The 121896-nt window shown below is 42.7% G+C and overlaps 1 protein-coding gene and 1 pseudogene across 3 annotated transcripts; one reads left to right on the top strand and one right to left on the bottom strand.

Moving 5' to 3' along the window:
- The first annotated feature begins 325 nt into the window (after positions 1 to 325).
- hmgxb3 (HMG-box containing 3) lies at positions 326 to 51108 on the top strand. Of its 3 annotated transcripts, none has more exons than XM_012958614.3 (21): positions 326 to 511; positions 8301 to 8441; positions 8979 to 9153; positions 13503 to 14015; positions 14943 to 15041; positions 15543 to 15674; positions 17106 to 17470; positions 18914 to 18967; positions 19399 to 19577; positions 20116 to 20213; positions 21034 to 21129; positions 30477 to 30623; positions 31337 to 31638; positions 32457 to 32584; positions 32964 to 33095; positions 33897 to 34090; positions 34529 to 34748; positions 35078 to 35211; positions 36601 to 36717; positions 43143 to 43352; positions 45993 to 51108. In XM_012958614.3, the coding sequence occupies exons 2-21, from the start codon at positions 8302 to 8304 to the stop codon at positions 46470 to 46472; spliced, it is 3915 nt and encodes a 1304-aa protein (XP_012814068.2). In that variant the 5' UTR covers positions 326 to 511; position 8301; the 3' UTR covers positions 46473 to 51108.
- Positions 50620 to 64588, bottom strand: LOC100493661 (annotated as a pseudogene).
- Positions 64589 to 121896: the final 57308 nt, after the last annotated feature.

The following is a 121896-nucleotide window of genomic DNA, read 5'->3' as shown; positions in this document are numbered from 1 at the left end:
AAAGTACATTTTTGCTCCCTGCCACGTAGACTGCACATGGAAACCAACAGGACGCAGTGTTGTCTCTTTATGCCCCAGCACAAGTCAGAGCTGCCAGTGGCAGCCTATAGGCTACTGCCGGAACAAACCAAGAAAAAAAGAAGAGCAAAAAACAACAAATTCGATAATATAATTTTATTGATAACTAAGCCCAGGTGAAACCGCCACAAAACCATTGCTCCTATTAAGTTTCCATGACAAACACAAACTGAGCAGCACAGACTGGCAGCTGCTCTACTCCGTCGCCGTGCGTCTCCCCCCCCAGCTACGTGTCCCGTCACTACGCTTCAATGCGTGTCGCCGTGACGTCACCATCTCGCGAGATGAGACTTGGGATGCCTGGATTAGCTGTCCGGCAGGAGTCAAGGAGTTGGACCTGAACGGCGTTGCGGGATGTTTAAACAGCGACCCGGGACTGCGGGCTGTGTTAAGGAAACCGGAAGTGTCCCGCGAAAAGCAGGCCTGCTGGGCGGTATGGTGTTGCTCCCTGCTGTTGTCACAGATATGATAAGATGAATGATGGGCAGTCCTCCCAGTGGAGTGAAGGTGCTAAGCAGATAGTGTTCTATTGTGAATCTTTGCAGCTCCAGGAGTAATAAACTTGGGTGGGAGTCCTGTCATAATAAAGTCATTTAATAAATTCAATTTTTATGGTATAATACACATGGGGAGAGAGAGAAACTTTCTTTCATTTTTAATGAAATCACTCTTAAAAGCTGAGAAACGTGATCCACATGTTTCTAAACTGGTTGCTGATTGGCCATGAAACATATTGATATTTGTATATCTTTCATTTTCAAAGAGACCTAGTGGCACCCTGTCCTAATTCAGGATAGACCCTGACATTTCAAGTACACAGAGGCCCAAACAGCCCCCCCCCCCACCCAATAAATAGTGACTGTCTATGGCATCTTACAACAGCCCCTCTGGCATTTGCCAGAATCCACAGATTGCCAGTCCAGGCCTGCTGTCTATGGCATCAAATAGCAAATCCAGTCCTGCCATCTATTTCCCAGCATGCCTACAGCAGGTGAGCTGCAGGATCACCCCCCCCTTACCACTTGGAAGAAAATATACCTATATATATATATATGTGTGTGTGTGTGCTGGTGCTGCCGTATGTGGTATGTTTCTCATGAAAATGTTGGACGGCATCATCTTCTGGGAATTTAGCTTCTTATAGGTGCATTGGAGCGTAACCATGACAACCCATGTGCCATAAACATTATGGAGGGAGATTTATAAGCTATGAAATATACCCCCTCTAAATCTGTTTAGATTTCAGTACAGTGAATGTTACATGTCTTCTCTTTTAAATAATGATATAGCGAATAATGTACCTCCCCATGTAAAGTATAAAGGCATTAGAAGTTACAGTGGAGTGCCATGACTCTATACCCCATGCTTTTATACAGGTCATAGAACTCCAAGGTGAATATCTCCATATTTTACAACAGTTGGTACTTGATTATAATACACATATTTCGTTGAGTCGTGACAGATATACTGCTTGCCATATCAAATGCATTTATAAATAACTTGAATAGCCATTGAACATGTATAATTAAAGAATTACATTGTCTTACATTAGGCAACATTTCATTTTGGGTTCATATCTCCATTAATGCAACTTTTAATCCCACTCATAAATATAGTCTAGCTCCCCGACAAGAGTAAATGGGCTCATCTTTATTTAAATTGTGTGGTTTTTCTTTGTGCATATTATTAGACTGGGATAGAAACAAATATCATATTTGCTGGACTTGTATGTGTATCACAGCAGTGGTATATATTACTTGTGAAATGTACCACTACATGATATGGAACTCATATGTTCCACCTCTAATAGCCAGGGTTCCTGGGAGTATGGGCAGCTGCTACAGGGTTGATTGCCCAAGGGTTAAATTAGATTTTTTTTAAATATTAAAACTATGATATATTACTGACAATGAAATTTGCAGGTCACTAGTCTTGTAACTGATTCCTTGGCATTTAGGAAGTTTGCATGACAGACTAGATGATGAAGATAAATAATTAGCTCAATTATCACGTATTGAGCATGCCTAGTTATTATGGTGATGATATGGGTGGGAGAGTGGGTTTAATATGCTTATGATAGGTATTCTGTGGACATGTGAGTATTTCTTTCAAGCCATATAGCTACTGTGCCATTTCGTACTCCAGAACTTCTACCTATGTTTGTTGAACGTTTTGGCACCCCCAAGTGACTTAACCTTTCTTTCTCCTTTAAAGCATTATATTGCTAAGTAAATCTGTATGATTTGCCGTGTTTTTACGCCAAAACGCTATTATACCCACAATTCCAGTATCATTGTGAGATCAGAGTGGACCTTTCACTGATATGCCCACATTCAGGTGGGTGATATTGGATTGTTTGCTGAATGATTGGACACATTGATAAGATGCAGGCCGTTGGGACGAGGACTACATCAAAATGTCAGTGCACTCCTCGTCCGAACAGGATTTTTCAACCTGCGCTATCAAGGTCTGGCCAATTTTCAGCCAGGTATAGGTTGGGCTTTTATCTGCCTGTGTACGACCACCTTAAGAATTGCCCTGCTCAGTCATTGCCCGTCAGTTTTGAAAAGTTTTCTTTTAGACCTCCTGGCACTAAAGATGTTAAGCACTAAGTGATAGAATGCTTCAGTGGAATGGTGGAAATGCTCTCCTCATAGGTATCACCTTCACCTAAGTCAGACTTGGCACATGCGTAGTACTGACCTCTACAAAAAAGTTTAGCTGTGGAGGTGCCACCCCCCCAAATCAGGTGAAAATAGGGAGAATGCCTATTTGCTCTCCTAAACCATTCTGGAAGCACAGTTTCAGTTACTGAAGGCCAGTTAGGGTGGAATTTGAGAGATGGCCATTTGCTTCCTTAGGTACACCCAATGTACCAATAGTTTCCTGTGTGTACTTATTCATGAGCCACAGGGGGCCCTGACCAAAGGTTGGTCCTTCAGATGGGGCTGAAGTGAAGAAGTTTACCAAGTGCCTTTGGAAGTAGAAAGAATCTGTTTAATTTAGTTTCGGTTCATCATAAAGATGGGTACTTAATAGAACATTTCAACTATACTGTACCTCCTCATGAAAAATGGATTACTGCAGCTTGGTATACAATTATAAGAAATCATTGTACCAAGACATCTGCCTCACAGAACATTTCCATCTTGCAATCACGCTGCTGTAATTATACAGTCAGATGCATGTTACTGCATACCAATTCTTTCCCTTATAATTATCACCCGCATTGTCATTTTTTGATGCTGAGGTTCCTCCCAAAGTTTTATCAGTCAGCTTACCTGAATATATTTCTCCATATTCTTCCCATCGTTTTGTGTATAATTGCCTCTAAGGACACAAATGGGCCACTGTGGGGTACATGAGATTGTGTCTGCAGACCCTGGGGTACCAGAGAACCTCTCCGGCTAAGTTATTTCTGTTTAAGCTAGTAAAACAAGGAACTAAAGCACCTTTAAGTCCATCTGTTATCTAAGTGCAAGTAGTTAAGAGCCAAAATTAAAGGGGAAATTGACCAGCATAGAATTCGCTGGTTTTAAACCAGCATATATTTAAAAGGAAACTCCCCACCCAACAGAAACTCCTAATATACCAATTGCTGTAATCTGTCCCTTCAAAAAGTGTTAATAAATATCATTTTTATATGCTGAAGTCCAGCTGCAAAACAGTTCTTCTCTTTCTGCATCATTTCAAATCCTGCCATGAGAGGAGGGACTAAAGCCATGGTTTGGGTGGGCACAAACTGATGGATAGAAAATGTGACAGAACTCATGAACAAAGGGGGGATATATGCAGTATACATTATGCGTTGTGCGTGGGGGAGATGTGCCCAACTTCTATTCATGGTAGGAAAATGTAGGGTTTACATGTTTTTTTGTCAGTCGCTTTTATGTGCACCCCAGACAGAGCCAATGCATGAGAGTGTAATTGGGTTTGGAAAGTTTTGGGGAACTTTTTTCAGATTTTAATATGCAAATTATAGCTTGGATTCAGTTTGGCCTGAATTCAGTATTCGACTGAATAAAAAAAATGATTTTTCGATGGATGCCAAGTCTACTTTTATTGACAAGCTGTCACCCATACATCTTGGTAACTGGCTCTATGTTCAGTCTTACATTCTTTAAATCTTACAGGTATCGTAAAACTGAGTCATTCTCTCCCCAACAAGTATTTGGAATTGGCTTATTTCTTCAAGGCCAGTTTTCATTAAATACATTGCTGCTGTTGTTATTAAGCTGCCTTAGGTTGAAGTATGTCTATATTTCTGTTTGGATAGGAAGATGTCAGTGGGAAATTTTTGTATGTCACCCAAGTTTGTATTCTACTTGGCTTGTCAAATTATCATACCTGCCAGTCACCTCCCCCCCCCCCCCCACATCTCTAGGTGGCCCCTGGGCTGAACCAGGGCTGGTGTGTGTTTATCTAGTGGATGAGGCCACAATCTCACTGCTCCCAAACTTTGCAGTAAAGACTTGCTGGTGCTGTGGGACATTGATGACAGGTGATCTGAGACTGTGGGCTGGTAAATGAAAATAGGAACTTTCCCATAAAAAGCAAGAGGTATAGATTATAAGGATCCTATTATCGACAAAAGTGATATTAATATTTGTGTCTGTAATCAATGTGTAATGAATAGAAAAATGTTAAAATGTATTCATCCCCGGTCCACGGCTCCAATTTGATTGGTTATTGAATATGGTTGATTACCAGTAAATACAGGCACTAATGTAGCTAAAGCCCCCATTAAATTTGCAGCAGGTCCCTCTTTTGTACTACAAAACTACAGCCCCTGGTACTTCCAGCACTAAAAGTGATGAAAGGTTTGACAATTCCTGTTATGTAAAAGCCATCATTCCTGTATGGTATCTCCCTGTATACGTTAGGAGCAGAGTACTTAGTGGTAATGCCATGTCCCTCTAATTCTGTCTTATTCTGTGCCTTTTATTCTATGTAGCCATGCCCCAATTACATGATACCATTGTAAAAATGGCCAACTTGGGTGCTGGTCAAGGCTAGATTTTTGTAATGAGATTATAGTATAAATGCTATATAAGGTACCTTCCAAATACTATCTATTTAATACAAGTATAGGACCCATTATCCAGAATGCTCGGGACCATTTTTCGTAATTTGGTTCTCCATACCTTAACTACTAAAAAATAAATAAAACATTAATTAAACACAATAGGATTGTTTTGCATCCAGTAAGGATAAATTATAGGTTAGTTGGGATCAGGTACAAGGTACTGTTTTATTACTACAGAGAAAAAGGGAATCAGTTTTAAAATTCTGTATTATTTGATTAAAATGGAGTCTATGGGAGACAGGTTTCTGTAATTCGGAGCTTTCTAGATAATGGGTTTCCAGGATAAGGGATCCCATACCTGTATTCCCTATTAATAACATTGGCATCAAGAGCCATTTCCATTGCAGCAAATCATAGAACACACAGCTCTCGCTAGCAAGAACCAGAGACAGTAGCTTCTTCATTTTTAGGATCTGTTATTGCAAAAAAGAATAGCAGAGCACCGCGAGGATAAAGATAAAAAAATCAAAATCACGCGTTTTGTGGCATCCCGCCACTTCCTCAGAAGCATGATGCTTCTGAGGAAGTGGCGGGATGCCATGAAACGAGTCAAGCGTAGGTCCTTTGGGATGTATATGTGCCTTTTACTGATAATGGAATAAAGACAGATTTTTTTATCTTTATCCTCGTGGTGCTCCGCTATTCTTTTTTGCAAACTTATACTAGACTAGGATCCATTGGGAGAGGATCCGCGTGTAGCACACCTGGCTTAGCGGTAAGTGCTCCCGTGTTTCGTTTCATATTTGTGTCTATAGGATCTATTCTTGGCTGTGGGCAAAATGCACTGCTAAGCAAATTCCACATATATGAAATAAATGGGACACAAGAAACTCTGATTGAATGAGGTTTGTGGTGCACCTTGTCCTAATATTCCATGATTCTATTAATTAGCTATCCGTTTCATAGACAGTGGTAACAGTAAAACAGACAAGTTTGCGTGAGGAATGAAAGTATTTTGTGACAGGAGAGAGCAATAATAAAACACAATGATTCCCGAAGCGTATTATTAAGAAACCTATCTCGAATTGGTCTACCGCTTGGTAATTTACGATGCATTATTACTGTAATCATGCATCCTATTTTAATATAATTTGCATGAAATTGGAAGCTAAATGACAGTAGTTTTTGTGTTTATGGTAATTTGCAACATTAGCAGTAATGACTCGTAATGCGCCAGCAACATCAGAGAGATTCAGATATGCACTGGTTATTTTCCAGAAATTCTATTCATTCTTTCTCACCGAAGGCAATAGCCACTCAGAAGTAGATCGGTTGCTGGTAGTTATTTGGAAAGAATTAAAAGATAAGAGATAAAATAAGAGGAATTATTTTTTGTGCAATGAATATGGATATATTATGGGGTAAATACACAGCCCTAATTTAAAGGAGAGGTGTTGGAAATTTCCTGTACACCCCCTCACTGATCAAAAACAGTAACTTTTTACTCCGTGGCAGAGCAAATGTTCTATATAAAAAAAAAATGCACCAGTGCAGGGTACTTGGACTGGGGAGCACCGACAACTTAATTTCCCAGGTAGTCTTTGCGCCCTGTGGTGGGGCTCATTCAGATTTGTACATCTTAAGGGTTGCCATCTGGCCTGTAAAATTGATATGGTCAAGTTTTATTATGTTATAGAATGCCAGTTCTAAGCAACTTTTGAACTGATCTTCATTATTCATTTTTTTTTTTTTTTGTTATAGTTTTTTAAATTTGCCTTTTTCTTCTGACTCTTTCCAGCTTTCAAATGGGGGTCAGTGACCCTAGCAACCCAAAAACATTGCTCAGTGAAGCTACAATTTTATTGTTATTTTCACTTTTTATAACTTGTTGTTTCTATTCAGGTTCTCTCTTATTCTTATATCAGTCTCTCATTAAAACCAATCCTTGGTTTCTAAGGTAATTTAGGACTGCTGTAAGTCCAAACTGGAGAGCTGCTGAACAAAAAGTTAAAAAAATTTACAAAAAAAAACAATTGATAAAAATTGATAATTAACTATTGATAAAAAATGAAGACCAATTGCAAATTGTCTCAGAATATTACCAAAATTTAACTCAAAAACCCCCTAATGATTATTAGCATTGGTAATCACTGGCTAAATGACAAATTGGCACCCCATAATGTTTAAGGTTTTGTTCTTTTTTAAAAAGTTGATTATTAAAGTGGTTGTTCACCTTTGGGTTAACTTTTAGTATGAGAGTGCTATTCTGAGAAAATTTGCAATTGGTCTTCATTTCCTATTATTGGTAGTTCTTTCATTGTTTTATTTTTTCTCCAGTTTGGAATTTCAGCAGTTATCTTGTTGCTAGGGTCCAATTGATATATGAATAGTAGAGTGACTGAACAGAAAGAGAAATAAGAAAAAGTAACAATAAAATTGTAGCCTCGCAGAGCAATAGATTTTTGACTGCTGGTGTCAATGGCCCCCCATTTGAACGCTGGAAAGAGGCAGAACAAGAAGGCAAAATATTCAAAAACTATAAAAGATAAAAAATGAAGACCAATTAAAAAGTTGCTTAGAATAACATATTAAAAGCTAACTTAAAGGTGAACCACCCCTTTTAAGTCCATCAGGAGAGACAATGTATTGCCTTAGTAACACTGGAGAAACAAAACTGGTGAGTTTTTTAGTGTGTTTGGCATGGTATAAATTTTGTAGTATTTTTTAAATTACTTTTACTTCAATGACCAGGATTTAACCATGACATGTAAAGGTGGCTATATACTTGAAGTTTGGTGACCAAACTAACAGGTCTATTACCGATATGGCCTGCTATGTTCTGGGCCATATTGGTCTGATCTGATAGAACGATTGTTTTGTAACGGAGACCAATGCAGCCTGTGGGGAGAGAACCGTACCTCAGAGCCATTGCTTTTCAGACAGAAATCTGTCAGGCACGGTTCATGGATGGGCAGATAACCTGCAGGCTTGATCTGAAGGGGCCAAATGGCAGTTTAAATCTGTGTGTGTGTGTGTGATCAGCTTAGAAGGGGTTAATGGCCCTTTTCTCTCTAATTAATATCTTCCATGTTTACACTGATATAAATGTAAATATGTGGTGGGTTTCTTGTTTTGTTTTTTGAGTTAGTTGTAATATTTAGATTAAATATAATAAGAACGTGTTTGCTTTCTGCAGGATGGAAGCGCCTTTCGATGGGACAGAGGTTACTGTAGTCTCGGAAGAGATGGAAGGAAGCTATCTGTCTGCCAAACCCCCATTAAAGAAAAAGAAATACAAGAACTGTGCTGAGCAATGTGACACAGCTAAGAAACCCAGGTATATATTAGGAACAAAGTAACAATAAATAGGGCAAGTGAACAGCAGGTAGAAAAGGTCATATGACCCCCAAAGTCAGGCCACACAGCTGGAGAGCTGCTGGACAAAGCTAAATAATTCAAAAACTTGATATATAAAAAAAAAATATAAGACTAATTGCAATGAGAAAAATACTAAGTTATTTTAAAGGTAAACTACCCTTTTATATTTAGTTTGTCCCTAAATGGGCACTTAGGATTTACATTTTATAAAAAAATTCCATTGTGTAAATTTGATTGTGACTGACCATTCAGTAATCAAGTAAAGTATTTTATTATAACAGGTAATTAATTTTCTTGGATTATATGGATCATCCAAAATGGGTTTACTAAAATTGTTTCTAACTTGCACCAATAACCACTAATTAGCAATTATATGCTTAGTCTGGTATGAGTTAGAAAATGAAAGTAAAGCTTTGATTGCACTTTAGCTTTGATTGCAATTTAGCAAATTAGCCCTTATGTACTTCAGTGCTTCACTGGATTTTCTCTGTTCTAGGTCTGCCTACCTTCTGTATTACTATGATATCTACCTGAAGGTCCAGCAGGAGATTCCCCACCTTCCTCAGTCTGAGATTAACAAAAAGATAAGTGAGAGTTGGAAGCTCCTGAGTGTGGCTGAGAAAAGTCATTACCTAGAACGTGCAAAGCTAGAGAAAGAAGGTTTGGATTCAGTGAGTAGCTACTGTTTCTCATTTGGGGTCTATCTATCTAAACAAAATATCCAATCTGTCTGCAACAGTGCCTATGGGGAAATTAGATACAGCCTCACTTCACTATGGCCAGGAGTTGGAGTGCAGTATCTGGAGCCACTGGGTATAGATTGACAATTTGTATTGTTTATCTATACTCAAGAGTGGTACTTGCAGGGTGTTTGACCCTTGCAGCCACACAAGTTACAAGTGGAGCTAGAGTGTGGGACCAATCATATTCCATCTGTAGGGATATACACTTTTAATAAACCTAAGAACTAAGCAGAAGGAGACCACTGTATTTAATTCATAGTTTATCACCTGTGTTAATTAAGCTCCATGGAAATATAAAAATGAAAAACATATTAGCTGGGTGATGAAACAATGTCCACCTAATTATAATGGATCTGTACACAAACATTACTGTTTGCATAGCAGGAATGGAGGAAATGGGAAAAGAGATATTTGTTGTGGGTCGCGGTTAACAGGAAAAAGCTTTTGAGGTTAAAGTGAGACATTTAGAAATAATGTTTATTCTCACAGCTGGCAAGGTAGGATTGTGTGATATAATCCCATAGTTTCTCTCCCATTTAAGGGGGCATTACCCACTGTACTGTACTTTACTTTTTTAGTTTGCATTTTTTTTGGCATGTTAGAGCCTGACTTACTGCAACACTTGTATGGATGTATATTTTAATGTATATATATATATATATATATATATATATATATATATTTCTATTTAAGTCTAATTTGCTAATTGCTAAGTGTCAAGGAAACAAATGGAAGGAGATTCTTGCATTGTGGAGCTTACAATCTAAATTCAGTGCATACTGTAGCTGCACTTTTACATAAAAAGTGAGGGGCCATAACTTGCCTAAGTTGAGACCCTTTCCATAGACTTAACATTAGAGCTAGGTGAAAGATTAAATGGTGCACACGACCATGAGAATATAAGAGCCAAGACATTGGTCTTCTCCATTGTGCCTGAATTGTCCCAGTTCCACCCATATTTGTTTTTTAGGGGTTTGTACTTGTTTAATACCAAAGTAATCCTGAATATTTAAATAACACATTCACTTTTTTTTATTTACCAGTAGGTCCTTCCAACGGACACGAGGGCACCCACTCCGTTTAGAAGAAGGGAGGTTCCATTTAAATATTCGGAAAGGATTTTTTACAGTGAGAGCTGTGAAGTTGTGGAATTCCCTCCCCGAATCAGTCGTACTGGCTGATACATTATATAGCTTTAAGAAGGGGCTGGATGGATTCTTAGCAAGTGAGGGAATACACGGTTATGGGAGATAGCTCTCAGTACAAGTGAGGGAATACAGGGTTATGGGAGATAGCTCTTAGTACAAGTTGATCCAGGGACTGGTCAGATTGCCATCTTGGAGTCAGGAAGGAATTTTTTCCCCTCTGAGGCAAATTAGAGAGGTTTCAGATGGGGTTTTTTGCCTTCCTCTGGATCAACTTGTAGTTAGGCAGGTTAGGTATAGGCATTATGGTTGAACTTGATGGACGTATGTCTTTTTTCAACCCAACTTACTATGTTACTATGTTACTTTCACTTGTTGATTTCAGTAGCTAGGCGCTATAAAGTCAGATGACTGGCACCACCATGTCCTTCCATGTCGCACTACTTCTCATGTTGGAAGGCAATGACAATGTCATAAATAGTGATTGTTGTACAGGATTTCCTTTATATTGTAGACTTGTTGCTCTGTAGAGAACAGGCACTATACATGAAATACAAAATAAAACAGCCCTATCTGACCCATCCCTCTGCTCTTCAGTTCCTGTTGATCCACTTAACATCTTTCACCCAATGCTGTCATACCTGTGCTTAATTGGCCCTTTGTTTTGCTGGTTTTCTTTCAACATGAAGGAAATATTGCTAGACAGAGCTGGTTTACCTTGACACTTGTATAGCATGTCTGTGAGGCACTACATTACTACAAGAACAAGTTTTATTAAGAGAAAATATACACACCCCTTTTTGACATCCGCTCATACAGTTGGGGTTATGAAGAAAGTACATAAATAATTCTGAATGAGCAAATGTCAAAAAGGGAGTATATTTTCTCTTTAGTTCCCTGTAAAGCTCTGCTGATTTATGGCAAAAAAATTCTGCATTTTTCCGGTTATTTCAGAGCAGCTTGTGTCAACTTTAGTTGCCCTTTAATCTTGGTAGTTTTCTACAGTGTGCCTCTAAAGTATTTGCTTTCGCGCTATGATTTCCCGTGAATTAATTTTCCCCAAAGCCTTGGCTCACTTTGCAGCTGATACCATGAAGTACCGGACTGTCTGCTGGTAAAAATAATTCCAATCAGTGGAATTCTGAATGAGTGTAATTGGCTAGCTCTGTTGCAAATATCATTAACTATGTGATGTTTCTGAATCCTTGGTATGATTAGCAGCTGCTTATCTGAAATTCTGCTGATACTTGAAAAGTTTGTTTTAGAAATGTGTATATAGACTTCGCCGAGTTCTAATTCTTACATCTTATAGGTTTTTTATGCTGCAGTGTATTTTTAATACTACTCTATTGATTTGTACAGTGCAGGTACATGTAATTTAGGGTGCCCTAAGGTAAGCCATCTTTCTGGGTGCGTTTGGTCCCTTGTAATGATTACATTATGTGTTATTCATTATCCAGGAACTTAGCCTTTCAAGTTGTTGTAACAGTGGTCCGGTGACTAATAGCAAAAATGGCACCAACTGGTGTTTTAGATTCTAGGATATTGGGTTTGGTGTGGTAGGAGTAATTTTATTGTAGGCATATACTATAGAAACTCTATCCAGTTTGGCGATGAAAACAAGCTGGGCCAGATAAAGATGATTGATTGTTTGTCCCCAGGGCCAAAAATCGGGTTTATCAATGTTTGGGGGACCAGTTAGTGGTGGAGTGAATCAATGTGCCAATATGGTCCCCACCAGATGAGATTTTCTAACCTGCCCAATAGGTGTTTGGTCAGTTTTCAGTCAGATATCGGTCATGGAAGCCATCAGGAAGGACCCATAAACTGAGAGACCCAGAGTCCCTTTCTTTCTACGAACCTGAGTAGCAAATATGGCACAAGCTGGTGACATTGATAGGGTAGGAATCACCCTATTGTAGACATATTTAGAATCTTTACCCATTTTACCCCATGGTGGACGAAATAAAAATTATGTAATTGTTTGTACCCAGGGCCGAAGGTTAGATTATGATGGGGGCTGAGGATGGACTTGTTAGTAGAGGACTGAATCAATGTGCCAATCACTAGAAGAGATTTTCTGCCACATAGATATTTGGTCAGATATCAGTCATGAAAGCCATCAGGAAGGACCCATAAACTGATGTTGAAGCCTTTCTGATGGCTTCCATGACTGATATCTGACTGAAAATAGAGCAAATATCTATCAGAGAAGGAAAGGTAAAAAGCAGGAGCATTTCAGCAATAAGGTCACTAAAACTGCTTTGTTACAGCTCACTGCAGCACTGAATTCTTTTTGGAGAGTCAGTAATTAATTAACATCACCTCAGAATCCTTTATACCTGAATAAAGTTGACCTGTGTCCTTTTCTTTAAGCAAACCTGCCTTCCCCATAAGAAAGCATACATAGGATAATCTGCCCAAAGCCTCCGTACACCCGCTGCTTGTATTACATTTTTCTGCCTCAGCTGGGACATGATTGGCTATGATCTGTACCTGTTGAGGGAAAACTATTTGCCTATGATAGGTGCCTTTTAACCTGCCTTGTATTTGAAGAGTGTGAGGAAACAGGAGTACCTGGAGAACACCTATAAATGATTCAGGCAACATAAAACTTCTTGCCCAAACTGGAATTAAACTCAGGCCCCCAGCACTTAAGGCAGCAGTACTATACACCACTATTGTTTTATAAAACTAAAGCTGGCCATACATGCACCGATAATATCGTACGAAACCCCCTTTCGTACTATATTCGGTGCATGTATGGCAAGTCGGCGAGTCGACCGATATCGCAGGAGGCTGCTGATATCGACTCGCAATCGGCCAGGTTAAAGGATTTTAATCGGGCACCATAGAAGGCGCCTGATCAAAATCTGCCTTCAGGGCTGATTCGGCAGAAGGAGGTAGAAAACCTATTGTTTCTACCTCATCTGCAGTTTCAGCCCTGAACGGTTAGTGGCCGATTGTACGATCTTTCGTGCGACCGATGGTCGCACGAAAGATCGGAAATCGCCAAGTGTGTGGCCACCTTAAGTGCTTTTGTTTTTGGGACCTCTCTGCCTTGGTGTCTTGGTCGATTGTTGTGTGTATTATCTATTTTTTAATAAGTGTCCCCCCTCTTTTTTATTACAGAATATTAAATCCAGCCCCTCTACCCTGCTTTCTGATATCCCTGGCTTCCGAAAAATTCTTCCTCGTACAGATTACATCCTGATCCCCAAGAGGTGCAATGAAGATGACAGAAATGTTGAGCTGTGCGTCACACAGCCTCAGGCCTCTACGATTATATCTCCTCTCCCCGCTGTATCACAGAATGGAGTACATAACCCAATCCCTGTAGACTCTGGGAAAATTTGCCATTCAGAACAGTGTATTGACATTGGAAGTCTAGTTGAAGAGGGAACGAGTTTCAGCTCAGTAGATGTTGTACAGGAAGTTCATCCTGGTGCTGTTTTCACCAACTATTCAGCTCCAATGGCAGATAAAATGAGTGGAGATATTATTCTTGATGATGTTACACTAGAGATAGGGAATAGCAGTCCTTACCAGACGACGGACATGGTCATTGAAGAGAATGGAGGAATAGCTCTGACGAGGCCAGAAGTACCAGCAGGATTATCAGTAATGACAGTCATGGCAATACAGGTTTGTAAATGGAATCCAGTCCAGTTTTATGATCTCTACACTTCACAAATACCACTTGGGTTAAACATGAAGGCTGCTTCTTCCTGTTTCTAGTGCTAAAACTGAAGGTTGACTGGACGGAGCAACAGATATATAATAGATCACATGCAGCCTATTGTATTTAGCCTATCTGTGACATACTTCGAGCTTGTATTGCAGCAGTGCCCAGGCCTACCTATTTATTTATCAGTGTGGGAGACTTGAGGCATGGACAGGTAATACATTAGATGTCACAAGTGGGGGGGTGGGGTTTCAAAAGTCCTGAACCTACCAACATTCTTATGCAAATTAGAAGGTCTCTGCTCATTCCCACCCAGTAGCATGATATACACTTATATAGATTTCAACAGAAGCAAAGCATCTGATTGGCTGCAATGGGCAACATCACCGGTAATGTTTTACTCCACTTTTTACACAGCATGATAAATATTCCCTTAATACTTTGCATAAGGCTTATTTTCAAGAAAACCCCAATTTGAGATTGTTTTTTCAACTAATGTTGCAAATTTCCAGAACGCTTCATATTACATTTAATTGGTAGTATTCACTAAACTAAAGGATAGCAAAGGAGTTCTCTAAAAGTGAAGTGCTTTTTGTTCTGGGCCTCTACTGGTGATATGACCTCACCCTGCTCATCAGTGCACACAGATACCCTGGAGCACACTGGGCATGTGCTGTGCCACTGACACCAGGCTGAGGGCTGAACAAGATCAGAGAGGAATGCAGTAGAGCTATTTAGGAAAACATTGGAGGTCATCAATAAGTATAACATTTTGATCTTGGGATAAGTAATCCATTATTTTCATGCAGGTGAATTTTACAACTTGGGGCAAATGCAATGAACCTAAGCATTTATACTTCTATCACTCTACTTCCTTTCATCCCCAGGATTCTGAGGAAAACTGCCCACCAGCCCCAGCCACACAGTTTATTATGGTGCCTGTACCCAGTCATTCTACCTTGGAAAAGCCAAAGTCTGTTAAACTGGTAAGTGACAACCAGGTATTGGACAGTTGGTTTACTGTTACCCATTTTTTTTTGGGGGGGGGGGGAGGGGTAGAAGGCCATTTACGGTTAGATTTGGAGAAAAAGCCAGTCTGCACGCTTAGATCACCTAGAATCCCAGGTTACAGGTCAGTGATATCTGAGTGATCTCCTTGGAATTTCAGCTCATTTGAAACCAGTGTTTTCCTAAATTGGAACCGTGTTATTTAAGTGGAGCCCTAATCAAAGGCCTTCAAGGGACCTTCTATTAAAAAGAGCCTGATAATGACTGCTCTTGCTAAATACAAATCCTGTAAGAAAATTCTGATTGGTTATGAAAAAGATACTGTGTAGAAAGCCTTTTTACATGAATTGAACTTTACTTGTTGCATTAAGTTTTTTGTAGTAATAAAGGGTAAATAAATGTAGGACACTATTACCATCACATGTTATCATATATAGCTACAATGCAATGCAATATAAATAACTGTGTTTTCCCCACAGTCTACAACCTACACCAGAAGGGGACGTGGGTGCTGTACCAATCCTGGCTGCTCCTTTACATATGTTACGCGGCATAAGCCTTTGACGTGCCCTCTGTGTAATCGTGTCCTTGGAGGAAAGTGGGTTCCAAAGGTAAATTCGAGTCTTCTATAGTGACACCTAGCTGAACAGAGCTGTCATAATTATCTATTATTAAGTGTTCTAAAATATAGAATAATCTATTAATCAACTTTAAAAATAGATCAACATACATTATCACATAACACCTTTCCTAAGGGGAAATCCACCCAAACACAACTTAAGCTTTTTGAAAAATAAACATTATTTCAAGCAACATTGCACTATACAATAATTAAAGAATATGCAGCCTTTTCATGATTTGTAATTTAATATGGTTTGGAACAGTTCCCTATGCCTGGCCCCTGCTGATCTGGCTGACTACTTTGAAACTCAAATAAATGTAACAGTAGTCGCCTGTCCTCAGCCTGGATTCAGTCTGCATCCTCCCAATCCCACAATTCCCTGCACGCATGATGCCAATAAAGAAAGTAACACCACAGTACAATGCATTGTGGGTTATGTGGTTCCTGCATGCTTTCTGTAAGCAGTGGAGAAGTTTTTACAATTTGTAACATCAGGGTTTTAGTCCCTCCTCCCCTGCCAGGATAAAGTGGTAGGTATATTAGGGGATTCTGTGTTGTGTGGGGCTCTTTAACAAATTTTGGTTTGGAAGCCATAGTTCCCCTTTAAAAACTGTCATTTGTTGGTCATGAATGGGGAGGGAGAAAAAAAGGAGTGAAATGATACTGATACTGTCATCACACCATGATAATATTCACCACATTATTTCCCATTATTACTCAGTGGTGATATATTATGTCACTTAAGCGACTGCTTTTCGTGCGTAGTTATTATTTTGTAAAACTTTTTATCTCTCCCACTGCATTAATAAAGTTTGTTATGGTTAGTTTGCAGTAATATAATTGAAACAAGGGAAATCATCCAGCAAACACAAAAATGTCTAAAACATTTTCAAATATAAAGTTAAAGGGACTTCTTTATACAGACATCTTGTTTACAGACACAAATATGAGCTTTTAATTTTATGTCTTTCATCTCATTGCCAGCAGCTAAGGGTTTTGGGGGTTATTTAATAAAAGGCACTAAGTTTGCCCATAGCAACCAATCAGCAGGTAGTATTTACTGGTCACCTGTTTGAAAACAAATATCTTATTGGTTGCTATGGCTTACTGTTTCTGGGCAAACTTGGTAATTACATATGGGGCTTCCTGCCCTGAAGGTCTGCAGTCTGCTGGGCTGTGAGTGTGGATGCATACAGTATGTATATTTGTGTAAAAATGTTTTTTCTATTTGCTAATATATTATAGGCACATGTGGTAGGATAATATCACTCCAGAGAGAGAGAGAATGAGAAAAGAACACATTATTGTTTCTTATATACAGTACATCTCTTGTTCAACAGATTCAAAGCATTTTTACATATTTATTGACGCCTATAACCTATGTCACTCTTGATCCTATTGTGCGTTATTCTCTTTTCAGACGCAGCAAGTAAAAGAGCAATTCATCTCCACCCCGTCAGTATCAGCCCAGGTTTCAGACAGTATGGAAGCTAAAGAGCTATGTGATGGGACAAAAAATGGATCCGAGTCAAGCAAAGAGAATAAGGAGGCTGTCAGTCAGCTCCTTCATTCCTCCCCTCCAACACAGGTAGAGGAATGGGAGGAAGTCATAGTTTCAGACATTCACATTCTGCCTGATAATGCAGAGGGTAGCTCAGAGGGTGTAGAAGCTCCCAAGCGGCTGGGCTCAACGCTGGAAGAGAAAAGGGAAAATATAGGCCACAGGACTGAAGCACAGCCTGTAGCTGAGAATATGAAAGTTACATGTCAAGTGCCCTGTTCCAAGTGAGTAAATCCTTGAAGTATTAACATACTGGGTTGGAAAATAACAAAAAAAAACAAAAGTCCATTAACTTCAACCCCTCCAAATCTCTCGCTCCAAAATTGGCTATTCCCAGGACCCCTGTCTGTAGTATGTGTGTGTGTGTGTATATTTATATACACACACACGCCAGAATGGTACGGGTAATATATTGGAGATACAGGAAAGTTTCTATTGGGAAAGGTCCTAAATTGTGACCAAAACTTTGATTTTTGCACATTAAAGGATTTGTTGTTTTTTCAACAAGACCTGTGAGTGCTGAGTCCTCTGTTTACTATATATATAATTTATGTTTTTTTCAATATAGTACAGCACACACAAGTTTTGTAATAGAAATCTTTATTCAACAATTCGGCTCAAACTTGAGCTTTCATCAGGAATACATTATATATGTTGTGCAGTGCATAGAAGGCTGACTTATCATGTTTTTGATTGTACTACACTATGGGAGGTCCTCACTAATGATGATGTCATGGGTGACACATACTGCATTGGGGTTGGAATTAATGACATCGCACACTCGGTGTGCTTTGGTGCCATTTTTATTTTAAATATCACTCAGGTGTTTTTGTGAGTATTCCTGACTAAGGCTTACATTTAAACGGAAGCATTGAATAAATATTTATGTTTTTATTTTACAAAAGAACTGTGTGGGCTGGGTTATATTGGACATAGCTATTTGGTTTCCTGAGCAACCAGGCATTGATACACACACCAGCAATACACTCACATATATAAAAATAATATATTCACATACCTATACTAAACTAACTGTAGATCTTAAGATTACTGTAGCCTTGGATATAATGCTTCTCAAGGAATTCATCCGAGCATTTCTAAAACTTGACGTCACAAAATCACATTGCAGAAAATATAGATTTTTTTCTTTAAATTAAAACAATTGACAGAATGCAATTTCCACACGAGTCCTATAGAGTAGAGTAGGACATTTTATAACCTACTAAAAGTAAAGCTCAACTTTAAAGGTGAACTACCCCTCTAAAGGAAAACTATTTTCACAATTGTTATGTTTACTTTTTAACCGCAAAACGGCCAAACTTATTGCTTATAAGTGAATTCTTGCATGGAGGAATTCATTTTCTGGAACTTCTGTGACTTCTTTTTATATGAATAGTGACCTTGACATTGTTTTTAAAGGAGAAGGAAAGTTACAATCACTAGGGGGTGCCAAATGTTAGGAACCCCCCAGTGATTGTAATCCATTATCTAATACCCCTGGCTGGTGCTCCTTTTAGCAGAAAACTGCACCGACTCGGGTATCTGTGAGCAAGCAATCCTATTCCATCTTTGTTCTTCTGAATCCAGGCAAATGTGCTTAAGTAAAGTGGATATGCTGACTTTCTTGTTAATGTTTGGCTTTTCCCTCTACTGTGCCTGCCAAGCAGTGCGAAGATGGAAGAGGAATGCTCGGTCAAAGATGCACCGGCCCGGGGTATCAGGTAAGTGATTACAATCACTTACTATCACTTACATTTTGGCACCCCTCAGTGATTGTAACTTTCCTTCTGCATTAAGAACAATTTAAAATACTACCAGAAAATTTCTTACCCTCCCCACCCCCAAATATTTTGCAGAAACACAGTATGCTTCCCAGGGTATTTACCCCCACTAAGGGTGAAACCAACAAGACATATCTTATTTCACGTTTGACTAATTTGGTTGTTTTTAGCTGTTTGTTTACGTAATTTACATTTCAACTTATTTTGTACAAGTCATATTATGTACTGCACTGTGACTTCTCTCTGCTGATACTTGTGTGTATTGGATATTGCTACATGGCACTACAGAAACTGACTTGGGCCAGCATATAAACAAATATATATCTACATTCTGACTGTGATCTCATTATATGCAATATATTTTTTTCTAGGGCAAGCTTGCCATCTTCCTCTTCACCCCAAAAGTTAAAAGAAACAAAGTGTGCCCCAAAATCCCGACAAGCCCCATCCATTTCCAGGCCTATCAGAGCCATATTGCCTGCTCCTGCCAAAACTGTCCAAACACTAAGTGGAGAATGTGCTGCCGGTACACTGACCATCTTGACCACGGGTAAATATTGTGCTATTCATGTAGTAAAGCAAGGACCAACAGGTCAGTTTTGGGTTGGATTGCATTTCATCTCAGCCAAATCAAGCCTTTGTGCTTAATAATTACTGTGAAAGCTTCAGTGAAAGTCAGTGTTCTGCAACTAAAATAAGATCTTGTTCTATAGTGTGAATAGATTCAATCTCTTCTCATAGAGATATTGACTGGTTCAGATTGCAGTTTCTGAACAGCACCCATACTGGCAGTGTGAATGAAGCAAACCTATGCATGCCTTAGAGCTAATAAATATTGGTATTCAAGCCAAGAGCCCAGCCATGAGCATGAATAATTACTTCTTCTTCGAGCTTTCTGCACAGTGATACGCTCGGATCGGACTCTCTTTGGCAGCTTTTCAGCTGTATAAAGTATGGAATATTTATATGTTTCCTCTGTATCTCTTGCCATTTTTTTTATTGCCCACTCTGAAAGCCATACTTAACAGTTGCATAGAAGCTGCCTGTTTCCCTGGTACTCAAGTAATCCATGTTCTTACTATATCCAGAGATACCAAACTCCATCAAAGCTGTTGGTCTGAAGCCTAGTACACTGAAGCAACTTGGCCAGTCCGTTGTACCCCAAGCAGTTTCACAGGAAATAACGGTAAAACAATATTTTTTCATGTATTTTATGCTTGATAAGGCACAGAGCTGCTTTAGCACTTGTACAGCACCCTGTTCTTATCTTATACGCTACTGTACTTGAGGCTGGTTCCATTCCCCAAGCATCTCTCTGTACACAGCAGGTACCGTAATTGAGGAGGAGCAGGGACTGTGACATAGCCAGCTTGTCTAGGCAGTGCTACAGTAACTTGAGAACTTAAAGGAACATTTCTGTGTAACTGTTCTGTTAGTTTGCGTTTGATCTTAAGGACATGTTAACCCCAAAAATAATGTTTTGTTTAATAACATGATTCTAGATAATTCTAAGCAACTTTCCAATATGAATTATTATTAAAATGTTTAGTGCTTTAAAAGTTATTTGTAAATGTAATTGCTATTAAAAGCAGCATTTGCTGATTTCCTGGTTGTTACTCTTTAAGCAATGCTGCAAAGGTCAGTCTTGTCCAGCAAGGCAGGTATATCAGTCTGATGCCTTGTGTTACATTGTTTCAAATGCCTGAGCCACCAGGGCAGATAATAAGTTACATTTTTGGATAACTTTTTATATTGCAAACAGTTTTTTATTTTATTTTTACCCCGGTTTATTTTTACACTGAACAGTCCATTTAATACAAATAACATTAACATTTGATGGGATGTAAGAGAGAGTAGGACATTCAGCATCTTTATTCAACAGCATTTTTAACTTTAATGCATGTTTTCTACATATGTCTCAATTAATCTTTAATTTCCTAAATTCTGCCCTGCTATAAAGAGTTTTCCTTGTAATTGATTATCTTTTACACTGTGTATATATACAGGTGAGGAGTGACACTCATGTACCCCATCCTCAACCACAGCTGAAAGTGATGGCCGAACCTCTGCCAACTTACAAATACAGTTGCCCTGTGCCTTTAGTAAGTTCCACTGTCAGTATTAAAGTAAAATGTTTATGACCAGGTTTTAAGGTGGGCATAAATATAACACAAAAATATATATATATCACCCAAACTGGTTTGCTACATTTGTTTATCCAATATGTTTAATTTGTTAAAGATTGCATAAGAATGTTGTAAGTAATGTATCTGTGTTTGCTGGTGACAAAACTATGCAGCCACTTATACCCTAAATAAGAGGACAAACAAAATATATATCACCGGGTCACACTGGCTGACTGTAATGACGCACCGAGGACCACAATGAGACAGACAGGTAGTAGTCAGGGGTAAGGATGCAGCAGGGGCTGGGGGGGGGGGGGTGGGCATAGTTTGAGGACTAACTATACTCCGGCCCATAAACAGTCTGAGGGACTGTGAACTGGCCCCCTATTTAAAAAGTTTTGGGACCCCTGGGTTAAAATCACTGTAGGGTTCCAAATTATTAAGCACCTCAGTGATTATAATAGCTTACCTGATACCCAGGGCCAGTGTTCCTGTCCACTGAAATCTTCTTTGGTGTTTCTTCTTTGGTGATGGTGAAAAGCCTAAATTCAGAGGAAGGAAGATTGTGCCATGAGCTTCTATAGAAATACAGGGGGCCAGTTCAGTTTTCTACTAACAAGAGTACCGCCCCAGGGTATAAGCTAAATGATTATAATCAGTGGGGAATCACTAATATTTGGTACCCTCCCAGTGATTATAACTTTAGTTCTCCCTTAATACAAAATGTTTTTTACATTTGCTATTCATATTGTGCTGACGGCTTGTTTCACTAAATACTTTTAGCAAAGCAGTTTCCAGCTTTTGGCCAAGTTGAATACTACTACCTAGAGCCTGGGTTGGTGGTTTCTGTTTGTAGGTGCAGGTCATAATGGATACTGTATCCAAAAAGAGGGATCCTCAGTGGCCAGTCAAAATGAGCCAAAGCGAATGGGACACAGCCCCCTAATTTAATGGGCAAGCCAAACAGCAAAGTCCAAAAGTATCCCAAACACAAAAGTTCAAAATCAAAAATCATATTAAATTCAAAAATCCATATCAAAAGCATACAAACCCCTCAAAATGCCGCCTTGCGCATTTTGTACCCTGCTGGTCATAGGCATAATGGAGACAAATTAACTGGTACATTGCATATGGATTTTATGAATTCTGCACCAAATTAAACATTTTCAGAGATTTTGTTTGGAACTGTATGATAATAGAAGCTTATCTTCCCCTTTCAGTTCTTCTTATATGAGTGTATAGTTAGCCTTTATTGTATCTTGGACATCTGTTCCTTTTTTTTTTTTATTAAACCATTGTCTACCACGCTGCACACAGTGGTCTCTGTTCATAAGTTTTATGTTACACATTATAAATTGTAAATGTCAATCATATTTTATTTTATACATATATTGTATGCCAGTGATTAAGACTAGTTATATCTCTATCTTTTCCGAACAACTACCCGGTTGTTTGCTTCTGTATATCAGGCCTATTGAAGCCTTGACAGCTCTTTTAATAGATACATCTCAGTATCTAATTTGCAGGATAATATGTGGTCTGTTTAGTATCCAGTGGCACAGTATAATGAGTGTTCACATATCATTTTACAGTAAATAAGGTTTTTCTGCTCAGAAGCCTTTTCTTGGTATATCCCCAGTTGTATTTGCATAATTCAGCATTCACAGTCTAATAGTTGCTAGCCAAAGCTAAAATACTACCCAAAACCCTCCTGTAAATTTCTGATGGTTATCATTAGCTGGATAAAAATTCCAGTAGTTAGGTCATGGAGAGAGGTACTGGTTAACTTCGTGGGATGAAGGTCAAAACCAATAAGGCAATAAATAGACCAGGTTTGTTATTGGGCAGGTTTACATTGGCATTTAGCTGAAATTAGCATGGCTTCCTAACCACTAGTGCAGGTGTGGGCCGTTTGAATAAATTATCCTCCACTCCCATTAGGAATGCCACCTAGGGCAGGGGCCAGTATTACACATTACACGGTATATGTGTAATACTTAATCGTTACCTTTGATCTGCCCTATTAATGGGCCGACTCCTCCCCCTTGATGTCAACTCTGCCCTGTGACATCACTGCCCCTTCCATTTTATCACTGCCTGCCCCCTCACATAAGGGCCGGTATAGTTTTTGTTAAAAGATGGCAACATTTAAAAGAAAACCATACCCCCCAGAATGATTACATAACCAACAGATAGTTTATATTATGTGAAGTGGCCTATTTAAGAATCTTGCCAAACTGGAATATATATATATATATATATATATATATATATATATATCAGTAAATATTACCCTTTTACATCCTATCCCTTCAGCCACCATTATGTGATGGGCTGTGTGCTCCCTCGGAGATCAGCTGACAGGAAATAATGCAGCTATAACTGTAACAGGAAGTAGTGTGGGAGTAAAAGGCAGAACTCTTCCCATTAATTGGCTGATGGGGCCTAGCATGTATGTGTGTCTTTGCTTGTTTGTGTGCACTGTGAATCCTGTGATCCCAGGGGGTGGCCCTTGATTCTTAATATGGCACATACTACTGAAAAGTATATTTTTATGAAGATGGTTTATTTAGATTAAGCAGGGTTTTACATATGAGCTTGTTTATGCAATATACAGTGGCTTGCAAAAGTATTCGGCCCCTTGAACTTTTCCACATTTTGTCACATTACAGCTACAAACATGAATCAATTTTTTTTTTAATATTTTTATTTTTTAGAAATTTCCATAGCATACATAAACCGTATCCATTACAGAAAAGTTACATCTTTATTTATATAATATAAAATCATTACAATCATACATTTGTTTACCGTTTTGGTCTTGCATTATGCTTCTTACAGGGGCACGCCCCATTAGCTTTACTTTCTCCAGTTCCCTCAGCAATGTTTCTTTTATTATGCTTTGGAAGCTGCAGTCAAGTTTCTTAAAATATGCTATATACCTGTAAAGTTAGTCTGGGTTATGCATAGCCATATCTTTATAACCATAGATTAGTGATTGTGAAAGAAAAAGAAAAAGGGAAGCGGAATAAAAACAAAATAGCATGGAAAAACATAATAACATAGTAACTTAGTAACTGGGTAGTGGAGATATAGTATCCCATGTGAATTGGTCACTGGTTTAATTATTGTTGCTGTATCTACTCATATCGTGAGGAGGTGGGGGGGGTAACTGATCCTGAAACCTATAGGTTATCCAGGGTTTCCAAACTAGTTGAAATGAGTTAAATTTATCGTTAGCGACGCTCGATAGCTTTTCATTGATAAAGATCCAATCTACTTTGTTTTTAAGCAGTGTAAAATTAATAGATGGGGCCTTCCAGGACTTCGCTATTGTTTGTCTGGCTGCAAGGAACATACAGTTCAAGAGTTTTTGTTTGACTTTTGGGACAGTGGCTGAGGGCATTCCCATTAAAGCTTCGTATGGGTTTTTGCGTAAGTTTAGATGTAGCACTGAAAAGATCAGGTTATAGACTCTTGCCCAGTATCTAACTGCTTTGGGACAGTGCCACCATATATGTCCCATGGTCCCCGGGGCCGAGCATCCCCTGAAACATCAATCGTTCCCATTGTGATATATCCGTGCTAACCTGACTGGAGTTAGGTAGCATGAATCAATTTTATTGGAATTCCACGTGAAAGACCAATACAAAGTGGTGTACACGTGAGAAGTGGAATGAAAATCATACATGATTCCAAACATTTTTTACAAATAAATAACTGCAAAGTGGGGTGTGCTTAATTATTCAGCCCCCTTTGGTCTGAGTGCAGTCAGTTGCCCATAGACATTGCCTGATGAGTGCTAATGACTAAATAGAGTGCACCTGTGTGTAATCTAATGTCAGTACAAATACAGCTGCTCTGTGACGGCCTCAGAGGTTGTCTAAGAGAATATTGGGAGCAACAACACCATGAAGTCCAAAGAACACACCAGACAGGTCAGGGATAAAGTTATTGAGAAATTTAAAGCAGGCTTAGGCTACAAAAAGATTTCCAAAGCCTTGAACATCCCACGGAGCACTGTTCAAGCGATCATTCAGAAATGGAAGGAGAATGGCACAACTGTAAACCTACCAAGACAAGGCCGTCCACCTAAACTCACAGGCCGAACAAGGAGAGCGCTGATCAGAAATGCAGCCAAGAGGCCCATGGTGACTCTGGACGAGCTGCAGGGATCTACAGCTCAGGTGGGGGAATCTGTCCATAGGACAACTATTAGTCGTGCACTGCACAAAGTTGGCCTTTATGGAGTGGCAAGAAGAAAGCCATTGTTAACAGAAAACCATAAGAAGTCCCGTTTGCAGTTTGCCACAAGCCATGTGGGGGACACAGCAAACATGTGGAAGAAGGTGCTCTGGTCAGATGAGACCAAAATGGAACTTTTTGGCCAAAATGCAAAACGCTATGTGTGGCGGAAAACTAACACTGCACATCACTCTGAACACACCATCCCCACTGTCACATATGGGGGGTCAGCATCATGCTCTGGGGGTGCTTCTCTTCAGCAGGGACAGGGAAGCTGCTCAGAGTTGATGGGAAGATGGATGGAGCCAAATACAGGGCAATCTTGGAAGAAAACCTCTTGGAGTCTGCAAAAGACTTGAGACTGGGGCAGAGGTTCACCTTCCAGCAGGACAACGACCCTAAACATAAAGTCAGGGCAACAATGGAATGGTTTAAAACAAAACATATCCATGTGTTAGAATGGCCCAGTCAAAGTCCAGATCTAAATCCAATGGAGAATCTGTGGCAAGATCTGAAAACTGCTGTTCACAAACGCTGTCTAATCTGACTGAGCTGGAGCTGTTTTGCAAAGAAGAATGGGCAAGGATTTCAGTCTGTAGATGTGCAAAGCTGGTAGAGACATACCCTAAAAGCCTGGCAGCTGTAATTGCAGCAAAAGGTGCTTCTACAAAGTATTGACTCAGGGGGCTGAATAATTACGCACACCCCACTGCAGTTATTTATTTGTAAAAAATGTTTGGAATCATGTATGATTTTCGTTCCACTTCTCATGTGTACACCACTTTGTATTGGTCTTTCATGTGGAATTCCAATAAAATTGATTCATGTTTGTGGCTGTAATGTGACAAAATGTGGAAAAGTTCAAGGGGGCTGAATACTTTTGCAAGCCACTGTATTTTTATAGAGACCTACATTGTTTGGGGTTATAGTTTTCTTTGAGTCTCATTGGTTTCCAGTTGGTCTGTTTAAACTGAAAATCCAGTGTGCCAGTGTAGCAGATCTTGGCATGACAAGGGTTGCATCAACCCTTCTTTAAGTTAAGATCTGTTTGTTTGAGTCAGGGGCTCCGTTAACAGAAGCATTTAGGCCATGAATGTGAATATTTAGTGCAGACAGGAACCCAACCTCTTGTTTCTGATCTGTAGGGTCAACAGGTATGAGGCTGGGTGTTGTATTAAGCTTTGGCATAATTAGTTTCATATAACAAAATGGAATTTTTCATTATGAGAATCAGCAGAGCAAAAATATGCCTTTTGGATATCAAAAGGATTGTGTTATGCACAGAACATGGCATTTTAAATTAAATATGCATTAGAACTTATTCAGCGCCTAAAGCAGGTTAGTAAGAGAAATGTTTGCGGATGGTCTTGTGGAGTAATGAAAGGATTAGTCTGATTTTAACACAGTCATTAGGCTAATAGCAACAGTTAAATTCAATTATGCACATTCATTTGTATTTATTGTTTTAGTTTCTTTGGCATAAGCTTTGAAGGTTTAAATCGAATTATACTCTGCTTTAATAAAAGGGGCTGTTATTTTGTTCTTTGATGTCTATGGCACAAAATAATTGCTGCTAATAGAAGCAGCCACAATGCCTGGTACCCACTGCGGACGTATCAGGAGTTGCCCTGCATTTGAGTAGTTATTACCCTACAGGGAGAGGTGCTTTCTGTAGCAAGTATTTACTTAATCTTACTTAAACTTATTATCTAATCCACCTGTCAGTTATGTGGTATAAGAAAGAATCAGCCTGTTATACATATAAAGTTGCACATCATTCTTACCTAGTTAACGCTCTAGTGCCTCCAAGAAATGAATGGGGTTTGTGTATAGTGACATTTAGTAATATCTTGAAGTTGGACATTTATTATTTGCAGTGTATAAAAAAACACATGCAAATGGACTTTCCAGTAGCTCTTATCTTACCAGCACGTATCATACCTACGGTGTTTGCCTGTAGACATTGTTCTGTATAATAGCTGGAGTCTGGGCTTAGTGGAAGATGGAGGGTTTTGCCACACTAAAGATGGGCATACACGTAGCAATTCTGATCTTTTGTGCCACCAAAGGTCGTTCCCACTCTCCACGTTCAGGGCTGAATCGTCAGATATGGAGACAGAAACAATAAAATTTCTACCCCCTTCTGCTTCAGCCTTGATTCAGCCTTGAACGTAGATTTTGCTTGGGCGTCAAATCTTTTAACCTGTCCGAACGACGAGTTGATCGATATCTGCAGCCTATTGCCTCGTTAAGCCGCCATATGCGCACTGTATATCGTATGATACGAGGTTTCAGACTATATCATCGGTGCGTGTATGGCCGACTGAAGCTGTTTACCTCTCTGTGGATTTTGGAAAATGCCAGAGGGGCTGCTGTAAGGTGCCATAGACAGTCACTATTTATTGGGTGGGGGGCTGTTTCGGCCTCTGTGAACTTGAAATGCCAGGGCCGATTTTGAAGCCCAGTCGGGACCTGCTGTTTTGCATTAGTTCATTAAATACAGAACTACCTGCATTTGGTAGCCTGGTTTCCCACGATATGAAAACATCAGTGTGCAGCAAACAAGCCGACCCAGTAACATGCACGCTGGTTTCTGCATGCCCGCAGCACTACTGGGAAAGCTGGCCACAAAAAATCCACTGAGGCACCAGAAAAGGGCAAAAAAGAGACTGATTGTTGGGGCACCAGATGGTGGCATGGAGAGTTCAGACTGTACAGGGCCAACCCAATTAGTCCCCGGGATCCCAACAGGAAAGTCTGACTTGCACTTGGAGAGCATTGCTCTGAGGCATAATACAAATAAATTGTACTGCTTCTGGTCTGTCAATAAATCAGCATATGCTGGTAGTGTGGTGCCAACGATGATAACATTGCCCTTATGCTGGTTTGTTAATTGACTGCTGGTTTAATGGGGAAATTAGACTCTAAGATCCAATGGGGCACAGACTGATGAGGAAGCTTAAAGCTGGGTAAATATTTTTCTGAATGCTCCATAATACTAGTTCATACCAGAAGTAATACTAAGAGAAATCAGCAATTATTATTTCGCTAACATGTACAGGTATTGGACCTGTTATCCAGAATGCTCAGGACCTGGGGTTTTGGGGATAAGGAACTTTATGTAATTTGGAACTCCTTAGCTTAAATCTATTAAAAAATCATTTAAACATTAAATAAACCCAAAAGGATTGTTTTGCCTCCAATGAGGATTAATTATATCTTAGTTGGGATCAAGTACAAGGTACTGTTTTATTATTACAGAGAAAAGGGAATCATTTAACCATTAAATAAACCCAATAGGGCTGTTCTGCCCCCAATAAGGGGTAATTATATCTTAGTTGGGATCAAGTACAAGGTACTGTTTTATTATTACAGAGAAAAGGGAATCATTTAACCATTAAATAAACCCAGTAGGACTGTTCTGCCCCCAATAAGGGGTAATTATATCTTAGTTGGGATCAAGTACAGGTACTGTTTTATTATTACAGAGAAAAGGGAATCATTTAACCATTAAATAAACCCAATAGGGCTGTTCTGCCCCCAATAAGGGGTAATTATATCTTAGTTGGGATCAAGTACAGGTACTGTTTTATTATTACAGAGAAAAGGGAATCATTTAACCATTAAATAAACCCAATAGGGCTGTTCTGCCCCCAATAAGGGGTAATTATATCTTAGTTGGGATCAAGTACAGGTACTGTTTTATTATTACAGAGAAAAGGGAATCATTTAACCATTAAATAAACCCAATAGGACTGTTCTGCCTAGTGCTGGGCGGTATGACCAAAAATTTATATCACGGTATTTTTCAAAATTATATCGGTATCACGGTATTTGACGGTATTTTTTTTTCCCCATGCATGATTAGGTGACCACCCCAAACACCCGCCACCCGCACCCCCCCCCGCCACCCCAAACACCCCCCATCCGCACGCAGCCCCCCCACCCCCCATCCGCACGCAGCCCTCCCACCCCCCATCCGCACGCACCCCCCCATCCGCACGCACCCCCCCACCCCCCCATCCGCACGCACCCCCCCCACCCCAAACACCCCCCCATCCGCACACACACCCCCCACCCCACCCCAAACACCCCCCCATCCCCTTCACATAAATATAACCCCCCACCCCACCCCACCCCATCCCATCCCACCCCCCCCAAACACAACCCCATCCCCTTCACATAAGTATAACCCACCCACCCCACCCCAAACACACCCCCATCCCCTTCACATAAATATAACCCCCCACCCCATCCCACCCCCCCCAAACACAACCCCATCCCCTTCACATAAGTATAACCCACCCACCCCCACCCATCCCCTTCACATAAAATATAATTACTGGCCAGGCACCCCCGACAGCTCACATTGGTATCCGACTCTGAATGCGTCCTAGCGATGGCGCTTTTGTAGAGTGTGCGCGCTGACGTCACGTGCGCGCTGACGTCACGTGCGCACCCGGAAGTATTCAGCACACCGGTATGTCGAAAATTCATATCGGTTTCAAAAAAAAAAACCGGTGATCGGTTTTTACCGGTATACCGCCCAGCACTAGTTCTGCCCCCAATAAGGGGTAATTATATCTTAGTTGGGATCAAGTACAAGGTACTGTTTTATTATTACAGAGAAAAAGCAAATCAGTTTTAAAAAATAGAATTATTTGATTAAAATGGAGTCTATGTGAGATGGCCTTCCCGTAATTCAGAGCTTTCTGGATAACGGATCCCATACCTGTAATTGCTTAAATAAAATAGTTATTCAGGATCATTTATATATACTCTGTGTCTTTTTTTTGTTTGTTCACTTGTGTTTTATAATTACTGAAGGGCCAGATAGAAACTAATATTTATTGATGCCATAGTTGATCATTATTTATCCTAAAATGACATCAATTGACATGCCACATGCAAGGTTTTTCATGGTTGTTCCTAAAATCATAAGAATGTACATTATACAAGAAATATTGCTACATGCTTCTGCTGTCTTCAAACATCCTTGTTCACAACTGTGGCCAGATGGATTATGATAGGTGAGGAGTCCATTCAATTTTGTATTTCTTTTTGTTTGTGTTTAACAGGACTTGGGGCTAGCTACACTAAGAGGCAAGGGGAAATGCAAGAACCTCTTCTGCAACTACATGTATACCAACAGGCACAAGCCCAAAACCTGCCCTAAATGTGGGTCTAACTTGAAAGACAAATATGAGAGGCCCCCCAAGCTAGATGTGAGTTCATCCTTGCGTTGGAATCTACAACTTAATTTCATACTATTTAAGTGCATATCTAGCACAGACAACATATTTGCACTGTGCCAGCAGCCGCAGTACCCTTTGTGCTAGAAAAGCTCTAATAACCCATTTTTGCCTAAAAATTGTAAATTGCCAGGCTCTTGTCTAAGTGTGTAAACCTCACATAGCAAAGGAGGACTAGAGATCAGTTTGCATGTGTCACCATTTAGAATATTCCATCACTTCTTTAAAGGACTTTTCACTTGGTCTTCATTATTTTTTATAGTTATTTGCCGCCTTCTTTTGACTCTTTCCAACTTTCAAATGGGGGTCACTGAAAAAAAAACCTTCAATTTCATTGTTATCATTACTCTTTATTTCTTATCTTCAATTCAGGTCCTCTCCTATTCATATACTAATCTCCCATTCAAGCCACTCCCTGATTGCTAAGGTAATGTGAACCCTAGCAACCAGATAACTGCTAAAATTGACAGTTGCTGAACAAAAAGTAAAATAATGGAAAAAAATAAATAAAAAATGAAGACTAATTGCAAATTATTTTAGAATATTACTCTCTACATCATGCTAAAAGTTAACTAAGGTAAACAACCCCTTTAATAAAGAAAATAATATAGCTGCCTCTACCAGGTCTCTGCACAGCAGATGTGTACCATCGCCTTACATTGTATAATTATTTTCTTCTTTTATAGGAATCTCCAGTCCACACCCCCAGTGTCCTCAATGTAAATAAGCCACTTAGCCAAGCTCAGAAAGAAACCCAGCATCAGTCGACTCTCCAACTGTTACGCAAGACTGTTCAGATCCCAGAAAATGAGTGTGAGCTTTCGGAAGCATTCGCCATCATCCAAGAACTGAATAGCTCCTGCCTGGTTCTCTCCAATGTCAGTGATGGCACAGTGACCATTGAACAGACCTCCTGGGCCAGGTTCTATGAATTCTCTGCAGACCAGTGCCTGCTGTGTGGATCCCCCTTATTTAAGGGTGAAAAAGAGTAAGATTTATTAAACAGTACCTTTCCAGAGAGTCAGCGCTCAGTCTAGGAACCATTTCTGTACAGTAGAAACCTCATCCTGCTGCTGAATTATAGCATAAGTCTGCAGTGTGGATCCAACTGCATGTCTGATATGAGCAGGTGAAAAATGTCAAACTATTAGAAATAAATTGTAAGACCCATTTATGATACATATTTACATAAAAATTTGGTTTCTTATTATATAACTATTACTTTGCATCTTTTCTGTATTATGTTTCATACATATGTTTAAATAAGAGCTTTATTGGGTTTTGTTTTCTTGCTGTAATGCAGCCATGTGTTTGCGTGGATAATAATGTACAAAAAATTAAAATATGAGAAGGCTGGAAGTGGCCACAGGCTAAATACTTATATCCAGGTCAGGGAACTCCAAGGTGACTACTAATATCCTTATATTTTAGAGTAGATGCATAAAGAGACAAGGGCATCACTAGGCACAGTATATAATATATATTTGAAATACATCAGTATTAAATATACATAATGTTTACACCTGGTGGTTGTGCAAATGATCTCCACACTTAATGTTTAGGAGCATATCTTGTATGCCGTTCCACTAATTTTGTGCTTATCACAAATGATTTACCAGGAACAGCATGCAAGGGAATGCCCACATTCTGCCCTTATTGTATGCTGCACTGGCAGGAGATACCATTTCTGGATGGGCTTTGCGCTATATTTTTTGCTCCTCTAGGATCTTCCAGCATTGCCTCTGATCTTCTTTTCTCTATAGTCTGGCCCTATAACCTAACATGTATTTTGCTTGTGATTCACAGCTCCCTAGCCGGGCCCCAGGATTGTTGGCTTCTTACAGTCTGTAGGCTACAGATGGTAACGGCTCAAGCCAAAGTATGTCTAAATCCTGAGTGTCTGGCCATTCATGGCTTTAACGACATCTTTACCGGTAGGTTGCTCCACATTTTACAAAATGCTTATTGACACTTATGGAGAAATTTTCACAAGTAACATGAGACAAACAGAGCAAACGCTGTTTGAGGATTTAATTATTAAGTGTTAGGGCACCCCATGCTGACCCAAGCCTTTCTGTGTAGGGAGGGGTTTCACTTTGTCTATTTTCTCTAATTAGTGCTGGTGTGATATTTGCCTTTCCAACAACAAGTCCCATAGCTTTGTGTAATAAAGGGGAACCATCACTCAAACCATTATTTTAAAAGTCCCCTCTTGCAGTTCACTGTTCAGGAGATAACTGTGCAGCACAGATGTGTTTATATTGTTTTCTTATCTGTGATATTGGGCACTCATTATATTCTTTTGTATCACAGGCCTCTTCAATGTGGGAAATAAACTCCTTGTTAGTTTGGACATTCTTTTTTCCATCCGGAACCAAATCAAGCTTGGAGAGGATCCCCGAGTGTTCATCACTAACCTCCTTACATCCGTTAAGGAACAGGCAGGTGGGTTTCTTTGGGAGGAAGCTCCCAAGTCACATGCAGTAAGTTCCAACAATAACCTCTGCTATTAAGAACTCTGTGTTGAATGTGGAAAAAGTGCTGCTTTCGCTTCTTGGGATTTAATAAGAGCACTGGTAAGGCTGCCTTAAAGGAGAAGAAAAGGTAAAAACAAAGTAAGCTTTATAAGAAAGGTCTATGTAAATACAGCCATAAGCTGTAGTGAGTCCGCTATCAAAAGAAACACAGGATGTCTTTTCTCCTTTTGTGTACATATGTTCTTCAGTGTCAGACTTCCTCCTCTCAGAAAAATCCTTCAGGGAGTCCGTTCATCTCTCTCCCTCTCCCCGCCATTCTCTTGCTCCCCCTCTCATCTCAATTTGCTCCCCCTCTCAACTGTGCGGTGTAATCTGAGCTACTGACAGCTATAGCTGCAGCACGGAAGCTACTGTGACCAACCTAAAATGGCTGCTGCTATCTTAAACAAACAGGGAGATTCTAGGGCTCTTAACTCGGGAAGGGTTAAGCATTCTGCAGAATAAATATAGTGTTGTAGCTTATACTATTGTGGCTCATCTGTTGGCTGTAAAATGACAAAATGACTTTCCTTCTCCGTTAAGGGCCATCAGATAGCAATCTGAGGGTTTAGAAATGGGATCATAGAGGCATTGGGCTATTTCCTCTGCTTTTTCAATCACCCAAAATTTTTTTCCAGTCACTTGTATAATATAAGAATAATAATATATCCACACAGCAAATCACATTTTTGAAGGGGAGCTATGCTAATGTCTATGCTACTTTTTCTAGCAATTCCTGAGAAGATGCTGACTCCAGAGATGATGTCTTCTGTGCACGATCTGCTCTGCTGTGGCTACTGGGCGTTTGAGTGCCTCACGGTCCGGGATTTTAATGATATGATATGTGGAATATGTGGGGTGGCACCGAAGGTGGAGATAGCGCAAAGAAATGCAGAGAATACCCTCACCCTGTCAAACATTGAGGTAAACCTTCGGTTTTCATCCAAGCTGTAACCTTGCATCAGAACTACTTTAACCAGTACTTGATTTCATTTTATTTATGAATGAAGAAAGTAGTGTAGGACTGACCTCTTTAATTTTTTTTTAATAATTGCATCCTCATAAAATAGATCAGGGAATATTTATTTAGAAAACATTTCCTAATTATTGGTCCAATTTTGCCTTTATAATGCTCAGTAGTGCCATAATTTGGAGTCTTTTATATTAAGGTTTTCTGGATAGCGGATTCCATACCTGTATAACATTTACATAGCTGAACCCGTACAGCCAGATAGAGGGCTGATTGTTCATAGGCAAGAGGGTTAGAATTGACATCAGTAAGTGTTAGTATGTGGAGCCAAATAAGAGCACTCATCTGAAATCGTTTTGCATCTGATTTTGGTCTGGTATTTCTCTAACTAGTTTACATGGCCAGAATTCCTGACTTCCAACGAGGTGAACATGGACGATTTCTGGTCTACCTTGGAGAATGAAGTGTTAGAACAGGCCACCTTTCCCTCCAGCATCCCCATCAGCAAGTTTGATGCTTCCATCATTGCTCCTTTTTTCCCTCCACTCATGCGTGGCCCTGTGGTTTTTAACAGTGAGAGCTACAAGAACCTCGAAGTGCAAAAAGTACCAGGTAAGCAATTCTGCAATGAAGATTAAGTGATTCAGGCATTAGGCCTATGGCATATGTTCAAAATTGCCTATCACTGCTTCCATTTCAGAACATCATCCAAATACTCCTTGTGGCCTAAATCTTATGGCTAATTAATACACATGGTAGTAATAAAACTATGATCATACTATAACAGCAAATTGGGAGGCTGCTGTCCTGACTTCCAGTATAGGCCACATACCATTGTGGGCGGCAGATCATACTAGCTGTCCTGCCAACTGCTACCTTTTTGCTTAATTTCCTCCAGGATAGGATAGTATGCACTAATCTGATTGTGTAACTTATTACAGGGAATGGAAGTTCTCTAGTGAGGCTGCTCCAGGAAGGGTCTCTCAAACTGGATCAGCTCAACCAGCACAGCCCAGCAGAACTCCAGAAAATGCTGACACTTTGTGGAATCCCATGGGATCCAAGTGACACCAAGGTACAGGATTTAGCACTAGGATCAGGAGCATTATTGTCAGTAGCATTATCAGTACTGTCCCCTTTGCTATGATGATTTTGTTTGTTATATATTGTTATAGGGTTATATGCAGACAGTGTTGCCTATAGGTTAAGCTGTGTGTATAGGAATTCATGCCCCCTCCACCCATGCAAAAACACATTTTGACTTTTAATGTCCCTGTGGCCGTTTACCCTGTCCCTACATGATCTAAGGGAAGAAAAAGTTGATATAATAAATATGCTCTTCCACCTGCGGTCTGATCTTTCTTGTTATGCCACTGCATGCAGACACAGGGATGCAATGGGCAACAAGGCTGAGTGTAGCTGTAACTATTCTGTTTGAGAATGGGTGTAAACATCGATATGCAGGTATTGTGCTGCACATTGAAACATTCAGCAATAATACAGTCTTAATATATTCCTAATTCACATGGAGGTGTGTATGTTTCCTTTAAAGGGTCGCTATACCCTCTGCAGAATTGTGCTTATTACAGGTGTGTACCTATGCTAGCATAGATTTATGGTATCTCATTAAAGAGGTTACAGTACAGTTTTCATGTATGCCACATTCATAGGTGTACTACAGTAGTTTCCACTGGCCACTGACACATTATCATGGGGCTACTAGGTCATGCCCCTTCTGGGATTCTAACAGAGTAGGAGCCTTATGGGAGGTGAAAGAAAACTTGAAACAAGCTCTTAATGAAAACTGTGGCCAAATTTATCAGACTAATATTGAAAGCTGAGCCACATACTGTATAACTGCACAAAATGCCATGGATTGTATAAGGATCTGTGCATGCATTGGCCAACCTGGGAAATGAACTGGAGGTCACTTCTTTACAGACATTTCTCTTTCTATTGGTGAAGATCAGCCAGTAGCTAAATGTCACATGTAGAATGTTTCTTACCTTTTTTTTCCCAGACAGCTGCACTTTTTAAATACTAAGAGACTTTTCATTAAATAACAAGCATGGATTTCCCGAGAACTAAATGACAATATAGCTTAACATTTTCTGTTTTATTCATTTGCCCATGCAGCATCTTCAGACAGAAAAACGATAAAATAACTGTTGAATGAAAAATCGAAACTCTTTCTAAATAAGGTTTACTTTTGCTTAATGTGTCTTCAAAATATTTTGCCCATGCAACACTCCTACTGGTCATAAATAGGTGAGGGCTGTGAATGGAGAACAGGTGCGTAATTGTACAGGCAAAGGGTGTGGTGGATTTGGCTGATATGCATTAATGGAAAGAGGACAACACTAAAGGTTATTTCATTATAGTTGTTTGTCCCCCCAAATGTCAGGGGTGTCCAGTTAAAGTCTCTGGGTTCTAATGGCTATGTGCTCTATTGTCTCTCTTTTAGGATAACATGTGCTACTCCCTCCTGGCTCTGTCTGAGTTTGTACAGAATGGAACACAGATTAAGCAACCTCAGTCCCATCTCACGGGGGGTAAACTGTACAAAGTGTGCCCCCACCAGGTATGAATAAGGGGAAATCTAGTTTCTAGCTCTACTTTACCAGCACTGTCTTGTATCTGCATATCAAAAGGAAAAGGACTCTTTAATTTTTCATAATTTTTGGAGGAGAAGTTAGTGAAGCAGTAAGGAACTTAAAGCATTTTCTAAAAAGAAGGAAAGGCAAAATCTATAAAGCATACCCTTCAATAGTCCTACTACCGTTAAATAAAAAACACTTTACTTTTGGCTCTATTATTGCAAGAATAACCGAGTTTAACTTATTGAAAACTTTAGCATCGCTTTAGTGAACGGCGCCGCCATCTTTGAAGTGGGATGCCCACTTCCTTTCCTTCACCGCACTACATTGCGCATTTGCATCATTCCCTCCCCCCGAGCCTAGGTGCACGCTTGTAGTGGGAGTGACAGAGGGTCCGTGGGAAGGGGAGTGCTCCTGCTTGTGCAGATCTAATTGCACATGCGCTGACTAAAGAGCTGGTCTGGGTCTCGGTGCAGGAGTGAGGCATTATGGGATACTTCTTTACCCAGCTCATCGTTTTTTCTTCCTGTTAAGCATCTGATCATCTGAACGGGAGAAATATGGGGAGACTATGGGGCACTATTGAGAGAACTGTAGGTATGCCTGCAGCTTGAGATTAACTCTTTATTAGCCTTTCCTTCTCCTTTAATGCCAGCAGGTTACATTCTCATGAAATGCAGCCAGCATGTACTGTGCAAAGCCAACTGGGCTATTTCTTTTTATGCAGTTTTCTATTTCTTGTGCACTTTTCCCATCCCGTAATGAATATCTCTCTAACCACGATGGAACACTGGCATCCGGTTTATCAGACTACGCATTTCATTCTTTAGCTTAGCACCTTATGGTGGCACCCTATGGTGGCCAGATGATCCCCACAATTCCTATGTACCTGATATTGATTAGTTCATATAGTGCATCAGTTGATAATGAATTGAAGAGCTTCTTAAAAGGGATTTTAACCGCTCCCCAAAAATGACTGGTGTAACATAATTCAGAATAGTCCTCTGAGCACTTTTTCAATTGAAATTGATTTATTTTTATGTTAAACAGTTTGTGAGATATTCACAGTTTATAAACTGTTTCATAACTCTACAGTACATAGACAGCAACACTAACTGTCTATACACTTTCTGTACTCCGTTAACCCTAGGGTTGCTCATTCTCAATTGAACCAAAGGTCTGGTATTAGCAGTCTAAAAATGCAGAAACTGCTAAAAATAGAAAATGAATGTAAATTGCAGAAGTATTTAGAGAAATAACCTAAGTAACAGGCTGTTTGACCCGTTGACCCAAAGTAGCAGAGCAATAGAACAGTGGCCATACCCTATATGCTCCACCATCTTGAGCCTATTATGCCGGCAAAAAGGAACAAAGAAACAAAGAAAAAAATTTTGTTTGTGAAAGCAGATCTGTTAATGGTCATAAATCTGCCCTATGCAGCAGGCACATTCATGAAGTCACCAGTATTTTCCCCTGAAGTAGTTAGTCACAGATTGTGCCAAGCAAACACAAGGCTTGGAACCTCCAGATTTACTGGGGACTGTGCCTTTTTATAATATCCTTGTTAAAGCTGCTATTGGTTCTTTTCTAATGATCTCTTTCTTAAACATGTGCCTGACAAGCACCACAAATGCCAACTGTCTTATTTGCTGCCATGTGGGAGTATGTCTTTTAATTGCTTCAGGGGAGCAATAATGCTTGTCATTTCTTGCATTCTCTCATTTTATTTTTATGAGCCAATTTGTTCTTTAGTCTTAATGGAGATCTGAAGCCTAGAAATGCTGTATTTTACATACTGAACTTACTGCAACAGCAGAGCCTTTAGCAGCCCTATAACAGTAATAATCCAGGCCTTTAAAATCCATGACAGCCTTGGATTGTTTTAGGCCATCTTTTGAGAGTCAGTGACACTGCACGTGCTCAGTGTCCTCTGGGCTGCTATTGGCAAGCATAAGGAATTGCTGGAAAAATCTCATGCATAATGCGCTGGTTTCTGCCATGTAATGTGAATTGACTTTACATGTATATTATGAGTTGGTCACTAAGCTCAGAAAACTGACAGCAGCCCAGAGTGTGTCCTGTGAATCAGCAGAAAAGACTTGGGACATTGTCAGAGGCATAGATCCTACAGGTCTGTAGTTTACTTAGGCTGGCACTGAAGCCTGAAACATAATGTTTGGCATTTCTAGGCTACTTCTTTGTTGAACTTTAGCTCTGCTTTAACTCTTTTACTGCCAAGCACGTATGGCATACGTGCTGGCAGTAAAAGGGCTTAAACGCCAACGATGTGTCTCATACGTCGTTGGCGTTTAAGCGCTGCTCTCTGCAGCGGCGGCATGTGCCGCCGCTGCAGAGGGCTTCTAACAATGACAGCCCCCCTGGGCAATGTGCCAGGGGGGGCTGTCATCAGGGTCCTGCGAGCCGATCGCTCGCAGGACCCTCCAGGAAGCAGCAGACGCGATCGCATCGCGTCTGCTGCTTCCTGCTTCCTCCCTCTCCCCCAGCGCCGGCCCAACTGAGGAAGGAGGCGATCGGTCTTCAGGAACAGGTAAGGAGTTTTTTTTTTTCTTGCATTTACACACTTTTACACACTTATACACACATTTACATACATTTATACACACTTACATACATTTACACACACTTACAGCACACATTTTAGCATTTTTTTATTTTTATTTTTTATTTTTTCATTTTTCACACTTTTATACACTTATTTACACTCATATACACACTTACACACTATCACACAACTTTTACACATGTACACACATGTATACACAAACACTTTGTTTTTTTTTTGTTTTGCTTTTTTTTTTTTTTTTTTTCATTTTACCACTTTGTTTTTATTTTCTTTTACCTAAAAACTGTTTATTTTGATAGCGTAACTATTGGATCAGATATTCTGGCCACTAATTACACTGTCATGAAACTTATTTTGTTGTTTCACTGATTTGCACAATTTTTGTGGTTTTATCACATTTTATCCCTGTGTAAGTGTTCCTAATCTGTTTTTAGCGTAGCTTTGCCAGGTGTAACTTTGGTGTACAAAAATAACTTTACCTATTTTGAATTCATCAGAATGTGTACTTTCCAAAAATATATGGTTTTGTGGGGGTCACTGTATAGTTAGGGGGGGGTTACTGCACATAATACACTGACAGGGGGCTCTGTGTGCAAAAGCTGAGCTGGCAGGCGAGAAATCCTTATGCGCTATTTTCATTTTGGGTTCAGTACATACCGCAGACTTTGGTATATCTATGCATATTGGGCATCAAACTGTTCAGTAGGCCTCTGGTGTTCCTATTTGGGGTGACTTGCCTTTGTACGCAAGAAATTGTGTGAGATAAATGCGGCAAATTGCAACATTTTTAGGCGATTTTCTGAAATGTCATAAAAACCGATAACTTTAGGAAAGCTTTGCGGCTTGGTACTTTGGTGTAGAAAGGACTCTTTACCCTTGTTGGATTTGTCAGAATGTGTACTTTCCAAAAATATATGGTTTTGTGGGGGTCACTGTATGGTTAGGGGAAGTTTTGGCACATAATACACTGACAGGGGGCTCTGTGTGCAAAAGCTGAGCTGGCAGGCGAGAAATCCTTATGCGCTATTTTCATTTAGGGTTCAGTACATACTGCAGACTTTGGTATATCTATGCATATTGGGCATCAAACTGTTCAGTAGGCCTCTGGTGTTCCTATTTGGGGTGAGTTGCCTTTGTACGCAAGAAATTGTGTGAGATAAATGCGACAAATTGCAACATTTTTAGGCGATTTTCTGAAATGTCATAAAAACCAATAACTTTAGGAAAGCTCTGCAGATTGGTACTTTGGTGTAGAAAGGACTCTTTACCCTTGTTGGATTTGTCAGAATGTGTACTTTCCAAAAATATATGGTTTTGTGGGGGATCTGTATAGTTAGGGGAAGTTTTGGCACATAATACACTGACAGGGGGCTCTGTGTGCAAAAGCTGAGCTGGCAGGCGAGAAATCCTTATGCGCTATTTTCATTTAGGGTTCAGTAAATACCGCAGACTTTGGTATATCTATGCATATTGGGCATCAAACTGTTCAGTAGGCCTCTGGTGTTCCTATTTGGGGTGACTTGCCTTTGTACGCAAGAAATTGTGTGAGATAAATGCGGCAAATTGCAACATTTTTAGGCGATTTCTGAAATGTCATAAAAACCGATAACTTTAGGAAAGCTTTGCGGCTTGGTACTTTGGTGTAGAAAGGACTCTTTACCCTTGTTGGATTTGTCAGAATGTGTACTTTCCAAAAATATATGGTTTTGTGGGGGATCTGTATAGTTAGGGGAAGTTTTGGCACATAATACACTGACAGGGGGCTCTGTGTGCAAAAGCTGAGCTGGCAGGCGAGAAATCCTTATGCGCTATTTTAATTTAGGGTTCAGTACATACCGCAGACTTTGGTATATCTATGCATATTGGGCATCAAACTGTTCAGTAGGCCTCTGGTGTTCCTATTTGGGGTGACTTGCCTTTGTACGCAAGAAATTGTGTGAGATAAGTGCGACAAATTGCAACATTTTTAGGCGATTTTCGAAATGTCATATAAATCTGCAAACTTAGGAAAGCTTTACAGCTTGGTACTTTGTAGCAATAAGAAATATTTACCCATTATAGATTCGGGGGGATGTGTATTTTCCAAAAATATATGGCTTTCTGGGGTGAATGTACTTTTTTGTAGCATTATCCCACATAAAGGATGTAAATGTGTTGATTTTGCAGGAGCTGAAATGATAGATCATATGGGGGTATGTTCCCATTGGGGCCCCTACATGCCACATACTTAGGTAAACCTATACATATTGGGCATCAAACTGTTCAGTGGACCCCTGGCGTTCAAATTCAGGGTGTTTTATCTTGGTACCTAATGCTATGTGGGAGATAAGATGCTTCAAAATGGAAGCTTTGAGGGGATTTTTGGAAATGTCATCAAAATTGCTAACTTTAGAAAAGCTGTGCGGCTTGGTACTTTGGAGTAGAAAGACATGGGTACCCATTTTAGATTCGGGGGAATGTGTACTTTCCAAAAATATATGGCTTTCTGGGATGAGCGTACTTTTTTGTAGCTTTATCTCACATATAATGATGTAAATGTGTTGATTTTGCAGGAGCTGAAATGACAGAAATGACAGTATATATGGGGGTATGTTCACATTCGGGCCCCTACATGCCACATACTTGGGTAAACCTATACATATTGGGCATCAAACTGTTCAGTGGACCCCTGGTGTTCAAATTCAGGGTGTTTTATCTTGGTACCTAATGCAATGTGGGAGATAAGATGCTGCAAAGTGGAAGCTTTGAGGGGATTTTTGGAAATGTCATCAAAATTGCTAACTTTAGAAAAGCTGTGCGGCTTGGTACTTTGGAGTAGAAAGACATGGGTACCCATTTTAGATTCGGGGGAATGTGTACTTTCCAAAAATATATGACTTTCTGGGGTGAGCATACTTTTTACTAGCTTTATCCCACATATAATGATGTAAATGTGTTGATTTTGCAGAAGCTGAAATGACAGAAATGACAGTTCATATGGGGTATGTTCACATTGGGGCCCCTACATGCCACATACTTAGGTAAACCTATACATATTGGGCATCAAACTGTTCAGTGGACCCCAGGCATTCATATTTAGGGTGTTTTATTTGGTTACTTTATGACCTGTAGGAGATAAGATACTATAGACTGGAAGCTTTGAAGCGATTTTTAAAAAAAATCACAAATTTTGATAAAAACCAATAACTTTAGGAAAGCATTGCGACTTGATAGTTTGGAGTAGACAGACAGTTGTGCCTATTCTGTATTCCCCAGAATCTGTTCTTTCCAAAAATGTACAATTTTCTGGGATAAACCTTCTGTTAGTGGAATTTTGGCCTTGAAATCCAAAGTATGCAGTTTTTTTGGAGCAGTGCTTTGGGAATTTGGTAGTGTACTGCTGGGAGTTTTTGACCTATACAAGTGAGAAATCTCCATAAAACTATATATATTTGGTATTGGCACGTTCAGGAGACATGGGACTTTCCAAATCAGTTGTATATTCGTGCATAAAATAATTTTTGTTTCTAGTATGTGTGATTATATTATGGAAAATTTGATTTTTTTTGCATTTTTAGACATTTAGAAGCCTATATCTTGTTACAGAATTGGAATTACACAAAAATTCTACCATATTTTGAAAGCTTAGGTTGTTCTGAAAAAAACGATATATTGTTTTCCTTGGTAAACTAAAAGTCCCCCCGAGGAAAGGCCCCTAAAGTGAAACAGTGCAAAATGTTCAAAAACTGTCTGGCAATACAAGTTCCGCTTTGACCAAAATGGCTGGCAGTAAAAGGGTTAAGCACTTTGCAACATTAGATTGAATACCTTCTGTTTAAATGACAGGTGGCGTGTGGCTCTAAGTACATTGTTCGTGGGGAGAGCCCTCGGGATCATGTGGACCTTCTGGCATCTTCACGCCATTGGCCCCCTGTGTATGTCGTAGATATGGCAACTCAGGTGGCTCTCTGTGCCGATCTTTGTTATCCTAATCTGACCCAGCAGATGTGGGGAAAGAACCAGGGATGTTTTTCTGATCCCTTGCAGACGCCCAAGGTTAGTAGCAAACTGTGAGATTATTTTTGTCATTAAAAATTAAATTAGAAACAATTGAGAATGCACCACCAGGAAACAGCTAAGGAAATGATAATTATGGGAAATTAGAAAATAAAACAAGATTCCTATGACAGAGCCAGCATGAGACTCCGGTAAGTGATTTCTTGCCAAACACTGAACTCTGGTCCATTTAACCCAGTAGCCATCTGGTTCTTCTCTACAGATCTGACTTTCTATGATGTGTATACAGGAACGCAGTGGTCCAAACAAAAAGTCTGCATTTGCACCTTAGGATAAGGAAAGGTAAAATCACTGGGGGGTGCCAAAATGTTAGGTACCCCCCCCCCCCCAGTGATTGTAATCACTTACCTTTTACCCTGGGCTGGTGCTCCTGTTAGCAGAAAACTGCACCAACCCGGGGTAGCTGCGAGACAGTGATCCCCTTCTGTCTGTCTTTTGTTCTTCCGAATCCCGGGGCCGGTGCATACGTAGTAGGGTGAAAATGCTGACTTTCTTGTTAAAGTTCAGCCTTTCACTATACTGCATATGCACAGTGCCATGATAGAAGAAGGAAGAGGATCACTCCCTCACAGCTACCCCAGGCCGGTGCAGTTTTCGCTGGGGGTTTCAGGAAAGTGATTTCAATCACAGGGGGTATATAACATTTCCTTCTCCTGTATCTTTAGTAAAGACCACTTATAGCACAGTGTTCTGGTCCTTACTGAAACACCACTGCTGGAATATAATTGCTTAGCCAAATTAGCAGTGATTATAATTAGGTAATGTAGTAAGATGTTGCAAAACTGGACATTTTTTTATAATTGAAAACTACCCAGCATCAGTGAGAAGGACTCACAAGGATTAAAATAAAATAGCAATACAGGTGTGGGATCCATTATCTGAAACCCCATTATCCAGAAAGCTCCAAACTACGGGGAGGCCATCTCCCATATACTCCATTATAATCAATTCTAATTTTATAAAATAAAACAGTACCTTGTACTTGATCCTAAGATATAATTTATCCTTATGGGGGTAAAGCATCCCTATTGAGTTTATTAATGTTACAATGATTTTTTAGTACGCTTATAGTATGGCGATTCAACTTACTGAAATATCCCTTATTCGGAAAACCCCAGGTCCTGATCTGGGTAACAGGTCCCATACCTGTATTTATAAAGTAGAAACTGTGGGATGATAGTATGGCTTTCAGTTAAAACCCCAGTGGATCAATAAACAGAGCTTTTATGAGAAATGTCCAGCCTTCCATTTGCCCACTCTCCAACTGCCTACTGTAAGTTTAAAGGGGCAGTATACCCGCATTTTTAAAATGAGTTCAATGAATAGAGTTTATGCTGAAAATACTCATGTTTTAATCAAGAAATGTAGTTAAATATTTTTAACTGAAAATAAAGTAGAATGTGACTTTACTTTCAGTTTCAGGTCTGTTTTAATTCAAGGAATAACAAAAAGAAGGTATGCTGCCTCTTTAACAGCAGCTGATGGGCATATACAACACAATAGAACAAAGAAGGCACTACAAGTAACTTTCCTGCAGAACTCAGTATGCTACATGTCACACAGCAGCACCTATCCCCGTAGGGTGAGCCCCTGAGCTACAGAAGGGCACTTTATCCATTTGGAGGGGGGCATGCATTGAGCCCAGGCATTCAGCCTCTCTTCTTTAGGATGTACTTTACCAGTGCAAAATCTTTGATCAGTTTCCTTTCAAAGGCTCTTTTGTCATTTCAAAGAAACCTCATGTAATTGCAGCATATACTTCTCCCAACACAGTTTTATAGCTAATTTCACCATTCATACATATTTTATAATCACCACAGGTGCTCTATGTCGTGGGAAGGGGGGAGAGACATTTTTTTTAACCCTTTTTGTACGTCCTTAAAGGGGAACTCTGGCTTCTGAACCAAAATTAGATAAAGAGCCCCACACAACACAGGAACCCCTAATATACCCATTACCGTAATCTGTTCCTTTACAAAATATGGATAAATACAATTTTTATGTTTCTGTATCATTTGAAATCCTGGCAGGGGAGGAGGGACTAAAACATTGATGTTACAAATTGTTCTTCTCCACAGTTTACAGACAGCATCTTCATAACCCACAATGCATTGCACTGTGATGTTCCTTTCCTTATTGACATCCTGTGTGCAGGTTATTGTGGGATTGGGAGGAAGCAGGCTGAAGGCAGGCTGAGGACAAGCGACTACTGTTACATTTTATTTGAGTCTCAAAGTAGTCAGCCAGATCAGCAGGGGAACAGGGGGCGGGGCTTAGGGAACTGTTCCAAACCATATTATTACATTAAAAATCATGAAAAGCCTGCATATTTTTTCATTGTTTTATATTGCAAAGTTGTCTGAAAGTATGTTTACTTTTCAAAAAGCTTAAGTTTTGTTTGGGTGGAGTTCCCTTGCTGCCTTTATGCTGGGTTGGGAATATAATATGTGGGTGTAGTGAGACACAGTACTAACACAAACAATATTTCTAGCCATTTAAGCTGTCAGTTGCCCTAACCGTTCCAGTGGGATCACTGTATTGACAGTGCAATTTACCTTTAAAAGGATTTTCAATATCTAAACATTGGAATATTTAGATTGTGTTATTTTTACCATTTAGTATGTGTCCTGCCCAGAGCTGCTGGATCGGCATTACAGTGTGGATATGACGGGGAGTGAGACATCGATTCAGCACCCAGTTACCAAATTGGCTTCTAGAAGGATAGTCCATGCTGTGGCTGAGCAGAAAGGATCCTGTGATCCAACATCTCGGCACCATTCCCTCCATTTGTGCTGCGAACTAGAACCTTACAGTGCTATCATCACTGCCATCAGAGACAGCAAGACCAGTAACATCAGGCACAACCAAATCAACTTTGAAAACGCAACACACTATTACCTCTATAACAGACTCGTGGACTTCCTAACCAGCCGCGAGATTGTCAACCGGCAGATCAATGATATCGTACAGAGCTGCCAGCCGGGAGAGGTGGTGATTAGAGACAACCTTTATCGGCTCGGAGTCGCACAGATCAAAACAGAAATGGTGGACAATGACTTCGAAGAGGAGGTTGTGCAAGAACAGCCAAAATGTCTATGATCAGGATTTTCCTGGAAAAACTGGTGTGCATGGATTGCTAACATCACAGTCTCAATGGATACACACAATAGCAACCTTTGGCTCTCACTTTACCGAAAGAACTTTATTTTAATTATTAAATAATAGCTTTATCCAATTTCTTACCACTGACGAACCAGGCCCACGCATACTACTGAACTTGGATTTTAATGCTCTTTATCATACACAGTGTGAGACATTAAGCTTGGAAACCAGGATATTGCATCTTGCGCCAATGCCCAGTAAATTCCAATTGGTCTCTAGTATGGGAGCCTCACTGCTGCCCTTAAAGGCTTGTCTTGTGGTTGAGCGTGTATGTGTCATCACTGAGGTTCCACCTTCCATTTATTTTTACTTAGGAGAAAATCATTTTCGTTGTCTTAATTTGTATTTATGCATGAGTGGGAGCTGCCATCAGCAAAAGCATTCATAGACTTCCAACTGCTTCCTCTCATGTTATAAATCCAAATAAGCACATTTATGAGTGTTCTTTGCATGCACAGTGCAGGCCCCTCAGACATAAGTATACACAGAGGATAAACCTTACTTATAAATACAGTGTATTTTCTACTTGGTGATACAAATGCCTTTTCATCCCAAATTTCATAGGTCTCTTCAGTTTAGGATTCCATTTTTCATCCCTAACTGCCAGTTGAACCAGCTCACTCTCTATTCATATTGGATATACACTTATATTTTGGATTGTCAGATCGTTTTGGCACATACAAAGATGATTTTTTAAAGGGGAGCGATCATCAGCACCCCCCCACCCCCATCAAACCAGACTGTTCAGATTACCTCCCAACTCCTCCCCCCCCGGCACTACGTTCATTAACGCTGAGTCCTACCTGTACCAGTTCCCCCCGGTCTGCAGTCCGTCCTCCCTCTCAGCTCCCCTGTGCCGCTCCCTGCTGAGTCCTCTCTCTCCACTGCCAGGTGGGAGGACACAGCAGGGGGCCGGATCCGGCCCGTGGGCCGTAGTTTGGGGACCACTGATCTAGAGAATGCTGTTAGGATAGGGGTGCATTGGTTTTAGCTGAACTGAACCCCAGGTCTAATGGCCCATCTGCCTCCATGTTGGTTGATGATCCCATACACAGACCTGTCCACCAGATTTTCTTTTTTAAACATTCAACCCCAGGGTGTTCTCCATGGATATTTACCATTCAGAACAGTCCCCGTGAGGCGGACACATGGACCAGTTGTCTTCCATCTCATTAGAAAACAGGCAAATTTACCATCCTGGTTAAAAAATCTTTCTCTAGCTTTGTTTACAATAACCAAAGAACCTTAACTGATATTCTTTGACCTTTTCACTGTTTTAAGAGTTTGCAAAGCATTTCAAACAGCCAAAGGTATGTCGTGAATGATAACCCAAGCCCGGGATCAAGAACCTCCAGAATCTCCTGATGTTGTGCAATGCTAGGTGCTGTAGTTAAAGGGCACTTCACCATTCAGGTTACTTTTAATATAATATGTAATATGTGCCCCATTCCTTGCTACTTTGCTACTGGTCTTCATTATTTATATTTTAGGATTTTTTTTTAGTTATTTTGCCTTCCTTTTCTGCCCTTTTTTTAGTTTTGACAAAAGGGTCATTGAAAAAACAAACTATTGCTCTATGCGGCTACAATCTTATTGTTACATTTTATTCCTTATCTTCTGTTCACTCCTTTGCCTATTCATATTTCAGTCTCTCATTTAAACCACAGCCTGGATGCTAGGATAAATGAGACCCTAGCAACCAGATAGCTGCTGAAATACCAAACTGGAGAGGATCTACTAAAAGCTAAATTACAGAAAAACTTTATAAAAAAAAAAATGAAGACCAGTTGCAAATTGTCTCAGGATATCAATATCTAATCTACATCACGCTAAAAGTTAAGGTGAATCACCAATTAAGTTATTTTATCACAGGATGCGAGTCTCTAGCTTATGCTTAAATAACCTCTCCGTCAGAATTCTGTGGGCCTCTGGCTGTGGAATGCTGGGTGTTTTAGTTCAGTTGTTGTTGGTGAAGGAGCTTAGGGTACTGGTCCAGCTTTTGAGCCTTTGGGTTTACTGTTGTCAGTGAACAACCTTTAAAGCATAGATCCATAGGAAATAGAATGGAGGGTACAGTGGTACTTTCTTGTCCACCCCAACATTCTATGTTGCCTGACATGTAAGGGTTATGGCAGACATATTCCAAGCCATTTAGGGTAAGAACCCATGGATCAGTTCAGTCACCTGTGATAGATCTCTGCTACCGCAGGCGGTTACTGCTTCGAAATGGCTTTCCACTGGCAACTTCGGAAAGCGAAGCTATGTAAAGGGATTTCCACCTACGACCCCTATTGTTGCCAGTGGAAAGCTATTTCGGACGAGTAGTCGCCTGTGGTAGCAGAGATCTATGGCGGGAGAATTCCTGTTCCTTTTTGCAGCACAACATTCCAGCCTTGTGCTGTATCTGTATGAGAGCCGCCATTCAGAGAACTAGGCTGTTTCTCCTCTGCAGTCAGTAGGGGAATGTGTAGTTGTGACCAGAGATACTTGTGGCTCTGTATATAGTTCAATGAATAGCACAGATAAACTTTAGATAGGGTTTACTATATAAACATTATTTATGGTCACAGCGTCACCATCATGTATGGTATCAGCATTACTATATAAATTAGTAGCATTAGGTTTGGGTATGTGTCCCTGTTGAAGAACTTATCTGGCCTATTTGCCCTATTGGAAAAAATGTGCCTCTCTGCCTGTCAATGCTTCTAATACTATTGAATAAAAAATGACTAAAGGTGGCCATACGCAGGCCAGAAAGCACCTGAATGGGGCACTCCCACAGGCCTACCTGACTGATATCTACCCGAAAATTGTCTAGATGTTAATCAGGCGGGTTTGAAAAATTCCATTGGGGTGAGGAGCACATTGCTTGTTGATGTGGTCCTTGCCCCAAAGGCCTGCATCCTTTAAAGTGCGTGCGCCTAATGATCAGCTCTATCCGATGTTGCCCACCTCAAGGTGGGCATGTTGGTGGGCGATCCACTCGTTTGATAACCTTGCTAAACGAGCAGATCTTTTAGAGTATGCCAGCTTCTACACAGGCCTGCTAATCTCTGAACTCACAAGGTATTATGGGAACTGGAGTCTTGGCTAGCGGAGAGCTGGATACTGCTACTTGTTGCAGAAATAGACAGATGTACTACTTCCAATAGCAGTTATAATTATAAATAACAAAAACCACTGAAAATGCTTAATGTTCATTTAAAGGTGCATAGGATTTCCATTTACCTGTACAATGAAAAGCATCTAATTTTTTTCTCTTTATTAGGGTGGAGTTTCCTTTTAAGGGCTGTAGTGTACAGCAAGATGACTGCATATGGAGAACGGGCTGGTGCCTTTATAAACGTACTGATAACTCATTTATACTATATAGCAGCTAATACTATGAGGATCATGTGGCCTTAATGTGAAGTTCCAGTGTGTAAGCTTGATGCCATATGTGAATGCCCTGTGGGTAATTGCAGCAGCATGGCACTACATTTGGCAATGAATATATCACATGCTTTGATTGGTTAACTGCAGTAAAACAAATATGTACCCCTGCTTTGCCCCTCCCACGATGGTCCATAACTTTTCAAGATTGCTGCAGATTTGCTGTGTATGCTGTGATTTTGATTATTCATAAAATTAGCTGCACAAGGGGAAATAAACACTAATTCTGGCTAGATAAAAATCAGTGCCACCAAATCACTCATGTCTTAATCCTAAATTCACTAAGGGCTCTACACAAACATTGTACCCTGCCCCAGCCAGCTCCTTGCCCGGCCCAGGGCCGTATTTAAAGAACAGGCAAAGTCTGACAGCTGTCCCGGGATCTTTCTAACAAAGCATCGCCATTATATATTCAATTCCTATAGGCCTTGGCTTGCACATACCCAATATAATAAGATAGAAAAATATTTTATATTGAGCAATCCTAAGGCTACACAAGGGATCCCTGTGAATACAAGTAAGATGGCGGTGCAGGGCTTTCCCAGGTTCTTTTTCCAAAATAGAGCACTACCCTAGTGAAAAAAACTTTCATGTAATTGACTGGGGGGTTGCCTAACATTTTGGCCTTTCCTTGTCCTTTAATGACATTGGATCAGGTTGAACATGTGTCCTTTGCCAGAGCCATCTCTTGCTTCACCCTGTCAGATACAGAAACTTCAGAGTGGGGGAGACCAACACTTGGTATAACCCTTGCATGGCCCTAACAGAGTCCCAACATTTTCAGAGATCTGGAATTGGCCTTGGTGGCTTTCATTATTTATTATAAACAAATTAGGAATGTATCTGATAGGAAGACATGCACTCCTACACCCGTTTGGTATTCTCCTCCCATCTCATTAGATAACTGCAGGCTGCAATCCAATGCATTCACTTTATGGCTGGCTAAGTGCTAGCTGTAAGACAAGACCTAACCTTCTGTGAAGGAAAATGTAACATATTTTAAATTTTGCTTTGTTGTTTTCGGTGAAAAAAAAGTCAAATGTTATAAATTGCACTGAATATTTCTTTTTACGTTATCCCCAATTTTGGGGGTTCTAGGCTTATTAAAGTTTGCTGTGGGGTAATAAATATAATGTCAAAATATCTGTCTCTGCTCCATGATCTTTGACTGTGAAACTTACTGTCTGAAACAAAGTGTTACTGATATCCCAGATGTAGCTAAATGCTTGGAGGAACTGGCGTCATTGCTAAAGTTTGCCTGAAGACAGAGTGTCATTTTGGGAAATAAAATGTAGTTCTGTTTATGTAAGATAAGGATTATCAGGGATCTATAAAGATGCAAAATTGTGTTTCACCCCTTGGGACAGATTCCCAAACTATAGTGGATGGGGGGGTGGGGTCAATGACAGCTTTCATTTATTTTTACACTGGGTTGGCCTGACTTGTGCTGGTTTTTACGTGGCCATTGTGACTGGGCAAGCTTTGATCATGTGCCCAGTTGTTTACACTCTGTACTGGTGCTGCACAGGGTCATTTAGACATCACAGTGACATCAAGTGACTCTCTCCCAGAGCATCCTTTCATTTCCTGTCTGCTAGCCAGTCGGGAAAGAAGCAAAATTATTTTCTCTGCTTATTTTAATCTCGCTTGTTCTCTTCATTTTTCTTCTTTTTTCATCAGTTTTCTTGCAAATGAACTATTTAATTCTTCTAAAGCTAGAAATATGAACTTTGCTTTTAGATAGAGGGATTTTAGTTATTATTAGTTCCTGCGGATATGGGAGCGAAGGAGTGATAAAAAAGTGGTTTAAGAAGTAAAGCTTTTAACTGAAATAGAAAATGATTAATGAGGAAATGATGAAAGCCAGGGCTATGCTTAGTATGGCAGGGCCTGGCACAAAATACCCTGTGTGGGGAGCCAGTAGTTTAATAACACGACCAGCAGTTCCTTGCCTGTTACTTATACTACTTTGTAGTAGAACCCCAAAACATAGATTATTGGAAGTCAGTGAATAATGCCATTTTAGAAGAAGAAACATTAGTAAATTATCCCCTTGGTACTTTTTCAATGTGCAATTTATCTCTCTGCAGAGCTCTACTTTTTTCATTTGTTTTTGCTTTAGGTTGGTTTGTAAAATACTTCAACCATATGTAATAACAGGCACTAAATTTGCCCAGGGCAGTAACCCATAGCAACCAATATGACAGGTTTCCAGTAAATGCTTCCAGTTCATAGTAACGTTGGTGTTTATGTGCAGCTCCTTACATGATTAATTATTTGCTCAGTTTAACCCTCATCATTTCTTGGGGCACAGTATAGACAATCTTACTCATCCTTTTCTTCAATTTAATTCTTTATTCATCAGTCTTCTTGCAAATGTAAGTGCTGTTTCATTCTTCTAAAGCTGAAAATTTCCTTTCAGACAGGGGTTTCCTTACAGCTACCATTTGTTTTTGCTTCCTAGGGCCATGTCAGGGCTTCTACTTAAGGGGAAAATTAAGTTACTCGTTAAAATAAAATGTTTCTATTTCAAATAATTTTCTATTTAAATACTTCATCTACAGCAGGGATCCCCAACCTTTTTTTTTACCAGTGAGCCACATTCAAATGTAAAAAGAGTTGGGAAGCAACACAAGCATGAAAAATGTTCCTGGTGTTACACATAGGGTCTTTTATTGGTGATTTAACAGCCCCTATGTGGACTGGCAGTCTACAGGAGGATCTGTTTGGCAGTAATCTTGGTTTTTATGCAACCAAAACTTGCCCAAAAGTCAGGAATTAAAAAATAAAGACCTGGTTTGAGGCCACTGGGAGAAACATCCAAGGGGTTGGGGAAGCAACATGTTGCTCACAAGCCACTGGTTGGGGATCACTGGTCTACAACATAGGATTATACTTAGGGAAGTATTTATTAGATCAATTAGATTCAATTAGATTTGAACCTACACCACAGCCCTTTCAGTTGCAAGGGCAAACAAGGTTTTGAGCTGTATTAAAAGGGGTATAGATTCACGGGAGGAGGGGGTTATTCTTCCCCTTTACAGAGCGCTGGTAAGGCCCCATCTAGAATATGCTGTTCAGTTTTGGTCTCCAGTGCTCAAACGGGACATTATTGAGTTAGAGAGGGTCCAGAGAAGGGCAACTAAGCTGGTAAAGGGTATGGAAAGTCTCAGTTATGAAGAAAGACTGGGCATGTTGGGTCTGTTTACACTGGAGAAGAGGCGCTTAAGAGTTGACATGATAACTATGTATAAATATATAAAGGGATCATATAATAACCTTTCTAATGCTTTATTTACCAGTAGGTCCTTCCAACGGACACAAGGGCACCCACTACATTTTTTTACTGTGAGAGCTGTGAAGTTGTGGAATTCCCTCCCCGAATCAGTTGTGCTGGCTGATACATTATATAGCTTTAAGAAGGGGCTGGATGGATTCTTAGCAAGTGAGGGAATACAGGGGTAGGGGAGATAGCTCTCAGTACAAGTGAGGGAATACAGGGGTAGGGGAGATAGCTCTCAGTACAAGTGAGGGAATACAGGGGTAGGGGAGATAGCTCTCAGTACAAGTGAGGGAATACAGGGGTAGGGGAGATAGCTCTCAGTACAAGTGAGGGAATACAGGGGTAGGGGAGATAGCTCTCAGTACAAGTGAGGGAATACAGGGGTATGGGAGATAGCTCTCAGTACAAGTGAGGGAATACAGGGGTAGGGGAGATAGCTCTCAGTACAAGTGAGGGAATACAGGGGTAGGGGAGATAGCTCTCAGTACAAGTGAGGGAATACAGGGGTAGGGGAGATAGCTCTCAGTACAAGTGAGGGAATACAGGGGTAGGGGAGATAGCTCTCAGTACAAGTGAGGGAATAAAGGGGTAGGGGAGATAGCTCTCAGTACAAGTGAGGGAATACAGGGGTATTGGAGATAGCTCTCAGTACCCCTGGCATTCCCAGTACCCAGAGGAACAAACAGCCCCCCCAGCCCAATAAATAGTGACTGTCTGTGGCACCTTACAGCCCCCCTGGCATTCCCAGTACCCAGAGGCACAAACAGCCCCTCCAGCCCAATAAATAGTGACTGTCTGTGGCACCTTACAGCCCCCCTGGCATTTCCAGTACCCAGAGGCACAAAAAGCCCCCCCCCAGCCCAATAAATAGTGACTGTCTGTGGCACCTTACAGCCCCCCTGGCATTCCCAGTAGCCAGAGGCACAAACAGCCCCCCCCAGCCCAATAAATATTGACTGTCTGTGGCACCTTACAGCCCCCCTGGCATTCCCAGTACCCAGAGGAACAAACAGCCCCCCAGCCCAATAAATAATGACTGTCTGAGGAACCTTACAGCCCCCCTGGCATTCCCAGTACCCAGAGGCACAAACAGCCCCCCCCGGCATTTCCAGTACCCATTCTCACTGGGTTTATAGTTATGTGTAACTCTCACTATGTCTGTCTGTCCCTTTCTGTTCTCTGCACTGCTGGTTGTGACTCCTGATACAACTTCCCAATATCCATTCATTACTCATTCTCACTGGGTTTATATTTATGTGTAACTGTCACTGTGTCTGTCTCTCTGTCCCTTTCTGTTCTCTGCACTGCTGGTTGTGACTCCTGATACAACTTCCCAATATCCATTCATTCCTCATTCTCACTGGGTTTATATTTATGTGTAACTGTCACTGTGTCTGTCTCTCTGTCCCTTTCTGTTCTCTGCACTGCTGGTTGTGACTCCTGATACAACTTCCCAATATCCATTCATTCCTCATTCTCACTGGGTTTATAGTTATGTGTAACTGTCACTGTGTCCGTCTGTCCTATGTCTACCTCTACTATAACAAAGGGTACTTTCCCATGTACGAACTGTAGCCATTGTAATGGTATTATCACTGGGTCCGCTGTCACACATCCACAACATGGCACTAGACATGAAGTGGGCGGCTTTTATACTTGTGATAGTAAAGACGTCATATACGGTGTTAAATGTCCGTGTGGATTGGCCTATGTAGGTCAGACGTCAAGGCCCATTAAAATAAGGCTTAACAAGCATAAATCTACTATAAGGAACTATAAACCTCCAACTCAGTCCCCCCAGAGAGCGATACAAACTGGTAAAAAGAAGGAGATTGTAAAGAAAAGGGAAACTTTGCTGGCTAAACATTTTTTTACACATGGCCACCAGGTGGCACAGGTTAGGTGGCAGATCCTAGAAAAAATACAGGCACGACAGGGCCAGGACAAAAAGAAGCTGTTATCTCAGAGGGAATGCTATTGGATTTGGCTTTTGCAATCTCGCCACCCAAAGGGGTTAAACAATGAATTTAACATGGCTTGCTTTTTATAAATATCATGTGTTTTTTCATTTATGTTTTTATAGATAAATGTTTCCTGGGTGCACATCAGGGATAGATATTCTTCTCCTTCGTGTTGGGGTAAGATATACTGTTCCTTTGATCTGTACCTCTATGGATTTTGTTACATATGTTTTTATTTGATACTTAGCTGATTATTGATACTTTGGATTTTAGTTTCCTATGGGTTCCCTACTGTGATACACTGTGGCTACTCAGCTAGAATTCTGGACTTAGAACAGAGAGAAAATGAGAAAGTGTGATCACATTTTTTTGTACAATAAAATTGTTTTTAATGTATATTATGCACTTTACGAGATTGATTAATTCACTGACGTTGAATGTACACTATATATGATGCACTGCACTTTAGTTTTATAATACTAAGTTTTTTAATACTAGGTTTTTTTGATATTATTGCTGTCAATTAAGTATTTATTCAATTTACCAATCAACTTGGGGATGTGGTTACTACATCTGTATAAATTTCACTTGCCTTCACTGATTTGTATGCTTGATAAAGGGGTCACATTGCCCCGAAACGTTGCACCTCCGCAAAAAACTTTTAAAAGGGTTTTACCCTTGTTTGCAGTCCTGAGTGTCATTCGCTTTTTTTGTCGCTACAGTGTTTTTGGAGGGTGCCGATCCCCCCAGCAGTGTGCACCGGACAGGAAAAATTTTGGAGTGTTCGGGGGTGCGGATAAGGTCTCTGTGGTCTGTCTGTCCCTTTCCCATCTCTGCACTGCTGGTTCTGACTCCTGATACAACTTCCGAATATCCATTCATTCCTCATTCTCACTGGGTTTATAGTTATGTGTAACTCTCACTGTGTCTGTCTCTCTGTCCCTTTATGTTCTCAGCACGGCTGGTTCTGACTCCTGATAAAACTCCCCAATATCCATTCATTCCTCATTCTCACTGGGTTTATAGTTATGTGTAACTGTCACTGTGTGTCTGTCTCTTTCCCTTCTCTGCACGGCTGGTTCTGACTCCTGATACAACTCCCCAATACCCATTCATTTCTCATTCTCACTGGGTTTATAGTTATGTGTAACTGTCATTATGTCTGTCTGTCTGTCTGTCCCTTTCTGTTTTCTGCACTGCTGGTTCGGACTCCTGATAAACTTCCCAATATCCATTCATTCCTCATTCTCACTGGGTTTATAGTTATGTGTAACTGTCACTGTCTGTCTGTCCCTTTTCCTTCTCTGCACTGCTGGTTCTGACTCCTGATACAACTCCCGAATATCCATTCATTCCTCATTCTCACTGGGTTTATAGTTACTGTATGTGTAACTGTCACTGTGTCTGTCTCTTTCCCTTCTCTGCACTGCTGGTTCTGACTCCTGATACAACTTCCCAATATGCATTCATTCCTCATTCTCACTGGGTTTATAGTTATGTGTAACTGTCACTATGTCTGTCTGTCCCTTTCCCATCTCTGCACTGCTGGTTCTGACTCCTGATACAACTTCCCAATATCCATTCATTCCTCATTCTCACTGGGTTTATAGTTATGTGTAACTGTCACTATGTCTGTCTGTCCCTTTCCCATCTCTGCACTGCTGGTTCTGACTCCTGATACAACTTCCCAATATCAATTCATTCCTTATTCTCACTGGGTTTATATTTATGTGTAACTGTCACTGTGTCTGTCCGTCCCTTTCCCATCTCTGCACTGCTGGTTCTGACTCCTGATACAACTTCCCAATATTTATTCATTCCTCTTTCTCACTGAGTTTTTAGTTATGTGTAACTGTCATTGTGTCTGTCTGTCCCTTTCCCTTCCCTGCTGGTTCTGACTCCTGATACAACTTCAGAATATCCATTCATTCCTCATTCTCACTGGGTTTATAGTTATGTGTAACTGTCACTGTGTCTGTCTCTCACTTTCTCTTCCCTGGTTCTGACTACTGATACAACTTCCCAATACCCATTCATTCCTCATTCTCATTGGGTTTAAAGTAATGTGTAACTCTTACTGTGTGTTTCCCTTTCACTTCTCTGCATTGCTGGTTCTGACTCCTGATACAACTCCCCAATATCCATTCATTCCTCATTCTCACTGGGTTTATAGTTATGTGTAACTGTCACTGTGTCTGTGTGTCCCTTTCCCTTCTCTGCACTGCTGGTTCTGACTCCTGATACAACTTCCCAATATCCCAATATATAGATTTCATTTTGTCCTCGTCTCATTGGTGCTGCACCTGGGTTTCTTCCAAGCGGACCTTCCTGTCCTCTAACAGAGTCTCTATCTGCTCTTTGGATAGTCGTGTCTGCTCTTCCAGCTGGGCCTGCAGAGCCTCCACCTTTCAAGAAGGAATTCTTGTAATCAAACAGCAGGAACCCCAATCAGGGTTGGAACTATGGGTAGGCAGAAAAGGCAGCTGCCTAGGGCGCAACGATGGCGGGGTGCCAGGCAAGAGCCTTTCCTGCCTACCCCTAGCCCACGCTCCTTTGTCATTGCCCCCGGGGGCAATGACCCATCGCAAGTGGCCGACCGGGTTGCCTAGGGCTTCGCCCACCTATGACCCCAATATCTGTTTCACACATTACATGAACAGAATGACCCAAGGAATAATTAAATATTCAAACGCAGCTTCACCTGAAGCAAAAGAATCTGGGGATCTTCTTTCTTGCCCTCTTTGCTTCTATCTTGCTTCCCCGGTGCTTTCAGGGGTGCTTGTTTGGTACCTGTAAGTGGAAAGCAGCGGGTCACCGACTGATATATATGAGTCATACTTTATAGATTGTAAGCTCTTTTGGGCAGGGCCCTCTTCACCTCCTGAATCGGTTATTGATTGCTTTATATGTTACTCTGTATGTCCAATGTATGAAACCCACTTATTGTACAGCGCTGCGGGATATGTTGGTGCTTTATAAATAAATGTTAATAATAATAATAATACTTATGGAAACTTACAGCCATGGCTTCTTTATATAAAAGAAAAAAACATTGAAACAAAGGCCATGTTTAAACAAAGTCACTAACCTGCCTGGCCTGAACGTTGCAGTTTCCGGGCGTATGGATCCCCAGACTGAACAGCACGTTGGGGAATGGTGACCTGCAATTGCAGACGAATTAAAGGGAAAGTTAATTTAAGATAAAAACCTGGGCTGATTTTTTATTTTTATTAGCAACCTCCCCTGGAATTTGGAAACCCATCAGTGCCCACCCAATACTTATGCTGTTAGGAAGCTCAGATTCTCCCTATTGCTTGTTACATGGTCAGGAAGATCTAGGAGAAAACTCAGAAGCTCACTTGGATATTCTTGTTTAGTGTTATGGGTTACTGCCCAGAGGCAAATCAGCCCAGTGTTGTTAATTAAGCGCCAATGGGTTCCTAAACAAACATCAGGAGACAGGACACTGATGACAGAGTTGACGACCCTCCTCCTCTCCCTTTATCCCATCATTCCGGAAGGGAGCCAGTTTGTAATAAAGAGAAATTAGCTCTAGAACATAACCTACTGACAACTCTCAACAAGACTAAGGGCAATTTTGAACAAGAGTTGGGGGAGGGAAGCCCTGTGTCCCCCTTATGATTGGAGAAAAAGGATTAAACAGTAATACATAAATCTCCTTTTCTCCCATGTCTAGGGGGACACAGGGACCATGGGGACGTGGGGACTTTTTTGTCTGCCATTTCTTTATCAATATCTGCATTTGATCATGAATCTGTAGACTGCTCCAATTAGGCTGTCTGTGTTGGAAGCTGTACTGGCAGTGATGTCCTCCTCATTGGTATTTGAGGTTGAGGAAAAGGAGAATATTTCTCCTTCGCCAATTTCCTCGACAGACAAGGGGGAGCCCTTAGTGGGCAGCTCTGGAGGAACGTCTGTTTTGGGCCGGTAGCAGGTGAAGTTGCCAACTAATTGTGGCATGCATTGCAAACTGGATAGGGATTGCGACAGCGTGACCGCCCATCCTGGAGCATCAGAAGGGCCCTGTGGATCACTAACCCCTTTGGGAGAAGGGGCCGTTGGAACCCCGTCTGAAGCTGCCACTGCGTAAGGTGCTGTGGTGTCAGATGTGCGGGTCTGAGCAGGGCTGCAAGATGAGCAAAACCATTTAGCTTGGCCCAATCAGGATTTGGTGAGGCATATAGAGCAGACAAAGATAGTAACCGCATGGTTAGTGTGTCGGCCCCATCTGAAGAACAGATCCCCCCTGCCGTCAGCCATGATGTGAGACTGCCTAAGAAAATTATATCCGCAATTGCTAGAGTGCTAATGAGTGATAGGAGGGAGCAGCCAATACTTGTACTTCTGAGTAATGGGGCATTATTCCCACAGAGGGGAACAGTCTGTGGAATCCCAGGTGGGTGGGCCACTGGAGAACAGACAGAGTCTGACCCGGCCTCACCCGGGAGTTAGCCACTAACTGAAGGATTTCTTTAGATGGGCTTGCCTAGAGGCCGCTCCTGACCTCCATGGAAAAAAGAAACTTAAAAAAACTGTCTCCCTTCCGGGGTGACAGGGAGAAAGACACAGAGAAGCACATATTTTTGCAGGGGTACATATCAGAGCTGCATTTATGGCAAAATTTCTAGCACAGGTACACTAACCTTGTTTGGGGGCTCCTTGTGGAAGTAAGTAACGTCCCCTTCACTGGTCCCAACCAATGCCAAAAGCTTCTGGATCTTCTTCTTATCCTCCTACTCTCTACAATGAGCAAAAAGAAATATGCACTCATGTTCCTGTCTTTGAATGAAGGTTATAAGTGCTTGGGAACAACCCATTGCTTATTGCAGGCATCCTCAAACTATGGCCCCCAAGGTAATTTACCCATCCCCCACTATGATCTGAAGCGAGGACGCATGGGGGGGAGCCGGAGCAAGCAGGGGAGAGCCTGATGGAACAGGGGGAGCAGGAGGAAGCCGCAGGGAGCGGGAAGACACAGCGGGGAGCCGGAGGATGCAGGGGGGGAGCAGGTCATAGTATCAGGACACGGGTGGAGGACTTTAGTTCAGCCCCCCATCAGTCTAAGGGACCATGAATTGGCCCCCTGCTAAAAAAGTTTGAGGACCCCTGGTTTATTGCATCAATGTGATTGTCTCAGTCTTCCAAGTGATGCGCCATCCACACACCAACATCTGCTGTGCCATGTTCATAGGGATCATCCCAACCTCAAGAATATCCCTTGGTCATTTAAGAAAGTTGCTTCAGGAGCATCATAATTTGTTGCAGGGCCAGGGTCAAAACAGACTTAATGACTTTGCAGACTCCCAGCACCCAGTGCAATCTTTGAGCAAAAGGTGCCCCAGAAGTGAAGGCTGGTTTGAGAACGATTGGCACATACCCAACTGTAACTTGATGATAATAAGGGGGAGAAGCCATTCCACTGACATCACAGAACAGAAAGGGGGCCGAAGATGTAGAAAGAGGGGAAGGAACGGGGGCCAAGGCTGCAGGTCCTCCTTTTGTCAGCTGCCTGACCCATGGGTTTTGGGCACATCCAAGCATCACTAGTCCCCCAGGCAGTGATTCATATTTATGATCACCTAAAGCAGGGGTGGCCAGCGTTTTTACGGTCGCGACCGACCGATGACTGGGGAATGCGTAAGTGCGGGGTGAATGTGTACGTATGCATTCACACAGGACTTACACATCACTGGCTTCATTGCGGTCCACCAGAAATCCACGGGGGATCGACTGGTGGACCGCGATCGACGTATTGGCCAGCCCTGACAGCTCTGAGCAGCCCAGTTAAATATTATAATACATAATGCAAGTACATAAAGTACTACATTAACAAATATATATATTATTAAAATAGAGCAAATGATGTGCTCTCATTTGTCAGTGCCTTTTTATTTTTACATGAGGAGCTCTCTTACCTGATTTTCAGCCTATCATTCTCCGAGTATAGGCGCAGCACGTGCTCTCGTTCCTGGAACAGATAAACCTGCATGTCACTTAGCGCCTTCTGCAGCTCCGAGATCTCTTCCTCGCGCTGACGCATCTCCTACTGCAGCTTGTGCTGTTAGGGAAAAAAGAGGGGCAAAAGATGACTGCACGTATACTCCCACTGGGTTGCTATAGCTGCCCACACCTAGGTTGCCATGTCCCGTGCCGCACAAGAAAGCAAGGCCAAGCCTTAACCCCTAAGGTGATGCAGAACAGTATGGATTTGCCTTTTAAGCTGTCTGATCTAATGCAATTTGACCATACATGTGTATGGCCTCTGAGGAAGATAGTACGCTGGCTTATCAAGCTAACAGCTTTATTTTTCATTAAAAATAACAGCATTCTACCCAACCTTTTCTTCAGTGAAAAAGGAAAAGCAACTGTATGTTGGTGCAGGGTGACGCACTACTTGTGCCAGGGAGTGGTAAAACCACCTATTCAGCTAGAGTTCTGTTTGAGATGATGTGAAAGCCCCTATGGCAGCCCACCAACATATCAGGGAGTGGCCAGGAAGGCAAAGGGGACTATGAACCAGGAAAGATTTCTTTCTCTCTCTCTATATATATATATATATATATATATATATATTAGAATATGCATTATCAATAGAAGATTCGGGTGAATGTAAAAACAAAAAGGCATCCCTATTTATTTATGCATTGAGCCACTGGACTAGGCCCTGCTAGAGTTCTGCCTGGTCAGGTACCACGGAATACCCCAAAAGTGGTTTGGATTGGTCTTCTAACCAAGTACTGATGTCACTGCAGTTCACAAGGTCTATCCTGCCCCCAACTGACCTTATAGTTTTTAGAGACGTTCAGAGGGAGGCAAATTGCCTATAGGAAACCTGATGGTTGGGTACAGGTAGGCAGGCACTTGAGGGAAACTGAGGATACCAAGGTCCAGGTCTATTGTAACAGACCCATGTAACATGCATTTCCATGATGGAACACATAAGAGCTACTGACCCGGAACTCAAGACTAAACCCAAGTTAAGAGACATTAAAGAGCTAATTACGCTTAATAAAGCACGATCAGAGACCTGAAACTGTGCAAATTAAAGGTAAAGTATCCCTTCACAAACATATGTCCCTAAATTTTGTTCAGCAATGACTTAATTAGGTAGACGCCTTTGAGACACCTGGGGTGTGCAAATGGGACGCATAGAATGAGTAGGCGAGTGTGTGTGGGCGGTGTGTGCATTTACATGAAAAAATTAGACTTGGTTTAAACTGGAATCTACTTGCTTTAATTCCAACAATAATACAAACTGGCACACAGAGTGCGTTTGGGTTGTTTTGTTGCCTGAGTGATTAAGGGTGAAGACACACAGAGCTACTAGTAGCAGCTACTGGTCACGGCTACTAAAATAGACAATGCTGATCATTTACTGATAATTGTCTCTATGTGTGTGTTAGCAGAGGCAATTCTCAGTATTGTCTATGGCAATGTATTTTGGCGACAAGTAGCAATGACAAGTAGCTGCTACTAAGTAGCTCTATGTGTCTTCACCCTTACTACTGGTCAAGCCAGTAGTATATATATATGGGACCGAAACGTCGGTTGTACATGCAATTATAATACACTAATATTTGTTTGAACCACAAGACCCTTGGTGCTGGTTGTGTTTGATTTGGTATCTATTTGGTATTCCGTGCACAGGGGCAGCTACATTGTAGCAACTTTCAGAGTGTGGTGCTGTCGTGTGTAAAAAGCAGTGTACAGTTTTACCAGTGATGTTGCCCAGGGAAACCAATCAGCAACTAGACTTCAACAGTTGGAAAACCAAAGCAAAGCATCTGATTGGCTGCTATGAGCAACATCACCAGTAATGTTTTACTCCAATTTTTACACAGCATGATAGATATACCCCTTATATCTTTATGTCTATCAAGGGGATTCAGGAAGAGTACCGTATATACTCGAGTATAAGCCGAGTTTTTCAGCCCCAAAATGTGCTCAAAAAGTAACCCTCGGCTTATACTCGAGTCAATACGTTTTTCCAGTTTTCTTAGGTAAAATTAGGTACCTCGGCTTATATTCGGATCGGCTTAAACTCGAGTATATACGGTAGTTATCAGAGCTAGGGCGATGCGTGGCAAATGGCTTAGAGAAACTGGAGATTGACACAAACCATTTGCAGGAAAACATACAATGCTGCCTTGAAGAACTGAGCTCCTAGGTTCGATTCCAGCCAGGGCACTATATGCTTGCGTGGGTATCCTCTAGGAACCCCAGGTTCCTCCCACACTGCAAAAACATACAGGGTTCTGTAAACTTCTGGTAAAAGTGACCTGACCACATTGAATGTGAATTGTAAGCTCCACCGGGACTGATGAGAACAATGTACTAAGTGATCTCTGTACAGTGTAGTCGAATACACCAGCGCTATATAAAGGATAATAATAGTTATCAGCAGTATTGCTCTTAGCAAGGGCACATACTGACCTGCTCCTCAAAGGCAGCTTTGTATTGCTCCAGTTGCTTTACCAGATCCTCGTGTTCCTCATCAAACTCAGCGATCTTCTTGCGGTAATACTCTAACAGCTCTCTGGACGGCCGCAGGAAAGCCAGGCGCTCGTTGATTGGAGGCAGCGGAGTGGAGTCCACTCGGTTCTTCTGGGTGTGGCTGGAGCTCATGGTGGTATCTTGAAGGGAAGGAGACCTGTACCTAACAAAACCATATAGATAAAATCATACAAGCAGCTCCAACTTTAGGATCACAATTTTGCATTGAGAGCAGCCTATTAAAGGTATGGGACCTGTTATCCAGAATGCTCTGGACCTGGGGTTTTCCAGATTAGGGGTCTTTCTGTAATTTGGTTCTCCATACTACAAATCTATTAAAAAATAATTTAAACATTACATAAACCTAAAAGGATTGTTTATATAGGATTTATTATATCTTAGTAAGAACCAATTACAAGTTACTGTTTTATTACTACAGAGTTTCTTTGGAAAATGTTATTTATTTATTTATAAAGGGGTCTATACAAGACGGCCTTCCTATAATTTCGGAGCTTTCTGGATAACAAATTTCTGGATAATTGATCCTATACCCGTACAAACGATCCAGGGTACTAATTTCTCTGTCAAAAATATGTTACCCATGACATATATATATATTACATTCCCAATGATTATGAGTGCGCATAGCGCATAATCATTGGGAATGGATATTGGATAAAACTAAGTGCAGCACCCGTTTGTGAATTGTGAATGTGGACTGTTCATGGGAGTGCGGACCTTACGGTGTTATATATATATATATATATATATATATATATTTGTTTCTTCTGAAATAAATTGGATTTTGACTTACCTTCCTTCATGCATGCCACGGTGGGGTGAAAAGTCCATATTTTCTAGCCTTTTTCAATTCAAAGCTACAGAAAGAAGTGAAGACACACAGAGATTCATTGATAGGAACAAGATAAGGAGATTTTGTGATAACTCACCGTTAAATCCTTTTCTCTTAGGACGTCTGTGGGACACAGGGACCATAGGGTATAGTATCTACCAGCAGGAAACAGGACACTAGAATAGGAAGAAGAGGAAGAAGCCCCTCCTCCCTGCTACTATACCCCCCGTCACTTCCTGAGTGAGCCAGTTTTGTCAACAAGATAACAGACAGTAGAACCGAGCTATATTAGTATATACAGAAAAAACTCCCCAAGGGGATCGCTTCAGGGGGGGAAGCCCTGTGTCCCACAGACGTCCTAAGAGAAAAGGATTTAACGGTGAGTTATCACAAAATCTCCTTTTCTCTTACAGGTGTCTGTGGGACACAGGGACCATGGGGACATACCAAAGCTGTCCCGTCTAGAGAAGGGTGGGAGAAGCGGTTTTAGGCAACTGAGGCATGTGGTACCTTTCTCCCGAATGAGAGGGAATGTTGCAATATTGAGTTTGCGAAATTTGGTAGGGAGTGGATGGAGGACCACGTAGCAGTGCTGCAGACCTGATCTGCTTAGGCCCAAGGGTTGCTAACACCCCTAGAGGAAGGGGCCTTAATGCTGAGAGGTGGTGACTTCCCTCTGGCAGTGTATGCACCGTGGATGGCCACCCTAGTCCGGCGGGTAGTGGTCCCGTGAACCCTCCTGGGACCCAGCAAGCAGGTGGAAGAGGATGCCGACTGACGTATGTCCTAGGTAAGGTAAGAGATTCAGGGCCCGGACTGGTCAAGGAAGTGCCGGGCCATTTCGTTGGAGAAGATGGTAGAGGACAAGATGCAAAGGGATGTCCTAGTTGATGCGGAGGAACCACCCTGGAAACGAGATGGGAAGGGTACTTGGGACCCCTCCATCCGCATGTCAGGCCAGGTAGGGCTGCTGATGGGAGAACGAAATAGGGTCCCAGGGGGAACCTGGGATGAGGAAGAACGGGGTAGCCCTCAGGCCCCCTGTGAAGGGTGGCTATATCAGGTAGTAGCCAGTCGTCGTTGAAGAGGGCAGGCAGAGAAGAGATCTGAGGTTTAAGGGATCCCAGAAAGGACCCTTATCCAGACATTGAGGAGGCCATGGGCCGCGTAAGCAAGGGAAAAACCTGAATGAAGAACCGGAATCGCACAGTCCTTCAAGTTTCTGAGAGTACTGGTTCTTGGGCTGCCATCTTGGGTTGGAGGACGGGTGAAAGGAGCCCCTGCACTTGGGTGCTGGGAACATAATGGCCCGGCTGAAATTTTCAGGGAGACTGGAGTGGAGTGACGGGTCAAACCCTGACTGGGAATGAGGGAAGGTGCCGGAATCTGGCTTCCTGAAGTCCATTGTCTGAGAATTTGGCCCTCCTGGCCGGGGTGGCCACCGGAATACGGTGTGTGTCTCCAGCTCGAATCTTTCCTAGGGAGCCTGAGGAAAGGGAGGATCAATAATGTGGTTTGAAGTCCCCATGGCCGTTCGGACAACTGCCGTTAGGACTGGGGAGTCACAATGCCTGAAGATGAATTGTGGACCTGCGGTTCAGGCCAAGGCCATGAGGACCACCTCTGGGAGACCCCAACGGTCACTATGCCCGGGCGCTTTGGAACCTAGGGGTTGTCTCCTGGATCCAGTTGTTGCTGCCTAAGCGTTCGGCTGTGCGGAACTAGGAGGTCCGGGACGGGGACTGTCGATGGCCAGGCCTGTCATTCTGCCCAACTGCGGTTATGGTTGAATACCTGGAGGGCTTGTGAACTCCACCTTCCGCCTTGGTAATAGACAGATTATCACGGAGGTATTGTGTGACTGGATAGGGCGGCCTGGTCTCCTAGGAGGTTAAGGATAGCCAGACGGGCTGTCCGGATTTCCCGAGTGAAGATCGGGTGCCGTATTCCTGGGGTTGAACAGGACCCCTGAGTCAAGGCTGATGAGATGGTTCAAACCACTCTGCGAGTAACTTCTGTGTGAATGGGAACCGTGGGATAAGACTGCGTCTGAATCCAGTAATCGCATGGATAGGGTGCGAACAAGACAGCGTGTCAGAAGATCATGCTGAGCGCCAGTTTGAGTCCGGAGGGGAGAACGGTAACTTGGAGATTCCTGACCATAAGTGTAGTACTTCCAGTTGATGCCATGAGGATGGGCGCTTTGATGACCAATGTCGCTGAAAGTCTGTTGGGACTCCGTCTGAGCAACGGAGAAAGGAGACGTTTCAGGCCCAGTTCCGGATGAAGGGGTCCGTTCGGCTCTGGGACAGGGGTTGGTGAAATGGGGACCTCGGGGCTCCTAGCCTGAGGGTACTGGCCGATGATGGCAAGGAATACTGTCATTAGAGACAGTCCTGAGATGTTCGGGAAAACCCGGTTGAAGAACTGGGCAAGATCTCGAGACAGTAGTACAGGGCTACTGTCTTGCACGTCCTGAAAGGATGGAGCCTGTCTCCTGCAGGAGCGTGGCTTTCTTAGGGGATTGCCGATGGGTTAGGTTGATTACCTGCCCGGGGTACTGGGATCAGAACCGAACCAGGGGCCTAACCGAGGTGTTCTGAGAGGATAAGCTCTGGGAAGGAAGCCCCGGAGCCTTTGGTAAGGGTAATGCCCCCCTCAAGGGGAGGGCCTGGTCTTCGGTTGTGTAGGAGAGGTGCCCTTCTCCTGTGAGGCTTGTCGGAGTTTCTTATAAGGATCTGGTCCAGACAAGGACCTGCCGTGGGAAACACGGGGGTGAGCGACTGAACAAGGTTCTCTGACCAAGGTCAGAGCCCCGTGAATGGCAGGCTGCTACAGAGAGTCGGGAATGGCTGATCACTATTGCTAGCTCAAAAGGGTGCTTCGTAGGGTACTCCTTGGCGAGCCCGAGTTGGGTATGAGAGCTGTAGTTCCTTGGAGCCGGAGTGGAAGGCCTGGGTCCCCCGGGCTGAGGACACAACAGTACGCCAACTGTCTGCAGCTGACGAGCAGGAGGATCTAAGGAGTCCCAATCGTAGAGAGTTAGGAACTGGAAGAGGTGTGATCTAGGAAGGTGCGGCCACAGAGAGAGAGAGAGAGAGAGAGAGTGACCATCCTTCCCGAGAGTAGCCGTGGGAAGGAATAACGTTGGGAAGGGTCGGTTGGCCTGGAGCCATTATCAGGTGATCCAAATCAAGGTTATCCGGGCATATGTGAAAGGAATGCAAGAGAGAGAGGGGAAGGAATCCGAGCCCATAAGGTACCGACCGGCTACGACCAATGCAATGATGAAGATAGATTATGCAGATGAACCTAGGATGTCTTTGGACTTCCTAATGTCATCGGAGGAGATTTGTCCGGAGGTTGATGAATGATCCTCCCAGCCCGAAGCATGTAGGGGATTGTGTCACTCCTCCTGGAGATGGTACACCTGAGAGATTTAGCCCAAATCAGGAATTGTACGGCCCAGCTTGACTGATATATTATCCAGGCGGCGGCCATACTCACAAGGTGAAAAACTGTGCTTGGTCGTCTTGCGCCGCTATCGGCTTAGGAGTCACCCCTGGAACTTTCAGCAGTGGCTGGCTAGAGTAGTCCTTGACTTGGGGAGAAGTCTCGACCAGGAGCTAAAAGGGGGCAAGGAATGGTAGGACGCCTGCCGCACCTGGTGTATGCTGGATATTTTCCCCTAGGACAGTAAGGTACCCCTAGAAAAAAGTGAGCCAATGCGGAATGAGGCTGATAGCGTAAGAATACCGTGACTGTGTGTAGGCAGTACGGAGCCTAGCACGGTGTCCATACCGTAGAGCGGGGGCAGTATACTGCCTCGGTGTCAGTGCGACGTGGTGCCAGGAGTAGGGTCAACACAGAACAAGTGTAGAGCCGGCCCGGAGCTAGGTGCGGAGTCAGCACAGGTTCAGGAGCGGTGCAGGCAAGGTATCAAGTGAAAACACTTGTAACGTACCGTGCCAGAAGCCTGTTAGGTACCATGTTAAGTACCAAGTTAAGTACTGTGTAAAGTACCGTGTTAATATGCCAAGGCTGTAGCCATGTGTAGAGCCAGGTATGCCAAGGCTGTAAAAGTGCGATGCCAAGTACCGAACCAAGTGCAGTGCAAGGTATGCCAAGGCTGTGTAAATATGGTGGCAAGGACCTTGCCAAGCACAGTGCCAAGGCTGTATAAGTACGGTGTGAGTACTGTGAGTATAGAGGCATGTAGGGTGCCAGGTACAGAGCCAAGGCTGCGTGAGTACAGAAGCCTGTAGGGTGCCAGGTACAGAGCCAAGGCTGTGTGAATACAGAGGCAAGTAGGGTGCCAGGTACAGAGCCAAGGCTGTGTGAGTATAGAGGCATGTAGGGTGCCAGGTACAGAGCCAAGACTGTGTGAGTACAGAGGCATGTAGGGTGCCAGGTACAGAGCCAAGGCTGTGTGATATAGAGGCATGTAGGGTGTCAGGTACAATGCCAATACAGAATAAGGATAGTTTGGCACAGGAAGAGCATAAGGGCTCGATACTACCTGAGGGAAGGCAGGCATTTGTGGCCTTTCGCTCATGCCAGGTATTTAAGGAGGGGAACGCCCCCCCCCCCCCCCTGGAAGGGGGACCATCCGGATTGCCCTCTGCCATGGCAGTAATGCTGTCTGTGCCATTAAGAGGGACAGTACTGTCAAGCCCCACAGGGGTAAAGGTAGCCAGGGACTGTGCTAGTGTAGTAGCGCTGCCCTCAGGGTAGTTAGGATAAATGGAATTTTTTATTTTTTTTTTATTTTTTTTTACCAGGAATTACCCTTAAAGCTAAGGGAGGCCTGAAAGTGCGGAAACGCCTGTGCCTGAGAAGAGAGGTCCCCTGCATGCCCTGGTAACCCCCTTGGGAAACTCCTTCCCCAAGGTTGCCCCCTCCCTAGCTTCCTCCTTCCCCTTACTTGCGAATGCTGCTAGCTGTGGGTCCGTGAGAATGGAGAATGGAGAGCGGATCAAGAAGAGAAGTCCCCTGCCGTTCCTAGGCGAGCGGTAACGCAAAAGGCGCCGACAGGAGACGCGCCAGAGGAGAATGAGCAGGCGAAATCTCGCGTGATTAGTAAGAGAGATCTCCCGCGCTAGAGGGAAAATGGCGCGGATGTCAGTGGAACGCACGGTGGAACGCAAGGATCGCAGGGGGGAAACAAGCGCTGTCGGGAGACGAGTAAGGGAAGGAAGCTACAGAGGGAAGGCGCATAAGCAAGCAGGCAGGCAGGCAGCACGCACATATCTACCCTGACTGGTACCTGGTAAGGCTCTGGACAGCTTCTGCGCCCTGATAGTAAGGGGGGGCAGGGAGTCTGTGGTGGCCCGCTTCAGAGAAGTCTTAGTAGCCCCAGTGCCTTATGTCCCACGGAGGGGGGAGCCTTAACAGGAGTGCTCCTAGCGGAGGTCCAAAGGTCAGCCCCTGGTGCCAGACTTAGTCTGGCCGCAGATAATCTTTCAAGGTGTAACCAGGATAAATACAAGAAGGTCCTGTCTCCTTAGGGACACTAGATAAAACTGGCTCACTCAGGAAGTGACGGGGGGTATAGTAGCAGGGAGGAGGGGCTTCTTCCTCTTCTTCCTATTCTAGTGTCCTGTTTCCTGCTGGTAGATACTATACCCTATGGTCCTTGTGTCCCACAGACACCTGTAAGAGAAAAAGGTGGTAAGTGAATTGCTATAAACGTACAGATGGTTGGCCAGTATGGTCAAAATTGGCCTAACATTCCCTAACCAAACATACTGTAGACTGGTATGGGCAGCTATAGGGTTAAAGCTGGACAATAGGTGGGTAGCCTAACTCTCTTGCCGGGAAATCAGTGAATACAAAGGGTATCTTCTGTATAACCCCCCGGGGGCCAGTGCTGAGGGCAGCAGCTTCAGGGGGTGTCTATATAGGATTTTTTATTTGCCATGGATACATATAAGGGGACCTATCATGGCTTATGGGATGCTCAAGGAGAACTAAAGCTTAACTAAAGCAATAGGCTAGAAATGTTTATGGGTTATGTTTTGGGCTTCTGTACCAGCCCAAGGCAACCACAGCCCTTTTGTGCCTTCAAAGATGCCCCCAGCTGCCCCCCATTTTCTTTTCTGCCGATTCCCTGCACTTGCTCTGTGCTGCTCTCAGTTACTGAGCTTAGGGACCAACGGACAATATACTGTATATATAGAATATAAATGCAACAGTTACTGATTAGTAATTCATTCGGATTCACATAACATTGCAGTTCTGAAACCAGTGCAATTAGAAACAGAATGTAATAATCAGACCTGTAGCATCAGTTTATAGGACAGGCCAGCCTCATTTTCTGCTTGATAATTTGTAACGGCCTCTCAACAGCTGTAACTATTGCTCTGCGAGGCTACAGTTTAATTGTTATTTTTACATTATATTATGTATCTTTCCATTCAGCCCCTCTCCTATTCATATATCAGTCTTTCATTCAAACCGCACCCTGGTTGCTAAGGTAATTTGGATCCTAGCAACAAAGTAACTTATGAAACTCCAAGCTGGAAAGCTGCTGAACAGAAACTTAAATAATTAATAAAAATTGAAGACCAATTGAAAATTGTTTCAGAATATTACTCTCTATATCAGGGGTCCCCAACCTTTAAATCCATGAGCCACATGCACAATAAAAGCTCTGGGGGTACCAAATAAGAGCTATGATTGGTTAGGGGGTCAATGGCGCTATAGCTGTGCATAAATGTATATAACCCCTGACCCATGATGTCACACTGTACGTACCTGTACCCCACCTTACGAGCTCTGTTACAAGGCACTACGCGGGTCCCCTACCGCTACAGCCTTCCTCCTAACTGCACCATCCAAACAACCCGCCTCCGCAAGCTTAACCAATCACACACCCAGGTCAATACAGAACCATTGAAGCATCCAATCAGCTAGGGCGATACTTGAGTCGGCCGGCCCTCCCGCCAGGTGTCTTCTGGGAATTGTAGTTTTTTCTAGTACAGCTTGACAGCGCTACCAACATATGTTTAAACTACAATTCTCTCAGGTTGCGTTAGATTCCAAAACGAATTGTGTCATAATGACTTTACCTTCACTCAATATATGTATTTTAATTGTTTATTATCATTATTGATGTAAGATTTACCAGACTTTCCCTCTATATACAGTCTGTAAATGGCTACTCTGACAATGACTGGTCTCAGGAATTGATATTTTTGATTTCTGGGTCAGCCCAACAGGATCTGAATCACTCCATACTACAAAAATGAGCAACCAATCAGGTTCCTTCATCTTCCTTTTTATCTACTCATTAAAGCTAATGTTTGAATGATGGCAATAACTTTACTGTTGAATTTGTTTTTATTTTATTTTTTTGCACCAAGTGATTTGCACCTTTCCCATCATGGATGTATATCTTGCTGATTCCCACAATATATATTCCTGACTGGGCAGGCCTTTGGTTTGGCCCCATAAAGAGGCCAATTAGCTGTTGACCTAATATGTAGGGGCCAATTTGACAGCCTATGTCAGCCCATACATGGCTAGCTTTGGCTGCTAAATACACAGCATTTCTACTCCCTAGAACATTTAGACCAGGGGTGGGCAAACTTTTTGGCTCAGGGGCCAACAGACGGGCCGTGGGGTTGACAGACGGGCTGGGCCAGCGTTAGTCCAATGTCGGCGGGCGACATTAAAAAAGACTAGCGGGCCGAATGTGGCCTGCGGGCCGTAGTTTGCCCACCCCTGATTTAGCCACTGGTTCTGTTCCTTATACAGGGGCACTTCTGCCATAGGACAAGGTGAAAACATTGGCTGCTCCACACTAGCGATTTGACTCCCACTGCACCCTCTAAAAAAGTATGTGCTGGGGTGCCTATATTACACTAATGTAAAATGCAGATCCGCACCCCATACCTTATATAAGACACAAGGCCAGAGGTGCAGGTGTTCTGCCTGGTACAGCCAGATACATGTACATTTGTTAGTATGTAAACCAAAGGCAGAGTTGTATAGCCGGGGCCAGATTTCATTATAATGTGACCCTAGTATACTGGTAAGGTGCATACATAGTCTTTATTTGATTTTAAATGAAAACAAATTAAAACTCATTAAACATTGTCCAATCCATCGCTGCCATAAAACCATCCAGAAAATATATATTTCTCTAATTCCAGGTCCTCAGTGATCCAGTCCTAATACTACTGCCCACTGAGACCAGGGAGGGGATCAGGGAATACACAAAGAAGAAATGGAGTAAAACTGGAAAGGATCATTCATTTATCTCTGAAAGAATCGCACATTTTCAGGAAAAAGCAGCGGCGTACAACTATCAGAAAGGAGCCCCAACCTTTCTTACTCGTGAGCCACAGTCACATGTAAAGAGACATGCACATGCACCCAATACACCTGCAAGTCAGTTAGGCTAGGCTGTGGGGGGCAATAGGGTACATGGCAGGGGCCACACGTACAAGGCAATGCTCTGGGTACACAATAAGCTATGTATGTACTGCCCATCTAAGGGCAAACAAAGCCCACATAAACCTCACTAGTCAAAAGGGTACACTTCCCCTTTAACAGCAGCGCCTGGCATGTGATGTCATTGGGATGAGAGCTGCCTTCACACTAGGAAAGTATCAAGTTTCAAGTTGCTTGTCATAATCACATAGCAATGATGCATCATAACTGTAATGAGAGTGACAGTTGGTTTAGTCAGTTGGTTGCTATTGCAGTGAGAGGTAAGCGTGCATCTCCTCTGATTGATGTTTTGCCTAAAAACCCTTATTTTAGCTAAAAAAAGAGGGGCAATAGTTGGGTGACTCCCCCCCCCAGACTAGGGGATGTTGCTCCTGTCAACGATTTTAGTGAATTTGGAGAATTTTCCCCTAAAATGGGCTTTGGTTGGGAGACACACACCCAGGGTTGGGCAGTACTGACAGGCTGCTAAGAGTTTTGCCCCTCTGCCCCCGGGTATCTGCCCTGCCCTTATGTACCAACCTTAATGTGTAACTGAATGTAAGGCAATCAATACCAATATGTTTTCCTTTTACAGAATACTGAGTGTCAGTAAGCGTGAGATTTGGGGGGAACACTTTGAATGGGGCCCCTGACCCAATGTTGCACCTTAAAAGGGTAAATGCATTATCCGTGAAGCTGACTTGCCCTTTTTATTCCCGTCTCTATACAGATTGCTGCAGTGAGCGACTCTTTGCGACTTTGAGCCTCTGTGCTTATCCAGTTTTTTGGATAGTTTTTTTTTCTGGCTTCTCCTCAGTTCACCTTTTCCACCTTTAGTTGAACGAGCCTCGAGGAGAGCCAGAGCCTATTGAGGGGGGCCCCTTAGGGTTCTCCGGCCCTGGGCCGGCCGGCCCCCCCGTTCTTTTTTTTTTTCCCATCTCTGGAGCTTCATATGAGAGGTAATGTAGCAAATCCAGTTTATGATTTCTCCTACAGCAAGTCTCCCCCGCATCAAAAAATTAACTGTACATAGAACACAGTACAGGTATGGGACCTGTTATCCAGAATGCTCGGGACCTGGGGTATTCCGGATAAGGGATCCTTCTGTATTTTGGATCTCCATACCATAAGTCTACTAAAAATCATTAAAATATTGAATAAACCCAATAGGATTGTTTTGCCTCCAATAAGGGGTAATTATATCTTAGTTGGGATCAAGTACAAGGTACTGTTTTATTATTACAGGTATAGGACCCATTATCCAGAATGCCTGGGACAAAGGGTATCCTAGATAAAGGGTCTTTCCATAATTTGGATCTTCATACCCTAAGGGGCACATTTACTAACCCACGAACGGGTCGAAATGAGTCCGATTGCGTTTATTTCGTAATGATCAGTATTTTGCGATTTTTTCGTATCTTTTGCGATTTTTTCGGCGTCTTTACGAATTTTTCGTTACCAATACGATTTTTGCGTAAAAACGCAAGTTTTTCGTAGCCATTACGAAAGTTGCGTAAAATCTGGCGATTTTTCGTAGCGTTAAAACTTGCGCAAAAAGTTGCGCTTTTTTCGTAGCGTTAAAACTTACGCGAAACTTCGCACCTTTTAAGTTTTAACGCTACGAAAAAGGCGCAACTTTTCGCGTAAGTTTTAACGCTACGAAAAAATCGGGCGATTTTACGCAACTTTCGTAATGGCTACGAAAAACTCGCGTTTTTACGCAAAAATCGTATTGGTAACGAAAAATTCGTAAAGACGCCGAAAAAATCGCAAAAAATACGAAAAAGTCGCAAAATGTTCGTTTTCAAGTCGGAACTTTTCCAATTCGGGTCGGATTCGTGGGTTAGTAAATCAGCCCCTAAGTCTGCTAAAAAATCAATAGAACATTAATTAACCCCAATAGGATTGTTTTGCATCCAATAAAGATTATTATATCTTAGTTGGGATCAAGTACAGGTACTGTTTTATTATTACAGAGAAAAGGGAATCATTTAACCATTAAATAAACCCAATAGGGCTGTTCTGCCCCCAATAAGGGGTAATTATATCTTAGTTGGGATCAAGTACAGGTACTGTTTTATTATTACAGAGAAAAGGGAATCATTTAACCATTAAATAAACCCAATAGGGCTGTTCTGCCCCCAATAAGGGGTAATTATATCTTAGTTGGGATCAAGTACAGGTACTGTTTTATTATTACAGAGAAAAGGGAAATCAGGTTTAAAATTCTGAATTATTTGACTAAAATAGAGTCTATGGGAGAAGGGCTTTCCATAATTAAGAGCTTTATGGAAAATGGGTTTCCGGATATGGGGTCCGATACCTGTACAGATAAAAAGGAAATCATACCTGTATTGGGAAATGCTAAAGTGATGTTTTTCATTTTGTCTTCATAGAAACAACATGTTCAAGCGGCTCAAGTGCTGTTTCTCTTGCTTCGGCAAGGTAAGGGCTTCATTTCTTTCTGCTGTAAGAGGACATATTTCATTTTGTGGGAAACTTCATGTGTCACTGAATACTCACTCCTCCATTTATTGCATTATAGTTTTCCTATTTGTGCTCTTATTTTCTCTGATAAAACTTTTTTTCTTCATTACAGAGGAAACGAAAGCGGGCAGATAATTCCACCCCTGATTCTGTCATGGTAAGAACTGGGCAACATCATTTCCTAAACACCATTTTCCTACCTACTTGTGTTATCAAAGCCGTGTTATTTCCTTGCCTATAGATTTCTATGCACAATAACCTTGATGAGGCTACACTATGTACATAGGGGCCCATTTACAGGTATGGGACCCATTATCCAGAATGCTAAGGACCTAGGGTTTTCCGGATAAGGGGTCTTTCCGTAATTCAGATCTCATACCTAAAGTCGGCTAAAACATTATTTAAACAGTAATTAAACCCAATAGAATTCTTTTGCCTCCAATAAGGGGTAATTATATCTTAGTTGGGATCAAGTACAGGTACTGTTTTATTATCACAGAGAAAAGGGAATCATTTAACCATTAAATAAACCCAATAGGGCCGTTCTGCCCCCAATAAGGGGTAAATATATCTTAGTTGGGATCAAGTACAGGTACTGTTTTATTATCACAGAGAAAAGGGAATCATTTAAGCATTAAATAAACAAAATAAGGCTGTTCTGCCCCCAAAAAGGGGTAATTATATCTTAGTTGGGATCAAGTACTGGTACTGTTTTATTATTACAGAGAAAAGGGAATCATTTAACCATTAAATAAACCCAATAGGGCTGTTCTGCCCCAATAAGGGGTAATTATATCTTAGTTGGGATCAAGTAAAAGGTTCTGTTTTATTATTACAGAGAAAAAGGAAATAATTTTAAAAAATGTGAATTATTTGATTAAAATGGAGTCTATGGGAGATGGCCTTTCCGTAATTCGGAAATTTCTGGATAATGGGTTTCCGGATAAGGGGTCCAATACCTGTACTAAGGTTATCCGAGAAAAGCTTGCGATTTTTTTACGGTTTATTTTTTTTGTCTCAAAAAATTTAAGATAATTTAGAGTACTTTCTCTGAAAATTCGAGATTTTTTTTTTAAAAAAACCATGAACATATAAAACTTTATATGACTTTTTTTGACTGGCAAAAAGTGCGCCAGGTTTAAGCTGGTACCATCATTTGGACCTGGCAACGCCATTTGCCACGTGAGTAGCAAATAATTCAATAATAAAACACCAGTCCCTGAATATTACATATAACTGATTTTAACTTCTTTCTAAAAAGCTCAGTTGGTTTGATAACTTGACTTTTATCTCTTTACCAGGAACAACCAGAAATCCCCGGCAAAAACACCTGCCAAGTAAGTAGTAAAAAATAAACATACATGAAATGGTTTGGTTTTTGGAAGTTTAGTGAATTTGTATTGTACCGGGTCTTTTTTAGATACTAAACTACAGAGTTATAGTAAACTGATCAGGTAACGTTATTTCCCTTAGGAGGAGAAACCAGAGCAAGCAATGAAGCCGGCGATAGACAACTGCCGGGTAAGCATAAGAGAGGGGAGAGTAGGGGCAAATGAAAATCACCCTATAATTTATACAAGACTGTATATTAACTTCTTTATTACAATGAGCAACATCTTTCTCTTACCTTTTCTTTAATCAGGAGACTCCAGAAATCCTGGACATGAAGATCTGTCAGGTAAGAAAAAATAATAGGGTCACAATAGAGAATATCAAATGCAGATTAACTTTGGGGAGGCAATTTGTTAGGCACCGACGACTTCAGCGTTGGTGAGTCTGTCCCACCTCCTTATTATGCCCTGTGTTACACAGCAACATATTCCTTCTATTTCTCACATATTTATATCAAATAGGACTTTCCCACACTTTGCTTTACTTTCAGCCATGAAAATTTGTTTTACAATATTTTTTTCTGTTTTAAACAGGAGGAAGACGTGATTGGGCAGGAGAGCAGTGACACCGGCCCCTGCCACTCACAGGTAAGCAGAAAATAACACATGAATGAAAAAGATGCATTTTTATCATCTTCTCTGCTGATCTGAGGTTTTCTTTCTTAACCAGGAACCCTTGGAAGAGCAGGAAGACCCTCCCATCAACACCTGTGAGGTATGGGGGCCAAAAAGTTTGCAGGGGACCCAATGTGTTTTTATTTGAGCTACAGGGTTCATGAACAATATCTGTAAAGGATAATAATCATATTTACCTAACAGGGAACCTTATCTACTAACATAGTTTAACTGAGGCTAACTTGCTCAAATGCAGTTGCCCATCTGTTACTTAGCGGTCTTCTATCTTGTATAAATTAGAAAATGAAAAAAACATGATTGGCTGCTATGATTACATACACTCCTACAATGTAACTCATAGGCTACTGCCGGGTAAGCATAAGAGAGGGGAGAGTAGGGGCAAATAAAAAATAACCCCATATTTTATGCAAGACTGTATATTAGCTTTTTCAAAATGGAAATTCCAACGTGCAACATCTTTCTCTTACCTTTTTTAATCAGGAGACTACAGAAATCCTCGACACGGAGAGCTGTCAGGTAAGGAAAAATAATAGGGTCACAATAGAGAAAGACATTTTAGAATCACTTTGGGGGTGGCAATTTGTTAGGCACTGCCTTCTTCCCAAACTTTTGCTTGGGAAAAGCTATAATGCACAAACTGATACCATTTATTAAATGTACTTGCATTTTACTGTCTTTTAACCAGGATTGCGAAGAACCAGCTGAGGCGAGCAGCTACAAGGTAAAAACCAATGAGAGAAAAAAGACACTGATCATATGTCATTAAATTAAAGTAATTAAACAGATGTATTTGATCATATTCTCTACTGAATGGAGTTGATCTTATACAATGATGTTTTCTTCTTTAACTAGGAACCCTTGGAAAGCTGTGAGGAACCTCAGCTAGAGACCTTTGAGGTAAGCAGCAATGAATTGTATTTTGAATGATCATTTTGCCCTCAATATAACATTATAACTTTTTAAACCTATTTTGGCCCCTACATCTCCCAAACTCCTATATAGGCCCATTCCACCCATGCCTAAATGTTAGTTGTTTCTTAACAGAAAGGCCAGAACCAAATGTAACAACCATCCACCCCACTACGTAGCTCTGATTTATGGGTAATGCAAATGTAGACGTTTGGGTGTTGCATTTCTTCTTTAATTGTGGGTACAGTTCATTTATTAACATATATTAACAATAGAAAAAGATATTTTAAAAGAATATCAAATGCAAATTCACTTTGGGGAGGCAATTTGTTGACTTCAGCGTTGGTGAGTCTGTCCCACCTCCTTATTATGCCCTGTGTTACACAGCAACATAAACCTTCTATTTCTCATATAATTATATCAAATAAGACTTTCCCAAACTTTGCTTTACTTTTAGCCATGAGAATTTGTTTTACAATCTTTTTTTTCTGTCTTAAACAGGATGAAGAAGTGATTGGGCAGGAGAGCAGTGACACCGGCCCCTGCCACTCACAGGTAAGCAGAAAATAACACATGAATGAACAAGATGCATTTTTATCATCTTCTCTGCTGATCTGAGGTTTTCTTTCTTAACCAGGAACCCTTGGAAGAGCAGGAGGACCCTCCAATCAACACCTGTGAGGTACGGGGGCCTAAATGTTTGCAGGGGTCCCAATGTGTTTTTATTTGAGCTACAGGGTTCATGATTAATGTCTGAAAAGGATAATAATCATATTTACCTAACAGGGAACCTTATCTACTAACATAGTTTAACTGAGGCTAACTTGCTCAAATGCAGTTGCCCATACCAACCAGTCAGCATCTGTTACTTAGCGGTCTTCTATCTTGTATAAATTAGAAAATGAATAAACATGATTGGCTGCTATGATTACATACACTCATACAATGTAACTCATAGGCTACTGCCGGGAAGGGGAGAGTAGGGGCAAATAAAAATCACCCTATATTTTATGCAAGACTGTATATTAGCTTCTTTATTACAATGAGCAACATCTTTCTCTTACCTTTTCTTTATTAAGGAGACTCCAGAAATCCTGGAACCGGACATCTGCCAGGTAAGAAAAAATAACAGGGTCACAATAGAGAAAGAAATTTTAGATTCACTTTGGGGGGGCAATTTGTTAACACAGGCTGGGAATCCGACCCCATGTCCCTAAATACTCGATGTGCCGGCGCCCCGAGCCATTGCGCTGCCTTGGGTTCAGGCAAACAGAGTGAATTTTTGTGGGAAACTCCCGAGTATAGCTCCAGCCCACACAATGGCTCCAGGTGCAGGCACGGCAATAAGCTTTTTCGGGTACAGGGGGAAGATATTCAGCCTGAGTTTAAGCTCAGGCCGAGAATCCACCACATCTGCCATTTACCCTATACAAGTAAATAAGCACCACTGTGTCGGGCTCATTTACAGCCTCAAGTTGTGGTTGAGCAAAAAATGGTGCAGTTATTGCACAAACTGATACCATTTATTAAATATACTTGCATTTTTCTGTCTTTTAACTAGGATTGTGAAGAACCAGCTGAGGCGAGCAGCTACAAGGTAATAACCAATGAGAGAAAAAAGACACTGATCATAATTCATTATATAATTAAAGTAATTGAACAGATTTATTTGATCATATTCTCTACTGAAATGAGTTGATCTTATACAATGATGTTTTCTTCTTTAACTAGGAACCCTTGGAAAGCTGTGAGGAACCTCAGCTAGAGACCATTGAGGTAAGCAGCAATGAATTAAATAGCAACCAAACTTTTCTAATGGAATATGAAACCCAAAGCCACTTTGAGTTGGCAATTTAAGCCCCTCAGACTAACACTAACATTAGGCGGGGTTAGGTTCTGCAGAGTTGCAGCCACCAATCAAATGCACAAGTAAGGGAGCAGGGAGCCACTGGGGCTCTGTACTTACTAATGTTGCCAAACTGTATTTATATTTCCCAGGCGTCACCGATGGAAACTGGCACCGACACCAGCCAAACAGAAAGCTCAGCAACGAAACTGAGCGAGGAGCAGGTGAAGGAGATTGAGGAGGTTTGAGCTGAATTTAATATTTTTTCTCTCAATATATCATTAAACCATTTTAAACCTATTCGGGCCCCCTATCCCACCACATCATACACACTCTTATGTAGGCCCCATTCCACTCTTACCTGAATGTCAAATGCACAAGTGCTCAGTGGGGCAGTTGGTCACCACTTTTTGCCTCCGTTACAGCCTCTCAGACCTTTCACATCTCTCTTTGCCCTTCTAGAACATGCAGACTAAAGCCAAGATGCAGGAAGGCTTCACTATACATAGTCCTGCAATCAGAGCAGTGAGGGGTTTAAAAGAAAGGAAACTGCAAAACATAACAAGCATCAACCCCGCCCCGAAGCTCTGCTGTCTCCCCTTATTTACGGCACAAACATATACATTTGGATGTTGCAGTTCTACTTTAAGATAGAGGGTTCGGTTCATATAACAACAAATAGGAGATATCACAGGAATCTGGCACTAACACCTGCCAGCCTGAAATCTCCAACACAGAGTGAGTGGGCGCTCAGAACGCGTTGGCACTCAATGAGGTATAAAGGGCCTTCCCCCTTTTCAATCCTTCTTTATAATGAGCTGCTCTTATCTCAAAGCCCAGTGGTTCAGCTTGGGGTGGGACAGAAGGATTTTTTCATACAGAGGGTTCTCCGTTAGCTGGGGATTTACTTTAAGAATTAATGAATCCTTTCCTTGTTCTACAAAATATAATGTTAGCAGTTCCACAAAATGAGTTGCTCTGATTAAACCATTTTTTTCTCTTCCTCAGGAGGATAACATCACCCCACTTCATGAGAAATACCCAGTAAGTAGCTGTAAAGCTGTATTTTGCCACAACATTCACAGTTTGGCTTCCATTTTCCAGCCCCCAGCCTTCCACCCTCTGTTTCACAAGTTCCTCCTATACCTTCTGTGCTTCTCTCATGTTAGAAAGGTTATTTGTCCAGCTGAATAATATTAGTTTGATTATCACATTTTCAAATACAATGTTATTTTTCAGGAGCCCGGGAGGTATTTGAAGCTAGGGGAGCCAATCGGGCAGGACCCCAACGGAGTCGTCTACATTGTAAGATATTTTATTCAGTGTTAAAATGAGGCATTTTGTGTCATGCTTTTGGGTAATTCTGTCCATTGGTTGTGCTCTCTACAGCTTTGTTCTTTCCATATTTACATGCTACTGTATAGCTTTTTGCTTTCCCATAGCGTTCTGTTAGTAATGATCACTGAGCTTCTTTCCCTACTTTTGTAACAGGGTTGGCACCAAAGAAAAAAACTGGAAGTGGCCATAATTATAATTAAACATCAGAAGGTAATTTGTCTTCATGATTACTCTAATTAGATACTAATTAGTCTTTTGTTATACCTACATTATGGTTATCAGTAGAAAGAGAACTTGCTAACCAAATACAGTCAGTGAAATACCCTGACCCCTAATAACTATGTAAAGGTAAAATAACAAATGCAGTTTGATATAAAAGAACACAAGGGGTCTCGGTCATATTATACAATACTCACGTAGGGATATTACAAAGCTGTCATTTTTCATAACGACAAGTTAGGTTGGGGTGTTTGAAACTGTTATTGTATCCATTTTATTTACCTTGTTTCTTTTGTTTGAAACTAGAAGCAACAGGAGATCGAAAAAGAAGTCGGAATCCTTCAAATCGTGTCTGGCCACCAGAACATCGTCGACTTCTATGGGGCCTTTTATCATAAGGCCTCATTGGAAACATCGAAACATGGAGGACTATGGGTAAGGAAAAGTGGATTCGCAGAGGTTACACATTTATACAGCAAACATGCCAATTGTAACTGATCTAATACACAAGCTAGCATTTTGGATCCATACATGATCCAGTTTGGTAAGAAAGAGTCAGATGTAGCTGATACTGCAGTCACCCCAAGACTTAAAGCCACAAAGTCTTTTCTTCGGGTTCCCAATAAAATTGTAGGTAACTAAAATAGTTGGCCAAATATTCTTTCTTTATCTTCTAGATTGCTACAGAGCTTTGTACCGGTGCGACTGTAGAAGATCTAATTGCCACCAAAAGGACCTTAGGCGAAAGATGGATCGCCTATATTTGCAAGAATGTGATAAAGGTAGGTCACCTGTTAAACTCCTTCCTGCTATTCTGCATATTTCTAATTAATCAAAGAGTACAAAATATTTATATACTTACTTTTGCTTTCTTGATTTCTCAGGGCCTTAACCATCTGGAAGAGAAGAACATAATCCATCATGACATCAAGCCCGAACACATTGTCATCTCCTCATCCGGAGAGGTGAAGATCGGTAAGCGACACAAGGATATTTTTTTCTCCGTGGTGTTTACTGCTGGCTTGTATTTCTAACTAAACATTAACATTCCTGCTTTTGTCATACAATTTTAGGCGAGTTTTGCTTTGCGACCATCGGAGGAAGGAGCGCCAGCACTTCTGGGACCATGGCGTACATGGCTCCGGAAGTACTGGCTCATTTTGGCCAAAACAGCGGCGAGTATGACCATAAGGTATTGTCATGTCTTCTCTCTCTTTTTAGCTTAGAGTTAGGGGCATATTTAGCAAAATGTGAGATTACACAGAAAAACTCACTTTCTATTCATTCCTATGGGATTTTTAGAAGCCAATTTATCAATGAATGAAAGTTAGAACTCACCATTTGATAAATACACTTCTAAAAATCCCATAGAAAGGAATAGAACATGGGCGAGTTTTTATATATTAAGCTTTAAACTCACATTTTGATAAATCTGCCCCTTAGTGTCACCTTTTTATAAAATGTATGTCACTTACACAGGGTGAACTGTGTGTAAATGTTCCACTCACTCGCTTTACTTACCCCTCTCATAACAGAGAATCCAGAGCCGTAATGTGGCTTCTGTGATACGAGAATCTGAAATGAGAGAGTGAAATGCATTTTAAGTGCAAGACACAAGAATAATAGAAACCAACTCCATTAGACTGCTTATGCTTTATGGGGATGTCACACTCCATGTAACACTCAAGACTCTCAGTTTGGGGTCATTTTCTAGACATAAAAGTCACAGCAATTAACTACTTGATTATAGGCTTCTAATGGATTTGTTATTGTGCAAGCCAAATAGAATCACTATCAGGGTGTGGGTGGATAGGTATCAGAAGTATCCAAATCATCTGCAACTGGAATTATTTTCATGTACTCTGTGTATAATCTTCTCTAATACTCGTCTTTTCCCCCATATTGTAACATCCAGGCTGACATCTGGTCACTAGGGATCGCAGCCATTAAAATGGCGGAAGGACATCTCCGTAAGTAAACCCTAGTGTGTGTGTGTGTACTGTACTGCATGTAGAACTGTTAGTAGACTGGGCAGGGGGCATTTATGTGTCACGCTGTAAAATAGAATATTATTAAATATTAAAAACAAAGGGGGCGATATACTAGCATTTTAATTTGCTGTGTTTCCATAATACACAATTTTTTGAGGCAAAGAAACTGAAATTTTTTCAGAATTTGACTTTAAAATGTACCCATTTAATAAGAATTTAAAACAGAAATGTAAAGAATTGGTAACTAAAACCTGGCAAGTACCTTTGTAGGGTAAAAATGTCAATTTAAGTAAATCGCCCCCAAATGTTGTATTCATCAGTCATCATGTTTTTGTGTTGTATCTTTACATCCTAGCATTCAGAAAACTTCCCAAGCAGAGGCTGATCCACCAAATAACAAGAGGTCCCATTCCATCATTATCATCAAGGGGCAATTTGTGAGTCACTTTCACTAGAATAGAAAAAGGCAGCAAGAGGGTAGAATAGGCAGTTAGGTGCAGAGGGTGGTGGGGAAATGGAATAGGCAGTTAGGTGGAGAGGGTGGGGAAATGGAAAGGGTGTAAGAAGGTGTATGAATGAGAGAGTCAGGAAAGGTGGGGAAATGGGCATGGTAGACTTTATGGTGAGGGGGACATTGGGACATGACATAAAGTAAGGATGGGGAAGGGATAAATGGGAAATAAGTGAGGGCAGGTAAATGCTGTGAGATGCCACAGACAGGGGCTATTTATTGGGCTGGGGGGGCTGTTTTGGCCTCTGTGTATATGAAATGCCAGGGCATATTTTGTATCCCAGTCCGGGCTGAAATAAGGGTGAAGGTGATGCGTAATATGTGTAGCTCTATGCGCAAATGCAGACTCTCGTGCTGAGCTTGAGCTCTTGGGGCCGGTATCTGGCAGCCAATACAAGCCGGGCTAAAATATAGGCAAAACCAAAGAGACAGTATTTTGGTCACAGGTAAATGTACCCTAATAATTCAGGGTTCATAAGTGCAATAGCCCCTCCATTTCCGTCAGAGCAGTGGAACCCTAAGAAGGGAAGGGGCTCAACCCCTATTGCTGCCTGTGCTGTGATTGGGTTGGGTACAGAGAGGCAGGATCAGGGAGTCGTCACACTGTGAACTCTGGGAAATGTAACACAAACAATTATAATTTTACCACCGTTCTTTTTTTCCAGGAGCGGCGAGTTCCAGTTCTTTATCGCCGAGTGCCTGCAGAGAGACCCAGGCAGGAGACCATCTGCAAGGCAGCTCCTCACACACCCTTTCATTGCCGAGCTCCGGGGTGAAAGGGGGGTGCAGAGGAATATCGCCCAACACCTGCACAGAGGTAGGGGAACTGCTCATTCTCATTATAGTTCATGTGATGCACAGACTGTAACCATTTACTGTTCCCATTCCTACAATATTCTCCTGCTTTCCTACATACAATATCATTCTATAACTAAAGCCACCAAGAATAAAGACTAAGATTGAATTAGGGCAGAGCTCACTAAACTGGGCTAAATCTACAGGAGAGACAAAAATCTGAGAGGGGAGAACATGTTATTATTAGACAGTTGAAGTTGCCCTTTAAATTAGCAGCAAAAGGGAACGTGATATAAAACATGCATATAAATGCAAACAGTAAAAAGGAACAAATTGCAGAATTATTATATACTCACCTACTCCATGGATAACACTGAACAATCTCTCCTTAGGAACGAAGCACTGAAACGAGAACAACGAGGCAGCCATCGGGGGAGGGTCGGGGGCATAAATAGGGGGCCTAATTACCATCCTTGGGCCGCCACAAAACATCTTAAACAGCGTGGTCCCGATGGCAGCCCTCCATGTTCTCTTCATCATCTTCTAACAACTGCACATGTAAGTTAACTTCTTGCGAGTTAGGGTGGGATGTGGGTTATGGTATTGCGGGGACAAGAGTGGGTTAGTGTTTGTGGGTGAGGGTGGGATGTGGGTTATGGTATTGCGGGTCAGGAGTGGGTTAGTGTTTGTGGGTGAGGGTGGGATGTGGGTTATGGTATTGCGGGTCAGGAGTGGGTTAGTGTTTGTGGGTGAGGGTGGGATGTGGGTTATGGTATTGCGGGTCAGGAGTGGGTTAGTGTTTGTGGGTGAGGGTGGGATGTGGGTTAGGGTATTGCGGGTCAGGGTCACAGTAAAAAGGAACAAATTGCAGAATTATTATATACTCACCTACTCCATGGATAACACTGAACAATCTCTCCTTAGGAACGAAGCACTGAGACAAGAACAACGAGGCAGCCATCGGGGGAGGGTCGGGGGCATAAATAGGGGGCCTAATTACCATCCTTGGGCCCCCACAAAACATCTTAAACATCGTGGTCCCGATGGCAGCCCTCCATGTTCTCTTCATCATGGATATCAGCATCTTCTAACAACTGCAGGAGTGGGTTAATGTCTTGTGGGTTACAGTGGGATGTGGGTTATAGTATTGCGGGACAGGAGTGGGTTAATGTCTTGTGGGTTACAGTGGGATGTGGGTTATGGTATTGCGGGACAGGAGTGGGTTAATGTCTTGTGGGTTACAGTGGGATGTGGGTTATAGTATTGCGGGACAGGAGTGGGTTAATGTCTTGTGGGTTACAGTGGGATGTGGGTTATGGCATTGCGGGACAGGAGTGGGTTAATGTCTTGTGGGTTAGGGTGGGATGTGGGTTATGGTATTGCGGGACAGGAGTGGGTTAGTGTTTGTGGGTTACAGTGGGATGTGGGTTATGGTATTGCGGGACAGGAGTGGGTTAATGTCTTGTGGGATAGGGTGGGATGTGGGTTATGGTATTGCGGGACAGGAGTGGGTTAACGTTTTGTGGGTTAAGGTGGGATGTGGGTTATGGTATTGTGGGATCAGGAGTGGGTTAATATATATATTTTTTTTATAACAATTCTTTTATTGAGTGTAAATGTACATAGTTTGCAGTATATTGTTTCCATTGTCATTTACTTGTTGTACAGAAAGTAAATAAAGTAAATTAACAACATAACAATAAAACATTGCAGTGTCTTCTTTGCAGATACCCATGCTATTTGTCATTCAAGCTTTGTTTCTGGTTACTAGCATGCCCTTCAGGGCCTTAGTGAGATATTGGGGTTACACTGTTACCTTGTGTCTGGGTGTGTAGGTTACACAAGGGGGGGATATGGGAGGGGTACCTCCCTGACCTGCATATCTTAGGGGGGTTCTGTGTCTATCCATGTTGACCATATTTATCAAATTTTTGAGGGCACCCCCTCCTTATGTACGTTAGCTTGTGTAGGGGTATAGCTTTGTTGATCATGGATTCCCATGCTGCTACTCTATGGCCATCGAGTGGGTTAATATTTTGTGGGTGAGGGTGGGATGTGGGTAATGGTATTGTGGGTCAGGGTTAGGAGTGGGTTAATGTTAGTGGGTTACAGTGGGATGTGGGTTACAGCATAGCGGGTCAGGAGTTGGTTAACGTATTGTGAGTTAGGGTGGGTTATGGTATTGTGGGTCAAGGACAGGAATGGGTTAATGTTTGTGGGTTACAGTGGGATGTGGGTTATAGTATTGCGGGTAAGGAGTGGGTTAATGTTTGTGGGTTACAGTGGGATGTGGGTTATGGTATTGCGGGTCCGGAGTGGGTTAGTGTTTGTGGGTTACAGTGCGATGTGGGTTATGGTATTGCGGGTCCGGAGTGGGTTAGTGTTTGTGGGTTACAGTGGGATGTGGGTTATGGTATTGCAAGTAAGGAAATGTTTGTGGGTTACAGTGGTATGTGGGATATGGTATTGCGGGTACGGGACAGCAGTGGGTTAATGTTTGTGGGTAACAGTGGGATGTGGATTATGGTATTGGGGGACAGCAGTGGGTTAATGTTTGTGGGTTACAGTGGGATGTGGGTTATGATATTGCGGGTAGGGGTCAGGCGTGGGTTAACGTTTTGTGGGTTAGGGTGGGATGTGGGTTATGGTATTGCGGGTCAGGAGTGGGTTAGTGTTTCTGGGTTACAATGGGATGTGGGTTATGGTATTGCGGGTCAGGAGTGGGTTAACGTTTTGTGGGTTAGGGTGGGAGGTAGGTTATGGTATTGTGGGTCAGGAGAGGGTTAGTGTTTGTGGGTTAGGGTGGGATGTGGGTTATGGTATTGCTGGTCAGGGGTGGGTTAGTGTTTGTGGGTGAGGGTGGGATGTGGGTTATGGTATTGTGGGTCAGGGTAAGGAATGGGTTAACGTTTTGTGGGTTAGGGTGGCAGTATTGCCAGTAACTGCTCCTGCCCCTCATACCATCTTGCCTTACTACACACAGTATTGCCAGTTACTGCCCCTACCCCCCACACCATCGTGCCTTACTACACACAGTATCGCCAGTTACTGCCTCTACCCCCCATACCATCGTGCCTTACTACACACAGTATTGCCAGTTACTGCTCCTGCCCCTCATACCATCGTGCCTTCCTACACACAGTATTGCCAGTTACTGCTCCTGCCCCTCACACCATCTTGCCTTACTACACACAGTATTGCCAATTACTGCTCCTGCCCCTCATACCATCGTGCCTTACTGCTCCTACCCCTCATACCATCGTGCCTTACTACACACAGTGTTGCCAGTTACTGCCCCTACCCCACATACCATCGTGCCTTACTACACACAGTATTGCCAGTTAATGCTCCTTACCCTCATACCATCGTGCCTTACTACACACAGTATTGCCAGTTACTGCTCCTACCCCTCATACCATCGTGCCTTACTACACACAGTATTGCCAGTTACTGCTCCTGCCCCTCATACCATCATGCCTTACTACACACAGTATTGCCAGTTACTGCTCCAACCCCTCATACCATCGTGCCTTACTACACACAGTATTGCCAGTTAATGCTCCTAACCCTCATACCATCGTGCCTTACTACACACAGTATTGCCAGTTACAGCTCCTACCCCTCATACCATCGTGCCTTACTACACACAGTATTGCCAGTTACTGCTCCTACCCCTCATACCATCTTGCCAGTTACTGCTCCTACCCCACATACCATCGTGCCTTACTACACACAGTATTGCCAGTTACTGCTCCTACCCCTCATACCATCATGCCTTACTACACACAGTATTGCCAGTTACAGCTCCTACCCCTCATACCATCTTGCCAGTTACTGCTCCTGCCCCACATACCATCGTGCCTTACTACACACAGTATTGCCAGTTACTGCTCCTGCCCCTCATACCATCGTGCCTTACTACACACAGTATTGCCAGTTACTGCTCCTGCCCCTCATACCATCGTGCCTTACTACACACAGTATTGCCAGTTAATGCTCCTAACCCTCATACCATCTTGCCAGTTACTGCTCCTACCCCACATACCATCGTAACTTACTATACACAGTATTGCCAGTTACAGCTCCTGCCCCTCATACCATCGTGCCTTACTACACACAGTATTGCCAGTTACAGCTCCTGCCCCTCATACCATCGTGCCTTACTACACACAGTATTGCCAGTTACTGCTCCTACCCCTCATACCATCGTGCCTTACTACACACAGTATTGCCAGTTATTACTCCTGCCCCTCATACCATCTTGCCTTACTACACGCAGTATTGCCAGTTACTGCTCCTGCCCCTCATACCATCGTGCCTTACTACACACAGTATTGCCAGTTACTGCTCCTGCCCCTCATACCATCGTGCCTTACTACACACAGTATTGCCAGTTACTGCTCCTACCCCTTATACCATCGTGCCTTACTACACACAGTATTGCCAGTTACTGCTCCTACCCCTCATACCATCTTGCCAGTTACTGCTCCTGCCCCTCATACCATCGTGCCTTACTACACACAGTATTGCCAGTTACTGCTCCTACCCCTCATACCATCGTGCCTTACTACACACAGTATTGCCAGTTACTGCTCCTGTCCCTCATACTATCGTGCCTTACTACACACAGTATTGCCAGTTACTGCTCCTATCCCTCATACCATCGTGCCTTACTACACACAGTATTGCCAGTTACTGCCCCTGCCCCTCATACCATCGTGCCTTACTACACACAGTATTGCCAGTTAATGCTCCTAACCCTCATATCATCTTGCCAGTTACTGCTCCTACAACACATACCATCGTGCCTTACTATACACAGTATTGCCAGTTACAGCTCCTGCCCCTCATACCATCATGCCTTACTACACACAGTATTGCCAGTTACAGCTCCTGCCCCTCATACCATCATGCCTTACTACACACAGTATTGCCAGTTACTGCTCCTTCCCCTCATACTATCATGCCTTACTACACACAGTATTGCCGGTTACTGCTCCTGCCCCTCATACCATCGTGCCTTACTACACACAGTATTGCCAGTTACTGCTCCTGCCCCTCACACCATCTTGCCTTACTACACACAGTATTGCCAGTTAACTGCTCCTACCCCTCATACCATCGTGCCTTACTACACACAGTATTGCCAGTTACTGCTCCTACCCCTCATACCATCGTGCCTTCCGACACGCAGTATTGCCAGTTACTGCTCCTACCCCTCATACCATCTTAACTTACTACACACAGTATTGCCAGTTACTGCTCCTGCCCCTCATACCATCGTGCCTTACTACACACAGTATTGCCAGTTACTGCTCCTGCCCCTCATACCATCTTAACTTACTACACACAGTATTGCCAGTTACTGCCCCTCACACCATCTTGCCTTACTACACACAGTATTGCCAGTTACTGCTCCTACCCCTCATACCATCGTGCCTTACTACACACAGTATTGCCCGTTACTGCTCCTACCCCTCATGCCATCGTGCCTTACTACACACAGTATTGCCCGTTACTGCTCCTGCCCCTCATACCATCTTGCCTTACTACACACAGTATTGCCAGTTACTGCTCCTACCCCTCATGCCATCGTGCCTTACTACACACAGTATTGCCAGTTACTGCTCCTACCCCTCATGCCATCGTGCCTTACTACACACAGTATTGCCAGTTACTGCTCCTACCCCTCATACCATCTTGCCTTACTACACACAGTATTGCCCGTTACTGCTCCTACCCCCCATACCATCGTGCCTTACTACACACAGTATTGCCCGTTACTGCTCCTGCCCCTCACACCATCTTGCCTTACTACACACAGTATTATAAGTTACTGCTCCTACCCCTCAAACCATCTTGCCTTACTACACACAGTATTGCCAGTTACTGCTCCTGCCCCTCATACCATCTTGCCTTACTACACACAGTATTGCCATTTACTGCCCCTACCCCCCATACCATCGTGCCTTACTACACACAGTATTGCCAGTTACTGCTCCTGCCCCTCATACCATCGTGCCTTACTACACACAGTATTGCCAGTTACTGCTCCTACCCCTCATACCATCGTGCCTTACTACACACAGTATTGCCAGTTACTGCTCCTGCCCCTCATACCATCTTACCTTACTACACACAGTATTGCCAGTTACTGCCCCTCACACCATCTTGCCTTACTACACACAGTATTGCAAGTTACTGCTCCTACCCCTCACACCATCTTGCCTTACTACACACAGTATTACAAGTTACTGCTCCTGCCCCTCACACCATCGTGCCTTACTACACACAGTATTGCCCGTTACTGCTCCTGCCCCCCATACCATCTTGCCTTACTACACACAGTATTGCCCATTACTGCTCCTGCCCCCCATACCATCTTGCCTTACTACACACAGTATTGCCAGTTACTGCCCCTACCCCCCATACCATCTTGCCTTACTACACACAGTATTGCCAGTTACAGCTCCTACCCCTCAGACCATCGTGCCTTACTACACACAGTATTGCCAGTTACTGCTCCTGCCCCTCATACCATCATGCCTTACTACACACAGTATTGCCAGTTACTGCTCCTACCCCTCATACCATCTTGCCAGTTAACTGCTCCTACCCCTCATGCCATCGTGCCTTACTACACACAGTATTGCCAGTTAACTGCTCCTACCCCTCATGCCATCGTGCCTTACTACACACAGTATTGCCAGTTACAGCTCCTACCCCTCATACCATCGTGCCTTACTACACACAGTATTGCCAGTTACTGCTCCTGCCCCTCATACCATCATGCCTTACTACACACAGTATTGCCAGTTAACTGCTCCTATCCCTCATGCCATCGTGCCTTACTACACACAGTATTGCCAGTTAATGCTCCTGCCCCTCATACCATCGTGCCTTACTACACACAGTATTGCCAGTAACTGCTCATACTCCTCATACCATCGTGCCTTACTACACACAGTATTGCCAGTTACTGCTCCTGCCCCTCATACCATCTTGCCTTACTACACACAGTATTGCCAGTTACTGCTCCTGCCCCTCATACTATCGTGCCTTCCTACACGCAGTATTGCCAGTTACTGCTCCTACCCCTCATACCATCTTGCCTTACTACACACAGTATTGCCAGTTACTGCTCCTGCCCCTCATACCATCGTGCCTTCCTACACACAGTATTGCCAGTTACTGCTCCTGCCCCTCATACCATCGTGCCTTCCTACACACAGTATTGCCAGTTACTGCTCCTGCCCCTCCTACCATCGTGCCTTCCTACACACAGTATTGCCAGTTACTGCTCCTGCCCCTCATACCATCATGCCTTCCTACACGCAGTATTGCCAGTTACTGCTCCTACCCCTCATACCATCGCGCCTTCCTACACACAGTATTGCTAGTTACTGCTCCTGCCCCTCATACCATCTTAACTTACTACACACAGTATTGCCAGTTACTGCCCCTCACACCATCTTGCCTTACTACACACAGTATTGCCAGTTACTGCTCCTACCCCTCATACCATCGTGCCTTACTACACACAGTATTGCCAGTTACTGCTCCTACCATCGTGCCTTACTACACACAGTATTGCCAGTAACTGCTCCTGCCCCTCATACCATCTTAACTTACTACACACAGTATTGCCAGTTACTGCCCCTCACACCATCTTGCCTTACTACACACAGTATTGCCAGTTACTGCTCCTACCCCTCATACCATCGTGCCTTACTACACACAGTATTGCCAATTACTGCTCCTGCCCCTCATACCATCTTAACTTACTACACACAGTATTGCCAGTTACTGCCCCTCACACCATCTTGCCTTACTACACACAGTATTGCCAGTTACTGCTCCTACCCCTCATACCATCGTGCCTTACTACACACAGTATTGCCAATTACTGCTCCTACCATCGTGCCTTACTACACACAGTATTGCCAGTTACTGCTCCTGCCCCTCATACCATCGTGCCTTCCTACACACAGTATTGCCAGTTACTGCTCCTGCCCCTCATACCATCGTGCTTTAATACACACAGTATTACCAGTTATTGGTCCTGCCCCTCATACCATCGTGCCTTCCGACACACAGTATTGGCAGTTAATGCTCCTACCCCTCATACCATCTTGCCAGTTACTGCTCCTACCCCACATACCATCTTGCCTTACTACACACAGTATTGCCAGTTACTGCTCCTGCCCCTCATACCATTGTGCATTACTACACACAGTATTGCCAGTTACTGCTCCTACCCCTCATGCCATTGTGCCTTACTACACACAGTATTGCCAGTTACTGCTCCTACCCCTCATACCATCGTGCCTTACTACACACAGTATTGCCCGTTTCTGCTCCTACCCCTCATACCATCGTGCCTTACTACACACAGTATTGCCAGTTACTGCTCCTGCCCCTCATACCATCGTGCCTTCCTACACACAGTATTGCCAGTTACTGTTCCTGCCCCTCATACCATCGTGCCTTCCTACACACAGTATTGCCAGTTACTGCTCCTGCCCCTCATACCATCGTGCCTTACTACACACAGTATTGCCAGTTACTGCCCCTGCCCCACATACCATCTTGCCTTACTACACACAGTATTGCCAGTTACTGCTCCTGCCCCTCATACCATTGTGCCTTACTACACACAGTATTTCCAGTTACTGCTCCTACCCCTCATGCCATTGTGCCTTACTACACACAGTATTGCCAGTTACTGCTCCTACCCCTCATACCATCGTGCCTTACTACACACAGTATTGCCCGTTTCTGCTCCTACCCCTCATACCATCGTGCCTTCCAACACACAGTATTGCCAGTTACTGTTCCTGCCCCTCATACCATCGTGCCTTCCTACACACAGTATTGCCAGTTACTGCTCCTGCCCCTCATACCATCGTGTCTTACTACACACAGTATTGCCAGTTACTGCTCCTGCCCCTCATACCATCGTGCCTTACTACACACAGCATTGCCAGTTAATGCTCCTAACCCTCATACCATCTTGCCAGTTACTGCTCCTACCCCACATACCATCGTGCCTTACTATACACAGTATTGCCAGTTACAGCTCCTACCCCTCATACCATCGTGCCTTACTATACACAGTATTGCCAGTTACTGCTCCTGCCCCTCATACCATCGTGCCTTACTACACACAGTATTGCCAGTTACTGCTCCTGCCCCTCATACCATTGTGCCTTACTACACACAGTATTGCCAGTTACTGCTCCTGCCCCTCATACCATCTTGCCAGTTACTGCTCCTGCCCCTCATACCATCGTGCCTTACTACACACAGTATTGCCAGTTACTGCTCCTACCCCTTATACCATCGTGCCTTACTACACACAGTATTGCCAGTTACTGCTCCTGCCCCTCATACCATCGTGCCTTACTACACACAGTATTGCCAGTTACTGCTCCTACCCCTCATACCATCGTGCCTTACTACACACAGTATTGCCAGTTACTGCTCCTGCCCCTCACACCATCGTGCCTTACTACACACAGTATTGCCCGTTACTGCTCCTGCCCCCCATACCATATTGCCTTACTACACACAGTATTGCCAGTTACTGCCCCTACCCCCCATACCATCGTGCCTTACTACACACAGTATTGCCAGTTACTGCTCCTGCCCCTCATACCATCGTGCCTTACTACACACAGTATTGCCAGTTACTGCTCCTACCCCTCACACCATCTTGCCTTACTACACACAGTATTAAAAGTTACTGCTCCTGCCCCTCACACCATCGTGCCTTACTACACACAGTATTGCCCGTTACTGCTCCTGCCCCCCATACCATCTTGCCTTACTACACACAGTATTGCCAGTTACTGCCCCTACCCCCCATACCATCATGCCTTACTACACACAGTATTGCCCGTTACTGCTCCTGCCCCCCATACCATCGTGCCTTACTACACACAGTATTGCCAGTTACTGGTCCTACCCCTCATACCATCGTGCCTTACTACACACAGTATTGCCAGTTAACTGCTCCTACCCCTCATACCATCTTGCCTTACTACACACAGTATTGCCAGTTACTGCCCCTACCCCCCATACCATCGTGCCTTACTACACACCGTATTGCCAGTTACTGCTCCTGCCCCTCATACCATCGTGCCTTACTACACACAGTATTGCCAGTTACTGCTCCTACCCCTCATACCATCGTGCCTTACTACACACAGTATTGCCAGGTAATGCTCCTGCCCCTCATACCATCGTGCCTTATTACACACAGTATTGCCAGTTAATGCTCCTACCCCTCATACCATCGTGCCTTACTACACACAGTATTGCCAGTTACTGCTCCTGCCCCTCATACCATCGTGCCTTTCTACACACAGTATTGCCAGTTACTGCCCCTGCCCCTCATACCATCTTGCCTTACTACACACAGTATTGCCAGTTACTGCTCCTGCCCCTCATACCATCTTGCCTTACTACACACAGTATTGCCAGTTACTGCTCCTGCCCCTCATACCATCGTGCCTTCCTACACACAGTATTGCCAGTTACTGCTCCTGCCCCTCATACCATCGTGCCTTACTACACACAGTATTACAAGTTACTGCTCCTGCCCTTCACACCATCGTGCCTTACTACACACAGTATTGCCAGTTACTGCTCATACCCCCCATACCATCGTGCCTTATTACACACAGTATTGCCAGTTACTGCTCCTGCCCCTCATACCATCGTGCCTTACTACACACAGTATTGCCAGTTACTGCCCCTGCCCCTCATACCATCGTGCCTTACTACACACAGTATTGCCAGTTACTGCTCCTACCCCTCATACCATCGTGCCTTACTACACACAGTATTGCCAGTTACTGCTCCTACCCCTCATGCCATCGTGCCTTACTACACACAGTATTGCCAGTTACTGCTCCTGCCCCTCATACCATCTTGCCTTACTACACACAGTATTGCCAGTTACTGCTCCTGCCCCTCATACCATCTTGCCTTCCTACACACAGTATTGCCAGTTACTGCTCCTGCCCCTCATACCATCTTGCCTTACTACACACAGTATTGCCAGTTACTGCTCCTGCCCCTCATACCATCGTGCCTTACTACACACAGTATTGCCAGTTACTGCTCCTACCCCTCACACCATCTTGCCTTACTACACACAGTATTAAAAGTTACTGCTCCTGCCCCTCACACCATCGTGCCTTACTACACACAGTATTGCCCGTTACTGCTCCTGCCCCCCATACCATCTTGCCTTACTACACACAGTATTGCCAGTTACTGCCCCTACCCCCCATACCATCATGCCTTACTACACACAGTATTGCCCGTTACTGCTCCTGCCCCCCATACCATCGTGCCTTACTACACACAGTATTGCCAGTTACTGGTCCTACCCCTCATACCATCGTGCCTTACTACACACAGTATTGCCAGTTAACTGCTCCTACCCCTTATACCATCTTGCCTTACTACACACAGTATTGCCAGTTACTGCCCCTACCCCCCATACCATCGTGCCTTACTACACACCGTATTGCCAGTTACTGCTCCTGCCCCTCATACCATCGTGCCTTACTACACACAGTATTGCCAGTTACTGCTCCTACCCCTCATACCATCGTGCCTTACTACACACAGTATTGCCAGTTAATGCTCCTGCCCCTCATACCATCGTGCCTTACTACACACAGTATTGCCAGTTAATGCTCCTGCCCCTCATACCATCGTGCCTTACTACACACAGTATTGCCAGTTAATGCTCCTACCCCTCATACCATCGTGCCTTACTACACACAGTATTGCCAGTTACTGCTCCTGCCCCTCATACCATCGTGCCTTTCTACACACAGTATTGCCAGTTACTGCCCCTGCCCCTCATACCATCTTGCCTTACTACACACAGTATTGCCAGTTACTGCTCCTGCCCCTCATACCATCTTGCCTTACTACACACAGTATTGCCAGTTACTGCTCCTGCCCCTCATACCATCGTGCCTTCCTACACACAGTATTGCCAGTTACTGCTCCTGCCCCTCATACCATCGTGCCTTACTACACACAGTATTACAAGTTACTGCTCCTGCCCTTCACACCATCGTGCCTTACTACACACAGTATTGCCAGTTACTGCTCATACCCCCCATACCATCGTGCCTTATTACACACAGTATTGCCAGTTACTGCTCCTGCCCCTCATACCATCGTGCCTTACTACACACAGTATTGCCAGTTACTGCCCCTGCCCCTCATACCATCGTGCCTTACTACACACAGTATTGCCAGTTACTGCTCCTACCCCTCATACCATCGTGCCTTACTACACACAGTATTGCCAGTTACTGCTCCTACCCCTCATGCCATCGTGCCTTACTACACACAGTATTGCCAGTTACTGCTCCTGCCCCTCATACCATCTTGCCTTACTGCACACAGTATTGCCAGTTACTGCTCCTGCCCCTCATACCATCTTGCCTTCCTACACACAGTATTGCCAGTTACTGCTCCTGCCCCTCATACCATCTTACCTTACTACACACAGTATTGCCAGTTACTGCCCCTCACACCATCTTGCCTTACTACACACAGTATTGCCAGTTACTGCTCCTGCCCCACATACCATCGTGCCTTACTACACACAGTATTGCCAGTTACTGCTCCTACCCCTCATACCATCGTGCCTTACTACACACAGTATTGCCAGTTACTGCTCCTGCCCCTCATACCATCTTGCCTTACTACACACAGTATTGCCAGTTACTGCTCCTGCCCCTCATACCATCGTGCCTTTCTACACACAGTATTGCCAGTTACTGCCCCTGCCCCTCATACCATCTTGCCTTACTACACACAGTATTGCCAGTTACTGCTCCTGCCCCTTATACCATCGTGCCTTACTACACACAGTATTGCCAATTACTGCTCCTGCCCCTCATACCATCGTGCCTTACTACACACAGTATTGCCAGTTACTGCTCCTACCCCTCATACCATCGTGCCTTACTACACACAGTATTGCCCGTTACTGCTCCTGCCCCTCATACCATCTTGCCTTACTACACACAGTATTGCCAGTTACTGCCCCTACCCCCCATACCATCGTGCCTTACTACACACAGTATTGCCAGTTACTGCTCCTGCCCCTCACACCATCTTGCCTTACTACAAACAATATTGCCAGTTACTGCTTTTACCATCGTGCCTTACTACACACAGTATTGCCAGTTACTGCTCCTGCCCCTTATACCATCGTGCCTTACTACACACAGTATTGCCAGTTAACTGCTCCTACCCCTCATACCATCGTGCCTTACTACACACAGTATTGCCAGTTACTGCCCCTACCCCCCATACCATCGTGCCTTACTACACACAGTATTGCCAGTTACTGCTCCTGCCCCTCACACCATCTTGCCTTACTACACACAGTATTGCCAGTTACTGCTTTTACCATCGTGCCTTACTACACACAGTATTGCCAGTTACTGCTCCTGCCCCTTATACCATCGTGCCTTACTACACACAGTATTGCCAATTACTGCTCCTACCCCTCATACCATCGTGCCTTACTACACACAGTATTGCCAGTTACTGCTCCTGCCCCTCATACCATCTTGCCTTACTACACACAGTATTGCCAGTTACTGCTCCTGCCCCTCATACCATCGTGCCTTACTACACACAGTATTGCCAGTTAACTGCTCCTACCCCTCATACCATCGTGCCTTACTACACACAGTATTGCCAGTTAATGCTCCTGCCCCTCATACCATCGTGCCTTCCTACACACAGTATTGCCAGTTACTGCTCCTACCCCTCATACCATCGTGCCTTACTACACACAGTATTGCCAGTTACTGCTCCTGCCCCTCATACCATCTTGCCTTACTACACACAATATTGCCAGTTACTGCTCCTGCCCCTCATACCATCGTGCCTTTCTACACACAATATTGCCAGTTACTGCCCCTGCCCCTCATACCATCTTGCCTTACTACACACAGTATTGCCAGTTACTGCTCCTGCCCCTTATACCATCGTGCCTTACTACACACAGTATTGCCAATTACTGCTCCTGCCCCTCATACCATCGTGCCTTACTACACACAGTATTGCCAGTTACTGCTCCTGCCCCTCATACCATCGTGCCTTACTACACACAGTATTGCCAGTTACTGCTCCTACCCCTCATACCATCGTGCCTTACTACACACAGTATTGCCCGTTACTGCTCCTGCCCCTCATACCATCTTGCCTTACTACACACAGTATTGCCAGTTACTGCCCCTACCCCCCATACCATCGTGCCTTACTACACACAGTATTGCCAGTTACTGCTCCTGCCCCTCACACCATCTTGCCTTACTACACACAGTATTGCCAGTTACTGCTTTTACCATCGTGCCTTACTACACACAGTATTGCCAGTTACTGCTCCTGCCCCTTATACCATCGTGCCTTACTACACACAGTATTGCCAATTACTGCTCCTACCCCTCATACCATCGTGCCTTACTACACACAGTATTGCCAGTTACTGCTCCTGCCCCTCATACCATCGTGCCTTACTACACACAGTATTGCCAGTTACTGCTCCTACCCCTCATACCATCGTGCCTTACTACACACAGTATTGCCAGTTACTGCTCCTGCCCCTCATACCATCGTGCCTTACTACACACAGTATTGCCAGTTACTGCTCCTACCCCTCACACCATCGTGCCTTCCTACACACAGTATTGCCAGTTAATGCTCCTACCCCTCATACCATCTTGCCAGTTACTGCTCCTACCCCTCATACCATCGTGCCTTACTACACACAGTATTGCCAGTTACTGCTCCTACCCCTCATACCATCTTGCCTTACTACACACAGTATTGCCAGTTACTGCCCCTACCCCCCATACCATCGTGCCTTACTACACACAGTATTGCCAGTTACTGCTCCTGCCCCTCATACCATCGTGCCTTACTACACACAGTATTGCCAGTTACTGCTCCTGCCCCTCATATCATCTTGCCAGTTACTGCTCCTACCCCTCATACCATCGTGCCTTACTACACACAGTATTGCCAGTTACTGCTCCTACCCCTTATACCATCGTGCCTTACTACACACAGTATTACCAGTTATTGGTCCTGCCCCTCATACCATCGTGTCTTCCTACACACAGTATTGCCAGTTACTGCTCCTACCCCTCATACCATTGTGCCTTCCTACACACAGTATTGCCAGTTACTGCCCCTACCCCTCATACCATCGTGCCTTACTACACACAGTATCGCCAGTTACTGCTCCTGCCACTCATACCATCGTGCCTTACTACACATAGTATTGCCAGTTACTGCTCCTGCCCCTCATACCATCGTGCCTTACTACACACAGTATTGCCAGTTACTGCTCCTGCCCCTCATACCATCGTGTCTTACTACACACAGTATTGCCAGTTACTGCTCCTGCCCCTCATATCATCTTGCCAGTTACTGCTCCTACCCCTCATACCATCGTGCCTTACTACACACAGTATTGCCAGTTACTGCTCCTACCCCTCATACCATTGTGCCTTACTACACACAGTATTGCCAGTTACTGCTCCTGCCCCTCATATCATCTTGCCAGTTACTGCTCCTACCCCTCATACCATCGTGCCTTACTACACACAGTATTGCCAGTTACTGCTCCTACCCCTCATACTATCTTGCCTTATTATACACATTATGACAGTTACAATCACGGTCGGACTGGGGCTACTGCTTCAGGGGCCCTTGCACCCCCCAATGGGCCCCTCCACCTATCCCCATCCCTCTAATTTAAATGGATCACTGATGGCCAGAGATGGAAGGGAGGGGTGGGCCAGCCCAGGGTGGGGGTGCATGTTCCATGGGTGTGGGTGATGGTGGGGCCTGGGTAATCCATATTACAAAGCTTTTAAGCCCTGACTGCTCCCCTAACACCATCTTTGCCTCACTATAAAGTATATTTTATCCCCCATCTAAACACACTATTCCCAGTTACAACCCCTTTCCCCTTACATCATGTTTCCTTATTATACACATTATCTCACAGTTACAGTCCAATGGTTCAGGTATATATTTTTCCAGTTTTGGAAGCCCAGAGACACAGTTTTACCCCAAGAAGAGCCTCCTGCAGGCCAGCCATCCCAATGGGGTTACTAATTAGCCAATCACAGCCCTTATAATTAGCCAATCACAGCCCTTATCTGGCATCCCCAGAGAACTTTTTCATGCTTGTGTGGCTCCCCAGCACTTTTTATACCTGCACTTGGCTCACAAGTACAAAAGGTTGGGGATCCCTGCTATATCCATTATCCAGACATTATAATACACCTACTTGCCTTTTTATACACAATATTCTACAGTTAAAGCCTCTTCACTTGATGCATCTTGCATGACTACACACAATGCCCCGCGGCTTCTCTAATTCCCCAGAAAAAAAACAAATCGGCGTTTGCCATAAACCTAATTCCTATTTACTTTAATAGTGGGTTGCCATTGTATGAGGGGGGGGCTAGATTTAAGGCTCCGGTGGCTGCCAGACACAGGGGGTCCGGGGGAATGAAAGAAGCAGCTACTGGGGAGAGGGGAGATTTGGGGGGGACTGAGAGGGAGGAATGGGGATGTAGAAGGAGCGTAGCGGGGAGATGACAGCAGCAGAGAATGAGGGAGGTACAACGGGGGGGGGGTATTACTGCAGAGCAGGAGGAGGGAACGGAGCGAGAGAAGAATCCCCTGAATACAGAGAGAGACAGAGCTAAGGAGTAAGAAGTACCAGGCAGAGTGTATGGGGGCGAGTACAGCAAGAAGAGGAGAGAAAGGAGAATCTGCAGGGAAAATCCATTCATTCAGAGATCTGCTTCTTACCCGGAACCTCATATAGGGATCTGCTTCTTACCCGGAACCTCATATAGGGATCTGCTTCTTACCCGGAACCTCATATAGGGATCTGCTTCCTACCCTGAACCTCATATAGGGATCTGATTATTGCCCTGAACCTCATATAGAGATCTGCTACTTACCCAGAACCTCATATAGGGATCTGCTTCCTACCCTGAACCTCATATAGGGATCTGATTCTTACCCGGAACCTCATATAGGGATCTGCTTCTTACCCGGAACCTCATATAGGGATCTGCTTCTTACCCAGAACCTCATATAGGGATCTGCTTCTTACCCAGAACCTCATATAGGGATCTGCTTCTTACCCGGAACCTCATATAGAGATCTGCTTCTTACCCTGAACCTCATATAGGTATCTGCTTCTTACCCTGAACCTCATATAGAGATCTGCTTCCTACCCGGAACCTCATATAGAGATCTGCTTATTGCCCTGAACCTCATATAGGGATCTGCTTATTGCCCTGAACCTGCACGATGCAGGGACTTGGGAGAGACACACAGAACAGGGACTCCCCACAGAGGGAGAAGGATCTGAGGGGCTCAGCAATACTGCACCAGCAGAGACGCCTCAAACAAGCCACGCAGTTTGTGCACAAAGACTCTGCAGATCTTCTGCCACTGGACCAGCTGCGGAGACTGGTGACCAGTAAAGACCTGGTGAGTGTGGGAGGGGGGGGGGGACCCACTTGCTCAGTGAGACTAATGTTTGCAGCTCAGAACCAAGTTACAGGGCCAAAATGTGGGACTGCTTTCATGTCTTGCAGGGATTCCTATAGATGCATGCTGCAGACTGCAATGATTTCTGCGCTGCCATGTTGGTTCGCTGTCCTATGACGCTGCTCCTCTTGGTTTAAATGTTAACCTAATTGGCCTTTGGCCTGTGCCCTAGGGGGGCCTCTAAACCTCAATCCCCACCATTTGCAAAGCACTGCCATAGGGCAACTGATCCCGGTCAAATGTAAAAAGACTTGGAGAGCAACACAAGCACCATAAAAGTTCATGGAGGAGCCAAATAAGGGCTGTGATTGGCTATTAGGCAGCCTCTATGCACACTATCAGCTTACAGGGGGCTTTATTTGGTAGGAAATCTTGTTTGTATTCAACCAAAACTTGCCCCCAAGTAAGGAATTCAAAAATAACTCCCTGGTTTGGGGGCACTGAGAGCAACATCCAAGGGGTTGGGGAGCAACATGTTGCCCCTGAGCCACTGGTTGGGGATCACCGATATACACTGATAAGTTTCCTCCTATGACCTAAGCTTAAAAGGAACAGAAACACCAAGAAATGAGAATGTATCAAAGTCATTAAATATAATGTCCTGTTGCCCTGCTCTGATAGAAGTTGCGTGTTTGCTTAAGAATTCCTACTATAGTTTATATAAATACCCCGCTGTGTAGCCCCGGGGGCAGCCATTCCTGCACCGGTACAGCTGGGGTGTTTGCTACAGAAACCCTACTATAGTTTATATAAATACCCCGCTGTGTATCCCCGGGGGCAGCCATTCCTGCACCGGTACAGCTGGGGTGTTTGCTACAGAAACCCTACTATAGTTTATATAAATACCCCGCTGTGTATCCCCGGGGGCAGCCATTCCTGCACCGGTACAGCTGGGGTGTTTGCTACAGAAACCCTACTATAGTTTATATAAATACCCCGCTGTGTATCCCCGGGGGCAGCCATTCCTGCACCGGTACAGCAGGGGTGTTTGCTACAGAAACCCTACTATAGTTTATATAAATACCCCGCTGTGTATCCCCGGGGGCAGCCATTCCTACACTGGTACAGCTGGGGTGTTTGCTACAGAAACCCTACTATAGTTTACAGTGGCTTGCAAAAGTATTCGGCCCCCTTGAACTTTTCCACATTTTGTCACATTACAGCCACAAACATGAATCAATTTTATTGGAATTCCACGTGAAAGACCAATACAAAGTGGTGTACACGTGAGAAGTGGAATGAAAATCATACATGATTCCAAACATTTTTTACAAATAAATAACTGCAAAGTGGGGTGTGCGTAATTATTCAGCCCCCTTTGGTCTGAGTGCAGTCAGTTGCCCATAGACATTGCCTGATGAGTGCTAATGACTAAATAGAGTGCACCTGTGTGTAATCTAATGTCAGTACAAATACAGCTGCTCTGTGACGGCCTCAGAGGTTGTCTAAGAGAATATTGGGAGCAACAACACCATGAAGTCCAAAGATCACACCAGACAGGTCAAGGATAAAGTTATTGAGAAATTTAAAGCAGGCTTAGGCTACAAAAAGATTTCCAAAGCCTTGAACATCCCACGGAGCACTGTTCAAGCGATGGCACAACTGTAAACCTACCAAGACAAGGCCGTCCACCTAAACTCACAGGCCGAACAAGGAGAGCGCTGATCAGAAATGCAGCCAAGAGGCCCATGGTGACTCTGGACGAGCTGCAGAGATCTACAGCTCAGGTGGGGGAATCTGTCCATAGGACAACTATTAGTCGTGCACTGCACAAAGTTGGCCTTTATGGAGTGGCAAGAAGAAAGCCATTGTTAACAGAAAACCATAAGAAGTCCCATTTGCAGTTTGCCACAAGCCATGTGGGGGACACAGCAAACATGTGGAAGAAGGTGCTCTGGTCAGACGAGAACAAAATGGAACTTTTTGGGCGAAATGCAAAACGCTATGTGTGGCGGAAAACTAACACTGCACATCACTCTGAACACACCATCCCCACTGTCAAATATGGTGGTGGCAGCATCATGCTCTGGGGGGGCTTCTCTTCAGCAGGGACAGGGAAGCTGGTCAGAGTTGATGGGAAGATGGATGGAGCCAAATACAGGGCAATCTTGGAAGAAAACCTCTTGGAGTCTGCAAAAGACTTGAGACTGGGGCGGAGGTTCACCTTCCAGCAGGACAACGACCCTAAACATAAAGCCAGAGCAACAATGGAATGGTTTAAATCAAAACATATCCATGTGTTAGAATGGCCCAGTCAAAGTTCAGATCTAAATCTAATCGAGAATCTGTGGCAAGATCTGAAAACTGCTGTTCACAAACGCTGTCCATCTAATCTGACTGAGCTGGAGCTGTTTTGCAAAGAAGAATGGGCAAGGATTTCAGTCTCTAGATGTGCAAAGCTGGTAGAGACATACCCTAAAAGCCTGGCAGCTGTAATTGCAGCAAAAGGGGGTTCTACAAAGTATTGACTCAGGGGGCTGAATAATTACGCACACCCCACTTTGCAGTTATTTATTTGTAAAAAATGTTTGGAATCATGTATGATTTTCGTTCCACTTCTCACGTGTACACCACTTTGTATTGGTCTTTCATGTGGAATTCCAATAAAATTGATTCATGTTTGTGGCTGTAATGTGACAAAATGTGGAAAAGTTCAAGGGGGCCGAATACTTTTGCAAGCCACTGTACATACAGCGAAATGGAGTCTGTATTTATAAAACCAGCACATTAAAGGAGAAGGAAAAGGTAAAAACTAAAGGTGGCCATACATGGACCGACTGTAGCTGCCGATATCCCTTTTCGGTCCCAATTCGGCAGCTTATCGGCCCGTGTAGTCGGATCGGGGACCGCATCTTCTCGTTGATGCGGTCCCCGAACCGATTGTGCCTATTATATTACCGGAGTTGTAATTCGATCGTTTGGCCCCAGTGTAGGTGGGGATATCGAGAGAAGGTCTATGAAAATACAGCAATAAGCAATTACAGTAATGCTGCACTTAGTCCTTTATCAAAAGAAACACAGAATTTCTTGTCTCTTTTTTTGTAATGTTCCAGTGCTGAGAACAGTACCTGTGGGATGAAATCTGCAGCAAATGTTCAGAGTTGGTGAGGTTCTTGGGTAAAGTTTACAGCCTGCAGATCCTTCTTACCAGTCTTCATTTCTGCAGTGCCTTGTTTGGTCAATTTTACGGTCTGTCAAGAGAGCTGTGCCATGATTGGAGAAGCCACAAGAAGAAAGATCCAATGGGAGCACAGCTGATTACAACAGAACTAGTGCTTGTGGGAAGTTGGAATGCAAGATGATTTCCCCCATGTTAAAGGTTCCAGAGCAGAGCAGAAACAGAGTGAGTTTGTTTTGTTTTTTTAATTTTAAGATGCCAAGCAGGTTTGGGTGGCTTAGCCTTCCCTAGCCTTATTGAAAATCCACCTTTAAGTGTACTGCAGTTCCCTGTTAGGTCAGCCTTTCCCTAAGTTAAGGGCAGAGCTATCCATATCCAACTGTGCTTCTGGAGAATGGCCATTAGGGTACTGTCATTGCTTATATGTAACAGACACTGACTGGCCCGAGATGACCTGTGGGGAGCACCAATAACGTGTGTCGTTTTAAAGACAATAATCCCTTTAAGCCCCATTGTGAGGAACATAGAACAGCATCAAGGAGTGCTTTCCCTTGGACCCATAAAGATTTTTTAAACTTAGCTAGTAGATTTTGACCCAGCTGATGACAAATTTAGTTACACAAGATAGTTTATAGCAGTGCTGTCCAACTGGCGGTCCGTGGCCCCCCTCTGTGTGGCTCCCCATGTGTCTGGATGCTGTAACTGCTTACCTTTGTGTAAACTTTACATGGCATCAGTACTGAGATTAACTGGCCCCCTGCATTGATCACACCTCAGGCTGTAAGCCCCCACATTGTTCACCTGTTCACACCTCAGACTGTAACAGCAGTGCCAGCATTGCGTAATTGTATGTAATGCCTGCCCTATGCACACACAGGCAGCATAGGGCAGGCAGAGTATGGCACACAGGCAGGCAGAATATGGCACACAGGCAGCACAGGGCAGGCAGAGTATGGCACACACAGGCAGCACAGGGCAGGCAGAGTATAGAGCAGAGTATGGGCACAGTAAGACATACAAAGGTATGTAATTATGTGCTGGGGGTTGCTGTGTAATAATTGTTCTAGTCTGAATTTCTGGGGGCTTAAAGGAGAAGGAAAGGCTAGTGAAGAGTTAATCTCAAAATGCAGGCATACCTTCAGTTGTCTCAATAGTGCCCTTAAGTCTCCCCATATTTCAGCTGTTCAGAAGATCAGGAATCAAAAACGCTGAGCAGGGTAGAGAAGATTCCCATAATGCAACGCTCTTCCCCAGACTTGAGACTTGAAGCTCCCCCTAGCATCTGCAGCAGCATGAGAGACACAGGCAAAAGGGGACACAAGCGGCGGTGCTGGTAGGGGGGGGGAGAGGCACGGGGGGGAAACGAGCAGCGCGGTGGTGCCGACAGGGGGAGGGAAACGAGCGGGGCCGGTGGTGCCGACAGGGGGGAGGGAAACGAGCGGGGCCGGTGGTGCCGACAGGGGGGAGGGAAACAAGCGGGGCCGTGGTGCTGACAGAGGGGAGAGGCACGGGGGATGCAGCTTCAGACAGTGAGGCACAGTGAACTTAGAAGCCGGCGGCGGCCATTTTAAAGATGGCGGCGCCGTTCACTGAAACAAGCATGTAGTTCTAGTAAGTGTATCTCTGTAAATCTTTCATTAGGCAAGCTAGAAATATAGCGTTTTTACTCAGCAATAGTAGTACTATTTAATAGTGTGCTTCATAGAATTTGACTTTCCTTCTCCTTTAATACTTTTTCAATTATGTGTGTTTATTTTTTTGTTATACATATTACTTCATTAAAAAATATTTGGTGGGAGGGATATGGAATACAGATATCTCTAATGAGCATTAGGCAAAGTTTGGGGGATCTGTGCAACTTATGCTTCACAATAGCTTGCTAATTGTTTTTTTTTTGAAAAGTGTATTTTATTAATTTTCATACAAACAAAACATAAAATAACACTTTCAAAATTACAATAAAGAGAATATGCTGGTCTTTCTTTTCAGGTCTATCTTTAAGGTTTGTTACAAACACTAAAGGGGTAGGTGTAACATTACAAGGTGTGAGCATGAATCTGGCAGCAGTTTCAGGATATTGGAATCGTCAACCTACTGAACTAAGTGTTCAGGTTGTGGTAGAAAAAGTGGGGAGACGCCAGGGGTTTTACAATGTAAATGGGAGTGGAGTCCTTTAATTTCCCTCTAGGTCACACCAAGGGCCCCAAACTTTGTCAAATTTATCAGGTGCGCCCCTAGTCTCGTATGTAAGTTTATAGAGAGGAGCAACGGTATTCACTAGATTCTTCCAGGCTGTAAATAGCTTGCTAATTTAATTATCTACAAGAGACCAAACATAATTCATTCAGTATACCTGTTTAGCTCAATAAATAACAGAGAGCATATATAGATTTGTCTTGATTAAAACAAGACAAAAACCCTATTCACTGCACTTGTATTGAACAAGGGGGCATACTGCTCTTTTAACTTTCTGCTGTTCCTGTTGTTTGGAATAACATAAAAGTACCCATACAGGTGAATGGCTTATGTTTGTTTGTCCCCACAGTCCGATCAGTCTATTGTACGGCCACTTTTAAACATACAATCACATACATAAGAGACATTCAGATCCAGCCTCTCTTACCCACACAGCATCGTGTGACCAAACTAAGGCTTTAGTCTCTGATTTTTTCTCTCTATTTTTGCATACTGTCAATGGCCCATTTAAGATTTTTGTAAATATATTAAATCACTCTGCAAACTTCTGAAGATATTTAGATTTCTTGTTCTCCTCCAGCAGAGGTGCTGATCAACTGCTGTTACATTATGAAGAAAAATGCCCTGCCGATAAGGCTAAAACCCATTTGCTAAAGCAAATTTATCAAAATGGACTAACTGAAAAAACAGCAAAAAATATTGTTTCATGGTAGCTTCCCTTTAATAAAATACTAATCTCCCAAAAATGCCTTACCATTGACTAATATTACAATTGTCACAACCTAAACATATAATTTGCAGCAATCAGGATTCATTGCAGAAAACTGCATCCATTCACATTTTCCTGTAATTAAGCCATTTTAATTAAGCCATTTTAGCCATAATTAACCGTGAGTAGTATATTTTAGTTTCAACGATGGCAATATATAGCGAAAAAAATCTTCACATGTGCCATTGCCCTTTGGGGCAGTGACAGACGGGGAGATTATTTGCCCCACGACAAATCTTCATTGCTGTGGGCGACTAATCTCGCCACAGTGCAATCCCACCAACAAGAATGTAAATCGCCGGTGGGATGGCATATGCATCGCTGTGCATCGCTTTACGGAAGTTGCCTTGATAGGAAACTTTGGCCAACTTCCGGAAATCGAAGTGTCGCGTATGCCATCCCACCGGAGATTTACATTCTTGCCGATGGGATGGCGAGAAGATTAGTTGCCCGCGGCAATGAAGATCTGATGCAGGGCAAATAATCTCCCCACCTGTCACTGCCCTTAAGGAACAGTAACACCAAAAAATAAAAGTGCATAAAAGTAATTACAGTATAATGGTCCAACTGGTGTGTTTGCCTCAGAAAGACTAATAGTTTACATAAACAAAGCTGCTCTGTAGCCATGGGGGCAGCCATTCAGAGGAGAAAAGGCACAGGCACATAGCAGATAACACATAACCAAACACACAACTTTTACCAGTGGAGGGCAACAGTACATTTTGTTTTAATTACTTCAAAATGCTTTTATTTTTTGGTGTTACTGTTCCTTTAAGATGGCCATAAAGGCCCTGACACATGGAACACTTCATCACACACTTTGGGCCCGTAGGTGATGAAGCGCCAGACAATACCTCGCCCTTCACATGTCGGAATTGCCACATGTAAAATATATTTACATGCAGCAATCTTGGGTAATTGCCCAAAAATGAGTTAGGAGAAATGTTTGAGCAATTACCTTTGATTTGAGCACATCAAACACGTTTAAATGAATATGAAGGGTGCAGGTATTGTCTGCATCACCCGCAAGAGAGGAGATTTGTGTTGGGCAATGAAGGGCCCCGTATTAACTCTGTCTAGCTTGCAAGTGCTGGGTGCTCAGGGTGATAAGGAGGGACCCCAGCTTGATCAAGTAGTGTCCAGTGCTGAAAAAATAACAGGGCAACCACAGGATTCCACTAATGAGAAGACCTTTTTATTAGGGATCCCTCACCCATAAAATGTTTTTGTCTAATTAAACAATTTTATGTTACTTTCACAATATACAGTAAGCATTTTAACTGATTTCAAAGTTATTTGTAAATGTAACTGAGAGCAGCACCAGTTTATCCCTTTCTGTACACTGGGTCTGCTTCTTGAACAGTGTAAGGGCTCTGGCACACGGGGGAGATTAGTCGCCCGCGAACAGGGAGTTAAATCGCGGGCGACTAATCTCCCCCGTGTGCCAGACCCCTAACAGGTCTCCTCTAGGTTTTAAATCAAGCTGACTTGCTACTTTGTTTATGGAGTCGGAACCAGCAACATACAAAATGTAAACAGTATATTGAAAAGCTTCTCAGAATTACATTTTCCTTCATTATCAAAAAAAAAAGTTTTTCCTTTACACACAATATTTTAATAGAAATTAAAAAATGCTAAAAACATTTTTTCAGATGCTGTAGAACACATCCACTTGGTAAAATGAGGGGGATCTGACATTTCCCATATACAGGTATAGGATTTAAACACAACACTTAGGACTGGGGTTATCCAGATAAGTAATGTTTCTGTAATTCGGATCCACACACTTTAAGTCTGCTAAAAACTATAAGCATTAAATAAACCCAATAAGACTAGTTACTATCAACTACAAGCCACCATTTTATTATCACAGAGAAAAGGGAAATACATTTTTTAAAGTTAAAATTACTTGAATAAAAAGAGACCGTGAGACATGGCCTTCCCTGTAATTTAGTTTTCTGAAGAATGGGGTACTAGAAAGGTATCCCATACCTGTATTCACTTTTATATGATTATTAGAAGCATATTTATAAAAAATGAGCTACTTCTGTTCCCACCCTTTGGTAAATAAATGCTTAAAATTAATAGAGTTAATAGAATAATTAATAGAGAATTGGTGGATTCTGGCCAAGGTTATTTAACTGTTATTTTAGTGCTGGGCGGTATGACCAAAAATTTATATCACGGTATTTTTTTTATTATATCGGTATCACGGTATTTGACGGTATTTTTTTTTCCCCATGCATGATTAGGTGACCACCCCAAACACCCCCCCAACCCCAAACACCCCCCCCAAACACCCCCCCCAACCCCAAACACCCCCCATCCGCACCCCCCACCCCAAACACCCCCCCATCCCCTTCACATAAATATAACTTACTGGCCAGTCAGCCGCAGGCACCCCCGACAGCTCACAGAGCCTCCTGGCAATTTTTCTTACTATTTTCGGGTTGCACGTAACGTCAGCGCGCACGTAACGTCAGCGCGCACAACCCGGAAATAGTAAGAAAAATTGCCAGGAGGCGCCCACACCGGTATGCCGGTAAGTTAAAAATTTTTAGCATTTTTAAAAAAAAAAACGGTGTTTGGTATATACCAGTATACCGCCCAGCACTATGTTATTTAAAACTAAAAAATAGATAAATAAAATAAAAAGTTATATAAATATAGATAGGGGGAGAGAGAGAGAAACGAGAACAGAGGACTCGGCACTCACAGAAAAAAATGTTCTTTAATGTGCAAAAATCGACATTTCAGTCACAAATTAGGACCTTTCTCTCTTCCTTTTTTTTTTTGATAAAGGTCCTAATTTGTCTGTTCTCTAACGTTTTATCCGGCACCCAGGCATTTTTCTCATTGTGGTGCGTGCCCTCCTTCTACTATGTGATATATATATATATATATATATATATATATATATATATATATATATATATATATATATAGATACAGGTATGGGATCTCTTATCCGGAAACCTGTTATCCAGAAAGTTCCGAATTACGGAAAGGCCATCTCCCATAGACTCCATTATAAGTAAATAATTCTAATTTTTAAAAATTCCTTTTTCTCTCTAATAATAAAACTTGATCCCAACTAAGATATAATTAATCCTTATTGGAGGCAGAAAAGTCCTATTGGGTTTAGTCAATACTTAAATGATTTTTAGCAGACTTAAGTTATGGAGATCCAAATTATGGAAAGACCCCTTATCTGGAAAACCCCAGGTCCCGAGCATTCTGGATAATAGGTCCCATACCTGTATATGTATCTACATAATTAGGCAACTTATGCAAAATGGGTGCTCTGGTAATTGCCACTACTGGGTGACCAGCAGAATATCTATCCAAAAATCTGTGAGGATATAAACCAACAAAACTGTGGCCCAGCAAGATTTAAATGCAAAGATATCAGCCATAACACATGAAAGGACTGCTGCTCTGTCAGAGGAGGTGGTTAGAATTCACAGCACACTTTAGTAAATGAATGTAGCAACCCCAACTAAATGACTTGATTAATTTAAAAGAGACACAATCCATTTCCATTGCTTCCTATCAGCTCCTTTATACACAGAAGGAAGGGGAAAACAAACAAAAGCCTAGCTGCGCAACCAAAGTGGGCAATACATTATTTTAATGTGTACTTGAATGTATTTTAACAAGTGATACTGGCCAACTCAAGGGGGTATTAAACTACCCCAGTTCCCCAGAGCAAATCCACTGCCACAGCCGCACTGACGCCTCTAGGAAGGGAGCGATTGTACAGCGACAATTCCAATAAAGTGATCAAGTCCATACTGTGACTATAGAGCTCCATATACTCTAACATACAGACGTATAAAGGAATTGCCCCCCCCAGCTGTGACTATAGAGCTCCATATACTCTAACATACAGACGTATAAAAGAATTGCCCCCCCAGCTGTGACTATAGAGCTCCATATACTCTAACATACAGACTTATAAAAGAATTGCCCCCCCAGCTGTGACTATAGAGCTCCATATACTCTAACATACAGACAAATGAATTGCCCCCCCCCCCCAGCTGTGACTATAGAGCTCCATATACTCTAACATACAGACTTATAAAAGAATTGCCCCCCCAGCTGTGACTATAGAGCTCCATATACTCTAACATACAGACAAATGAATTGCACCCCCCCGAGCTGTGACTATAGAGCTCCATATACTCTAACATACAGACTTATAAAAGAATTGCCCCCCCAGCTGTGACTATAGAGCTCCATATACTCTAACATACAGACAAATGAATTGCCCCCCCCCCCCCAGCTGTGACTATAGAGCTCCATATACTCTAACATACAGACTTATAAAAGAATTGCCCCCCAGCTGTGACTATAGAGCTCCATATACTCTAACATACAGACAAATGAATTGCACCCCCCCCGAGCTGTGACTATAGAGCTCCATATACTCTAACATACAGACTTATAAAAGAATTGCCCCCCCAGCTGTGACTATAGAGCTCCATATACTCTAACATACAGACAAATGAATTGCACCCCCCCGAGCTGTGACTATAGAGCTCCATATACTCTAACATACAGACAAATAAATGAATTGCCCCCCCCAGCTGTGGCTATAGAGCTCCATATACTCTAACATACAGACAAATAATGAATTGCCCCCCCCCCCAGCTGTGACTATAGAGCTCCATATACTCTAACATACAAATAAATGAATTGCCCCCCCAGCTGTGGCTATAGAGCTCCATATACTCTAACATACAGACAAATGAATTGCCCCCCCCCCAGCTGTGACTATAGAGCTCCATATACAGACAAATGAATTGCCCCCCCAGCTATGACTATAGAGCTCCATATACTCTAACATACAGACAAATAAATGAATTGCCCCCCCAGCTGTGACTATAGAGCTCCATATACTCTAACATACAGACAAATGAATTGCCCCCCCCCCAGCTGTGACTATAGAGCTCCATATACTCTAACATACAGACAAATGAATTGCCCCCCCAGCTGTGACTATAGAGCTCCATATACAGACAAATGAATTGCCCCCCCAGCTATGACTATAGAGCTCCATATACTCTAACATACAGACAAATGAATTGCCCCCCCAGCTGTGACAATAGAGCTCCATATACAGACAAATGAATTGCCCAGGCCCCAGGTGAGCATAACAAGACTTAAGGGAGAGGGGACAGATCCCAGTTACACTGTCTTTATACGAAAGCAGCAGAGTAAAAAAAAGTTGCTTCTTGCCTGACTTTTCTGCTCGTCTGTCAGCTCCATGTTCTCTATCCGCTTGTAATCTCCCGTCAGAAAGTCTGCTTGGCTACCTGCCGAAGTGGCCATTCCCCCAGCTTCTCTATACAACGCGACGCGATGCAGGATATCAGTGTCGCACTTTCAAGCCCAATCACAAAGCCTTTCCAAACCCCCCCCCTGCGCCCAATGATTGGTTCCTATTCCTATTAAAGTACAGGGCCGGACGTTCCTACTCCTGTAGAAGCGTAGGGGTGGACTTTCCTACTCCCATAGAAGCGGGGGTGGGTTCGTAAAGGCAAGCCCCAAACTGGGGTGGGCTGAGAGTTATAGTTAACCATTTACATGTCAAATCATAATCACTGAAGTGACTAAAGTTACAGATTGGGAAACCCTGCGCACATTTGAATTCTAAAATCACTGGTATCAAATACTTTTACTGTGGAAAGAGAAAATGCAAAAGCAATTTCTTTGCAGTGAAATTGTTGTTAAAAGCTTTGCCTAATGTTCTGTGAATACCACTGTTTTGTACATAGTATTAAGTTGCTATCCAAAACACCACATAAACAAATTTAAAACAGCAAAATACTCCAGCAAAAAAAAAAAGATCTGTCAGATATGTACATGTCAACATATGTCATGTCAATGTCACCATAAGAAAGCTGGTGGAATGTACGCTGCTACTACTTTTTATTTAAAAAAATGGCACCCCATGCCCCCTCCACAAAAGGTGTAACATGTAAGAAAATGAGTGATGTAATATGTTGGGGGTGGGCAGGGGGGTACCACAGTGCTGAACTTTTACTTTAAAAAGACATTAATATTAACACAGTCTATGGTGGCCTTCCTGAACGGGTGGTACAAACCATTTTGATGTATAAATTAGATCAGCTATTTATGGAACTGCTGTCACAGTGCCAAGGATTTTAAATGCCTAGTGAAGTCACAAGATAAGAAACCAGCAAGTGGGATTTCTTTATGCGACAGATAAAATATGTCTAACCATTAAGTGAGTGGGTTGGGGCTCTTGAACATTACATGCAATAAAAGGCAGGTTTGCCCAGGTGCAGTAACCCACTATAACCAATAAGATGTTTGCTTTTAGTCATTGCAAGCTTTCTTTTTAGATTGTAAGCTCTTTTGGGCAGAGCCCTCTTTACCTCTTGTATCAGTTATTGGCTGCTTTGTATGTAAATCTGTATGTTCAAAGTACATACCCATTTATTGTACAGCTCTGCGGAATACATGGGCACTTTAATAAATATGTGATAGAAATAGACAGGTTAGCAGTTTGCTATAGGTTACTGCACCTGGGCAAACATAACATCTTTTGTTATGTAAAAAGTACAAGGTTTGCAAAATAAGTTGCAAAGTGTGGTTTATGGGTTCCACCCTATTAAGTTTATGGTAGACTATTGCCTTAATTCGCCACTGCCAACTCCCAGTGACATCAGATAGAGTAATCCATCGGATCAGGGACCGCATTGGCTCGTTGATGCAGTCCCTGATATGACTGTGTCTATGCCCGCCATTCCCGTGTATGCCCACCTTTAGGCTAATGGCATACATGGGGTTTTCTCCACTGGTGGAAAAAAGTAAATAGAGAAACATCCATGTGCTCCTAACTGCCCAGTGATAGTCAGCACTGACAGGGGTCTCATCTGCTTTGAGCCATGAGGCAGGTTATTAGCCAAAGGCTACTGCCACGCGGGGGGTGTTTGACTGCCGCTACCTCATGGCAGAAAATCCTTAAAGCAGGATCAAGACACACTGGGTGGCTAAGTGGCAGATGAGATTTGATATTGAAAAATTAATAAACGTTATGTGCCTTGGAAAGAAACACTTGCATGGTTATATTATGTAGAACTCTTTTCATTTGTATATTATAATGTTGGAAAAACGGAATAAAAACGGGTTGGCCAAATTGTAAATATGTACATTAGAGATGAGAGGCTTAAGGGGAATATAATAGCTATGTATAAATACATAGTTCATATAATGAACTCTCTAATGCAGGGGTACCCAAACTTTTCTTTACCCGTGAGCAACAATCAAATGTAAAAGAATTGATGGAGGTGCCATTTATAGTCTGAGATTGGCTATTTGGTAGCCTCTATGTGGACTAGCAGCCTACAGCCTAAGTTCTGTTGGGAAGTACACATGGGTTTGATGCAACCAAAACTTGCCTCCAAGCCAGGAATTCAAAAATAAGCTTTGAGGCCACTGGGAGCAACAGCCAAGGGGTTGGGGAGCAACATGTTGCTCATGAGCCACTAGTTGGGTACCACTACTCTAATGCTTCATTTACCAGTTGGCCTTTTCCAGCACGTACAAGGGCATCTATTCTGATAAGTGGAATGGAGGTTTCATCTGAATCTTCGAGGAGGGTTTTTTTTACAGTGAGAGCTATGAGGTTGTGAACATAGCTCTTGGTACAAAGTTGATCCAGGGACTGGTTTGTTTGCTATCTTGGGAGTCAGGAATTATTTTATTCCCTGATGGTTTTCTTTGACATCTGAATCAACTAGCAGTTGGCAGGTTTCAGTTAATCAAAAAGGTTAAACTTGATGTCTTTTATCAAGCTAAATTACTATATAATGACACATGTGTGGTTTCTCTGATAGCAATATAATGTTAGTGCTTACATGGGGTAGATTTCTGCCAAAAAACTTCTTGGGGCCAGGCCCAGACTGATAATCTCTGGGTTCTGGCAAATACCAGAGGGGCTGCTGTAGGTTGCTCACGAGCCACTGGTTGGAGATCACTGCCATAGACAGTTACTATTTATTGGGCTGGTGGGGCTGCTTGGGCCTTTGAGTACTTTAAAATGCCAGGGTCCCAGTCCGGACCTGCTTAGGGTAATATTTTTGCTTCCTGTTCAAAGACAGTTTCCGACCATAACAATTAACAGCAATCTAAATGCCCCATGAAATAAATTACAATCCCTGTTAACAAAAAGAACTAATAACTCCCCTTGGTCAAGAAACAAATTCCCTTGGTCAATGACAACACTGAAATGTACAATGCTGTTTATAAATAATAAGATGTCACAGGCAATGAAACAATTACGGCCATACTCGATACAACAAAGGCTCTGCTACATGTGTCCCATTCAGGCATTGCTGTATGGCATGTAGTCAGTATAAATGTATCCTTTATTAGAAACATGGTGTGTCTTGGCATTGACAAAATGTGCTGGGAAACGCACTGTCAAAGGCAGATATTGCAGTGACCATTACTTAGTGGTGATCTTCCTGTTAGTTTAGGCAGCCTGTTAACCATGTCAGGAAAAGGCGGACAGGTGTTTTGATCATCACTATGCCTGTGCAAGTTGGAGGTCAAATGACAATATGCCTTAATAGTACCTTCTCTCTCTAGTTGTTGTGGGGGATCATTTTATTGAATTGTGTGCACTGTTAAAAATTATACATATGAGACATCTAAAGCAGTGACCATAAGTATTTTGTATGTATTTACTGTAAGTAAAGGGTTGTCTCTGATCTCAGAGGGGATTCATTCCATTTAAATCTCCAGTACTGCAATTTAATAAAAAGAGACTGAGGTCCATTTCTTTTTGTTGCAGAGATTTGAAAACAACATTTCTATACAGGGTCGGACTGGGGGGTCCCCAGCCGCCATCGTCCCCCCCCCCTGCAGAGGCCCCCAACACCCTCCGACCCCCTCCCCCGAGCCAAAAGAAACTTACCTGCAGCACGTCACGGGAGGAAAATGGCGGATCGCGGGAACGCTCCTAGGGAGATAGGATCTTGGCCACTGGGACCGACTAGGGCCGGGGCCCACCGGGATTTTAACCGGTACCCCAGCGGCTCAGTCCGACACTGTTTTTATAGATTTGGGAAGTTGATATAGATAGTGGAAAGTAGTTTGATGAAAATGCTACTTGGTGGGGCCAGGTGTCAGTGGGCCCAGGTGTCAGTGGGCCCTCCTGCTCACCCAACCATTTGCCTTGTAAGCCCATACCATGGCCATTACTTAATTCTATATGAGAAGAAACAGAAGAAATAGAGGAAAGGATAGATGAGAGTATATACAAAGTAGTAATTAAGAGACTTAAGAAAGTGAGCAGAGAAGGGGAGGGTGGGCCTAAGGTTTTCTGGTGGGCCCTTGGCACCCCAGCCCAACACTGGTAGCACAAATAACACAGACAATAGTGTGCCAGGTACTGAAGGGGCTACTTTTTGCCTGGTAATCCATTTTTATAATATCTTGGTTCTCTTGTGAATTTCTTCCACCAAGTTCTGTCTGGCAACATCAACCTATAAAAAAATTGGGGGGAAAAACTCAAATAGTTAATACTCCAGACACTTCTTTAAGTTAATCTAAAGATAATTGTATCTAGATTTGGGTCCCATGGGAGAAAAGCGCTTTACGAATGTTTGTTGTTGTTGTTGTTGTAGGGTTACTCTGATGATCAAAGGCCAGTACAATTTGATGTTAGGGTCAAATGTTGACTTTCTTGCTTAACTGCTGCTTCACAAGTCACCCAACCAAAACAAATTGCCCCCATATGGGCCTGACACAAAATGCAGATAGCTCAGTAAATCCAGCAACTAGCATCTTTGGCTGGCAATAAAAGCTGAAGCTTCTAAGATCTTCCCAGCAACAAGCAATGATAGGATAGTGGCTCCCAGCCACAAGTTGCTTGCTGCTGGGAAGATCTGAGAAGCTTCAGTTTTTATCTCCAGCTAAATGCCATAGGAGCCAATGGCTGTGTTTCGGCAGATTTTTTGTTAAAAACAACCCTAGCCTGACTTCATGCTGAACCCTCCTTACATCCCTTAGCTTTAGGTGCAATACAGGTACATTAGTATGTGTGCTAATACATTTAGGGTGGAAATAAATGTTATAGGGTCAGTAGCCTTGCGTAGGAGATAATATTTAGTCTCCTCAACTCAACTCCTCAACTCTTGTACCAAATCTTGGCTTCACCGCCCCATTATTACATTACATTAACATTTATTTATAAAGCGCCAACATATTCCGCAGCGCTGTACAATAAGTGGGTTACATACATTGGACATACAGAGTAACATATAAAGCAATCAATAACTGATACAAGAGGTGAAGAGGGCCCTGCCCAAAAGAGCTTGCAATACCATCCTTCAGCTCTTGCTCCCCAATAATTGCCACCAGTAGAATGCCTGTTTCTTCACAGTACTACAGCTGACTGAGTAACTTTGGGTTCTACTTATACAGCATTTCTACCTGTGAGGATGTCAATACACAGTTTAGTTAGCAAGGCTCCCTTCTACTTGTATCTTATAGGAATAAGGTGCTCTCAAATATTCCTTCTTGGCACATTTACTTCTGTATATAAGTGGGAACTGCCATGCTTCTTGTCTTGGCTAAAACACTATTACCGTGAAAATCTTCCTTGTCTAGGAAGTCTGACTCTGTATAATCTATAAAGGCGTCAGAATGCAGCCAGGTATAGCCAGGCCAGGTATTTCCTGCATAAATGTGTAGAGAAGGAACACTATGCACAAAGTTGTCAATAAAACATACAAATAAGTAAATTACTTATGTTACACATAAGGGGGAAATTTACATGAATGCTCAACATGAGCCTAAATAGTATGGATTAAGATGAAAATGTATTGTACCTACAAATTGCACATAAAGTATTAGAGAGGTGATTATCCTTTATATTAACTTGTTATAGAATTCTATAACAACTTTTTAATTAGGCTTTATTTTTTATTTTTTTTTTATTTTTTTTTAATTATTTGCCTTCCAATTGGGGGTCACGGACCCCATCTAAAAAAACATGCTCTGTAAGGCTACAAATGTATTCTTACTTTTAATTACTAATCTTTCTATTCAGGCCCTTGCCTATTTGTATTCCTGTCTTTCTCATTCAAATCAGTGCATGGTTGTTAGGGTAATTTGGGCCCTGGCAACCAGCTGAAATTGCGAACTGGAAAGTTGCTAAATAAGAAACTAAATAACTCAAAAAACACAAAAATAAAAAAAATGACCAATTGCAAATATCACTCTCTATCGTGTCACTTTCACCTAAGAAATATTTCCAAAATCTGGATAACAGGTCCCATACCTATAGGATAATTTATCACCCAAGATGCTGCCAAAATTCTTATTCACTCTCTCATCATATCTCACCTGGACTACTCTCTGCTAATTGACCTTCCCCTCTCCAGTCCATAATGAATACTGCTGCCAGGCTCATACACCTCTCCAATCCTCTCCTCCTCTGCCATGCCGCTCTGTCAATCCCAGCATTGGCTTCCGCTACCATCCAGGATAAAATTCAAACTGATGACTCTTACATTCATATCTCTGCCCCACCCTACATCTCTGAACTCATCTCTAAATACCAACCAACCCGCTTGTTACGCTCCTCTACTGACCTGCTCCTCAACTCCTCTCAATCTCATTTCCTCCTCACACACTCGCATTCAAGACTTTGCAAGGGCTGCCCCCTTCTCTGAAATTTGCTCCCACAAACTGTCAGACTTTCTTCCAATCTCTCTGCCTTCAAAAGATATCTAATAACACATTTATTTAGAGAAGCTTACCCACATTTAGTTTAACATAACGTCAGTAGGCTGCTAAAAGCAATAACCTGTGTAACACCTCTCACATTGCTTAATTCTGATCTTGCCCATTCCCACACCTTGTGTCTCAACCCTTTCTCCTTGTAGATCGTAAGCTCTTTTGGGCAGGGCCCTCTTAACCTCTTGTATCGGTTATTGATTGCTTTATATATTACTCTGTATGTCCAATGCATGAAACCCATTTATTGTACAGCGCTGCGGCATATGTTGACGCTTTATAAATAAATGTTAATTATAATAATATTAATACATCATACTAAAGGTTAATTGAAAGGTGAACAGCCCCTTTAACTATTTTTGCAATTGCAGTCCTGGGTAACAAGCTTATAAGCACATTATAAGCAATGTATAAGACCACATAATGAGAATACAGCATGCATGAGACATGCATGATGAGACAATGTCAATTTACCAAGTCATACAGATTTTATTTATTTTCGGATTTACCACAAGCGCAGACTTAAATGAGATTGAGGCTGGGGAAAGCCTTGGAACCCCAACCTGGGATCTCGAAGCCAGCAACAGCTCAGAATGCTCAGTCGGTAATAGTATGTTGCCTTTCTGGAGTTATTAGACAAGAAGGGCACTGCCTATTAATACCCTGAGAAGTAATACATATTGGCTCTTTAAATTATTAGTTTTTCACAAACAGATTTCCTTTAGTGACTTTACATGTTTTTCAAACCAACATATTTGTTCTCAAACTTCCCTCTTTCTAGTCGTTACTTGAAGTTCCTAAACCTGACTGTTTTTACAACCTGACTTTCCCTTCTCAATCTCTCAATTATAGCTTCTAATGCTAACAGACTACTGCTGCACAAATATGGCAGCCCTCTCATAGAGGAACATAAGGGATCAAATAGGTAATGTAAAAACATCAGAAAGTAACTTTTTATGAAGCTTATTCAAAGACAATGCTTTAATATATTAAAAAACAGTTTAATTTTAGGTGTCAGTATCTCTTTAAGGCTGTCCAGTTGGAGGCTCACATCTTTGTATGACCACCATTTTAATGTTTTACTGTCAAAACATTTTAATTTCAGATAATTGTCCAACATGTGGAAAAAGCTGTACAAAACTACATTAATATAAGGAGTAATGGACACAAAGAATAAAGGAGACTTGGTGGATTTTACAAATACTATGAACATAAGAAGGGCTTGTTAACTCTAATGATATATATTACTATTTGAAGATTA

Source organism: Xenopus tropicalis, chromosome 3, assembly GCF_000004195.4.
Source record: "Xenopus tropicalis strain Nigerian chromosome 3, UCB_Xtro_10.0, whole genome shotgun sequence".
NCBI classification, from domain to species: Eukaryota; Metazoa; Chordata; class Amphibia; order Anura; family Pipidae; genus Xenopus; species Xenopus tropicalis.
The sequence above is the reverse complement of the archived record's forward strand: the minus strand, read 5'-3'. Positions and strand labels throughout refer to the sequence as shown.

Bases quoted from the DNA above. Each gene is read 5' to 3' on its own strand.
- hmgxb3 (XM_012958614.3), top strand. From the start codon at position 8,302: ATGGAAGCGCCTTTCGATGGGACAGAGGTTACTGTAGTCTCGGAAGAG. The intron at 30,624-31,336 runs GTGAGTTCATCC...CTTCTTTTATAG, and splicing joins AGAGGCCCCCCAAGCTAGAT to GAATCTCCAGTCCACACCCC. The intron at 34,091-34,528 runs GTAAACCTTCGG...TTCTCTAACTAG, and splicing joins TCACCCTGTCAAACATTGAG to TTTACATGGCCAGAATTCCT.